This window comes from Bos taurus, chromosome 2 (genome assembly GCF_002263795.3).
Source record: "Bos taurus isolate L1 Dominette 01449 registration number 42190680 breed Hereford chromosome 2, ARS-UCD2.0, whole genome shotgun sequence".
Lineage (NCBI taxonomy): Eukaryota > Metazoa > Chordata > Mammalia > Artiodactyla > Bovidae > Bos > Bos taurus.
Window position 1 is genome coordinate 127,527,600 of NC_037329.1, and position 144,179 is coordinate 127,671,778.

General features: G+C 43.6%; 3 protein-coding genes and 1 non-coding gene across 4 annotated transcripts in view; 1 reads left to right on the forward strand and 3 right to left on the reverse strand.

Annotated features, from left to right (window-relative positions):
• Positions 1-15,367: 15,367 nt before the first annotated feature.
• On the reverse strand, positions 15,368-81,719 carry MACO1 (macoilin 1). Its single transcript, NM_001038647.1, has 11 exons — positions 81,521-81,719; positions 67,221-67,362; positions 65,149-65,275; positions 61,313-61,436; positions 59,401-59,579; positions 57,687-58,188; positions 32,027-32,185; positions 30,198-30,380; positions 27,890-28,010; positions 21,568-21,742; positions 15,368-16,520 (listed from the first exon to the last, which is right to left on the reverse strand). The coding sequence occupies exons 1-11, from the start codon at positions 81,598-81,600 to the stop codon at positions 16,318-16,320; spliced, it is 1,995 nt and encodes a 664-aa protein (NP_001033736.1). The 5' UTR covers positions 81,601-81,719; the 3' UTR covers positions 15,368-16,317.
• A 9,955-nt stretch (positions 81,720-91,674) lies between these two features.
• On the forward strand, positions 91,675-132,700 carry LOC282685 (rhesus-like protein). The gene is given in 10 exon segments (NM_174712.3): positions 91,675-91,827; positions 103,181-103,367; positions 108,202-108,352; positions 111,469-111,616; positions 112,552-112,718; positions 113,438-113,575; positions 116,537-116,670; positions 124,674-124,753; positions 128,660-128,733; positions 132,494-132,700. Coding segments are annotated over 10 exon segments (1,254 nt in total). The 5' UTR covers positions 91,675-91,679; the 3' UTR covers positions 132,521-132,700.
• LOC112443686 (U6 spliceosomal RNA) lies at positions 123,376-123,482 on the reverse strand. Its single transcript, XR_003032094.1, has one exon. It is a non-coding gene; the product is annotated as a U6 spliceosomal RNA (small nuclear RNA).
• A 1,609-nt stretch (positions 132,701-134,309) lies between the features above and the next one.
• TMEM50A (transmembrane protein 50A) overlaps positions 134,310-144,179 on the reverse strand; it is a 15,800-nt gene continuing 5,930 nt past the window's right edge. Inside the window, 3 exon segments of the mRNA NM_001075163.1 lie at positions 134,310-134,828; positions 139,563-139,623; positions 142,130-142,222. Coding sequence (NP_001068631.1) covers positions 134,783-134,828; positions 139,563-139,623; positions 142,130-142,222 — 200 coding nt within the window. The 3' untranslated portion in view covers positions 134,310-134,782.

Genomic DNA, 144,179 nt, shown 5'->3' on the forward strand with positions numbered 1-144,179 from the left:
CCAGAGGGACAGTTCTGGCCAACAAAATGTGTAGAAATGATAAGTACCAGTTCCATGACTGGCCATAAAACTCCTGTGGGATCCTTTCTGCTCTCTCCCTGTTCTGTGGCGAATTTGGACACAAAGTGTTGATGATGGTAGCGCTTTAAAATGGAAGGAATCTGGGTTCCAGGCTGAGAAGAACCTCTCCTGGCCTATAGGACAAAGGGGCAATACATTTAGATTGTGTAAAATTAGTGATTTACACACTAAAATTACACACTAAGATTATGGGGCTGTTTGTCACAGCAGCTAATGGTACTTATTCCAACTAACACAAACTAGAGGAAGTGGGGCCAGAGCAGGCTCTTAACAGATGAATAAGATTTGGAAACACGGAGAGAAAGAAAAAGGCATTCCCGAGGGAAGGATAGTAGGAACAGAGAGGTGGGAGCTAGAACAGGTGTGATGTGTTTGTACCCTTCAGAGGAATTCAGTTTGCTCAGTACAGAGAGCTCTGCTGGTTGGAGATGAGACCAAAAATATTCCAACAGTGATGTGCTGGAGCTAGCTCATACCAGCTTTTAAGAGCCAATTGTTAGCATCTTTTCCCAACTTTGTGTTCAGTGACAGACATCACTTTGGTAGCTTGAAATTGGGCATGGTGGGTGTATTTATACCATGGCAACCAGTAAACACTATAAGTCAGGGCTTTTTTCTCCCGTGTTTAAACATTTAGCAGCACACTGCTGGCTGCAACCCACATACAAAAGAGTCCTGCCAATTTGAAAGGCAGCGGAAAGACCAAAGATCCTGCAGCCCATTCTAATCCTTACTTCGCTCCTTCTGAGCTGTGTGTTCTTGGGCAAGTGAACGTTACCTCCCTGAGCCTCATATACCTCATCTGCAAAATGGGACTAATATAGAACCTCCCTTATATGGCTGAGGGATAAATAAATGAGATGGTGCATGTGGAACTCTGTCTACATCTCATCAGCATCACCATTCCCAGGCATATGACAGCCTCTGATGTAAGTACCTGCAACTCTCCCAGGACTCTCTCTGCCCAGAGGGCCTGCTCGGCCCCCTCACAGGGTGGTCTGGAAGTGCTTGGAAGCAATGATGTGTCTTAGGGAGCAATCCTCAACCAAAGGTGGATGAGAGCTGGTGGAAAATAACCCAGTTCCTCACCTCTCGATTAGGACAAATCTGAGGTCCATACTGCCCTATCTTGCAGAAGTCTCTAGAAGGGCTAATCCCCTGTAGCCAGTTCCCTCATAGCCTGCCGATTAGCACAGCCTGAACTGGATTCTCCCTTCCCTACCTCTCTTCCCCGCTTCCCCACCAGGGCATCACTGCCCAAGAAGTTCCAAGGGAACCTCCCTCATCCTTGACTCAGGGTCTGCTTCTAGGGGGACCCAACCCCGAGAGCAGCCAAAGATGATCAATAACCAGAATCATTTTATGTGTGCACGGAGATTCACAAAGCAAGAACACATCTGCTACTGGCTCAGGCCCACGGCAACCCCGGGGATTATCCGCTGCATTTTGTAGATGGAGAAAGTGAGGGTCTGAGAATAGCAATGATTTGCTCCAGGTCATCCCACCAACAGGAAGAAGGGCTAAAACTGGGGGATCCAAATCCCAGGTTTTCAGCTTTGAGCTGCTCTGGGCTCCTGGAGAGCCCTGAACAGGCTGGGAGGGTGGTCTCCACCCCTCCGACTTCTCTCCCCTGACGGATGCGGCTGACTCCGGCCCCTGTTGTGGGCCTGGGACAGTGGAGGGCAAATGGGCTGGAGGTAGGAATAGCTGGTTATTAAATCCATCTATCATCCAGCAGGTTTGACCCCATTCTGTCCTGGGAAAGCCGGGCTTTGCCTGGGGGTGGCCGGAAGGGGAGGGTGGGGTGGGAGGCTGACCCAGCAGGAAGGGGTAGGTGGGGGCCATGAAGTCCAGAGAGTAACCAGGGCAGGGTGAGGTTAGAGGCAGCTCCTGGCTGTCTGTGTCCCCACAGTGTGAGGACAGCCAGGGCCCCGGGGACAGCCAGGGCCATTATGACGCAGTGACCTAAAGAGGGCCTGCCCATTCGCCCATCACTGCCTGAGCCATGTTCGTTCTGAACCCCCCAGACCTGGTACCCGAGCTCCAGAAGACAGGGGTCAGGGGCAGTACAGCAGTTATGACACAGAACCCGGATGCACCTATGACTGCCACTGTCTAATGAGTACCAACCATGTGCCATGCACTAAGAAGCTTGGGGACTCAATCCATGCTTCATTTCACCATCCTCAGGCTGTACAGGGAGTGGTTTTAGGAGCTCGAGTTCAGACTCAAGGCTGACAGACCTGGCTCGCCATCCAGGCCCCCCTCCTCGGTGCTCTGTGTGCCTCAGTGAGCTGTTTCACCTTGCTAACCTCAGCTTCCACATCTGTAAAACGGGCTTAACGATAGCAACCATCTCATGGGAGGAACATAGTGAAGATCCACGGCAAGATCACTTGTAACTCGCTCCACTCAGGGCTGGTCCACAGGGCACAGCGGCAGGATGATGTCAGACCTACCACATGCAGGCGCCATGCTAAGCACTTTCCATGAGTTATCTTGCTTAAACTTCACAACCACCCCGAAGGGAAGGGACTACTGGTAGCCCCTGTCTTATAGGTAAGGAAGCCAAAGCTCAGAGGGGTGAAGACCCAGGCCCAAGGTCACCATAGCTGCTGGCAGTGGAGGCGGGGATCTGAATCCAGCTGCTCTCTCTGCCTTGGAGGCCTGATCGGCCAAACACTCCCTGGCCTTCCCCATCACCCTCCACCCGACACGTGAGCTTAACAACCCACTGGCTCATCTATCTGTTTGATCTTTTTCTTTTTTTCAAGCTGGATTTTAGATTATTTATTATTTTTGGTCTTTGTTGCGCGTGGGCTTTAAAGTGGCGGCTACTTGCAGCAAACGGGGGTTACTCTCTAGCTGCAGTGCGCGGGCTTCTCACGGTGGTGCCTTCTCTTGCTGTGAAGCATGGGCTCTAGAGCACGCAGGTCTCACTTGTCACACACGGGCTTTGTTGCCCCGCAGCACGTGGGATCTTCCTGGACCAGGGGTTGAACCTGTGTCCCTTGCACTGGCAAGCGGACTCTCCACCACTGGACCACCGAGGAAGTCCCATCTGTTTGCTCTTGGAAGAGATACTGCTGAGTGAAGGGTGACCGGAGGACCAGAGCGGGCAAGGCGCCCACCAGGAGCCGCAGGCAAGATGATGCTAGAGCCGGGACTAAACCCAGGGCCCCCTGCGGGACCCGGATGCCGAGGGCCGGGGGGCGGGGCGAGGGGGGGGCCCTGCGGGACCCGGATGTCGTTGCCACTTGGGCCTCTCCTCTGCTCTGCCCTGCCCCTGCTCACCCTCTCTTGGTGAAGGAGAGCTCCCGGACTCCCCAGGCCACTGGGGTGTGCCACTGACGCCCCAATCTTTTCTTTTCCACTGAGAGGTGATTTGCCCAGAACCTGTTGAACACTTTAAAAATTTGGTCACATTGTAACCATTTGGGTTACCATGGTGACCTCATTTTGAATTCACTTCCCAAGGGGGAGGTGGTAATAATTAATACAGCTCTTAGTGATGGCTGCCCGCCCACAGTGAACATGGGGAGGATCACAAAGTCCCCTGGGACCAACTTCCCCAGGGGAAGCAGGGCTTCCTCCCTCCTCTGAGCAGGGTCCTGGGGCTCCCTGAGGAGGCAGGGGAAGGGATAGGACGCCTCCACCCTGCCCCCACTTTTTCACCCCCAACAGCCATGTTGTTGGGGCTGAACTAGATTGGGAAGCTCCCTTTTACGGATGGGGAATATGAGGTTCAAATGAATTCAGGGCCACATGACAAGATCCAGGCAGCATCTCCATTGGGCCAGAAGGTGGGTTTCCTGGGCTTCGGGACAGGGCTTTGGGGATTGCCAAGGTTGGGGGAAGTCCAGGTCTGAAAGCTCTCCCTTTCTTAAGTGCCTGCAAGAGCTAGGGAGGAGGAGCTGGCTGGCTTGTCTGCTGGGAAACTGGAGTAGGCATGGCTCGGGCAAAAAGCTGGGAACTTGGGAACATCAACTATAGAAGCTGGGTTTTAGTAAAGGGGTGGAGAGAAGGGGAGTTGGGGGAATGGCTTTGATTATCTCTGGTCATACCCCCAAATTGAGCTTGCTGTCTTCTTCATCTCAAGCAAAATAAACCCAACAACGCCCGTGACTTTAGTATGCTGCCATCAGGTGGTGGTGTAATGGGGCTGTTCCTATCAGATAGGAAACCACACAAAAAAAATTTCACTCATTTTTCAAAACAGACAAAAGTCTAAAGAATTAGATGTATACATTATTTCACATAATTTTTTAAAACTGAGATAGTATTTTAGAAGAAAGATCCCTGCGATATAAGTTGGCAAGTCCTTCCCTGACTCTTAATTGTATCTATCTTCCAGCTGTAAACTTTGGGTTCTTTGGTAGTCTGATGCTGGGAAAGATTGAAGGCGGGAGGAGAAGGGGATGACAGAGGTTGAGATGGTTGGATGGCATCACAGACTCAATGGACATGAGTTTGAGTAAATTCCGCGTGTTGGTAATGGATAGGGAGGCCTGGCGTGCTGCAGTCCACGGGGTTGCAAAGAGTCGGACATGACTGAGCGACTGAACTGAACTGAACTGGAAATCTAACTTCATTTCTGTCTGGTTCATGACTGGAGCCTATCCCAGATGTTTTCAAGCCAACTCAGCATGCTGGAAAGAGCAGGGGATACAGATTCAGTGCCATCTCTCACCTCAATTAGTCCAGTTTTGGAGGTAGCTTCTCATTACCCCAGGTCACCCCACAACTGTACAGTAGACTTTCCAAATGCCCTGACATTTCCCCCACTGGGTTTTAACTCTGACTGCCTGCCACACCAGAAGGTTAATTCCTCCAGACACAGACTTTGGCCCATTCATCTCTGTAACTGCCCCAGATCTTAACAAAAATGCCTGGCACATGGATGATGATTAGTAGTTTGTTGAATGAACAGATGAATTCCCATTTCACAGATGAGAAAACTGACGATCCTAGGGGGAAATGATAATACTGATCTGAACAGTAACTGACATTTGTAATGTACCTGCCAGCACTTCCCAGGTGGTGCTAGTGATAAACAATCTGCCTGCCAATAAGGAGATGTAAGAAATGCAGGTTCAGCCCCTGGTCGGGAAGATCCCCTGGAGAAGGAAATGGCAACCCACTCCAGTGTTCTTGCCTGGAAAATCCCATGGACAGAGGAGTCTGGTGAGCTACAGTCCATTGGGCCACAAAGAGTCAGACAGGACTGAGTGACTGAGCACACCCACATGTATCTACTATGTGCCATATATATTAAATTCATTTAGTTCCCACAATAATTCTAGGAAGTAGATACTATTATTACACTCATTATACAGATTAGGGAGCTGAGCCTGGAAACGGTTGGGATGGGAGAACAACTGAAGGAGAGATTAAAAAAAAAAAAGTCCAGTTCAGCAGTTCATTTGGGAAGAGGGAGCTGAGGGCAGGCATCATCCATCCATCCATTCATTTATTCAGGAAAAGTTTATTATTGCCAGCTGCCTGGTATTCTAGGGGATCCCTAGGGCATGGTGGGCCCTATGGTCTGTGGGCAAGCACTGCCTGGTCTCCCTTTTTCACAATCAGCCTGTGAGTGGGGTTCTTCAGCCAGCGCCTCCTGGACAACCCATGACAGGCCACCTTGAAGGCCACACCCTCATTCTGCCTGGCAGTTTGGGTGGGAGAGGAGGGACAGCCTCTTGAGGAAGGCAAATGAGGTCTCCTTGCATCTCATTGGTCCTCAGGGGGTTGAGGTTTTTCCTGAGCCAATCAGGGTGTCTGACTCCACCCCCAAAAGAGAGTGTCATCAATTCCAGCCAAGTCCAAGTTAGGAAGGTGAGAGCACTGGACCCGCTAAAGAAAAAAGCAGGGTTGGGTGGAAAAAGGTGAGGTGCCCTGACGTGGCCACACTTCCTGCTGTTGCCTGAGGTTGAGAGGGCACACACAAACCCCGACCTCACCAGAGGAGCTGCTGGCCGCCCCCACCCCCAAATCGAGGAGGCCAGCCTCCTGGCCACCCTTGCTCTGGCTGACTGCGAGCTTGGACAGGGCCTGTCTGCTCACCCACACAGAGCCCTGGGCCTGACCCAGGCAGGGCCCATGAAAGCGCTTGCCCACTAGACCTTCTCTGACTCTGTGATGTCTCGACTGGGCTGAATTCCTGTCTCTCTCTCTCTCTGCAAACCCCAGCCACAAAGCCCCTCCCTCAAAGCCTCGCTCACTGTTGGTGGAAACGTAAGTTGGTCCAGCCACTATGGAGAACGTCCTGGAGGTCCCTCAAAAAACTAGAAATAGAGTTGTCTATGATCCAGCAATACCACTCTTGGGCGTATATCCCAAGAACACTGTCATTTGAAATGATTTATGCACCCCTAGGTTCACAAGGCAATGGCACCCCACTCCAGTACTCTTGCCTGGAAAATCCCATGGACGGAGGAGCCTGGTAGGCTGCAGTCCACGGGGTCGCGAAGAGTCCGACACAACTGAGCAACTTCCCTTTCACTTTTCACTTTCCTGCATTGGAGAAGGAAATGGCAACCCACTCCAGTGTTCTTGCCTGAGAATCCCAGGGACGGGGGAGCCCGGTGGGCTGCCGTCTATGGGGTCGCAAAGTTGGACACAAGTGAAGCGACTTAGCAGCAGCAGCAGCAGCAGCAGCAGCAGGTTCATAGCAGCACTATTGACAATAGGCAAGGCATGGAAGCCACCTAAATGTCAATGGATAGATGAATGGATAAAAAGGATGAGAACATATATACAATGGAATACTACTCAGCCATAAAAGGAATGAAATCATGCCATTCGCAGCAACGTGGGCGGACCTGGAGGTTATCATGCTAAGAGAAGTTAAGGAAGAGAAAGACAAACACCGTATAATGTACACGTGGAATCTAAAATATGACACAAAGGAACTTATCTACAAAACAGAAAAAGGCTCACAGGCACAGAGAACAGACTTGCAGTTGCCAAGGGGGAAGGGGGAGGGGAGGGATGGATCCGGAGTCTGGGATTAGCAGACGCAATCTTCTTATCCATTATATATAGAACGGATAAACAAGGTCCTCCTGTACAGCACAGGGAACTATATTCAGTATCCCGCGATAAGCCATCATGGGGGAAAGAGCCCTCCCTCTAACCGCTAGAGGAATCCCAGGCTGCAGGAGACATGTGTCTCAGGGAGGCTCGTCTTGGGCAGGCCAAAAAGTTCGTTCGGTTTTCAGTAAAATTAGAAGGCACTTTTTTTTTCATTTTCACCAAGAACTTTATTGAACACCTTATTCATTAACCAGATGAAACTTTTGGCCAACCCAATAGACGTGAGGCGGCCAGAAGCTTCATTCCCTGCCTGTGTGACGCTGCCTCTCTGAGCCTGAGTTTCCTAACCTGTGAGTACAACAACCAACCTCTCGGGGTTGTTGGAACACATAAGGGTAGGTGACCCCAGGGCCCATAGGAGGGGAGCGCTCAGAGAGACTTTTCTCCTGTTTCCTGGGGCGGGAGGGCGGGGGTAAGGGAATGCAGAAGACGGATGGCTCACGGTCCGATTCCAGTACTCATTCTCTCATCCAGCAGACACTTATGGAGCATCTTCTACTATGTGCCAGGCATGCTACTGGGCGCCAGGGATACAGCAGTGAGCCAAACAGACAAAAATCCCTGGCTTCATGGAAGCGACATTTTCCATCAGGGGAGACAGACAAGCCACAAGATAAATAGAAACTTTTAAATGTGAAAGATAGTAATTAACACTGAGAAGAAGCAAGCAGAGAAGAGGCATAGAGACTATTTGGTTTTAGCCGGTCAGAATGAATCAGACATTTGAAAAACAAGGAATAAAACTGTCACAGCCAAGAGCAGCCTAAGAGATATGATGACTGAATGTAATGCAATGTCCTCATGGGGTCCTCAAACAGAAAAGGGGCGTTAGGTAAAAACTGAGGAAATCCGAATGAAGTGTGGAGTCTAGTAAATAACAGGGTATCAATATTGGTTCATTAATTATAACAAAGGTACCAAGTTCACGTAAGATGCTAATCATACGGGGAAGTTGGGTGATGAGTACAGGAATTTCTATACTATCTTATCATTTTTTTCTAAAATTGATTTACACCTAAAACTGTTCTAAAATAAAATGCTTATCAACAGTGAGGGAGACAGCAAGTGCGAAGGCCCTGAGGCAGGAGCATGCCCAGCAGGATTAGCAAGTCCTGGCACTGCTTGATGGAGAGTGGGAGGAGAGGCAATCAGAGAGACAAGTGGAAGATGAATTGTGTACAGGCTGGCAGGACGTTATGAGGACTCTTTTCTTTGCTCCAAGGATTATGTAGATTCACTGGAAGTCTGACATCACCTGATTTGTGGTCTAACAGCAGCTCTCTGGTTGCTTTGTTGGAACCAGACAGTGTGAGGCAAGGGCTGAAGCAGGAAGGCCAGTGAGGCGGCTCCTGCAGATGTCCGGGTGACAGAGGATGGTTGGTCAGACCAGAATGGTAGCAGTGGGGGAGGGGAGAACGGGTCAAGTTCTGGAAATATGTTGTATTTCCAGGGGTAGAGTTGACCAGATCTGCGGACGGATGAGACGTGCAGCATGAGAGAAGAGGAAAATCCAGGGGCCGCCCGAGCCACTGGAAGGATGGAGGAAGACAGGTTTGGGAGGCAATTAGGTACTCAGTTTAAAAAGACTGAGTCAGAGGGCCCGTGAGACACCCCAGAGGAGCTGTCAAGTGGCATCTGGAAATACAAGTCTGGAGTTGAGGAGCGAGCCCTAAACTGAAGACTATGAACGTGGGAGTCAGCAGCAAAGAAAGAAAATTGCAAATTCTCAAAGCTGGGAAGGCAAGATCCCCTCGGGAGAAGGGAGGGTGAATGCTGAGGTGTGGAGATAAACACACACACACACACGATTTATGAGTACGGCCGTTTAAATGAGCTTATGTAAAGCAATTATCCTTCAGTAAAAAAATAAAAGAGAAAAAGAGCTTAGAGGGACTTCTCTAGTGGTCCAGTGGTTAAGATTCTGTGCTCCCAATGCAGGGGGCACAGGTTGGATCCCTGGTCAGGGGACTAGATCCCACATGCTGCGACTCAGACCCGACACAGCCAAGTAAAATTTTTTTTAAATACTTATAATAATAAATCAAATAAATGAGTTTAGAAGCTTCCATGCTTTAGCTCATATCATCCTGGCAACAAACTCTCCAGCCCACTTCTTGTGTGTTCCTCCTAAAACAGCCGAGAGGATTAGTGACCTGATGGGCGAGGTGAAGTGCAGATAAGCCCAGTGCCTGGCCGGTGCTGATTCACTGAGTTCTCACAGCACCAGTGTGACCTGGGGACAGTTTTCATCATCCCCATCTGACAGATGAGGAAAGTGAGGCACACAGAGTTTAGGGGACTTAGTGCAAGCTCTGTCTGACAGTGAAAACCATCCTGGGAGGTGGGGGTCCTATCCCTCTCTGCCTTCCCAAGGGGTTCAGTTGATTCTGAGTCAGGGCTGATCAGTGGGCAGACAGACAGGGCCTCCCCGACAAAGGCCCAGGGTATCTGCTACAGTTCACGGGAGTCCCAGAGAGACCAAGCGCAGCGTAACTGCTGCACCACGAATTCCTCTGGTTCTCAGGACACTTGGCTTCTGGTGCAGCTGCTGGAATGACAACGCTCTCAGGACAATAAGCACGTCAAGTTGTCAGTTCCCCTGGGGGCCCAGCTTTAGAGATGCCTGGGAAGCTGTAACGTGCTCTCAAAGCTACTTTTGATGTTTTAGAAAGGCTGCACAGGTGACTTGAAAGGTAGAATTCTCTGGCTTTTCAGCTCCACTGGCCCTGCAGTGGATCAGAAGTTCTCTGAGCAGTTACCTCCTGGACTGATATGATATTGGCGCCATGCCATGCTGGGCCAAGTCATTTCAGTTGTGTTCGACTCTGTGCGACCCCATGGACTGTAGCCCCCGCCAGGCTCCTGTGTCCATGGGATTCTCCAGGCAAGAATACTGGAGTGGGCTGCCATGCCCTCCTCCAGGGCATCTTCCCGACCCAGGGATTGAACCCAAGTCTCCTTCGTCTCCTGCATTGGCAGGCAGACTGTTTACCACTGAGCCACCTGGGAAGCCCCGGACAGCTGTGTGGCCAGCTAAAAGCCCCTTCGGTCCTGGTCCAGCCCCAGACCCACAAATGCCCATAAGACCTGTCTGAGGCCCCAGGCCCCAGCCATTACCCTCTAGTTCTCAGCCCTGGTTGTACACTAGAAACCCCTGTGGAGTTAAAACAAAACAAAGCCCAGGTTCCTCCCAGCCTGGTGAGATACGGCTCTTTGGGGGTGGGCCCTGGGGATGAGCAATTTTAAGAGCTTCCCCGGTGGTTCTAACAAGTGAGGGACTGACTCTTGAGGCCTGCTTCCCACCACCCCCTGCCACCAGAAGCTGCAGTGCCTGGAGAGGAACGCCAGATCTGCAGATTTTCGAAAAAAAACAAACAAAAATCTGGATAGTGTGAAATCTCTCAATTCTCAAATGTTGAGTTGTTGTTTTGGCTTTTAATTCCAATGAAAGTATGTTTTAAAAAACATTTTATTATGAAAGTAATAGTAGGTTTATTGTGGAAAATTGGGAATATATAGAGTGAGATACAAAGAAGAAAGGGCTTCCCAGGCAGGACCGTGGTAAAGAACCCCCTCTCTGCCAGGGCAGGAGACATAAGAGATGTGGGCTCGATCCCTGGATTAGGAAGATTCCCCTGGAGAAGGGAATGGCTACCCACTCCAGTATTCTTGCCTGGGAAATCCCATGGACAGAGGAGCCTGGCAGGCTATGGTCCATGGGTCGCAAAGAGTCGGACAAGAATGAAGCAACTTAACACACACACATAAAGACGAAAATGAAATTCACTTATAATCTTAAGTGCCTCTTAGGTTCTGAATAGGCAGTGATTCAGAACATTCTGAAAGAGAGTCCCTATGTCAGTGTGCTGGGGGAGCGGGGGCCCCCGGAAGTCTTTTCCTATGGAAACGGAGTTCCGTTTCTTGAAAGCCTGGACACGCAACACCTTAAAAGCTGGCCCCTCAGACCATTGATGCTTGTCAGAGACAGACTTGGAGAACATCCCCTGCTCTTTAGATCAATATTTCTTCTTCTTGATACATAATAAAAATTAGATTTAGAAAGAAATCTTTAGGGCAGAACTTCTGCTGTCCGATGGCACTGGCTCTGGAGGGCAAAGAAGCCCTCTCGCTAGGCTCGCATGTGCCCCCTGGTGGCAGCTGGAGGGATGGCGTCACAGGGCTGGGCTCCAGCGCCCGCCCTTGCTGCTCTCAAGTCAGTGGTTCTCAAAGTGGGGTCTTGGGACCCAGGATCACCTGGGAACCTGTTACAAACACAAATTTTCAGGCCCTAAACCTCAGTTCTTCTGCATAGAAACTCTTGAGGGTGGGGCCCAGCAATCTGTGTTTTAACAAGCCATTTAGGCACTTATGATGAAACTTCCAAGTTTGAGAACTACGGTTCTAAATAACCTCAGGCCTGGTACCAGATACTGTGTTGAAACGGCCCAGGCTCTGAGGCAAAAGGCAATGACCGTGCCGAAGGTGCTGGTGCTGGGTTAACACACCTCCTCAGCCCCACCTCCCTCTCGGCCCTCAGGTGTCTGGAGGCTGCAGAGCTGGGGAAGGGGCGGAATGGATCACTGCCCAGAGTAAACCCATCCTGGCTTCTTGGACACAGCTCAAAAGACCACACCATGTTGTATGACGCTAAACCTGGGATTCTTAGGACAGAGATCAGAGGTATAAGGGCAGGATGATTCCAGAACTCTCTAGCAAGCCCTTCCTGAGGGCAAGACTTAAACTTCAGCAGAGGAATGAAAAGACACATTGAGGTAGGAATAAAGCAGAGACGAGGTAAGCCCAAGGAAGGAGGAGACCAGGAAGTGTGGTCCCCTTTGGCAGATGGATCAATCTTTAACCAGATACCTTCCAGGAAGAAATGCTTCATAATTCGATTACTGGCAAAATGAAAAAGCCCCACGTTGACTCAAGATGCCGCTGAACTGGCACCTGGGGAAATTCTATCTGGGTAAAAAACACCTAAGCCCCCAGTAGGTTCCCTGCAGCAAGGCTTTCCTGACAGAGAAGTGACTGTTTGCAGGGGATCCAGCAGTTAAGGAAATCTTGGCACCTGGAAAATTCAAGCAGGAGTTTGTAGAGAAAATGTGACAAGAAAAACAAGGTTTCAGCAAAAACCAGAGGCAGGCAGATGGAAGAAGTCACGGTAAATATGCCACTTCAAATTTTCCCCTCTCCTAGAAACAGTTGTTTATACTGTCATTCTAACAGAAAATACTATTCCGGAGATGTTCTGAGTTAGTTAAGACATCATATTTCAGGGTACATGTCTCATCTAATAGTTAGCTTTATTCATTCAGTAAGGATTCATCGAGCACCCGCTATGTGGCACTCACTGTTCTAGGTGCTGGGGTTATAGGGGTCCTCACAGAGTTTGCATTCTAATGAAGAGCGGGGAAAGGTAATACACGAAGTAAGCGAAAGGTGTTACACTTTGGGTTCTTCCTCTCCAGCTTGCCCCTCATTGATTAAGTTCTCATTCTGAATTTTCAAAGATGAACTAGAAGAGGGACAGTGTTGAGGCTTCGGGTTGGGAAAACCGGCTAAGGCAGGGCATCTTAACAATTCATAAGCAACGGAATCACCCGGAGACATTGTTCAAGTGCGGGTTTAACCAGAGGCCTGGAGAAGAGCTCCCGGGTGCAAGCCACGTGCTAAGGAGCTCCCTTGGAAGTCAGGCTGTGGGGACAGAGTCCCCAGCGTGCCCAGTCGGCCCAGGATGCCGACTCCCAGCCAGGCCGGCCAAACGGCCACACCCTGCGGCAGCTCCAGCTCCGGAGCTCGTCGGAGGCCCTGGCCAGTGCACTTCCTCCTGATTCCCACAGTGTCTCCTCCTGGGCGGCTGGGCAGTCAGGAGCAACGCTGCTGCCGTTTAGTCGAACTTCTTAAAGGCAAGGAAACAGCACCCACCCGAGAGGTTGTGCTGGCGGCAAGCCGAGAGCAGACTGTCCTCCCCATCTAGAGGGCTCTGCCCAGCCCAGAGCAGACTAGGGCCTTCAGAGAGGGCAATGCTGCAGGCCTGTGAAGCCAGCTCAGCACGAAACACCACTGAGTCACAGAAAACCCGGTGTTTATGGGGCTCAAGGGCCTTTAACCTAAACAGGTCTAGTTGCTGCAGGCCACAGTTGACTAGTTTTGGCCTTCCTTGAACTGGCTCTGGGGTGGGTTTCCAGTTTCCTGTTTTGTCTTCCTCTGGGATGATGTGAATTTTGCAGGAAGCAATCTGAGAGCAGCTGTTAAAAATGTTCAGCCTTCCAGGTGGCTTGCCACAGCCCTGTGGAAACAGGCATGTGAGCCTGGGCAACTGGGATGGCAGGAGAAAGGACTATCCCCTTCCTTTTAGGCTGGGAGCCATGAGGAACTGTTTATTCTCATTTTGTAGGGGGTCTTGGAAAGATGATCAGAGAGGGAATGGGCACACAACAGCTATTTCCTGATGTAATGTTGGGAGTCGTCAATAAAGAGAAGTTATCAGCCAATCAAAAGGCATGCAGGCTGCTTTTTCTGTAAATCATCATCCGGAATGGCAAACATTATTTTCTGGCCTGCAATAAATGATACTGTACTATCACAGAACCATTTCATGATGGCCCTAGAATAACAAAGACAACAACTGGGGATCTCCTTGGTGGGAAAGAACACAACAGTGAGAGGCTCTGGGCAGACACATTCCTTGAGGGAGGGTGAAGGCAAAAGCCAAGCGGAGGGGTCTCCCCTGGGGAGCCCAGCTCCCAGAGTTAAGTGTGGTATGTTTGCAGCAGCCTAGGTGGCCGAGACTCAGGAAGGCTGTCCAGCCATAGGGCCAGGGCTGAGGTGCCCAGAGCAGAATTTTCCAAAACTGGAGCCAAGGTCAATTGTAACAATGGCCAAGAGAGGAAAAGAGCGGCCCAGAGGGGCAGGCAGCTGGCTACTCAGAGGATGAAAACAGGCAAAGCCCCTAGAAACAAGGCAGGACTACAGACATGGTTACCCTGGAAATCAGCTCAGGACACGCAGCAGAAGGGAAACCCGATAGGGTACTGGCCACAGAGAGGCCCGACAAGACTGTGGAAAATGGAATTTGCTCTTAGATATTTCTCACCAACTACCTTCCGACTCCACCCCTAACTTGCTTTTTGTACCAGAAAACAAGTCAACTTTGTTTCTAATGCCATGGAGAAAGGAAAAGGCTGGGAGGGAGGAGGAGGGAAGGAAGAGGGAGGGTGAGGGGTAAGAATGGATGCATCCTAAGTAAGACCAGAAGGAAAACCGCCTAAGAGCTGGGGTGGGCTCATCCCATGTCCTGCACCTGAGCCCCACTGTCAGGGCGTGGAACCGAGGGCAGGAGAGTGAAAATCTAAGGCTCATTCAGAACAATCTACCTTGTGTGCCCTCCTGAAAAGTTAAAAAGGCAGAAAACTAGTTTTTATCTGTAAGAAAGTGTTTATTCTTTTGAACCCCACAGGAAAAAAAAATAAGAATGCAGCCAAGACCAAGTATTTAACCAAAGTAGTGTCCCAAAAAGGCAGCAAAATGGGGGAAACCTCAACACAAAGTCAGTAACAATTTTCCATGTTTTTGCACAAAGATGAAAAAAATCTATGACAATTCCAAGTAACACTTTCATGGTGACAATTACACAAGATGATTCAAAAATGCAAAATGGCAGCAACATGCACACCTGGCTAAAGCTAGAAGTTTTTAATCCCAAAATAAGATCTGTGATTAAAAGGATGATTCTTTTTAATACTTCTATTTTTTGCTGACTTGCTTGTCCTACTTAATTTGCTTTAAATGAGACGTACATGCCAATTAACAGGAAATTGTAGAACTATGTCCTTCCAGAATCCATGGCAAGGAAGCCAAGCCAATCTGTTTGGTTTCTGAATTTTCCTAGTTTTCAAATACACTTTTGCTTTGCCCCTCCCTCTCCCAGACCCTCCCTCCACCCCCACCCTGATTCTTAAAACACTTCCAAAGGTTGCCAGTGCAAACACTTTTCTACCAATGTATAATACACACTTGAAACTGAAATCTTTGTGCAGAATTTTGAGTTTTAAACTCCTAAAGAAAAAAAAAAAAACCCTCCTTGGCACAAGAGCTGAGGAATTGTCAAGTTTTTTTTAAATCGTCAAACAGAAGATGACGAAGACTGGAAAGCACAGGTAAAGGAAGTTAAAACAAAAACAAAACCTAGAACTGCAGCTTTTATTAGCCGGCATTGCAGTCTCTCGAACACAACCACCACCCTGCTCCCGCGCCCAGGGTGCCTGCCTGGAGGCCAGTTCAGAACAGGGTGGTGCTTTCTACGAAAGGAAACAGAAGGTGTCTGTGGTGGCAACAAACAGCCCAGCTACCCACCAGTTTCACAGCAGGATCCGTGGTGAGCTTGATAGAGAGAGAAGACAGATGATGGCAAAGGGGGAAATTGTTTAAAACCCAGTTTCCTCTTGAATGTCTTTTCCCAAGGCACTGTGGACAGGCTGCTGCTAGCTGGTCGCCAGGGTGGACACACCGATGGGGACACACGCGTCTGAGACACAAACCCCGTTGACACTCTCACAGCCTCATCGCCTGAGTCTCTCCCCTCGGCTGAAATGGCACTCCCTGAATTTGTTTGGTCCTTGGAGGGGTCATCAATTTTTATTTTCTGTAATATCTTCAATACAGCTATGGGATCAAAGCTGTGTTAGGTTACTGAACCTTTTCACACCAAAAACTAAAATTTTCATTATCATCCCATGTGAACCCAATGAGCAGATTTTGCTTGCTGACTTAAGAACAAAACAAAGATAAAGGGCTGAGAAGCAAAACCTCTGCTTTTTTTTCTTTTTCTTCAAGAGGAAACTGTAAGAATACATAAAAGGCAAAATTGGCTACTTGAAATCCAAGAATGGTTTTAATGTATTGGCCGAGAAAAATAAACTGCAAAGTTCTGTGAGGTCTTCTAAAAATTTACAAGAAAAACCGATGGGCAGTTCTAATCAGACTTGGATGTTATCTTTCCCCCCTTTTTAAAAACGACAACATATACAGTCCCACAAAATACAGTATCAACTTTTTTGTTTTATCTTGACTGCCAGAGACGCTCCTTTGTGATGCCTTCTGATAACCAAATGGCTGAACAAAACACACTGCTGGCCTTCATTTCTTCAGGGGCTGGTAAACAGAGGCATTGGGATCGAGTCCAGAGGGGCTGGTCTCCACAAATTTGGAAGAGTAGTGGGGGGACACGGGGCTCAGGGGGCTGGCGGCAGCACTGTACGTTATGCTGGGCATGACGGCCATGACTTCAGCTATCTTCTGTTTTAGGTCCTTGATTTCCTGGTCTTTCTGAAGAATTTGTCCTGGAAGATCAAAGACCCGCCATTAGTGGGAAGGAAGGGCTCACCCAACACAGTGCCCTTTTGGGCCCATCAATCCCAAGTGGGTTCAACTCCAGCTTTGATGGTTTGCAAGGGGAGACACTTTTCCTGTAATGGGCCAGGAAATATTTTAAAAACTGTGAACCACATACTGTTCTTGTCATTTTTTTCAAGACCATATTAAAATGTAAAAACTGTTCGCAGCCCACCAGTGGTACAAGAAAAGCTGGCAGGCCAGACATGGCCCATGGGCCATGGTGTGTGAGGGGAAAGCAACTGTGTCTAGGCAGGTGTAATGAAGCACAGAGCTTGTGCACCAGGAGCCATGTGCTGAGCTCAGCAGCTGCTCTCGACTTACGGCTCTGCCTCTCGAGCTGAAACACTGCTTGGGGAGGACGGAGCATCTCTGAATCAGGGCAAGCAATGCAACCAGCTCCCGCCTGCTGCACGGCCGCTTCTCTTCCTGTGCTTCTCCTGTGCTCTGTGTTGTTAACTCAGGAGGTTTCTGTTTCTACTGCATCACAAAGCTGTCCCTGCTCCTTCCATCTAAATCAGACCCTACCCCCTAGTCCCCAACTCCTCGATTCTCAACACACCCTAAACTTCCCTTTCTGTCACTTTCTTCTTTGTAATAATGCTAATAATCACTATGGCTAACACATATGTGCCAGACACTGTCCTGAGTGCTTACACAGACGAATTCATTTACTTATCAAAGCAACTCTCTAAGGTGGGAATTATCATCATCATCCATTTTATAGATGAGGAAACCGGAGCACAGAGAGGTGGAGTGACAGAGCTGGGATTGATCACAATGCAGTCTGGCTCCAGAGTCTGCATTCTGTCTCCTATGAGTGTTGAAATGGGTGATGGTTAGTGCCCCATCGGAGAAGGCAATGGCACCACACTCCAGTACTCTTGCCTGGAGAATCCCATGGACAGAGGAGCCTGGTGGGCTGCAGTCCATGGGGTCTCGAAGAGTCAGACACGACTGAGCGACTTCACTTTCACTTTTTACTTTCATGCATTGGAGAAGGAAATGGCAACCCACTCCAGTGTTCTTGCCTGGAGAATCCCAGGGACAGGGGAGCCTGGTGGGCTGCCGTCTCTGGGGTCGCACAGAGTCGGACACGACTGAAGCGACTTAGCAGCAACAACAGCAGCAGCAGCAGCAGCAGTGCCCCATATCTCTCCCCTGGCCCACGAGCTCTGTGAGGGCCAAGACTGTCCCCCCTTTTTCGTCTTTGCCAAAACCTTAGTGTCTGGCTCAGTGCAAAGCTGAGACCCTGCAAGGTATATATCCTACCAAAGTCATTCAGTTATCAATGGCTGAGCAGGATTTAAACCCAGGACCACTTGGTTCCAAAGCCCACGTGATCTCCACCATGCTTTGATGCTCCCTGGTCCACCAGGGGAAGAACACTTAGGAGGAGCCCTTTTGAAATTTAAATGCTGAAAAAAGTAAGAGGTTGCATTTGAGTTGCACTCATTTTGAGTCCTACAGAAGATGGTAATGTATTTGAAATCTAAGAGAGCCTGGTGGCAGATTTTAAACAATGATATAGTAGAGATGAAAGCCATTTTGGAACCAGGATGAATCAAATGATAGAGAAAGCAGGAGAAAGGCAACAAGGGGTTTGATTTATATTACAAAGTTGGGTTCCTATTAGAATATTCCGAGCATGACAGAAGAGAGAAGTAGTGGGGAAGGCAGAGGCAAAGAGCCGCAGAAAGGAACTGCTCCCCCCGGCTTCCTTCACGTCCCCTCAGCTTCCAGTAAGCATCAAATACCCTCCTTCTCTTTGAACAAAGAAAGCCTCAGATGAATAAAATAAAATAGTGGCATCTGATACACGAGCCACTGTATCTTCTTTTCCATGCAGATTTAAGCTTGGTTTCTTTAATCAGTAACGTACAAACATTCCCAGAGCTTTGGAAAAGACAGTTCTCTCTGCTTCTCTGTGGCTTTGCAGGAATTTCTGGGCCAACAAGGAAGTATAATCCGTGCTGAGAAGCCAAGCTCCCCTCGGCTACAATGAGACCAGGTGCTGCTTCTCTCCAGGAGGTAACCTCTTTCGAGTCTGCAAATCCAAGCAAACAGGAGGAGGCAGAGAGAGGGTGGCCACTTCTCAGGGAGCTGAGCCAGCCAGGCAGAAAAATACAGTGTGTGCTCAGAAGTCTGGCTCTAAAGCAGGATTCCCAGGAAGCTTCTTTTTAAATGTCTTTCCTTGAGTCCGCAGATTCATAGGCCTGATTCTCAACCCTCTTCTCTTCCTGCTCTGTCGCTGCCATCCCAAGCCACGCCTATGGCTTCACTGACCTTTCACGGGGTATCCCACCAGCCCCAGGGTCTCTGGCCCTCTCTCTGGGTGTAGGCCCCAAATTCCCACTGACTGATGAAGACCTTCAGCTCAGTGTTTGGGAGGCAACTCGAGATCAAAGCATCCCACACCAAACTCACTTTTTCTTCTCATTCCTTAAATCTGTTCCGCTCTTCTTCCAAGGTTTTAGCAGCACTGCTGGAACACGTCACCCTCTCTCCTGAAAACCCAGGAGTTACATCCTCTAGTATTGTTTCATTCACAGTCCCCCTAATCCACTCTCTTCTTCCACATCCCCCAGCTAAGGGTCACTGGACTGCTCCCCTGGACGTTCTCAGCACTTAGCACTTTCTTTCCTTTGCTTACACTGTTCCCTCAGATAACAATGGTCTTCCCTGCCATTCTCTGCCTTCAGAATTCACCCTTTGAGGTCATGTACCCACTGCTATATTCAAAATGGATAACCAACAAGGAGGACCTACTGTATAGCACATGGAGCTCTACTCAATTTTATGTGGCAGCCCGGATGGGAGAAGGGTTTGGGGGAGAATGGATACATGTGTCTGTATGGCTGCGTCCCTGCGCTGTTCACCTGAAACCACCACATTTAGTTCAGTTCAGTCGCTCTCTCTGCGACCCCATGAACCACAGCACGCCAGGCCTCCCTGTCCATCGCCAACTCCTGGAGTCCACTCAAATCCATGTCCACTGTGTTGGTGATGCCATCCAACCATCTCATCTTCTGTTGTCCCCTTCTCCTCCTGCCCCCATCTTTCCCAGTATCAGGGTCTCTTCAAATGAGTCAGCTCTTCGCATCAGGTGGCCAAAATATTGCAGTTTCAGCTTCAACATCAGTCCTTCCAATGAACACCCAGGATTGGTCTCCTTTAGAATGGACTGATTTGATCTCCTTGCAGTCCAAGGGACTCTCAAGAGTCTTCTCCAACACCACAATTCAAAAGCATCAATTCTTCAGTGCTCAGCTTTCTTTATAGTCCAACTCTCACATCCATATATGACTACTGGTATTAACTGGCTATACCCCAACACAAGATAAAAAATTTGACGTATGAAAAAAAAAAGAATTCACCCTTCAAAGTCCATTCAACGGCCCCTCCCGTAGGAAGCTGCCTTGACCTCTCCTCCGGCCTTTCAAGGCGCCTGCCTCTACCGTGTGGTGGCAGGCCTTAGGTGTGGCTTTCCCTGGTGCGGCATTTCTCACAGCATCCACCCTACCCTAGCCCTAGTACTAAGACATTATCTGCCTTCTTCACATGCGTTCCCTCATGAAACTAAGTGAAAGTCTTCCAGAAGCAACATGGCAAATGAAAGCACAACATACTGAATGTAGAAACACACTTGAAATACACCTCCCTGGGACACTCAGTTTTAACACTCTATTGACCAGAGACATATTAACACCACAGGCATTAGTTCCTGCAAAAATCCCCTGGTCAATAATGTGTCAAGAGTGTAAAGAGGTCCCTAAGACCAAAAAGTCTGAGTGCCACTACCTGAGTGGAACCTCAACTAGAGTATGTCTTGTTTATCTTGTCTCCCTTTCACCTTCTAGTAAAATGGTTTGCATAGACCTAGTGTGAATGCTCTGCAAGTACCTGTTGAGATATTCTTTTCCTTCTACTAAGTCAACTGCTTGAAAAAATTTTTCTTCAGTCATCTATTTGTGGCTTACCAACTTCTTGAACAAAATCTAAATTTCTTTTCATTAGGTCATGTCAGGTCTCTATTCCGAAGCCTTCCAAAGCTTCCCATGGCATTCAGAATAAAGTTCTTTCCATAGGCAGCGAAGCTTGGCAGAATGTGGCTCCTGCTACTTTTGATCCTAAAAACTCTCCCCATCACTCAGGCTGCAGCCCCACTGGCCATGACGCAAGTTCCCTCTAGACACTCACCTACTCCCTTCTCTCTCTTCTCCCAGTCCCTGCTCAAACGCTACCTACTCAAAGGCTCTTCCATGTCCTCCACGTCAAACTGGCAGCGCCCCTCCACCCCAGCACAGGCTCCCTTGCCACTGCTTTCTTTCCTTCACCGCACCCTTCCATGTTACATGTCTGCCCGTCACTGTCGGTCCCCTAGGGGATGCTCACAGTGTGTGGTACACAGCGAGTCTCAGTAACTTCTGCTGAGGATCAGCCTGCCCTCCAGACCCTCCTCCTCCTTCCATGCCCTCATCTGCAACCTTTGCTCCAGTCAAACAGAGCCAGCAGCCACCTCGCTCAAGCTGTTTCTTCTGTTTAGACGCCTCTCTTCCCCTCCTGCTCACTACACCGCTTCTTCACTGGGGCTAACCCCTTCTCATCACTCAAGACCCAGGTCAGACATCAGCTCCCCTGAGAAATGGCCCTCTCTAACTCTCCAGACCGGCTGAGTATCTGCCGATGTTCCCAGGGAACCCACACACCCTGTTCCACTGGCACCTTTTGGTGACTCTGCAGTTCTCTACATACTTCTGTAACACTCTGAGCTCCTTGAGCACAGAAACACATACTTTTCCCTGTGTGCCCTGCTGGACATGTTCTCATCTCAAAATTCGTCTGCAAAATGAATTAATGTGATGATTCCCACGTTCATGATGGGCACTTATCAGACCACTTGAAGGGCGAGTGCAAATGCCTTTGGTTAGAGCTCTAAGGAAGCTGCTCTCTGTGCCCCCGGGCATCCCTGACCTGGGCCCGCTGCTCGCCTACCTTGGGCAATCTCGAGCTGCCGCTTTGCGTCCCCCAGTGCGGAAAACAGGTCCAGCTTGATTCTTGTCTCTGCACTCAGGCTGTTCTCCAGGTGCTGCGTTTTATCTTGCATGGCCGAGAGGGCTGACATTAACACCTCAGTATCCTTCTCATTTTCCTTATACTTCCGAAGCTCCTATCAACATCATCAAAGCAGCAATGTTACAACACAGTTTTGGCATTGATGCCTACAGATTTGAAATCACAAATAAAATCCCACCATTACTGACCTGGCCCCTAGAACATAGAACTCTGCTGCTTCACAGGTTTAGACCTTACCCTTTAGAGGGAGTGCAAAATGTATTTATATACAGTGATTTGCACATACAGACAGTGACTGCGTTGGGTTATTTCGAGGTAACAGTGGACTCCGTCTCCAAATAAAACACTTTCTTAAAATCCTTACTCAGAACCACAAAGACCCTGTTGCCAGTTGCAAATGGTGCTATAATGCTCTAGTTAAATTAGCCAAAACTCTACTCTCAACTTAAAACTAAAAACTGTAAAAATCTTAAATTATTTTGATAGGGCATATTCCAAAACAAACCCACTTAAAACAGACGCACGCACACACACACACATATACACTGATATTTTGATATTTTCATTTTAAGAGAAACTGAAAATATAGTGAATTAAAAAATACTTAAAAGTCCAAAGAAAATAAAAATCACCCAAAATCCCAATGCTGCAAAAAATTTGATATATCTTCTTCTAGTCTTTTTTAAGCCTATGTATCTTTTAGCATAATTGAAATCACACTAAATGTACAATTTTCTAAAAACTTATATAATCTACACTTCTTCAAAAATACAATTTTTATTGAATATATAATATTCCTAAATGTATCAGTTCAGTTCAGCTGCTCAGTCATGTCCAACTCTTTGCAACCCCATGGACTGCAGCATACCAGGCTTCCCTGTCCATCACCAACTCCCGGAGCTTGCTCAAACTCATCGAGACAGTGATACCATCCAACCATCTCATACTCTGTCATCCCCTTCTTCTCCTGCCTTCAATGTTTCCCAGCATCATGGTCTTTTCCAGTGAGTTAGTTCTTCGTATCAGGTGGCCAAAGTATTGGAGCTTCAGCTTCAGCATCAGTCCTTCCAATGAATATTCAGGACTGATTTCCTTTAGGATGGATTGGTTGGATCTCCTTGTAGTCCAAGGGACTCTCACGAGTATTCTCCAACACCACAGTTCACAAGCATCAATTCTTTGGCTCTCAGCTTTCTTTATGGTCCAACTCTCATATCCATACATGATTACTGGAAAAACCATAGCTCTGACTAGATGGACCTTTGTTGGCAAAGGTCCTCTGCTTTTGAATATGCTGTCTAGGTTGATCATAGCTTTTCTTCCAAGGATGGCTGTAGTCACCACATGCAGTGATTTTGGAGCCCAAGAAAATAAAGTCTGTCACTGTTTCCATTGTTTTCCCATCTATTTGCCATGAAGTGATGGGACCAGATGCCACGATCTTCGTTTTTTGAATGTTGAGTTTTAAGGCAGCTTTTTCATTCTCCTCTTTCAATCAAAAGGCTCTTCAGTTCCTCTATGCTTTCTGCCATAAGGGTTGTGTCATCTGCATATCTGAGGTTATTGATATTTCTCCAAGCAATCCTGATTCCAGCTTATGCTTTACCCAGCCCAGCATTTCGCAAGATGTGACAATATACAGCCTTGGCGTACTCCTTTCCCAATTTGGAACCAGTCCGTTGTTCAATGTCCGGTTCTAACTGTTGCTTCTTGACCTGCATACAGATTTCTCAGGAGACAGGTAAGGAGATCTGGTATTCCCATCTCTTTAAGAATTTTCCACAGTTTGTTGTGATCCACAAACAACTGAGACTTGCCTGTGAGTGTCCAGGAGTCTCTGGCGAGGTGTGGGTCGACAGTGGCCTGCTGCAGGGTCAGGGCACTGAATACAACAGTGCCTACACACGTCCTTTTGAAGGAAGCCACCATTACCCTTACCATAGTTTGGCCTCAGGCCAAACAACAGGGAGGGAACACAGCCCCGCCCATCGACAGAAAAATCGGATTAAAGATTTACTGACCATGGTCCCACTCTTCAGAACAAGACCCAGCTTCCCCCCTTCCCACCAACCCCCAACCAGTCAGTCTCTCCTGTCAGGAAGCTTCCATAAGCCTCTAATCCTTATCCATCAAAGGGCAGACAGAATGGAAACCACAATCACAGAAAACTAACCAAACTGACCACATGGACCACAGCCTTGTCTAACTCAATGAAACTATGAGCCATGTCATGTAGGGCCACCCAAGATGAACAGGTCATGGTGGAAAGTTCTGACCAAACGTGGTCCACTGGAGAAGGGAATGGCAAACCACTTCAATATTCTTGCCTTGAGAACCCCATGAACAGTATGAGAAGGCAAAAAGATACGACACTGAAAGATGAACTCCCCAGGTACGTAGGTGTCCAACATGCTACTGGAGAAGAGTGGAGAAATAACTCCAAAAAGAATGAAGAGACAGAGCCAAAGCAAAAACAATGTCCAGTTGTGGATGTGACTGGTGATAGAAGTAAAGTCAGATGCTGTAAAGAACAATATTGCATGGGAACCTGGAATGTTACGTCTATGAATCAAGGTAAATTGGAAGTAGTGAAAGAGGAGGCAAGAGTGAACAATGACATTTTTAGGAATCAGTGAACTAAAATGGACCGGAATGGGCGAATTTAACTCAGATGACCATTATATCTACTACTCTGGGCAAGAACCCGTTAGAAGAAATGGAGTAGCCCTCATAGTCAACAAAAGAGTCTGAAATGCAGTATTTAGGTGCAATCTCAAAAATGACAGAATGATCTCTGTTCATTTCTAAGGCAAACCATTCAATATCACAGTAATCCAAGTCTATGCCCCAACCACTAATGCTGAAGAAGCTGAAGTTGAATGGTTCTATGAAGACCTACAAGACCTTCTAAAACTAACATCAAAAAATGATGTCCTTTTCATCACAGGGGACTGGAATACAAAAGTAGCAAGTTACAAAATACCTGGAGTAACAGGCAAGTTTGGCCTTGGAGTATAAAATTAAGCAGGGCAAAGACTAACAGAGTTTTACTAAGAGAAATCACTGGTCATAGCAAACATCCTCTTTCAACAACACGAGAGACGACTCTGCACATGGACATCACCAGATGGCCAATACCAAAATCAGATTGATTATATTCTTTGCAGGCAAAGATGGAGAAGCTCTACAGTCAGCAAAAACAAAACCAGGAGCTGACTGTGGCTCAGATCATGAACTCCTTATTGCAATATTCGGACTGAACGACTATACAGTGGAAGTGACAAACAGATTCAAGGGATTACATTTGATAGACAGAGTACCTTAAGAATTATGGATGGAGGTTCGTGACATTGTATAGGAGGCAGTGATCAAGACCATCCCCAAGAAAAAGAAATGCAAAAAGGCAAAATGGTTGTCTGAGGAGGTCTTACACATAGCTGAGAAACGAAGCAAAGTGAAAGGCAAAGGAGAAAAGGAAAGATATACTCATCTGAATGCAGAGTTTCAAAGAACAGCAAGGAGAGATAAGAAAGACTTCCTCAGTGACCAATGCAAAGAAATAGAGGAAAATAATAGAATGGCAAAGACTAGAGATCTCTTCAAGAAAATTAGAGATACCAAGGGAACATTTCATGCAAAGATGGGAACAATAAAGGACAGAAATGGTATGGACCTAAATGTATATGTACCATAATTTATTAAATTTCCACTATTAAGATTATTTTCAATTTTTTTGCATTTATTAATATATACCACTGTGATGTACATCTTTGTGTATGAATCACTGGTGAGATTTTAAAATATTTACCTTAGGCTGGAATCTGAGAAAAATATTTTTAGAAAATACATGGTCTTTCCAGAATATTATCCTTCCACCAGCAACATATAAGGCCTATTTCATTGCACCCTTACCCAGGCTGTTATCACTGTTTAAAAATTGTTTGCTAATTTCACAGACTATAAATGATACTCAATTTTAATCTGTCTTTGGTGATAAGGACATATTCTTACACTGTTATCAGTCATTTGTATTTTTTGTGAATTATTTATTCATATCCTTTGCCTATCTTCTGTATATTTGAGCTTTTATTAGCAATATTTATGAGCTATTTACATATTGAGAATATTAATCCCTTATTTATAACATTTGTTGCAATATCTGTATCTGTCCCAGGTGATTTTTTTCCTTTTATTTTTCCACTTAGCGATTTAAAACAAAATGAGTTTCTTTTCCTGTGGAATTCTGACTCTTTCTCTGGCATTTCCACTGTTTCCCATATATTTCCCATGAAGTAATGGGACCAGATGCCATGATCTTCATTTTCTGAATGTTGAGCTTTAAGCCAACTTTTTCACTCTCCACTTTCACTTTCATCAAGAGGCTTTTTAGTTCCTCTTCACTTTCTGCCATAAGGGTGGTTTCATCTGCATATCTGAGGTATTGATATTTCTCCCGGCAATCTTGATTCCAGCTTGTGCTTCTTCCAGCCCAGCGTTTCTACTCTGCATATAAGTTAAATAAGCAGGGTGACAATATATAGCCTTGACGTACTCCTTTCCCTATTTGGAACCAGTCTGTTGTTCCATGTCCAGTTCTAACTGTTGCTTCCTGACCTGCATATAGGTTTCTCAAGAGGCAGGTCAGGTGGTCTGGTATTACCATCTCTTTCAGAATTTTCCACAGTTGATTGTGATCCACACAGTCAAAGGCTTTGGCATAGTCAATAAAGCAGAAATAGATGTTTTTCTGGAACTGTCTTGCTTTTTCCATGATCCAGCGGATGTTGGCAATTTGATCTCTGTCTGGTTCCTCTGCCTTTTCTAAAACCAGCTTGAACATCAGGAAGTTCACGGTTCACGTATTGCTGAAGCCTGGCTTGGAGAATTTTGAGCATTACTTTACTAGCGTATGAGATGAGTGCTGCAGATGGTGACTGCAGCCATGAAATTAAAAGATACTTACTCCTTGGAAGAAAAGTTATGACCAACCTAGATAGCATACTGAAAAGCAGAGACATTACTTTGCCAACAAAGGTCCGTCTAGTCAAGGCTATGGTTTTTCCAATGGTCATGTACGGATGTGAGAGTTGGACTGTGAAGAAAGCTGAGCACAGAAGAATTGATGCTTTTGAACTGTGGTGCTGGAGAAGACTCTTGAGAGTCCCTTGGACTGCAAGGAGATCCATCCAGTCCATTCTAAAGGATATCAGTCTTGGGTGTTCTTTGGAAGGAATGATGTTAAAGCTGAAACTCCAGTACTTCGGCCACCTCATGCGAAGAGTTGACTCATTGGAAAAGACTCTGATGCTGGGAGGGATTGGGGGCAGGAGGAGAAGGGGACGACAGAGGATGAGATGGCTGGATGGCATCACTGACTCGATGGACGTGAGTCTGAGTGAACTCCGGGAGTTGGTGATGGACAGGGAGGCCTGGCGTGCTGTGATTCATGGGGTCGCAAAGAGTTGGACACGACTGAGCGACTGAGCTGAACTGAACTGGCATTTCTTTTTCTGTGCTATCAGATGAGTGTCGATTTTCTTTTTCCCGTTGTCCAGCTGTCCCACAGCCCTCACTGATTAACCCTTGCTGTTTCATCCATTTCTGATCCACCTTCCCTACACTTTAGGCTTTGATTCTGGGTCATCTATTCTATCTGCCACTGGTTTTTTATGAGTCCCCTATAACTCAAATTACTGTAACTTTACAACTTAAGACATTAGTTTTAAATGTCCCTTTCAAGACCCAACATCAAATACTTTGTCAAGGTATACACAATCCCCAAACTGGCACTGTCCAAAGAACCGGCAGTTTCCTACTCCATGCACATGCAGTTTTCCTCCACTCCATGCCTCGAGTGGCCATCTGTGAGGCTCAGAGCCACCCAGAATGGTCAATTCCCTGGCAATCGATACAGAGTTAGGGCTAAGAAGAGGTATATCAGTTCCACAGCACACTAATTTGGCCTGTAACCTGAAAAAGTGAAATGAATCTCTGGTGAACCAGATTCTGGTATAAAACATGTCAGGGATCAATATTTCTGGCTTGTCTTAGAATCCAGTTAAATTAAATATAGCTTGAATGAGCTCGACAAGATGAGAGCTTCTTTTGGTCATATGGAGATTTTCAAACGCGATGGGGTTTGGCTTGTATTAGTAGGGGCTATCTCCTCATGGCAGCACAGAGCACAAATCTAACAGAGAAGAGGAATTCAAGTGCAATGAAGTTGGCTGTCCTCCCTTACCTGAACTTTCAGCTCTAATTCTCTGATCTGGTCTTCTTTAACCTTCATGTCCATTGTGAGCTTCTTGCCCTCTGCTTCTAATTCTCTGATCCGATTCCGTAAGGTTTCGGTGCACTCTCCCCTTTAAAAAGAAGAGAAAGGAAAAAGAATTCAAACAAGTACAGGTTTAATCATATTTCAGGACCAATATTTTTCTTGTACTCACAGAATCAGATTTCAGCTTTTGGCTCAGTCTGCTCATTCTCTCTGTACTTTTATAATTTCAAAAGTGATCTAAAATGATTACTAACTGGGAGTCTTAGATGAGCCAGATGCCAAGCTAGTACTTTTACCCATACTGCCTCCTGTACTGGAGTTGGGTTTATTATTCCGTTTTCCAGAGAAGAAAACTGAAGCTATTTAGATATAATATAATCCTGAAAAAGCGAACATAGTCCCAAGGTTGCCAACTTGTCGGTCATAGAACTGGCTGAGAACTGAGGTTTTTCCACTTTGCCAATCCACCAAGCTTCCCATCAGGCAACATGACCTGGAACACTGCACACAAGCTGAGCAAGACAGAACCAGATGTCTTCTGTCTCCAGCAGAGGGCAGTGAGCTAGGAACATTTTCACTTTTGACGGGCTATACGCATTGCAAACATCACCTTTCTTTAGGCATGATATTTTGACAAGCCTGAAGTAAATAGAAAGAGAAGGAAGCAGTATTAGAGTTGCTTCTCAGGGTTATAATAAGGAAAAACTTAAAAAGATGATGATAATAGCAAGTTCAAAGCTGATGAGCCATTTAGGCCCGGTGGAGTAGGTATCCTTTGCCCACAAAAAGGAAGGTCCAGAGAGACTCTTCAAGGTTTGAGATTTATTTAAGAATAAAAACAGCCTCTACATGAATGAGGGCTTCCCTATTGGCTCAACTGGTAAAGAATCCGCCTGCAATGCTGGAGACCTGGGTTCGACCCCTGGGTTGGGAAGATCCCCTGGAGAAGGGAAAGGCTACCCACTTCAGTGTTCTGGCCTGGAGAATCCCATGGACTGTATAGTCCACGGGGTTGCAAAGAGTCAGACTCGACTGAGCTACTTTCACTTTACTACATGAATGATGGCAAACAAGAACCATCCAAGGGTAAAAGAGCAAAGGCAATAAGCTTAACTGAAAGCAGAAGAGATTAAGGGTAGAGACTGAAACCAACATACTGATTCTCAGGCGTAAGAGCCACTGAACAATATCGTTAAGAAAATGGCATATCCACCTCAGGGATTTTTTTAAAAAACAGTAACTGTTAGATGAATTAAGGAGAGCACAAGCCACACCAGACAACTGTTCAGGAAAATCTCCTGCAATGCAAGTGCTCAGAAATGTTTACAAATCTTTAAATGATGGACAAACAAAACTCATCACATCCTAGGCAAGTCAGTAAAGGGTCTTATGAATTTGTAAAGATCCTGATGGGCCAAGTCAGCTCAGCCAGCTGCAGTCCAGAGTCTGCTGGGGTAAGGCAGGATCACACAGGAGAAAGACTTCTCCATCCCACTGATACTTCTAAAAGATGAAATGATGGTTTACCAAGGATTCTACAAATGCCAGAACTGAAAAGAAGGCTAGAAACGTGCCAAATACAAAAGAGAAAAAAGTAGAACTATATCACATAGACACAAATTTGGGGATAGAAATTTAAATGAAATAAATAATAATTTACCCTCATGCTGCATCTGTAAACCCATAACTGACCCTCACCATGCAGAAGAACTTCACCAGTCGAAAAAATGAAGAAAAAGTGAAAAAGTGAAGTAGAAGCTAAAGAGAGACAGAGAGGGAGAAAAAGAGGCTCTTAAGTCTTTCCCCATCTTTTTTAAGGTCATTTAAGTTTGCTGATGTCCAAAAAGGCATGAGCAGTCAGGACACAGTGTCTGGGGAAATGAGATTTTATCTTTCTTGCATTTTAAGATAAAAACTCCAGAAACACACAACTTAGTAATGACAGTTCTGCAAGGGAACAAAAGTCCAGATCGGCTCTCTCAAAGTATGTAGTAATATCAGTCTTACAGAAAGTGACTGGAACCCCTTTTTGAGCAGCATTTTGCCTTCCAGGTGTGGAAGGCACAGTAATTCCCTCATCCTGCTTTACAGAGGTCATGAGGGATGAAGTGGTCACGAGAGCTTGAGCCTGCACAGACGGAGTTTAAACCAGTTAACATAACAGTACTTAACAGCAATCCATCCGTGCATGATTGTCTATTTCCAGACCTGCCCAAGGCATCAAATTCCCATTCTCAGTCCAAGGAAAGCCATACAGGTGGCATGGACCTACCTTGATGCAGCAGCAAATGCGACAGCCCGGGCAGCAGTAGCTTCTTCTAACTTCTTCCTTTTTTTCTCCTCCATTAACTGCTTTTCTACAAAACTTCGGGCTTCCTGCTCAGCTTTTAGCTTTTTCTCCAACTGGCTGATATTCTGCTTATCTTTCTGCTTCATTTGCACAGCATTATGTAATCTATATGGAAATGATTGTCATACAGTTTTACAATTAGAAGTGTTCACCAAAAACCCTGGAAAGACATGGCTTCTCTTTATCATTTTAAAGCCAAACAGGAGATTTGAATAGCAGATCACAGATGTCAACTCCCAGAGGGCCCAGGGAAAATACAATCATTATTATTTAACAATTCCTAAAAACAAATAAACAAGCTACTTTACAAAATACAGAATTGGACCTAGCCTCTGCTTTACGGGGCTTTTCTGGTGGCTCAGATGGTAAAGAATTCACCTGCAATGCAGGAGACCTGGGTTGGGAAGATACCCTGGAGGAGGGAACGAGTATCTATTTCAGTATTCCGGCCTGGAGAATTCCATGGATACAGTTCATGGAGTCACAACGAGTTGGACACGACTGACCAACTTTCACTTCACTTCTGCAAGTGATCTACAGAAGGTAATCCAGAAAACAGGATAAAACAGGTCTCTAAGAGAGGAAAAGATAACTGGAGAACTAATTCTACTGCCTCGTAGAACTTCAGTCTGAGATCCAGGAAGAGCAGATGGAAGCAGCCCCACTGAAGCGGAGGGAAGGGTGGGAGGGGCAGGTCTTTCCTTGCATGAACACAATATGCCACAGCCCACTGCAGCCCTTCCTTCCCAGCTGGGAGGCGTTTTCTCCCAGTATCCCAAAATAGAACTCGTAGTTAGAAGCACAGGATGCTTAATTTCAGATAGAAATTTCAGCCACATTCTCTGCCTTGCTACTCCTCCTCCTCGCTTTATATATCAATATAAGGTGAGTTTTTCTCACTATATCAACAACGCTAGAGCCATCACACACATACATGAAACAATGGAAAGGCTATTTGTCTATAATGCTTTAGCTTTTGAGTTACATTCCCTGAAAATGAGGAAGGAATCCTCTTTCAAGGGAAAGCCCAGACAGCTCAGCACCTTCAACAGCAATCACTAGCCCAGACACCCAATGCTTAGAGATTTAAAAAAAAAAAAATAGACCCACATTGAGTCAAGAAATAATTCCAGAATGAATTAATGGAAAGCATAAAAGAAAAGCAGGCTTTTGGTCTGCCTCTTCAAATAAAATCAAAGTTCACTGCCACTTTTAGTTCCAGAAATCAAAGTACAGAGAGTCTAATCCTCCGGAAACTTTCACTCAAAGGAGTAAGAGCTTCAAATTGTGGCAGAAATACTTCTGGTCAATTTTACTCAAATTGTCACAAAAGCTCAATGACTATTTTAAACTAAGAGCAGAAGTTATTAAATGAGAGAAGACAAATAGTATTATTAAACTGTTTTGTTGGGAGGGGGGTTCAGGATTGGGAACACGTGTACACCCGTGGCGGATTCATGTTGATGTATAGCAAAACCAATACAATATTGTAAAGTAATTAGCCTCTAATTAAAATAAATTAATTTTTAAAAAATTAAAAAAAAAGAAAATAAACTGTTTTGTTAACATTAAATGTTTTTATAGATTTTGTAACACACTGAATATCTCATGCTAAATACTTTTAACATTTTATTTTAAAAAACCCCTCTGCTAGATTCTTTGTCATCATGAACCTTGTGCTCCAATCCCTGAAAACAAAAGTGATGCGAGGCTGCTAGGCTCCCTGCCGAAGGCCCACAAGGCGCACGTACTTGTTCTGCAGCAGCTCGTTCTCCTGCCGGAGCTGGCCCATTTCTGAGCGGATCCCTCGCTCGGTGCTTGAGAGAGAGCTGATCTGACTCCGGAGCTCCTGCTCCACTTGCCTGCTGGCCTGCAGGTCGGCCTTTAACTTTTTAATGTCTTGTTCCAGCCTAGGAGAAGGAAAAGAGCAGCATCTTCATCACTGAAGGGGCACCCCTGGGGCTCTGCGGGAGACCCTGGCTGAAGTCCTTGAGGGCTGGCTGGACGGCGGAGCATCCCGCCATCACTGCAACTCCCGTCCGCAATCAGCCTTTGAATGAGTGCTTCTGCCTGGGTCCCCATGCCTTCCCACCAGAAGGTAACTTTTGCTTCTCCTCAAACATTTGTGAACACCGACAGGTGAAGATGGTGACTTGTATCTGAGCTGCTAACAAAGGAGGAGGGGGAGGCAGAGGGAGGGTGGCTGAAGGGGAAGGTCCCCTCCCCACTGGTGAATTCCCCATGCTCCTCAGCACAGGAGATATGCTCATAGCAACCAGCTCAGGACCCATCTGCTTTGAGACATCCTGACAGGTCAGAATCTACTCTCTGAGATTCCCTCCCACCATGGGCCAAGAAGACAAGCGTCTGAGACAAGCTCCTGAAACTGCTATCATCCTTGCTAAATGATGCTCACACTTGCGGTGACTGTGACAGAAGAGCTCATTAGACTCAACAACAATGAAAAAAGGAACAAATTACATGATCTACGAATCATAAGAAAACTCCATCTGTGAAATGAAGCTTATCTTTTCAATTCTTCACTCCTATTTCATCTATTTCTTTAAAACAGTCACAGTTTCACTCCAAGTGACATGCACCGGGGAACTATTATGTGCACGTGCAGGACTCAACAGGGTCGACAAGAAGTACATGTCAAGCCCCTTTCTTCATGAGAGGACTTTCTGAGTTCACTAGAGGCCAATAAACAGACATCTGAAATGATTAGACCATAACACAGGGAGGCCACAGTTAAATGCATGCTAAAAGGAATGACTAGTATCTCATGAGAATGTATGTGTCAGATGCTATCCTGTAGATTTTAACGGCACGGATTCATTTAATCTGTCCAACTATGAGGTAAGCTGAATAACCTCGGCAGGTTATTAGTCCATTTTTAAAGATGAAGAAACCTAGATTCAGAAAAGTCTTCAGCCTAAGGTCACACAGGCAACCTAGCTCCACAGTCCACTCTCTTCTCCCGCCGGCCAAACTGTGGCTCCATCAGCCATAGCACGGCGTGGGGAGAAGTGCCACAGGAGTTCCGAGCAGAGAAGATGGGAAATGAGCTGGGCCTCAAAGGTTGGGCAGGATTTGGAGAAGCAGAAGGGGAGGATGAGGCATTCTAAATAAGGGGAAACACTCTCAAAAGCACCACTAGCCACAGATATAGGGACAGGGCAATCAGTCTGGCCTCTGAGGAAGGGACCTACTCTGGTAATAGAGGGAGAAAGAATAGAAGGGGGTTGGAGATTGGACTGTGGAGACCGGCACTGAAGGTCAGGCCAAGGATGACTGCCAGGAGAGATTCAGAAGACACCTGTTCCTACAAACTTACAGGTAGGCAGATGTCAGTTTGCTCTGACAAGATTCCTGTGCATTTCACTAATCCAACATAGCAACAGAACCAAGATTTTTGGAGGGTAATGGTGATTGCTCCTTAGAACTGCCCGCTCCACAGCCTAGGGCCTTACAGATATGTTTCATGAAACATTAAATCCCCAGGGCTCATCAATCACTGCGATCAACACTTACTAAATGCATACACTGTGGCCGGGTATTCCTTACAAAACCAAAGAGCGGCTTTATTTACTTTTTTCCCTTCAGCCACCTGAAACTAAACCTCAAAATCAAAAAGTCATGCAACATCTATTGTTATTTCCAGGTGCAGGAGCCGAAAGAGCACAGACTAGAGACCCCGTGTTCCAGAGGCACTGCCGGGTCTCCTGACACAGCTCGGTCCCCAGGGAAGGGTCACGAACGGACATCACGCCACACTTTCCCTATTACCAGGGTTATTCCAGTTGAATGTACTCCCAAAACGGCTCTAAACAATCACCAACTGGCATTTATACCATCCCCACACCATCCCTCGTTCACCCAAAGTAACCCAAGGGATATTTTCCAAAACAGGTCGACGCCGTCAGGTTATCTCCATTAAGAAGTCTGGGTGAAAAACGTGTTAGCTAATTTATCTTTTTGAGAAGTCAGTTTCACTGCCTGAGGAGTACATTTTCAGTCAAAAAAGGATGAGCTTTAAGAAGAGACTAGGGACTTAGCATGGTTTAGAAATGGGATAGAGGATCAGGATTCTAGACTTAGCTATGGTGCCAACTCTGTGACCCTGACCAAGGCATGTAACCTTTCAGGACTCAGTTTCTCCATCTGAGGCAAAATGATCTCTAAAGTTCCTCTCAACTTGGTCTAGGATTTCTAGGCCTGACACACTTACCACTGGCTGCTGATCTGCTCCTTCAGATCAGCAACCTAAGCTGTACCATATGTAGGGCCCAGGAATCAAGTTCCACACAACCTGTTACTGGGGCAAAGCATGTGCCGCAGTTGGGAACAAGAGAAAGATTAAATACACAAAGGCTCTGTGTGTGTGTGTGTGTGTGTGCGCACGTGTGCTCTCAGTTCTGTCTGACTCTCCGAGACCCCACAGACTATAGACCGCCAGGCTCATCTATTCATGCAGTTTTCCAGACAAGAACACTGGAGTAGGTTGCCATTTCCTCCTGCACAGGATCTTCCTGACCCAGGGATCAAACCCATGTCTCTTGTGTCTCCTTCACTGGCAGGAATATTCCTTGCCACTGTGCCACCTGGGAAGCCTCTAACGTAAATGTCAGATGTCGATAATTTTGAAGTTATTACTTTTTTGCATTTTTTAATCTACAAAAGCCAAACTTTCCCACCATGAACTAAGAATAACAATATTCTGAATGAAACTTTCAGAGTTCCTTGAAAAATGTAAAAAACAAGGGAGTTAGTGAAGTTATGAGAGCAAAACAAGCAGAAATATCAAGAGTGTAACTTCTGGAGATCACAGAACGCTAAACAATATCTTCTGTGTGGAGAGCTATGAAAATTTTGTCAAAGACATATAGCAGTACAACATAAGAGATAAAGTGACATGGTTACAAGGGTGTGTTTACTTTGTGAAAATTCATAAGCTGTATAATTAAGATTTGTGCATTTTTGTGGATGTGTGTTATACTTCAATAAAAGACTTATTTTCAAAAATTAAATAACTTAAGCTCACAAGGTATAGAATTAAAATGCTTCAGGATTTTCGTAACTGCTGCCATTAGTTCTGTAAAACTATGAATGACTGTTTTCCAAATCTGTTACTTAACACCAGCATTCCCCAGTTTAAGAAACACTGCTCTACAGGAAACTATAACAACATGTAAGATAACTTAATGTGCTAAATGGTAAATTCTCAGTAATTTTAAATTTATGAGGGGAAATTTTTCATTCTCTCTCTGCAGAAAGCATTAATTTAATGTTGAATATTCACTATATTTTAAATCTTTACTGAGGTAGGTGGTAAAATGATTTATAATCCTTTACTGGATTTATGTTTTTATTGGAAAAGTGATACCCAATCAAAGTAAAAAACTGCATACAACAGAAAAGAATAAAAATGTAAATAACTCATAATTCTTTCATCCAGACAGAACCACTATTTGTATCTGGTTTACTTCATGTCTGCATGTCTCTCTTTTCTCTTTCTTAACACACATAAATATTAATATTGCTGACAGAGTACCACGTGCATAGTTTATTTATCTTAAGCACCTTTCCACACTATTAGAAACTTTTCACAAACAACTGCTGCATAATATTACATTGCACAGATGTACTGTACAATCCTACTTTTAAAAATATACCTCAATCCCTGCAAAAAATGTAAACATGAGTTTTTAAAGAATTATGTGCGTTAGTAAATTGAACTGAATTGAGCCAGTCAAATGCCAGGGGCATTTATTAGAAAGATAACTACCTGTTATAATGGTATATTTAACCCTTTTGTGTTGAAGATCAGTACTTACTAGGTAAAATGCAGATATATAATTTACTGGTGAGAAGCACCAAGAAGTACTAATTAAATGGTATTAAGAGGTTAATGCAAAATCTTCAAATGTATTCATCGGATTGTATTAAAATGTCAATAGCTGCAACCTAAATTTGAAGCAAGTGGTCAGGAAGAAAATGAGACAGAAGTAATAGTTTATAAACCTTAAAACTAATTTCAGTAAATAGGAGTCAAAAGAAAGGAGGATGCACACTCTGCAGCCCCTGAGCCACAACTGCGGAAGCCCACACTCTAGAGCCTGAGCTCAGCAGAAGCAGCCACCGCGGTGAGGGCGCCCAACCAGAGAGCATCCCCCACTTGCCGCAGCTAGAGAAAGCCCGCACGCAGCAGCGAAGACCCAGGGCAGCCAAAGATAGATAAATGTTTTTTAAAAAAAGAAACGAGGCAAAAACATTCATCTCCAAGCTTAAACCCATTTATCAGAGCTAATTCCTATTTTCCTCCCTACGCAGCACAAGATTAAGGGATAAAAGAGAACTTTTCCTCCAGCAGAGCTACAAACTCATCCAAAAAAGAGAAATAAAGGATCACACAGATCTTAACCACACTTTGGAAAGGGCTTAGGCAGCGAATAAATGCACTCCCTCCTTGCCCAACTCCTGTGGCACCAGTCATCCCTACAAAGGCTGCCCCAGAGTGCTGCCACTTGGGATAGAGACAGGGCACACGGCAAAGCTGGAGTCTATGTGTCCAATAAATACATCCACTTGGGCCCCGTGGGACGAGCCAGGGGTCTGACCAACTCACAACATCACTTATGAGGTCCAGGCACCTTTCCGAGCCAGTTTATTCATAAATTCAAACTCAACTTCTAAACTTGTGAAGCTACCTCTGAACTTCAGCACACCACCTAACTCACAGCCCTTCCACTTACCGGCCCAGCTGACTTAAGGGCAAAACTGACACTCCAAACCTCACCTCTAGCTCCTCTTCTCCCTTAGCCCACTCAACTGAGGTAAGTTATAATGTAAATGGTTAACAATTATTTAATTTTAAGGGGAGATTTTACAGTTTAATAAGGGGTAATTTCCTAGCCTACCAATAAGTATGAAGCTCAAACCTCAGTCTTTCAAGGCAAGCTAGGTAGAAAAAATATCTGTGAGTATCTTGAAGCACACTTGCTGGTAAAACAAAGTACAGTATTCATGTGTCAGCTTTCAGTTGAAAGAAGTATTGTTTTTAAGTATATGAAAAGGTAGGGAGATATCTGACTTCCCTGGTGGCTCAGACAGTAAAGCGTCTGCCTACAATGTGGAAGACCTGGGTTCAATCCCTGGGTCAGGAAGATCTCCTGGAGAAGGGAATGGCAACCCACTCCAGTATTCTTTGGAGAAGGCAATGGCAACCCACTCCAGTACTCTTGCCTGGAAAATCCCATGGACGGGGGAGCCTAGTAGGCTGCAGTCCACGGGGTCTTGGAGAGTCCGACACAACTAAGATATTTATGTCTAAATGTTTGTAATCCTCATCTTTGGTGAATCACTTGAATTACAGCCACAGTACTGACTTCACTGAAAGTATAAAAGTCTCCAATGTGTACAGCCAGTACCTTCACATTTTAATAAAGCCTGAGGTGTTATGAGGCCTGATTGAGAATACACAAGAACTTTAACACTCTGGGGCAATAAATTTCTCCAGTAAGTGTGCGTATGTGCTAAGTCACTTCACTTGTGTCCGACTTTTTGCAACCCCGTGAGCTGTAGCCCACCAGGCTCCTCTGTCCATGGGATTCTCCAGGCAAGAATACTGGAGTGGGTTGCCATGCCTTCCTCCAGGGAATCTTCCTGACTCAGGGATCGAACCTGAGTCTCATGTCTCCTGCATTAGCAGGCGGGTTCTTTACCACTAGCACCACCTGGGAAGCAAGTTCTGCAAAAAAGAGGGAGACTTTTCTTAGCCAGCACTTCACCTGGGAAGGACTAGGTTCCCCACATACTCTGAGTCACACTCCACACCCATTCCAGAAAACAACCTGTATGTACGCCAGAACGACCCCATGAGGCCATCAGGAAGACAAGGAGCCTTGGCTCTGATGGTTATCTCTGAATTCTAAGAAGCTCTGACAGAGATGCTGTAAGCCCTGCAAGAAAACACAGAATTTACAATGCTGCTCGCTCTGTAAGAAAAGGGGCTTCAAAGCTCATCTCCAAATTATACAGCCAAGTGACTGAAAGATGAGTTTTTTTACACACACCCATCATACCAGCCAAAACAATTCACTCGTTTCCAGACATCTCGTCTTTAATTATACCATCCCTCCTGGAGGAAAGGCCTCTAATTTTCAAACCTCACTCATTCAAGGCCCAGTTAAACAATAAAAACAAAAATGGCAATAGAAACATGTACATCAACAATTACTTTAAATGTAAATGGATTAAATGCTCCAACCAGAAGACACAGACTGGCTGAATGGATACAAAAACAAGGCCCATATATATGCTGTCTACAAGAAACCCACTACAGACCTCAAGACACATATAGACTGAAAGTGAGAAGATGGGAAAATATATTCCATGCAAATGGGAAGCAAAAGAAAGCTGGAGCAGCAATCTTCGTATCAGACAAAACAGACCTTAAAGAATACTACAAGAGACAAGGAAGGACACTACATAATGATCAAGAGATAAATCCAAGAGGAAGACATAACAATTGTAAATATCTATGCACCCAACACGGGAACACCTCAATACATAAGACAAACACTAACAGGCATAAAAGGAGAAATTGACAGTAACACAATAAGAGGAGGAGGCTTTAACACCCCACTCACACCAATGGACAGATCATCAAAACAGAAAATTAATAAGAAACACAAGTCTTAAATGATACATCAGATGAGATGGATCTCATTGATATCTTCAGGACATTCCATCCAATGCAGAGGAATACACCTTCTTCTCAAGTGTTCATTCTCTAGTATAGACCACATCTTGGGTCACAAATCAAATCTCAGTAAATATAAGAAAATTAAAATTGTATCAAGCGTCTTCTCCAAACACCATGCTATGAGATTAGATATCAATTACAAGAAAAAAACTGTAAGAAACACAAACACATGGACAGTAAACAACACATTTCTATATAGCTAACAGGTTACTTACTATGTAAGTAATAACCAGTAATCTTAGTTATTATTATAGTAATAATTGTTAATATTTATACTATTGGTTATATTATTAATAATATATTAACATTAATTAATATAATTAATTATAATATTAATAACATCAATATTATAATTGATTGGTATAATTAATATTACTACTAATAATAACTAGTAGTAAATAACTAACTAAAGGTTACTGAAAAAAATCAAAAGGGAAATCAAGAAATTTCTAGAAACAAATGACAATGAAAACATGACAACTCAAAACCTATGGGATGCAGCAAAAGCAGTCCTAAGAGGGAAGTTTATAGCAATACAATCCTACCTTAAGAAACAAGAAAAATATCAAACAGACAACCTAACTTTATACCTAAAACAACTGGAAAAAGAAGAACAAAAAAACCCCAAAATTAGCAGAAGAAAAGAATCATAAAGTTCTGAGCAGAAATAAATGAAAAAAAACAACAGTAAAGATTACTAAAACTAAAAGCTGGTTTTTTGAGACGGTAAACAAAATCGACAAACCTTTAGCTAGACTCATCAAGAAAAGAAAAGAGAAGAATCAAATCAACAAAATGAGAAATGAAAAAGGAGAGGTTACAATAGACAATGCAGAAATATAAAGGATTATAACAGACTATTATTAACAAATATACAGCAATAAAATGGGTAACCTGGAAGAAATGGACAGATTCTCAGAAAAATTCAATCTTCCATGATTGAACCAAGAAGAAATAAAAATTATGAACAACCCAATTACAAGCATTGAAATTGAAACTGTGATCAAAAATCTCCCAAAAAACAAAAGCCCAGGACCAGATGGCTTCACAGGAGAATTCTATCAAACATTTAGAGAAGAGCTAATGCCTATCCTTCTAAAACTCTTTCAAAAAATTGCAGAGGAAGGAACACTTCCACACTCATTCTATGAGGCCACCATTACCCTGATACCAAAACCAAAGACAACACAAAAAAGAAAACTACAGACCAATATTACTGATGAACATAGATGCAAAAATCCTCAAAAAAATTTTAGCAAATAGAATTCGTCAACACATCAAAAAGCTCATACACCACGATCAAGCTGGGTTTATTCCAGGGATGCAAGGATTCTTCAATACATGCAAATCAATCAATGTGATACACCATATTAACAAACTGAAAAATAAAAACCATATAATAATCTCAATAGATGCAGAAAAAGTCTGTGACACAATTCAGCACCCATTTATGATTAAAACTCTTCAAAACATGGGCATAGAAGGAACTTATCTCAACATAGTAAAGGCCATATATGATAAGCCTACAGCAAACATTATTCTCAATGGCTAAAAACTGAAAGCATTCCCCCTAAGATCAGGAACAAGACAAGGGTGTCCACTTTCACCACTATTATTCAACATAGTTCTGGAAGTCCTAGCTACAGCAATCAGAGAAGAAAAAGAAATAAAAGGAATCCAGATTGGAAGAGAAGAAGTAAAGCTCTCATTGTTTGCAGATGACATGATACTGTACATAGAAAACCTTAAAGATAGTATCAGAAAATTACTAGAGCTAAGCAGTGAATTTAGCGAAGTTGCAGGATACAAAATCAATAAACAGAAATCATTTGCATTTATATATACTAACAATAAAATATCAGAAAGAGAAATTAAGGAATCAATCCCATTCACCATTGCAACAAAAAGAATTAAATATCTAGGAATAAACTTACCCAAGGAGACAAATGACACCACCCTTATGGCAGAAAGTGAAGAACTAAAGAGCCTCTTGATGAAAGTGAATGCTGCTGCTGCTGCTGCTAAGTCGTTTCAGTCGTGGCCAACTCTGTGCGACCCCATAGACAGCAGCCCACCAGGCTCCTCCGTCCCTGGGATTCTCCAGGCAAGAATACTGGAGTGGGTTGCCATTTCCTCCTCCAATGCATGAAAATGAAAAGGGAAAGTGAAGTCGCTCAGCCATGTCTGACTCTTAGCAACCCCAGGGACTGCAGCCTACCAGGCTCCTCCATTCATGGGATTCTCCAGGCAAGTGTACTGGAGTGGGGTGCCATTGACTTCTCCAAGAAAGTGAATGAGGAGAGTGAAAAAGTTGGCTTAAAGCTCAACGTTCAGAAAACTAAGATCATGGCATCCAGTCCCATCACTTCATGGCAAATAGATGGGGAAACAGTGGAAACAGTGTCAGACTTTATTTTGGGGGGCTCCAAAATCACTGCAGATGGTGACTGCAGCCATGAAATTAAAAGACACTTACTCCTTGGAAGCAAAGTTACAATCAACCTAGACAGCATATTAAAAAGTAGAGACATTATTATGCCAACAAAGGTCCGTCTAGTCAAGGCTATGGTTTATCCAGTAGTCATGTATGGATGTGAGAGTTGGACTATAAAGAAAGCTGAGCACCAAAGAATTGATGTTTTTGAACTGTGGTGTTGGAGAAGACTCTTGAGAGTCCCTTGGACTACAAGGAGATCCAACCAGTCCATCCTAAAGGAGATCAGTCCTGGGTGTTCATTGGAAGGACTGATGCTGAAGCTGAAGCTCCAATACTTTGGCCACCTCATGCGAAGAGTTGACTCATTGGAAAAGACTCTGATACTGGGAGGGATTGGGGGCAGGAGGAGAAGGGGATGACAGAGGATGAGATGGCTGGATGGCATCACTGACTCGATGGACGTGAGTCTGAGTGAACTCCGGGAGTTGGTGATGGACAGGGAGGCCTGGAGTGCTTCAGTCCATGGGGTCACAAAGTCAGACATGACTGAGAAACTGAACTGAACTTAACTAAAGGAGACAAAAGAACTGTACACAGAAAATTATAAGACACTAATGAAAGAAATCAAAGACGACATAAACAGATGGAGAGAGATTCCATGTTCCTGAGTAGGAAGAATCAATATTGTGAAAATACAAAATGCAATCTATAGAGTCAATGTGATCCGTACAAAGTACCAATGGCATTTTTCACAGAACTAGAACAAAAAATTTCACAGTTCATATGGAAACACAAAAGACCCCAAATAGCCAAAGCAGTCTTGAGAAAGAATGGAGCTGGAGGAATCAACCTTCCTGACTTCAGATTACACTACAAAGCTACAGTCATCAAGAGAGTATGGTACTGGCACGAAACAGAAACACAGATCAATGAACAAGATAGAAAGCCCAGAAAGAAACCCATGCACCTATGGGTACCTTATTTTTGACAAAGGAGGCAAGAATATACATACAATGGGGCAAAGACAGCCTCTTCAATAAATGGTGCTGGGAAAACTGGATAGCTACATGTAAAAGAATGAAATTAGAACACTTCCTAACACCACACACACAAAGATAAACTCAAAATGGATTAAGGACCTAAATATAAGACCATAAACTATAAAAGTCTTAGAGGAAAACAGGCAGAACACTCAATGACATAAATCAAAACAAGATTCTCTATGACCCACCTCCAGGAGTAATGGAAATAAAAACAAAAGTAAGCAAGGTGAAAACACAGCCCTCAGAATGGGAGAAAATAATAGCAAATAAAACAACTGACAAAGGATTAATTTTCAAAATATACAAGCAGTTCATACAACTGAATACCAGAAAAACAAACACCCCAATCAAAAAGTAGGGAAAAGACCTAAACAGACATTTCTCCAAAGAAGACCTACAGATGGCTAACAAACACATGAAAAGATGCTCAATATTACTCATTATTAGAGAAATGCAAATCAAAACTATAATGAGATACCACCTCATGCTGGTCAGAATGGCCATCATCAAAAAGTCTACAAACAATAAATGCTAGAGAAGGGTGTGGAGAAAAGGGAACGCTTTTGCACTGTTTGTGGGAATGTAAATTGATACAGCCACTATGGAATACGGTATGGAGATTCCTTAAAAAACTAGGAGTAAAACCACCATATGGCCCAACAATCCCACTCCTAGGCATATACCCTGAGGAAACCAAAATTGAAAGAAACACATGTATTCCATTGTTCATTGCAGCACTATTTACAATAGCTAGAATGTGGAAGCAACTTAGATGTCCATTGATAGATGAATGGATAAAGAAGCTGTGGTACATATACACAATAGAATATTACTCAGCCATAAAAAGGAACACATTTGAGTCAGTTGTAATGAGGTGGATGAACTTAGAACCTATTATACAGAGTGAAGTAAGTCAGAAAGAGAAAGATAAATATCATATTCTAACACATATATATGGAATCTAGAAGAATGGTTCTGAAGAATTTATTTACAGGGCAGCAATGGAGTCTCAGTGAACTCCGGGAGTTGGTGATGGACAGGGAGGCCTGGTGTGCTGCGATTCATGGGGTTGCAAAGAGTCGGACACGACTGAGCAACTGATCTGATCTGGTCTGATCTAATGGAGAAACAGAGAACAGACTTATGGACATGGGGAGAGGGGAAGTGAGGGTGAGATGCATGGAAAGAGTAACATGGAAACTTACACTACCATATGTAAAATAGACAGCCAAAGGGAATTTGCTGTATGGCTCAGGAAACTCAAACAGGGGCTCTGTATCAACCTACAGGGGTGGGATGGGGAGTGAGATGGGGGGCGGGGAGGTTCAAAAGGGAGGGGATATATGTATACCTATGGCTGACTCATGCTGAGGTTTGACAGAAAACGACAAAACTCTAAAAAGCAGTTATCCTTCAATAAAAAATTAAATAAATTTTAATAAATTAAAAAAAACCCACAAAACTCTCCAGGATGAGGTGCTGACTTCTAAGGGCCCAATGTTCTCTATCCTTCGGAAATCTGAAAACTCTTACTGTTGCTGTCTCTCACTTGGCACTAAACCACTGCCCTGTGCTCTGTTTAAACTTGTTTGGGTTTTTAATCGTTTCCTATGCATGTTATCTTATTTCTAAAAAGCGTATGAATTCTCTGAAGCCAGGGACTGACAGCACTCTACAATTAGAAGCTGGAAGTGTGTTTCTAAAGTTTCTTTCAGTCTTTCCAAGACCACGCCTCTAACCCTCACTCTGTGTGCATCTCCTCAGTGCTTAGAACAGAACAGGGTCAGTGTCATGTTATAGAGGCTCTGGAAACAACCTATCTGGAGCAGGATGCCAGATTTTTAGTTTAAACAGTGGCTGATGAAGACAGGGGTAAAAGGGGCATTTGCTTATCAGGAAGGCAGGTGCACATGAAAAGAACGAGTGAAGAGCAACTGGTTCATCTCGGGAAGTACCTAATTCCATTAGGAGATCCCCAGCATACATTCATCATACAAGACAAGACTTGTTTGGGGACCACACAGCTGTCTCTGCAGGAAACTGAGCTCATAAATCAAAGCTCTGTCCCCAGAAGAAATACTGTTTGCCCTCTCCACCAACTCCTTCCTTTCCCCCCTCTCCAGGTCATTCACCCTGATAGGATAGGCAGCATGGGTCATTCACATAAAGACACGAATGTCTCTCAACTTAAATGAGGCCTACACTGAACAAGTGAAGCTGTTTTAGTATATCCAATGAACCACAACTTTGGAAATAAGGAAATGAAGCTGCCTCAGGTTTCACTGTGATTACTACAATTGCTTACCAGGCACAAGTATCAAAAATAAGTAATAACCTGATGACCTGACTGCTAGGTGAAACCGTATTAGAATACCTTAGGTCTCTGCTCCCTAAGCTGTCCTTTTCATTAAAGAACAAAAAGAGACAGGAAAGGAAATCTAAAGGATTTCACTGGCCACTCAGGGAAATGGGAAAGTGAATTCTTGAAGCCCCTCAAGCATAAAACTAGGGGTGCCATGAACTAGTATTTTTAATGAGGTCCTTAAAGGATATGGTCAGATATGACAGTTTGTATCAAAAGTCTTCAAAATGTTCATATCTGCTGATACAGCATCCCATTCCCAGGCTGGAGATACACACAAAGATTTGTGTAAGAGTGTGTTTGTTGCAATAGTATTTATACTAAGAAAAAAAATTAGTATTCAACAGAAAATGGACTAAATAAATTGGCTAAATAAATATTCAACAGAAAATTGGCTAAATAAATTGTACATTCATGTGTCTGACTGACACGCAACTATTAAAAAACCACTGAGGAAGAATATTCAATGACATGGGAGAATACTCATGACAGAATCAGTGGGAAAACATAATTATAAAACAGTATACATAGTATATGAGCTCCGTTTTGTGAAAAGAAGTATGTATGCAAAAGAAAAAAGACTGAGAGAATGTGTATGTAAGACAGCGGCCATCTCTACTTTCAAAGTTGGAAGTAATCAACATTTGTAACTTATTTTTAATATTTTAATTATTATTTTCTGATTGGGAGAAAAGTTTTGGGGTTTTTTTTTTTTTTTTTTTTAAGAGGAGGCTGTTTATTTGCTCTGCATGGTTTTTCAACATTCACTGTTACTCTCAGATTTGCCCACATCACAGGCCAGTTTCAGAATAACGTGAAAGCCTTAGGAAAAACCCAACTCTTTTACTTCTTAAACTTTTTAGGTCACTCCAAAAAAGGGGAACTTAACTTTCTGAAGTAGAAAACGCCTCAGTTCCTAAATCTACATCAACTATTACTTCCCATCCATCAGTCCCTATCAAAGCAACAGTCTAAGTCGAGATTCAAATCCAGCTGGTCTGTGAAATCTGTGAATAACCAGTCTCATGTCCCCTGTTTTGGTGTCTGCTCCAAGAATATGGCAGAAAAACACCCTGATGTGGAAGAAGTCACCATCCTTAGGCATAGGAGGCCTCTATATTGTATCATTTGAGGAACACCTCTGATAGCTCAGTTGGTAAAGAATCTGTCTGCAATGCAGGAGACCCTGGTTTGATTCCTGGGTCAGGAAGATCCCCTGGAGAAGGGATAGGCTTCCCACTCCAGTATTTTTGGGCCTCCTTTACGGCTCAGCTGGTAAAGAATCCACCCGCAATGTGGGAGACCTGGGTTCAATCCCTGGGTTGGGAAGACCCCCTGGAGAAGGGCAAGGCTACCCATTCCAGTATTCTGGCCTAGAGAATTCCATGGACTGTATAGTCCATGGGGTCACAAAGAGTCAGATATGACTGAGCGACTTGCAGAGAGACTCAAACTACACTTCTTATCGCGAGATTGCTCCCTTTCCTGCTAAGTGGTTGGAAAGCCTCATGGTCAGGTGTTGAGGACTGCAACAAAAAAGGGAGCAGTCTTTTGACTCTGGAGGGGTGCTGTCAACAGGTGTATGTTTTCCAGGAGCACAAGGAACTCAAGGATAGGAGAAGGCAAAAGGCCCCATTAATACATGGCAGATCAGCTCATGGGATTGCCAGACAGTCCCTAATTAAAAGTCCTTTCTACAGAAGTCCAGTCTTGATTGATGCGGTCAGGAGGGGATGAACAAAATACAAGAATCACAGGAAGGGTCAGGTGCACAGGTTATAAACCGGTGAACCAATCTGGCCCATAAACATGTTTTGTTTGACCTTCTTCTACATGAAGTAAAAAAAATACTTAACTGTGACATTTCACATAAAGATATCTGTTTTTGGCATCTCTTCTAAATATCAGAAGATTTAGCAACATTGAGCCTACAATCCTGCAGAGCAACAACTGGCTGTCCTGTCTGGAAGGGCATGTGCTTTCAAACTCCCAGATGCCACGTATAGTACTGATTATGAATGATGCCAACCCTGGCCCCCAGCTCATGCCTATGCCCTGCCTCATTCCTGTATGTGTCTAAGTCTGCTCTACCATCTCTAGAGTCAGGGGAGAGGAAGGACAAGGGCCCTTCTCAGTTTGCTGCACTGTATTTCTATTTCAAATCTGTTTCAACACTCTACCAAGAAAGGAGAAAGAGACCTGAGAGTAGGGAGCTGTCATTCTTCTCACAAAAAAGAAACTAAAACTTGTTTTAATTCTGAGAGGCCCAGCTAGCTAGCAAAAAGGTTTCAGAGATCCCCGAGAGATTTGCACAGACTGAAGTATACTCACACTGGCTGTCAAAGTATTCAAATAGCTAGTTTCTAAATGAGAACGTGAGTAACATTTAAAGACCACAGTTCCTTTTCGTTGGAGTTCCTCCCCTTCAGGGAATCCACCCCTAATCCTTAGCTGGTAATCTTAATTCATTATGTGCCGATGGAGCATACTGACTCAGAATTTAACACAAAATTTTATAGCAGTTCCTTCTGAATTCTAGGGAGCAAACTTTCTAATTGTCTAATCAGAAATTCCTATTGTTGGAATAAAATCTCAGTACTCAACATAAAAGTGTTTCTAATGTGGACTCACCCTATCAAATAATTTACATGTTATTTCATAATTTATCTATGCAACACAGATAATTATTTCCTTTGATCACCTGGATATGGAGACACTAAGTAAACCACTGGCTTAAATTCATTAATGCCTAGCTTCTAAAGTGGTGAGTGGTTTTCAAGCTGTAAAATAGGCCTGCCTAAGTCTAAAATTATCATGCTTCTATGACTACATTTATATCCCAGAATATTATAGTTTTAAATCACTGCAATGATTAAAACAAATTCAAACTATATTATGAATTAACATAATAAACAAAGCTAACCAAGTAAAACCCCTAGGTGCCTTAAATACTACGAGCAAGGCAGAAAATGAAAACAATCAGGTCTGACAACACGTTGGCTCAGAAACAATGCTAGACTAATATAAATCAGAAACGTGTTTCCACAGAGACACTAAACTTACTAAATATTAATAGAAATACACTCCATTACTTATTTTTTTCCACTTTATCATTTCCAAAGAATTTAGTAATAGCTACTAAATAGCTACATACAAGATATCTAATCTAATCTAACTAGAACCTCTAAGTGTCTAGATAAAATCTTCTTTCTGAAATGTCACTTATTTTACTAATTTTACCTCGAGGCTGGATATGATACTGCTACGAATAAATGATCAAATGCACCTGCAGAAATGGAAAGGCCTGCTTTGGCAGCCACCACTCACAGGGATAGTGTTAGGCACGTCACGTGCAGCACGGGTTGTCAGTGCAGGCGACAGGGGGCACACGGACGGCAAGTAGCCAGGGTGAAGTCCAAAGCCCCAATCACTGTCTCCCAAGATCAGATTTTCTTTCACAAACTATTCCTGACACAGAGCAAAATATATTCAAATGAAATGTATTCAGAAGAAAACAAGCCAATGTACCACTTTCTCTCTGGCACCTGAGATGATATACAGGGCAGTCAACACATTTTCTAACCAAGGGGATTTCCTTGGAGGGACGGTTCTGGAACTGAAACGTGGGATCTGAGTTCTCTCTCTCTAGCTACCACAAAGACAAAGAGAATGGCTAGGACTAAGCAGGAAGAGAGAAGGCAAGAGCCACCAGGAAAGAGGAATAAGGCAATGCAAACAGATTTTCTCTGCGTTCTTGGCTGACATGTGGTTTGTGCCTAGATTCCCTGGCCCTGCAGCATAACCATCCCACTGCCAGAAAAAGTGGCTTTTCCAACAGCTGTCCCTTGGAGTTTTCTTCCCTTGCCCTTGTAACTTCCAGAAATTCCTGAATCTCTTGCACAGCAAGGAAGGGGGCTTAAGAGTGGAAACTCTTTTTATTTTTTAGAAATAAAGTCAGTAACAACTTACTCAAGAACAACTAACAGTGTGATAGAAGGTCCTTGGCTTGGTCTAATGTAACACTGAGGTTTCCCAACTTCAAAAGCCTTTGAATTACACGGCAGTGGCACCGCACTGCAATTACTGAGGCCCGTCTTTCTTCTCTCGGCCGCCTACCTATTATTTTTCCTGGACAAAGGTAACATTTGTTCAGTAAGTATTTATTGAGCATCTACCATGTGCCAATCACCATATATTGTGGCAAAAGAAAAAAGGGGAAGACAAGAGCAAAGGTGGTCCCTGGCCTCATTGAGCTTCAGTTCAGTTCAGTTGCTCAGTCGTGTCCAACTCTTTGCGACTCCATGAACTGCAGGACACCAGGCCTCCCTGTCCATCACCAACTCCTGGAGTTCACCCAAATTCATGTCTGTTGAGTCAGTGATGCCATCCAACCATCTCATCCTCTGTCGTCCCCTTCTCCTCCTGCCCTCAATCTTTCCCAGTATCAGTGTCTTTGCAAATTAGTCAGCTCTTCGCATCAGGTGGCTAAAGTATTGGAGCTTCAGCTTCAACATCAGTCCTTCCAATGAACACCCAGGACTGATATCCTTTAGGATGGACTGGGTGGATCTCCCTGCAGTCCAAGGGACTCTCAAGAGTCTTCTCCAACATCACAGTTCAAAAGGATCAATTCTTCTGCGCTCAGCTTTCTTTATAGTCCAACTCTCACATCCATACATGACTACTGGAAAAACCACAGCCTTGACTAGACGGACCTTTGTTGACAAAGTAATATCTCTGCTTTTTAATATGCTGTCTGCTGCTGCTGCTAAATCACTTCAGTCGTGTCCGACTCTGTGCGACCCCATAGACGGCAGCCCACCAGGCTCCGCCGCCCCTGGGATTGTCCAGGCAAGAACACTGGAGTGGGTTGCCATTTCCTTCTCCAATGCACGAAGTGAAAAGTGAAGTCACTCCATCGTGTCTGACTCTTTGCGACCCCATGGACTGCAGCCTACCAAGCTCCTCCGTCCATGGGATTTTCCAGGCAAGAGTACTGGAGTGGGCTGCCATCGCCTTCTCCGAATATGCTGTCTAGGTTGGTCATAACTTTCCTTCCAAGGAGTAAGCATCTTTTAATCTCATTGAGCTTACATTCTATTATGTGCATAATAAGCCTGTGTAAAAATTCAAAGTATGTAGAAACAGACAATGTAGAAAGTAAACATCTACTATACTCAACTATAACTGACCATTTGGTATAAACTATTTCAAATAATCTTCTGCGTATGAAAAGAATACTTACCCATATTTTGTAATGGGGTCATACTATCTGATCAGTTTTTCTACTTCCTCCCCTTTAACAATCCATCTTGAGGTCTTTCCATTACATTCTTTTTAAGATACGTTTCCACCTTTCAGGGCTTCCCTTGTGGCTCAGCTGGTAAAGAATCCGCCTGCAATGCAGGAGACCTGGTTTGATCCCTGGGTTGGGAAGATCCCCAGGAGAAGGGAAAGGCTACCCACTCCAGTATTCTGGGCCTGATGAATTCCATGGACTGTATAGTCCATGGGGTCGCAAAGAGTAGGACACAACTGAGTGACTTTCACTTTTCCACCTTTCAAGAGAATCCTCTGTAACATTCCCCACTTTAACTATTGTGATCCCCCACGTAGGACTCTTTAGGGACTTGAGATAAGGCTGGAAAAGTCCATATAAGGCCACCTTCCCCAGGTACTTACCCCAGTGAATGCACAAAGGCTCTACCTCTGGAACTGACTGCACTGTCTTGTTTCCTCCCCAGAGTTGGGTCTCAGCTTTGGATTCTATCCTCGCTTTGTGCCTACAATCTCTAAGATGACAAAACAGAGGCTTCTTGGATTCTCTCTTTATTATGCTCTTTCTTTACAGCTACTCACACCAAAATCATACTGAATCCGCTGATAATTAAAAATCAGTATCTAAAAATATGACCCTTTCCTTTCAGTGGATATCTAACTTTAAATTGTCTGTAGATGTCTTAAAATGGGGCTTCCCAGGTGGCCTAGAGGTAAAGAATCGCCTGCTGATGCAGGAGACTCAGGAGATATGGATTCCATCCCTGGGTCAGAAGATCCCCTGGAGAAGGAAATGGCAACCTGCTCCAGTATTCTTGCTTGGCAGGCTGCATTCCATGGACTTGCAAAGTTGGACACAACTGAGCGTGCACACGCACATCTTAAAATGTGGGGAAATGAAAAATTGGAAGTAGTGTAAATTGTCTGTTATTTGTCCCCAAACAGCAAAACCACACTAAGGAGTCTTCTATAAGGCAGAGTTTACACAACAATTTAAAACACTGGTATGTGGAGACAAGATTAAGTTCAGAAGTACAAAGACTGAGAACTGCTTAGTCAAACCACCTGGGCCATCTGTGCCACCAGCTAAGTCCCATCAAGGAAGAAAGTTGGCTGTTCTTAGCTTTTGCTATCTTTGTCCCTCATAAGAAAAACACAAAATCACAAAACATAAACATAAGATTTATAGTGGCTAGAAAGTGGAATGAAGGCCAGTGACATTCTGCTCACCCACCAGCTTAAATTAGAAAGAGATGAGTCACAAATACTCATATCACAGCCTACTAAAACACAATACTAATCAATATATTCACTGATGGACCAGAACATTATAAAGCCTATTTATCAACTATGTTGTCATCAATCTATATGCTCCCAAAATATTTCCCTAAGACCCAGAAGTGGTAATATAAGTTAGTTCCTGGGTATGAATGTAAATTAAACACTCCCCTATGTCAGTGAATAGGTTAGAATTTCTTAGAGAGCTTCTCTACCCCTTTGAACCCCTACCCTCCCCCGCCCCTGCCAACCTTTGCTGAGGCAGGGCTACCATACTTGCTTAGTGATTACTGGAAAAGTCCTAATAAACGTTCTCTACCTTTCCCCCAAGGCTCTTAAGTCTCCAACTATGCAGAACTGTATGAACAAAGTAAGTTATAACATTTTGGTGTGCCTGAAACAGCCAAATGAATTTAGAGAAGAAAAAAAAAAAAGAGTAACTATTCAAAAAATTACAGCATTCCCCAGATTTCCATTTTCCCCTGAAGAAAAGCTACCCCCCCCCCCTGCCCTCAGAACTTACCACGATGGCCATGCCCATGCCTCAGACTTTTCAAGCAGTCACCAGTGGCCTTGCCCCAGGGTTGATGTTTACATCCCCTATCTTAAGTTCTCCAATTTGAGGCTCTCGGGTCTGCTCTGTCAACGTAGGCCTATCCCAGGTTTATTCCTAAAGAGCAAATTCCCTGCTAGGGGGCTCTAGGGTGTCTGAACTAGACTAACTCCCATGGAGTCCTAATGAGAGCTGCATTCTTAGAGATCCTATAAATTTTCAGGGGTACCAATGGATGGCCACCTCCTGTTCAGAAATAAATACACCCCTGTGTCTTTGGCAAAAGCAAGAATTTTTAAAACTCTTAAAACAGCATCTCTCTAGAAGAAAGGAAAATTAAACAAATTCTAAAATTCTAAGCATTTCTTCTATAGGTTTTAGCCAAAAGAGCACAAAATTTAGCCCCAGTGCCAATCCTTGTGCCAACTTTAGATGTATATATATTTGAAACAAACAAAAACACAAGAATTTGTAAAACAAAAAACAAAAAAAAAAACAGAACAATAAAGCAGGTTATTAACAGCAAAGGCAGAAGTCAAGAAACTTTGGTTCTGGTCCTTGTAACTGTCCCTCCAGCTGGTTACTAGGACTAGTCATTTAATCTTCCAGGGCTTGTTTACTTCCCTGATGAAATGACAGGGCTGGGGAGGCTGGTCTAAATATCTCTGCAACATTCTAAATTCTACTCAGTTTCATTAAATACATCTCTTCTAGGCAAAGTGTGGATATTTTTCCTTTATGACTCTTCACACTAAACATTATTCAACTACATTAAAGAGTTGATATCTTACTAAGGGTAAGCATGAGAAACAAGAAAGATTAATCTGTCTTGAACACAAAAACAAAGAAAGAAAAAGTGGGATGGAAATAAAACAAAGAAGAGACTTCTACTTCAACATTTCTACAGAATATGGATTACTTTACGTTTTGTACCCAGTTTTAAATTCTCTCCCTTAACCAAGAAACTGAAACAAGTAACAAATTCCAAACAAGAAACCCCACAGTCTTGGGCTGTGTTTGAGAGGAAGCACTGTGCCAAGTACAAACAGAAGTGCTGGCTCTTCTGCTTGCGGGCCCTGAAGCTACAGGAAAGCAGCTCAGGTGTTACACCCTGACCTACTAGACCTCAGACAGATCACTGAATGATCAGACAGAACTGCCACGGAATATGCCATATCAAGTGAAAACCAGGTGAGGCTAAGTTGGGAAAATGATTTCAATATAATTTAGGTGAAAAATCAGGACAAAAAAACTATACAAATGCTATGGCCACATCTATATAAATTCAGTTGATGAAAATACAAGAAAAATTTAAGTGATTTTGTCATATATCTCCTTTTTTCCACCTAAATTTTCTATAATTTTTTGTACACTTAAAATATTTAAAAACTGACCACTGGAGAAAAAATTGAGCAAACCTCAGTCTAATTTACATGATTACTTTTAACCCAGTACTTAGTTAAAATAAGTGATCTTCCTCATTGCTTTTTTGTTTATATATAGAATTTTTTCCATGTCAAAATTAAAAATATTTTTGGCTACCAACATTATAAGTCTGTTTCTAAATAACTTGGGTAAAGAATTCAGAAATCAAGCTGGCAGAAATTGGGTCATTTTGTAAGATACTTATTTCTCAAACCAAAAGATGCTTTAGCAAGTTTCCAAACTTTTCCTGGAAAGTGGCCTACAAGCAACGCTTACTACCAAGTTCCTCACCTTCCCCAACCTTAGCAATCTACCAGCATCCTTTTTAGTTGCTGGCTAGGAAATCCCATGGACAGAGGAGCCTGGTGGGCTGCAGTCCATGGGGTTGCTAAGAGTCGGACACGACTGAGCGACTTCACTTTCATGCACTGGAGAAGGAAATGGCAACCCTCTCGTGTTCTTGCCTGGAAAATCCCAGGGACGGTGGAGCCTGGTGGGCTGCCGTCTATGGGGTCGCACAGAAGTCAGACATGACTAAAGCGACTTAGCAGCAGCAGCAGCAGGAACATCTTTGGCTTTGTAGGCAAAAGAGTTTCTGTCACAACTACTCAACTCTGCCACCATAAACCAGCCACAGACACTACATGAATGGATGAATGTGGCTACGTTTCAATAAAACTTACTTTACAAAAACAGGCAGTGGGCCACCTTTGGCCTGTGTGCAGTCATTTGTCAGTCTATGGTATACGCACACTAGAGAACATCCTTGGAGTTTGGAGAGACAATGAAAAGACCCGAAGGACTGCTTGCTCCTTCACAGGGAACGACCATCAGATCTTACTCTGACAGTCATACCAATCTTTAAGACTTCTCTTTCAAAGTGGTATATTAATGAATTCCCCCCTGCAAAGTCAATGAATTGGTTCCTCAAATATAGCAGTTTTCAACCATGATATTGAGACACACACAGCTATGTGGAATGTGTTGCATTTACTAATAATACAAGACTGGTTTTCAAGTGATTTTTTAAAAATTTATTAAAGGGGCAATCAGTCTTATCCCTCTAGCCAGCCTCGACCTGTACACAGCCCTGGATGTACCTGCAAGAGCGAAGAACTCATGTACAAACTGTTGAAGAGACTTCAAGCCCAGCCTTTTCCATCTGAAGATAACAAATCCACTCTCTGGCTAACACCTCAAATATGTCAGGTTTGGATCTGTTAGAGTCTTAATATTCATCAAAACATATATGAAGTCAAGGAAGATATATTTTCCTTTCATAAACTTTCACTGTTATCACAGAAAAACTTGAAAATGCATGAAAGATGAAATAAAAACTAAAAGACCCAATACTATCAAGGAGAAATAACTACTATTATCGTTTTGGCTCCTTTCCCGTCAAATCAGAAAAACAAAATGCTTTCAGTAAGATTCCTCTCTACTTTCTTCATGAAATATTATATTATAAGCACTATCCTATATTATTAACTGTCTCAAAATATGATTTTTAATGTATTAAAAATCCATCAAATAGATGGACTATAAATATTTAAGTTTCTCCCCTACTGTTGGATATTTACATCATCTATTTTTTATACTATTACATGAAAACTTGAAAATAATCCCATGGAAGCTTATGAAACTATTTAATATTTTATATTTATGTATTTGACAGCAGGTATGCTCGGAGGGATTGGGGGCAGGAGGAGAAGGGGACGACAGAGGAGAAGATGGCTGGAAGGCATCACCGACTTGATGAACATGAGTTTGAGTGAGCTCCGGGAGTTGGTGATGGACAGGGAGGCCTGGTGTGCTGTGATTCATGGGGTCGCAAAGAGTCGGACACAACTGAGTGACTGAACTGAACTGATTCCCTAAAACAAAGTTATACTCTGGAGCCCTTCAGATCAAGGCACATCAGAATACACATCAGTGACCACAGGGAGAGGTATATCCCCCAGGCGCGGGCTCAGGAGCACTGGACCCACGACTAGAAAACAGGCCATCTGAGTCCTTGAAATTCTTTATTAAAGGCAGATGAGGTAGTAGAGATAACCGACATGACAAGTGGGGCCCAAGTGAGATGGTATCACAGAACTGAGCCTTGATTGCTCTCTCTGTAACACCCAACAGAGGAAAATTGTTTTGACTTGACTGCTATTATTAAAATTGTGCAGGAGAGAGGATGTTAAAAAGCTGGTGGCAGATGTTTCATTTATAGCATATAATAAATTTGTGAGATATTCACTTTGATATAGAAGGTCAACTAATTGGTCTTTTTCCCCTGAGCAAATGAAAGACAGCTGTCTGCTGAGTGTTTTCTCCGCAGGGCACGATGGGGTAGAATGTCAAAAAAAACACATGTGAATGTCAGCCTGGTAACAGCAGCAGCATGGTATGTTTCCAATAGTGGCCAAGGGTTATGAAACCTCTAGAGCCTTAAGGAGTAGAATCCACCTGTACTTCCCTTTATCTAGCTGTCAATCAGAGAACTAAAACAAATTATTAATCTAATTCATATAATTTATAATACTAGAAACTTTCCCTCATAAATTGTCTGCTCTGAAACAAGCCAAACAGGAACATGAGATAACTTAGTGGAGAGAGGGAGTCACAGCGGCCCTCTTGAGCTATGTATTTTTGAAAGGTCCATGAAATAATGCCATTTACAATAATATGGATGGATATAGAGATTATTATACTAAGTGAAGGAAGTCAGAGAAAGACAAATACCGTATGATTTCATTTATATGTGGAATCTAAAATATGGCAAAATGAATGTATTTGCAAAACAGAAAAAGACACATAGACACAGAAAACAAACTTACAGTAATCAAAGAGGAAAGGGGGTAAGGGGATAAATTAGGAGTTTGGGATTAGCAGACACCAACTACTACATATAAATAGATAAACAACAAAGTTTTACTGTATAGCACAGAGGACTATATTCAATACCCTATAATAAACCATAATGGAAAAGAATATGAAAAAGAATGTAGAGATATATGTATAACTAAATCACTTTGCTGTACACCAGAACCTAACACAACACTATAAATCAATTACACTCCAATTTTAAAAAATAATAAAGAGAGAAAAAAAAATAAAAAAGCTCCAGTTCAGATCTCAGTTTCCAAATTGAAAGATATGAAGTACAAGACTCTTGAGAGTCCCTTGGACTGCAAGGGGATCAAACCAGTCAATACTAAAGGAATCAGTCCTGAATATTCATTGGAAGGACTGATGCTGAAGCTTCAATACTCTGGCCACCTGATGCAAAAAAATGACTTATTAGAAAAGACCCTGATGCTGGGAAAGACTGAGGGCAGGAGGAGAAGGAGATGGCAGAGGATGAGGTGGTTGGATGGCATCACCAACTGGATGGACATGAGTTTGAGCAAGCTCCGGGAGTTGGTGATGGACAGGAAAGCCTGGCTTGCTGCAGTCCATGGGGTCGCAAAGAGCAAGACACAACTGAGCAACTGAACTGACTGACTGATGAAGTAAAAGGAATGTATATGTATTTTATAAAATATATAAAACACAGCAAAATTAAGTCTGAGCCAATCAAGGTAATACAACAATGTTCATCTTTAACTTAAACATGGGAAAAGGAACATTTCTAATTAAAATCTGAATCTAACACTGAACAGTTGACCCTTGAACAATATGCAGATTAAGCCCAGTGTAATTTATAGGTGGCCCTCCATATCCATGGTTCCTCCACATCCACAAACTCAACCAACTAGGGGCTATGTAGTACTGCCGCATTTACTAATGAAAAACACGTATAAGTGGTCCCACACGCAGTTCAAACACGTGTTATTCAAGGATTAACTGCATTGACCTATGGAATTTTTAGAAAGAAGATTATTTTTTGTACCTGACAAAGATTTGCATGAACAGGCCACAAAATTCTTTTCGTGTCTATGCCACACGATCTTTGGATATGCAAATTGAAAAAAGACTAAAGATACGCCTCTCGAAACCACGAGAAGAATCAAGTTATGTGTAAATTTGTCAAATATGGGAAGTAACCACTATCACCTCACACTGAACACACTGGAAAGAGCTTTAGTCAGTGCTTCTGGATGGTGTGGGTGACCAACAGACCCGTGGGAAAGAAACACTAAATGTCCAACACCACAGAGTTAACTGTCACAGAATCTGATCACAAACAACGCCTACAGGCCTACTCAGAAATACGCTTCTCAAGACCCAAGTCAAGTTTGTGGGAAGTGTAGGCAAGGACACAGCACACACACTTACCTTACCAGTGCGTCTGGTTTGCTTAGCTGGTTATTAGGAATACAGTTTTCCATTAAGTCCTTGTGTGCACTTGGGCTCTTGCTAGTGCATTTCTGCTTCTTCTCGTTTTTACTAGATGAGGAAGGGATGCTCCCGTTTGTGGCGCTGTGACTTCGAGGTGAGGAGTTCACCACGCCACTGGCATTTTTGTAGTTTTTTGAGGAAGCAGTGCAGGAGTCCTCTTTCAAGAGATTTTCTGTACTTCCCACAAGATCATTATTTAATCTTTTACTGTTGATATGGTTTTCCATATACTCAATTTCTTGTATTTTAGAGTCTACAGGTTGTAGAATATTGTTGTTATTTATTCCAAGGTTGTGTTTTTTGGCATCTTTGTCTTTTTCCTTCCCTTTTTCTCGGTATTCTATCTCTGGCAAAGTTGTAGAGAGTTTTTTGTTGGCTGGGATACCTCCGTTGTGGTGTATGAGGATTGAGGAATCCATATCAGGTAATCCTTTGGCTGCTACAATACCAAAAACAAACCAACAAGCAAAAAAAAAACCCACACTGGAATATTTAGTTGTAAAAAACCAAAATGGATGGATTCAACAAATGGTGTCATCTACACTTAGAAGCGCACTGCATTGAGCTGCCAACCGATTCAGAAGCAAGAACCACACCACACTGTGCTAACTTCAAGAAGCAAAGCCAAATAAATTTGATAAGCTGCACATTTAGAAAATCATCATCATTTCAAAACACCACGTCATTAAAGTTCTGACCTTGAAAAGAATATGAGGATTTTACAACTAAGTCATACCTCATTTATCAGTCAAATCAAACTTGTCTATCACTGGGGTGACAGGACATAGGCAGATCATAATCTTAAAGGTCACATTTAAAAAATGCTTGGATTAAGCAAAGTTAATAACTTTACTGAAAAGATAGATTAAATGAAACAAACAGGTGTGATGTTAGCATACAGGGCACCTATCCTTTGTCTTGCTTCTATCGTTAAAGTAATAAGAAGTCTGTTATCATTTACTAGGCCACTTTACAATGAATTTTCTGTATAGGTCTACATATTCAAACTCGACAAAGCGCACTTGAAGAGATAATTTTGCACCACACCAGAGAACAAGATTTTGTCATGTATCAACTAAAAACAAAAACCAAAGAAAACTGGTACTGCTGTCTGTTCACTTATTGAATTGGTTACATATTTATTAAAGAGGCTGTATTAGAAAAAGGTCATTCTAAGATCCATGTTGCATTATACAAACCATTTAAAATAAGACCTAGCCATGTTTGCTCTATTCAGAAGAATTCTGATTTGTAAAACAATTCTGTGTTTACATCTCTATCTGGCTTATACTCGGCTTGCTACAATTACAAATGCACATAGTTACATATACTATTGTCACTGAGAATAAATATTTTAAAATCGTCATAACAAATAAATATTAAAATAGAAAATAAACTGTAAAAGGAAATGAAATAAATTTTAAAAATAAACATATTTAAAAGCACATGGTCTTAAGACACTAGGCAGAAAACATCATACATATTCTATATTTCATGACGAAGTAAAGCAACAGTCCTAAAAAGGAACACCAGAAAACACTAAAAGCCATGGTAACTTCCCAAAGCCCTAGCAACTTTTCTGAAAAAATACTACTGACAAACAAACTAATAACTAACCTACTGAGCCAACAGCTTTAGAGTAAAGACCTACCTTCCTCGGCCTCTTTTTCTTGCTTCTGTAGCATCTGTTGCTCTGGAGGGAGGGCTTGTTGAAGAAGCTGCATGTAAAATTCGTTCTCTTTTTGCACTTCTTTTTGCTTCCTCAACCGCATTTTGTAGCTTACATAACTTTTGAAGCCAAAGCCCAAAGTCACCACAGGGTATCCAATACTAGAAAGAAGACAATTCTGCCAGTAAATGTAAGTTAAGAAAACAAGCAACACATGCATCCAGCACATGAGGACCCTATGACTGATTCCTCATTATAGATGATGATAATAGCTGAGCATTCAGTAAACACATGTAAATACGTCTGTTGTGGAAATCAGGCAGCTAGCACGCAGAACAAACCCCTGTGGAACAGCAGGACCGTTGGACCATAAGAAGCTGCCCATTAGGCCCTGGCAATCTTCAAATACACTCAAGAAGTTACCACAGGGACAGTTGGATACAGTGGCTAAAGTCTTTGATTAACATGGAACCTGCCTCATGCATGGTTAGGACTTAGGGATCTGTATGTTTTTAAGAACTAAAAAGGTAGAGATTTTATGAGTGATCATAAGTAAACATTGCAAGCGTTAAACACATCATTTGGTTTTCAATACTAGAAGGCAGGGTCAAATTCAGGTGACTCATCTTCTTGCTGCCTGAGAAATGTCTGTCACTAGCTATTCCTGGAAAATTAGTTCATAAACACTCTATCAAACATAAATTAAGAATCATTTAACCAAGTATCTGATATTTTCAGAGCCAACGTTTGGTTTGCACCAACAAATTAAACCAGCTGTACTTACAACTCTAATCTCTGGGACAAAAAGTTGAAATATTTTCATTCAAGCCATCAGTCTAATATAGTTTCAAAGCCTCTGAAAACATTGTCAAAACTTTTCTTAAGCTTCATTAATGCTGTTATTTAGTTGCTAAGTCATGTCTGACTCTCTTGAGACCCCACAGACTATGTAGCCTGCCAGGCTCCTCTGTCCATGGGATTTCCTAAGCAAGAATACTGGAGTGGGTTGTTATTTTCTTCTCCAGGGGCTCTTCCCAACCCAGGGATCGAACCTGCGTCTCCTGCATCTCCTGCATTGCAAGAGGATTCTTTACGGCCACCAGGGAAGTCTCATTAACATTAAAACATAATTTATCAATTATAATTGGTCTAAATGTGATCACACCACAAATTTATAGTGACAAGTGTATTGACCAAGTCTATTTAATTCACTTTTTTGTGAAGATTTTAAACATATTGGTAACTATTTTTTGGTTGTTGATTCCTATTTGTTTTGGTTTCTGCCATAAATATTAGCAAAAATTGGTATATTTAAAAGATACGTACATTAAGTGGTGATTTCTACAATAGATATAAACAAAAATCAAGATTATTTTAAAAAAATGTTTCATGGTTTAAGGTTAAAAATAATAGTCCTTAAAAATTATTAATAACATTAACTTGCTTTTGTAAACATGCAAAGGAAATTTTAAAATCATTTAAGCTCCATGAAATAGTCATATATTTCATCAAGGCTTTTTGGAATCATTATCTGAGTACAATAAAAACAGATAACAAGTATCAACACCTATGTACATGGACCTAATTAAACACTTCACATATATCCCCTCATTTCATCCTTCCCATGACACCCCATGAGACAGCTTCCCAATACACAGGTAAGAGAACTAAGGCTGAGAGAGAGTGACAAGTCCAAAGCACAAAGCTGTGGGGCCACAGCTGGGATTCCAACACTCATCTCCCTACTTAGAGGGCTCATGTTCTTTACCACACCATGTTACGTTGTCTTCTGAATTCATATAGTATCTCTAAGAAAAACTTTACAATTAAATTTACCATTCGACATTGAAAACACTGAACTGGATTACAGATTAAGAATATACATAATACTCACCAGTGAGCAGCAAATGGGCGACAAAGGTCTACATGAAAATTTTTGAGATCTTTAAATCTAATTGCTGCTTCAATATAAACAAAGAGTATCCAGAGGGATACTGTGGGCAAACACACTCCCCTTTCTGTGGGAAAGCAGCAGAGAGACAAGCATCAATGAAACATTAACTAATATAACAGATGGGTTGTTTGGGAGACTGGTTCAACTACAGTAACTTTCATTTAAGACTTTGAAACTAATTAAAACGCAATTTGATCCAAATTGAAAGCTTTCATATGACAAAATATGCTATGGAATCATAGACAAAAATAAAAACTAGTATTCTGGCAGAAAATATTTACAACATACGTAAAACACAGAAATCATAGCCCTAGCATACAAAGACCTCCTACAAATCAATAAAAAAGGCAACTGAAGAAAAAAATTTGGAAGTTATAAAAGAAAAAAAAGTGTGTGTGTGTGCACTCAGTAACTCAGTTACAGACAGTTAAAAAACATGTGAAAACATGTCAACTTCCCTACTGATTAGGGGGATAAAAATTTTTAAATGAGACTCGATTATTTTAACCTATCAGATAAAGCCAAAATTTTAAAGATGGGTAACAGTACAGGGAAGATGTGTGAACGGCTTCCCTCTCATTCTTAGCAAGAATATAAATTGGGGTAACTTTCTTATAAGCCAATTTGGCAGTATAATGAAAAATACTTATACCTTTGACCCAGAAATTCCAATTCCAGGAATCTACTCTATAGACATATAAAAGAGCCCTGGGATAAATGTATAAGAATATTCAATGTATTATTTGCAATAGCAAAAACTAGAATTTAGAATTAACTTAAATGCCTATCAATAGGAACTGCTGAATTATAATAAATCTATATAATGAAATATGATGCAGCTTTTCAAAAGGATGAAGACCTGTATTACCACAGAATGATATGTAAAAAAACAATTTTTAAAGAATGAATTACAGCACTAAGAAATGTTTCTGACATTCAAGTATTATTCAAAAAAGCTTTTTTCTTAACTACAGGCTCATATTCCTTTTGTAATTAAAAACAATTTTCAACAGAGGAAAAAGCAATTTGTAATAGAATAAACAAGACTCAAATAATCAGATAATTCTCACTGGGTTTTACAATCAAAGTCCATAGGCTGGGTCCACCTGTGTCAGGACACGACTAGTAGTGGGTATTTTATGAAGATGGAACAAAAGACATGAGATCTGTAACTCTGGAAAGATCCCCTTTGAAAGTGTATACAGCAAGCCAGTTACAGAAGAGACAAATGGAGGGAAAACTCAGTGACCTGAAGAACTAGATGGCTTTTTTCTAAGACTCTCTGCATTGGATGAAACAGAAGAAAAATTACAGAAAAATTAGTCCCAAAGATTAGTTCCACTTAGTCCAACTTCCTCATTTTATGGAAGAGTAAAGTGAGGCCCAGAGTTTATATAAACTGTGTCCAAATTCACAGACACAATACTGAATCTGCTTCCAAGGAGAATTCAAGTCCCCACAGACCTAGTCCATAAGATGAGAAGACAAGCAAAGTCCTGTGAAAACAGCTAACGGTTTCAACCATTCTTATAGATTTAATAAACCAAACAAAGGGTATTTTTGCAAGGTAGGAAGACAAAAGTCAATCCTTAGAATTATCCATTTTCAAATTCATTTCAAAATACATTTAAAAAAATTTACATTCTGTAAATATCTAATTTCTATATTAATTTCTGAAGTTATCATAAACAAAATAAGCATATTACAGGAAAAATAGAAAAATGTGGACAAATTATTCATATTTCTACATCTAAATAAATAAAACCACACTGAAAATATTTCTAAACTAGTTTAATAGTTATGTTGTACATACAGTTTTACATCCTGTTTTCTCCCTCTTAACAACAAGGAAAAAATTAATGACGTAATATTTTCATGCTCTTGTGGCAATACATAGTTTCATCAACCATTCCTAACATTCTTTTTTAAAATGTTAAATTTTAACAACGAAAGAGAAATTAATCCCAACCTATAAAAACTGCACTCATATTTACTGGGCCTAATAAGAACACAGGGTTTGTTCTGTTTGCTTGCTAACCACTCCGAATTAAAATGCGCTTCATAACTTAGGTATTCCAACATGCATTTCTGAGCCTAGAGGTAAAGAGAGACCAATATCATTTATTATATTAGCTTCACTGCTGCCTTGTGGGCCACCCACTGAATTCCAATAGGTTCTAATAATAGTTACATGAGTAGCTTTTTCTCAACTAATAAGACACTATTAAAGCAACTTAGAAAATCATTATAGTTCATCAGAGTCACAGATTATTTGAGCTGGAAGGTTCCCTTAATTATTATCTAGATCACTCCACCCTCATATGACAGAAAAGAAGCTGAGACCTAGAGAGAATAAGTGTAAATGGCAACTCACTCGAAACTGAGGCCCAGGACAAGAAAATACAAGTAAAACCCGGTATATAGAAAAATCACTTTAACTAGAGGAAAGCAGACTAGGAAGAAGCACGCTAGCTTATAAATTCAGTCAGGTATGAGGGAGTGCTAAAGACGGAGAAAACCATGCTCACAGCAGATACTTTAAAAATACAGCTGAATTGTGTCTCCTAACATGGGACAACATCATCCTTCTAGCATTTAGAGAAGAGGATGAATGCTGCTCCAGAGAGCTTTTACTAGTTGGTGCTCTTTCAGTGGTCAAAATGCTACAGGTTACAGCTGGGCCTAGGAATCAAGTTTCATGCAGCTTTTGCAGACAAGTGCGACATCCCCACATGTCTGTGAGCCAGTCCTCACATCCCCATGTGTCCTATGCACAGGCTTTGTAGTGGACTGGAGTTATTAAAACATTTCATCTCATCTTAGTTTGTAATAGCATAAGAATAGCTCTAAGAAGGGAGGTGACTATGTAGTTCCACTCAAGCCAGAACACACCTGAAATGTACATTGTGGTTTAGAGAGCCACTAAGAACTAGGGAGACCAAAATGGTGAAAGTGCTTAAAATAACATACAAGGAAAAGCTGATGGAATCAGAGACGCTTTGTCTACAGAAAAGAACACAAGAGGATATGACAGTGTGTTTTAGTCTAAAGAAATGTTAACATGGATGGAACAGGACACCTATTCAGTGTGGCTCTAACACAAGGGTCTAATGTTTGGATTAGAGGGATGGTCTGTAAGCCTGCTGAAACTGAAAAAAAAATGTATTCCCTATATTCCCATATATTTTTCTGGAGAAAGCACTTTACCAACTCGAAGTGATCAGTGCACCCCAAGACAGTCAAGATATCCTGGGTCAAAAGGGTAAGAAGGAAAATTTGGCTCAGTACGAGAAAGAATTTTCTATTCCAATTGCCCCAAAACAACACTAGTAAGTTTCTTGTCACTGTAGATTTTCAATCAGAGATTAAAACACCATGTACCAGCAATGCTGTGGGGATTCTTATACTAAGTAAGGGTTCAACTAAATGACTTCTGACATTCCTTTCAATGCTGAAGCTGCAGGAACATTTTTCTTGTTTGGCACATGGCTGTCTTCAAGTCTACCTAAATAATAATTGCTTCAATTTTTAAAAAAATATGGATACTTCATAATGAGAGTTGGTAACTGAAATGCCTACAATCAAAATATCAAATCATTAAGGCTTAAACTTTTAATAAAAAAGAAATACACTTTAAAGGTATATTATAATCTATTATGAAAAGGGATCTTTAATGTCCACATTAAACTCAATTCTAAATAATTTATTCAAGGAAATCACATTTTAGAAGTTTGAATCTAAGATTTCGATCCATCTAAGAAACCATTAAGACTTACCTGTGTGCCATACGTATTGAACCCACACATATGTACTAGCAGCAAAAAAAAGCCATTGAATGGGTATAAATAGCAGACATATTATATTTGACGTGAATGCTACACAAACAAAAAATACTGAGAAGGCCTAAAGGGAAAGACAAAATAAAAAGCACATATTAGAACTTGTTCATTTCAAACAGAGACTATTAAAACCATGTTGAACAAAATCTCTGAAGCTGCTATGCAATAACTACAGAGCAAGTTACAATAGAAAATTTTAAATATTTAAAATCACTCATATAAAAAGATGTGGTTAATTCAGCATTGAAGAATAATCCCATTTATGGCCTCAAATCATGAAGAATTGGACCAGAACAAATTGAGGTTGATTCACAATGAGTTTATTTAGACTCCACAGGTGGGTTACCTAAAAGAAACAGAATTTAACACAGAAAATTCTCTTCTTTCCTCACAAAACATTACTAAATAGCCTCATTCTTAAAGGACAGGCTGTTGGAGCACAGATGAAACACAACCGTGGTTAAGAAGAGCATGGATGTCCAACAGTGCAGCTTCCTCTGGACGCATCATTATCTACTGTTAACAGGACACAGCCCGAAACCATCTTTTCAAGGCATGGATCTGCTCTGACCAGAGTACCAGGCCTGGGTAGAAGAGTTACAGGTTTAAGATGTGACTCTGGAACACAACACAACTACAGGTCAATCAAGGGAGCAAGTCCAGGCCTGTGCCCTTGCTCTAATCCAGCAGTTCTCAAAACATGGTCTGGGGATCCCTGGGGATTTCTGAGATCCTTTCAGAAGTCTTCCAAGTAAAATAATTTCATAATAATGCTAAGGCATTATCTCTTTAACACTCATTTACTCAGGAGTATGGTGGTATCTTCTAGAATACATGACATTGATACTCATTGACTAAAATCATTGATTACATGATACATGATATTGGTAATAACTGAGTTTAGAAGTGGATATGAAAATCAGCTGTCTTCTATTAAGCCAGACATTAGAGAGGTTTTCAAAAATGTAGTCAATCTTTTAATTTCTTTTTTGTTTTGGAAAATACAGTTCAGTTCAGTTCAGTTAAGTTCAGTCGCTCAGTCGTGTCCGACTCTTTGTGACCCCATGAATTGAAGCACGCCAGGCCTCCCTGTCCATCACCATCTCCCGGAGTTTACTCAGACTCATGTTCATCGAGTCAGTGATGCCATCCAGCCATCTCATACTCTGCCGTCCCCTTCTCCTCCTGGCCCCAATCCCTCCCAGCATCAGAGTCTTTTCCAATGAGTCAACTCTTCACATGAGGTGGCCAAAGTACTGGAGTTTCAGCTTTAGCATCATTCCCTCCAAAGAAATCCCAGGGCTGATCTCCTTCAGAATGGACTGGTTGGATCTCCTTGCAGGTCAAGGGACTCTCAAGAGTCTTCTCCAACACCACAGTTAGGCTTTCATTTTAAGTTTTAATGTGTATTAACATGTAATGGGTTTATTACAGCTATTTTAAGTAATTTAAGTATTAAATTTTCATTTTAAGTTTTATTTTAAATAAAATTTTAAATTTTTAAATTAAATAAGAATCAAAATTTTTCCTAGACTTAATTTCTAATATAGTAAATATGGATAAATGTAACCCACACAAATAAAAGCCTTCTGGAGTCTTCAATAGCTGTTAAGAGTGTAAAGTGTCTTGAGCACAAAAAGTTTGAGAACCACTGTTCTAACTCTAACCCAATCCCTAAGCCAGAGGCTTCAGAGGTACTTCAGAGTAGAGCTGGGCAGGTAATTACTGCTTCCCCTGCTACTCTGCCTCTCCCTCCTGAAAGCCTGCCTCCCTCCCCTTCTTTTCACTGGAATGGGCGAGGAGGAGGGAGTATAATGATCTGATCAGTGGATTTAGACAAAGTGGCCTGAAAGGGCAGTTTCAGCCCACAGACCCTATTAGCTCAATACAGTCACCTAAGTGTTGCTCATAAAATCTACTTTAAACAGTTTCACTAGCAGTTATTGAAGACTTTCTTAGAAGGGTAATTAAATCCTTTATACTTGAAAAACATGTATTAATAAACATACCAGTCCCTGGTATCTGAAGGAATCATAAACGCTTCTGATGAAAAGCCAAAATGGCCACAGGTACTCAAATCTGAATTCCAGGACAAAATCTGCCAGGAGGACAAGTGCCCACACCACCAGGAACTTCAGGTATAAAAATGTACTGCAAAATATAAAAATAAAGAATTCAAGGTCATTGGTGAAGAACTAGAAAATGAAAATGCACTACTTTATTTAAAAGAGAAAAAATATCTTCCTATACTATGAAAACAATGGAGATAAAAGACAAAAAGAGATGCTGCCCTGGCCCATGTAAATTTTAAAAGCTCTGGTGTTCATTCTGAGACCCACAACTATCAAAATAAGATGATGACCCAAAATGCTTAATTCCATTTAAGATGGAAAAAGCCCATTTAAATTTCACAACTATTTTAAAATGTGCTAAGTGTCTGACTTCAAAATACTGCAACACTCTCAAAATTACAGCTTTCAAGCTGTTCGTCATTAGAAGAAATGTCATGGTTGAGCAGCTTCAAATTTGCTGTTTCCCCACCCCTCTGCATCTGTTTGAAGTCTTTGAAATTCTTGATGCGCATCCCTACATGCTTGAAGAATTCTGTATTTTCCCCCCTCTTTCTCCTCTTGCCTCTCTCTATCTGCATTAACCGAACAAAAACCAAATAACTTCCCCAAACAGACAGACATTAACTTAGGAAGCAGATGCCAATCACTTCTAAAGGCCATGAGGGTATCAAAATGTACACTAAAGGAAAAACCGTGAAGGATCCCAGCACTGCCCTAGGTGAGATACTGATGTGTCCCACTTCCCTTTGGACTTTTGTGAAGTAGGAACACACTTTGATAAGCCAGTCAGAACACCTATCTAACCACTGTAGAATCGCAAAGCAAAGTAAGGGCCTGGATTAAAAAAAAAACACTTTCCATATAATCTAAAATCCCATTCTTCGAATTCATTAGTTGTATTAAAGATAATGAAGCTTTCAAACTATGCCTATTAATAAGTCTCTAAGGTCTTTAAGTCTAAGGTCTTTAGTCTGGTCAGTTCTAGAGCAGGTTAAATATAGGTATTTAAAAAAAAGATTTTCCAAGATATTCAGGTCGGAAATGCCTAAATTCAGTTTGACTTGGGCTATAGCTTTGCATGGTGTTCTGCAACAGAAACATTTCAATACTGCTGTGATTAAATCAGCTGTTTGAATATACACCATGAACAATAAATCAAGACTTCTAATAAATAATTTTAAAATATATTAAAATAAGGTACAAAAAGACTTATATTCTTGGGGGTAAAATCAATAAAGCAGGATCCAGCATAGAGGATTCTTTCCATGCCCTGTAAAGCCACACAGGTAAAGAATGTCAGAAACAGACACAAATGACCCTTAATGTTATATAGTGGGGTTCCCTGGTGGCTAAGACAGGAAAGAGTCTGCCTGCAATATGGGAGACGTGGGTTCGACCCCTGGGTTATAGTATCATGAGGATACATAATTTGCAACTAGAGTCAATTTCTAATACTGATTCTTGGTAGAACTTCTTTAGGCATGACAGTAAGTTCTGATGAAGAGGTTTGCTGTAGAATCAAGGAACCCAAGGCAAACTAGAACACAGGTTTGAATCTCAAGTCCAACTTTTACTTTCATTTCACTGGAGTTACGTTAGCCAGATGAGAACAGAGCTCTCATTCTCATTCATTAAACCCACTGCTGATCCAGTGAAGAGCAAGGGATAGTTTGTTAGAAGGAATAACTGAGTCATGCAGGCATTCAGGAGCACAGATTTAGTCTGAAACTAGATTTCCAAGTTTGGCTTTAAAACTAAGTGGCTTTTTCCTTGTAGCTGAATAAGACATGGTGGGCACTTCCTTAGGCTAGTTGTCACTACTCCCCAAGTGGAGAAGGTAAGAGTTCTACCAACTACTCTCTGCCCCAAATGCTCCCAAGCATGGCAGGAGCCTAGTCTTGCTGGCAACATTCCATTTCACTGTTTAGACAGCATCATGGAGAAGTAAATGGCTACCACTCCAGTATTCTTGCCTGGAAAATTCCATGGACAGAAGAACCTGGCAGGCCATATAGTCCACAGGGTTACAAAGAGTCAGACATGACTTAGCAACTAAACAACAACAAATCTTAAGAATGGCAACCTGTTGAATACTTTTTAATAACTCATTTAAACCTATAAGGCATTAGAAAATGATTATCTTTGTTGTAGTGACTACTCATTTTCAATTCTGTAACTCAAAGGGGTTCCTTTTGATCTATTTCATTTCTTTTCAAACAACTGCTTTCGTAACTCTGATGTTCCCTGACACTCATATCTTATGGAGTCACATTTAGAAGTATACACATTAAAGGAAACTTGATCTTTCACAAACATGTGCTATACCTTCAGCTTTCCTCAGGCTCCCCCTTCTAGGTGGGCCTACCTCTAAAATCAAGAGGCAATCTTAACAGTTGATTTTACTCTAGGAGTAGTTTCAAACTTTATAGATTCACTTCAATCTAATAGAGTTTTAGAATATTCAAGATAGTTGCCTGATTCAGTATTCACTGAGCCTTCTATATCAGTAATTTATGCCTATTAACCTTCTACAGGTACAGGTACAAAAGTTAAAAGAAATTTAAAACTACTGCTCATCAGTGTAGAAAATCTGACTAAGAGATGACATTCTATGGGGGAGAAAATTTTAGAGTTTTAAACCATTATTATAACATTCCAAAATATTTCTATTAAATCATGAAAAAATATGCTATACTTAATCATATTTTTTCATGATTTAATAGTTCATAATATGACTTATGGCTAACTTGTTACCTTAATTCTCCAATCCAAACAAATTTACTAATTACTGTAAACTATCTTGAACAAAAATTTAAAGCATAATTGCAACAAAAAGATATTTTCCATAATAATATCCTGAAATAAGGGCAGACCAATAATATCTTTTGATAGTCTGATAACTTCTACTCTAGGTGCCAGTGAAATACAGAAGAGATATGCAAATATTAGGTTTACTATTGGTGACCTTTTCACAGTAGATATTAACCATAAGATTCGTTTTTCTCCCCTTGCCACTTACAACCATTTTTTAAAATTGAATCTATTTAGAAATAGTCCATCTATGGATTAATCCCGTATGATTAATGAGAGGTAGTACTGAACATTCTTTTTTTTTTCCCAACTAAAAGTGCACTTTCTCTCTAGAATCTCTTGCAGCTTGTCACTTAGATCATTGTCTGAAGTCACACAATTAATTACCATAGGGTGGCCATAAATCCTCAGTACCTGACCTTTTCCCTAGGCAGACTAATGGCCATTTAGTTCACTTGGTCCTCACCACAGAAATGAGTCTGTGAAATATTTCTCTGGCTGGGCTAAAAGTGAAAAGTGAAGTGAAAGTCAGTCATGTCCAACTCTTTGTGACCCTATGGACTGTGGCCCACCAGGCTCTTCTGTTCATGGAATTCTCCAGGCCAGAATACAGGAGTGGGTAGCCGTTCCCTTCTCCAGGGGATCTTCCCAACCCAGGGATGGAACTCAGATCTCCTGCACTGCAGGCGGAGTCTTTACCATCTGAGCCACCAGGGAAGCCCCTCTGGTTGTGCTAGTAATCATCTACTGCAATGCCAAGCTTTCCTGTCCTCTCTGTAATAGCAACAGTGAATCCCTTTTGCCTTTCACTATGCAGCATGATACTTCTTGAACCAAACTGCTTTGTCTTCTACTGTTACCAAATACTTCTTCCTATTGGACATTACCTCTAGAATATTTGCCCAGCCTCTTGTTCAGCTAGTATCCTGCTAAAAGTCTTATTATATGTAATTGTAGTCTTGCTAAAGTGTGGTCCGTGAACCAGCAGCATCAGCATCAAGTATGAGCTTTTCAGAAAAGCAGTACTTCTGGGCCCACCCCTTATTCAGTCTAAGCTTATGTTTTAATCAGATGCCCAGACTCTTTAAACTCTAGTGTGCATACATTAAAATTTGAGAAGACTACTAGCTTCTGTATAAACGTCTCATAGCCAAAGAACTTCCACTGAATTCCACAATGTCTCAGAAAGAAGACAACAATCTTCTCAGATAATCAGTACTTATCTCCAAACTGTTAGCTGTCCATCCCTCAACTGGGAACATTCAAACTGTTCAGGGTCAATTTTTCTACATTTCTTTCTCAGTCACAGATAAGATCCTTAAAGAAATACAACTTAAACTAAATGAAACATTTCCACTACTACTCATCCTTCAGCATGCAGCATGAATATTTATTCAAAAAAGGCCTCCTTGACCCAACAGTAAAGACTAGTACCCCATTATACACTCAGAGTTTCCTGTATGATAAGAATCATATTATAGTTAAATAACATTTTGTATGACTCTTTAAATGCAAAGTCCATGAGAACAATGGAGGCCCATTTTGTTCCCTGCTTTATTCTCAATGCCCAGCACAGAACCTTGCACACCAGAGAAACTTAAATATTTGAATGAATGACCTGCCATGCATAAGAGTGTTTAGGACCAAGAGTAGGGCTTTTATCAAAGCACACACTTACAATAAAGGGAGAGGGAGAGATGATGCACAGGTGACTCGGAAGGGGTCTGAACACAGCAACAACAATGAAGATGACAAACACAGCTTCTTCCTGAAGGATGACCACGCGCCTGCTCCGAATCTGTTCTCACCAGTTTTTCCGTAAGGAAAAGAGGCATCTTATCAGCTTTGCTCTGGGTGCCAGATCATCACTCCATTTAGCCTACCTGACACTGGTTCTGACTACTGTGAGGGCCCTCAAAGTTATCTTCTATTAAGCCTAATATTAAATAAATCTGTAAAAATGTAAAAGCATAACACTCTTCTCATGGATTTATCATCACTATTTTTATATGAACTAGTATTTCAAAATTCTTGTCTTAATTTCTAATCCAGCAAAAATTTTAGATATAACCCATATAAACAAAAGCTCTTTGGACTCTCAATCACTTTTAAGAGTGTAAAGAAGTCCTGAGAGAAAATATTTGAGGAATGGTGGTCTACAGAAAGTCGTGCATGAGCATCAAGACTAGAATCACTGCTGTGTTCTGCAACCAATACTTGTATTAAATCCAAAAAAGGAGAGCAGCCTGAGAAGACCTAAGCTGTTCTGTATTTTTCTTTTCTATTCTGGGCCTCCTGCAGGCTGCAAAGAAAACCATGCTGAAGTCAATCACACACACACACACACACACACACATAGATTGGAATGACAAATCTTAACAGGATGAAATACATCCAATTTAAAAAGAAAAAACTCTAGAATGTAAATCACTGAAAAAAGCTTTCAAGAATTGTTTGTATAGCATTTTTCTAAAGTACTTTATGACTCAAGATATCAAAGACAGGTTTGTTGTAGTTCAGTCACCAAGTTGTGTCCGACTCCTTGCCACCCCCTGGTAACACGCCAGGCTCCACCATACTCCACTATCTCTCAGAGTTTGTTCAAAATCATGTCCATTGAGTCGGTGATGCTATCCAACCATCTCATCCTCTGCTATTCCCTTCTTTAATGCCAGGTACTCTAACCTAACACAACTGGAAAGTTTAAAGTTTTAGAATTTCTGCTTCAAAAACACTTTCAATAGTGTGGACACTAAGGGTTTGGGATGAAAATGGGTGAAGACATTAGGAGAAAGAAGACAAGCCAGAGGCCCTAAAACCTGTGCTAACATTGCATAAACATCAGAGATTTATTTCATAAGTGAATCAAGTATTATGCTTCATATCTTCAACAGTAAAGATCATCTACCTAATCACACTTAACATTTACATTGCCCTTATGCTCAGTTGAAAAAGAATCCGCCTACAATGCAGGGGACCCTGGTCTGATTCCTGGGTTGGGAAGATTTGCTGGAGAAGGGATAGGCCACCCACTCCAGTATTCTTGGGCTTCTCTGGTGGCTCAGCTGGTAAAGAATCCATCTGCAGTGCGGGAGACCTGGGTTCAGTCCCTGGGTTGGGAAGATCCCCTAGAGAAGGGAAAGGCTACCCACTCTGGTATTCTGGCCTAGAGAATTTCATGGACTGTATAGTCCATGGGGTCGCAGAGTTGGACACGACTGAGCGACTTCCACTTTCACTGTGTAACTCTTCCAAAAGCTTTCATATTAAAATTATCTCATTTTTATCCCTACAACTATCACATAAGCAGGGCTGTTATTGCCATTCAATAGAAAAGAAACCTGAGGAACACAGAACAGGCTGCAGGGCACTGCTGAAAGAGCACGGGAGTGGAAGCAGGGAGACCAGAGAAAACAGAGTGAGTTATACATGCACTGTTGTGTTGCTACTCAAAGATAGATAAATTTCCATGTATAAAACAATGGGTAGGATTAACTGTGGAGGAAAACCAAGAAACTTGTATATAAGACAGAACTCTATTTCTATTAAGAAATACTTGTTTATCTATATGGATCGAAGAAGAAACCATACTTATAAATTATATCACAGTGCTCATTCCAGAACAGGAGAACTAAGGTTTTTTACATTAGACTTACACATTGTCATACTGCTTTAGTTTCTCTAACAAGCATGTGTTATTTTTCTCAACTCTTCATTTTGAAAGTTTTAGATTTATAGAAAAGTTGCCTAAATACTACAAAGAATTCCCTTATATCTTTCCACTCAGATTTCACAAATGATGAAACATTTTATCAAGTTTCTGTCATCACTCTCTCCCTATATATGTGTACATTTTCCCCTGAACCATCTGAAAATAATTTGTAGACATGTCCCCTTCATTATTTTTTTAAAAACAAGAATATTTTCTTATAAACCACAGCACAATTATCAAAATCAGGAAATCAACACTGATTTAGTACTATTACTTGACCTATAGACATTATTCTAATTTCAGTAATTATCTCTCTAATGTCCTTTATAGCAACAGACAGACCCATTGATCAAGTCCAGGATCCAGGTCAGGATTCAGTCCAGGATCACATTTTGCATTGTTGTCACACCCATACTGGATTGTTTAATAGAAAAGAGATTCTCATTTTGAGAAGGAAAAAAGATCAATGTCCTTGCACAGGACCCTCCTGGTAGCTGCTGCTTCACCTGAAACATGAAGATAAGGACACCTGTTCTACATGTAGTAGAGTCTGAGAGGACCAAACTCTGCTATGTTACTGCATGTAAACACCATCCAGAAAGGATGAAGTAGCACAGTAAGTAAGAGAGCACAGACTTCAGGGTTAGACAGATAGAGGCCTCTATCAAGTACTGAAACCTCCTGCAATCTCAGTTTTCTCATCTGTGAAACTAGTATCTTTCCTGGAACTAAGTAACAGAATGAAAATAAAATTATAGTAACAACAGTATAAAAGAAATCAACTTTTCAAGCAACCATGCCTGTGTCAGATACTATGTTAAGTATTTTACATGACTTAGGTCAATTATCCTTATAACAATCCTAAGTGGACAATATTATTTAGTATCCTCATTTTACAGATGAGAAAACTGAGGGTTAAAGCAGTCATTTGCCTGCTTTAAATCACATAACTAGTGTCAGGGACATTACTTGAACCCAAGTTCATATGATGTTAAAGCCCTTATGCTTAACTATCACATTGGACTTCCCCATCTTCTTACATGCACAATAAATATTATTGCCCTTCTTTATATCCCTCTGTATGTATATATTCAAGTTACATAATTCTTTAATTTTCCAGGAGAGCCAAGCTTTAAAAAAATAAGCTAAAACACTTTACAAAAGAATAAATCCTCAGTACCTTAATTCACAAACTATGAATCAATAAACTTAATTTGTAAACACTATTAAGTTTTAAAAGCAGAAAAAGATGCTAAAGTCAAAGACTCTTTACAGAAATAGCCATGGCACAAAAGATGGGACAATTCAAGACTGCTCTCCAATAATAGTCATACTCACAGAATGGTCACTGTAATAGAGAAAGATGTAATTTAAAAAGAAAAAGACGACTCATTTTTTAAAAAAGCCAGAAACACAATGAACCACGAGGTATAGTTTGTCAAGCCTAGAAAAAGACAAGAAAATAATACTTATTACATCTAGAAGACTCCAACCTTAGTATTTCTATCATCTGAGATAGGGGTTTTTGTTTGACCAAGAAAACGGTCCCCATCCTCTCCAGAGCTCAAGGGACCTCACTAAGAGATAGGCAGAGTACTGACTTTAGTACAGAGTAGCTTATTTGGGTTTTAAAAGTGTTTTGAAGATGAGCAAAGTAATAATATAATTTTAAATAAGAGTGTGATTACTTCTAGCCAACTCCCCTGCTCTGGGTAGGAAGCAGATCCCAACAGCCTTAATGAATCAGTGATTCCTATGGATACACCTAAAGTGGACTGGGCGCACCATTTCAAGCCACTAAATGCAAAACTTCCAAAACAGAAATGGCAACAGAGGAGGATGGGGTGAGGGATAAATGACTTCTGACGTTATAACCCTGTGAGTCAATGTCAGCACATGGCTCTTAAGGATGGCAGAGGTAAAAATACAAAGGAAGGAAAGCCAATGCTATGAAGGGGCTTCAAAGTCGGGATGACAGGCACCTTAAGAAGGCTGATGAGCTGAGGCCAATTTGATGTCAGTTAAACTAAATGTCAAAGTAAAGACAGAAAGCCTCAAAGAATATACTCTAATAGTTGATTACCTTTTTTAAAAAAAGTTTCCATTACCAGAATGCATTTCCTGAAGGTGAGAGACCTTGAGGAAATAGTTACTCCTCAGGTATTTGAAGAAATCCATGATGGGAAAAAAAAGGGCAGCAGAGGGTATGTGTTTCTCCTGTTGGTATGTACCATTCTACTTATGCAGCTTGTTGAGAAGAAATTTATTTTTTCTTCTGGACCTATTTCTTGAAAATGATCCAAGTAAAATAATTACACCCAAATCTGGGAAGCCTAGAGAATAAAGTAATAGCTATATTTGAAGGGCACACTAAATTTCATCAAGAAAAGTAACCCAAATTATAGTATTTCACTTTGAGGTTTCAACTAAGTTTATAAAATTTCTATCTGATCCTCCAGACTCCACAAGATATATGTTCTATCTTGTTATAGCCCCTTAAGTCTATCATCTGGATGGTAGCCTAGAAAATGACAGAACAAAACACACATATAGCCACATAAAACCCCAAAGGGTTAGTATCTGGGAAACCTGGGAGAAATGGCCAAAGAAAAAGACTCTGGAAATAGAAGTGCTTACAGAACATGGATTGGGTCCACAGTATACAGGTATATAACAAGAAAGTGAAAATAATAAGCTATTGAGATAACTATTAAAATCAATCTCCAAATCAGTGAGGTTCAAGAAAAGCCATGAGAAACTAATATGAAGAAAAAGGAAAGTATCATTAATAAAACAGGATGCTTTTAAGCAAATAATCTGAAATACTGAAATAGATCATGTTCACTCCCTTCCCCACCTCAACTGATAGCAGCAACTTAAAGTAATTTTCAAAACATCTAATGAAACTAAACTGTCAAGAACACTCAGACAAGAAGAATCATAAATGAAAGCTGGAGGAAAGTACTTTATTTTTTTAAGGTAGTACACTACTAGCAAAAATAAAGTACAGAATTCCAGTGTGGAAGATTTGTTTAAATGTATTTCACAGAAACTACAAATATAAGAGTTAAGCTAAACACCTCACTAGAAAGGTTAGTGAAAACATTTCAATTCCTAAATTTTCCATTGTATTTACCCCTTTTCCCAATATCCCTCTAAAACAATACTGCGTTTATCACTTTTCTGTCAAGTCCAGCACCACTGAAGTTAAGGTTTACAAGATGATCAAAATGCTTTTAGGCTGTGAGGTTGCAACACTGGTATCTGGGGTTTCAGTTGCAGAACACATGTACAATTAAGGCAGCCAAGGGTCAGGCCAGCCTGGAGTGGCTTTAATAAGCATGGCCCAAAGAAGTCTAAAACCAGGCTTAGGAAACATCATTAAGATGGTAGGAAAAGCAGTGAAGTGAAATCTCTGGAGATGAGATTATTCAGACAAGGGTCTGAAAAAGGAAATTAGGAAGCTGAGAAATATATAAAGTTTGACCATTTACAGAAAGTCAAAGGCCAGAAAATTCTCCTCTGAAATAAAGATGGGAAAAGTTATGGTACATATCAGGGAAGTCCCCAGTCCTAAAATGTAAAAGTCAGGTACAGTATTACACTGCTTAACCTGCAGGCAACATATTACAAGCAGAACTCAGCACACCATGACAGGAAGTATCCATAAATCCACAAGTGAAGGGGTGCTTCCTTCAACTACCAGTTTGAGATATAAAATAATTTACGGAAGCTGAAAACACACGCATGCCTTACTTAAAATTCTTATTATACTTACTTGGGTAAGCAATGATTTTAACTGCGGAGACTTTAAACATAAATGTTTCTGCCTCTGTCTCCTACTCACCAAAGCTTGTCTTCTCATCTTCCTATTATAAAGTCAGTAATTCTCAGAGGGGGTGGGGAACCCGGCAAGATGAAAGGTGTGGAACCACATAGAATTCCCTTAAGGCTTTTAAAAACTACATAGCACTCCAACCCCATCGCACCTGAAGAATCACTGCATGGAGTAATTAGATATTACTTTGGGGAGTGTCTGGTGCATGTGTGAAGGCAGATACAGGGAGAGAGTCACTGCCCTAAAAGCCAAGGGCTTCTGAAATATTATAGTTAAGTAGACTTATTCATTTTACTTTCTCTTATTAAAAACTTTTTTCATAATTTCCAAAGTACTTTCACATCAATTTCATTTGAGTATATGTATTTCCTCACTTAGTGGTGACTGCCTACTTCATCGTAAAATAGCACAGGGCAAAGTAAGTCTGTTAATGCATCAGGTAAACCAGCAAGCGAAAATTTAATTCAACTAAAATATTTCTACTTGGACAGAACTCAAAGTTCTCTGGAACCTCAAAATCACTATACAAATTTAAGAGGGAATTATTATGGTCTCCTAGACTGTAAACTCCTTGAAGACAAGAAATCATATCTTATCCTGCATCCTCCATAATTACTTAAACAATGACGGTTCTTAAATGAGTGGAACGGATTGGCTTATATGGATTTATTTACTAATTCACTTGCTCAACATTAAGCACTGAATTCCTATTCTCTGTCAGGTTCTGTGCGGGCTCAGATTTTTTCAAAATGGCACTGAAGTTTTAGCTCATAATGATGTAAAAGAAAATGATCACCATTCCTATTTCCTTTCTCTTATTTTTGATTATTAACTTGACTGAAATAACATATTTCTAATACATTTCAGTTTTCAAATGATGGGTATATACATAAATGCAGGTAACATTAACATAATGTTAAAAATTCATTTTCCATCTACCTTGCCCCGAAACAGAATTCTACCACAGCCATACTGATAATAATGGTATCATTTGACAATCACCTCCGTCACAGTTGCTGGATTGCAGCCCATGATTAAAAGCATCTCAGCAACAGGGATTTTTTTTTTTCCTCAGCAAGACCAAGCAGCAACTGATCCCTTGTTTTGACTACTCAACTTTTGTTGATAGTTGTAACAAATTTTATGGTCTTTCCTGACTCCTTTAAAAAATAAACCAAATATGGTAAACTGTGATAACAACAACATGCTAAATAAATAATTTTGTATTAAGATGCTAGAATTCATACAGAATTTCACAAACTGGACATTATCTCCTTTTAGTCCTCAAAACTCACTTGACAGGTGAGAGAACTAAGGCTCAAAGCTGTGGCTGTCTTGTCTGTCCCAAACGGCAGAGCTGGGACACTCAAGTCTGAACCTAGGTCTCCTGACACTCTCAGTCCAGTGCTCTCTTCACCACAGCTCCCTCCTTGTTAGCCCAAGCTCAGAGCTGTGCAGACTGAGAACATGCAAATATTAAGTCCATGAAAGGTTACGCTATGAAACAGTAGATAGTGGTTATCAGAACTGTCAACAGAGCCTCAGAAAAAAACAAAGCTCTCTATTTAATGAGACCAAAATTGGCCAGACGTTGAGAAACAAAATGGGCAATAGATGGTGTTACAAACAATTTAGTGTAGACGTAAATGCGATGAACAGAAATCTGATACTCACAAATCCTCAAACACCACAACTCATAACTAGCTCACTCATTCTGTCTGCTTCAGAAATAACTGGAAATTTTCTAAATCTCCTTTGAAAACAAAACTGCAAAAAACCTTAACACTATGATCTTGTTCTTCAGATCATAATATTCCATAATATAATAATATAAACTAAGAAACAGATAAGTAAATTGAACCACTCACTTGATATATGGTGCTCTGAGAGAAAAGACAGAAATATATGTAGGTCTTTTATTAACATTTGACTTAAAGAGTATCAAAGAGAAGCTTAAACAGATTTGAGAGCTGAAACACTATTGGTTTTTCACAATCTTACAGATGAAACTCTGAACAGTTGTATAGAGTATTTACTATTAACCTTTAGGGTAAGAAAATTCAAATTTCAAAAGTTCATTAGTAAAATAATAGAACTTCATTAAACAATAAATTCACATCTTCACACTGATGCACACTAAGTGGTAACTATGGAGCATATACTAAACTGCCCATGTATGTTCAAATACAAAAGAAGCTGAAATACAACAGAAAACATGGAAACAATATGGGATTCTCAATCTTCTGACTATAAACAGGTGCATTTACGTTAGCCATTCAAATAGCAGGGTTGTCCTTGGTTTACCAACTCTGTTTAATATGCTTTCTCTATTGTGTCACCATTAATATTAAATTGTTCAAATCATTTTCAATAGGCAGGGGGAAAACCCTTCCCTTATTCAAAAATTATAGTGTGTGTAACTTGAAGAGAACTTTCCCTCATCCATTAAATTTGCAGGAAAAATGTTTTTTTTGCTTTTACAGCTTTTGCTTAATTGGTCAGGTTTGATTGACTCAGCATGGATTTTTGGCCTGCTTGACTTACTGCTATACTCTTACTAGCCAGAACAGGGGCTGGTCCACAGTGCAGGTATTTGTTGAATGTATGAACTCCTTCTATGATCTGTGGCTCCTTACATAAGAATATATCCAACAACTTCTTACTTTAACTGACTTAACTGCTTTTAAGCTTGAAATAAAGAAAACATCCAATGTTTACATCAGTCAGCTGCTTGTGAAAAGCAATCTTTCTAAATGTGTAAACAGTAGCATAAACAAGGTGTCCAGCTATGCTCAGGCAACTTGGGTGTCATCAGTTACCTCACATATTTCTCTAAGTTCCACAGCTAAAAGAGCTAAACTGTAAAACACCGCCAGGACTCAATTTAGCTTATATGCACATCCTGAGAATTCTCCTTTGTAAACTAACCACTTCTCCTCTAAAATCATTTCTTTATCAAAGCAAGTACCATTTAGAATTAACACAGTGAGAACCAGAAAATAACAGTCGAACACAAACGCTGCTGAGGGAAGCTGGGATGGTCACTTAGTTGCCCCGTGAACCTGTTGTCCTATCCCTCGGTAGTGAATTCAATTTCTATTTAAAGGGACACGGCTTTGCTTTGGGGAGGATTAAAAACAAAACAAACAAACAAAAAAACCGTGAGTTTGGAGGAAAAAATCCCTTTTAACGGGTTCGAAGAAAACTATCTGTTTAGAATTGTCAAAATAATGCGGCTGAGAAAAGGGTCATCTCGCCTGAGTCTGGAGCGGGGCCACAGCGCATGATTTGGGGGGTGGGTATGAGCTTCAGCAGTCGGTGTCAAGTTTGAGATCCCGTAAGAGAAGTAAAAGACGAGAGGGGGCAACGTGACCACCTGCCCGGTCAGCCGAGGGACCGCGGGGGAGCCCCTGTCTGCTCCCAACTTTGTCAGCCTTCCCCGTCACCGGGGCATATGGTCCACGCGCCTCCCAGCCCGGGCCGGCGACTCCCGGGCCAGAGGGGACTGAGGGGCGGGGAGACAGAGGCGGCCCGTGGGCCCCGGGAGCGGCCCCGAGGGCCCGGCGGGCACCGGCGGGGAAGGGGTCGCCGCCCCTCCCCCCCGGCGGGGCCCGGACGCTCCCAACGGCGGCGTGGCGGCTCCCTCAGCCTGCGCCCGCCGCGCCCTCGAAGCCGGGCCGGCGGCCCTCGCCACGCCCCGCGCTCCCCGGGGCGGACCCCCGGGGCCCCCTCCCTTCTGGGCAGCGCTCCTCCGAGGAGCCCCCGGCGCGGGCGTGCGGCCTAGTCGGGGTTACATAACGGGGCCCGGCCCCTCCGGAGCCGGCCGGGGGGCCCGCGGGGCCCGCGCCGGCGGAGGCGGGGGGCTCCGCCACTCACCTGCCGTAAATGCCCTCGGTGATCCGGTTCCGCTTTAGGGGGCGGCGGAGCTTACTGCAGTCGGCGTTCCGCCGCTTCATCCTCCCGCTGGGGGGCCGGGTGCCCGCGCCGCCGCCGCCGTCTCTCACCTCAGCCGCCGCCGCCGCCGGCCCGCCCCGCGTCGGGCCTGGACTCTACCCCTGGGGCCGGTCACACAGACATGGAGCCCGCACCCGGGGGGGAGGGGGTGGGACGGGGAGGAGGGAGGGGGGCGCTCAGAGCTTCCTCCGCCTTCGGAAACAAAGAAATGACAATTCCGGGGCCCGCCCGCCCCAGCACCAGCCAGCCGCCTACCCCGCCTCCACCGCTCCGACGGACGGCCTCTCGGACCAATCGCAGGCGCCGCTACGCTGCTGCCGGCCAATCCCGGGGCCCTCTGAGGCAAAACGGACTCTAGCACCTACCTCTTTGAAGGACAGAGGAGTTCACCAATCATGAAGGTGTCTGGGCCTGCGTCCGAGCCTATCAGAAACGATTTAAATAGAGGCTTATAAATAGGCCCTATAAATATAACATCCTATATTCTGCCTTGTTACGAAGGTGCATTTCTTTATTGTTGGGTTGCATTTCACTGTATGAGAATTCATATTAGAGCATGCAGTGCTTTTTTTCATTGTTAAGCTATCCCTAGTGCCCTATGAAATCGCGAGGCCTGGGTTTGCGGCATGTGCGTTTTTGCGCTGAACTGAAACTCCGGTCCGCCGCATCCTTATGTAAGGAGCTGGCCGCATCCTCCTCGTCCGGGAGGCGCCGGGGGCCCTTCCTGAGGATCCTGGAGTGCTCGGCCAAGCCGGCCGCGTCTGCGAGCGACGGGGATACGAATGACAAAGCAAACCGCGCACACACACACACACAGAGGCACACGCACACACCCTGCCAGCTTCCCGCGACGTGGTGGTGACAGCGCGGCGGCCAATCGGAGGAGGTGCGGGGCGGGGCCTCCGTGGTCCCGCCTCCTGGAGGCGCGTCACAGGGGCGGGGCCGTGGTACGCGCGCCGTCGCGCGAGGCTGCTGAAGTGGGTGTGTGTGGGGCGGTGCGGCCCGGGCTCCACGTCCGCAGGGCTCACTTTGGCTGCGGCGGCTCTAGCTTCTTTGGTAACCGCGCTAGCTGGACCTGGCAAGCGTCGACGTCTATGCCCCTGGGCAGGGTTCTGGTACCGCGGGGAAGCCGGGTCAGCGACCCTTCTCACCTAACAGTCCTAGAGCGCTCAATTCTGTGCGAAGCACCGCGCTGGGTGCTCTACATCTGTTTGTTCTTTTACTCTTCATTGCTCCCCTGCAGCATAGGTATGGCAAAATAGCAGTTAGAAAAGACAAAGTTTTTTTTTTTTTTTTTAAGAGAAAAGAAAAGAATAGATGTCAAAAAGAGGAATGCACATCAGTAAAGAAAAACTGGGGAAACGTAGGGAAGTTGCTGAGGGCGGGGGGTGGGAAAGACATCCATGGATCTCATCACCTTAACAGAACTACTGTTAGCATTCTGTATTTTTCCCTTTCTTTCCAGTTTCCTCCCCCTGGATGATATATTACTACTATTACTGTTGTTTTTATTATTATTAAGACTTTCAGTTTTGTAGTTCTGTTCTTTGACATAAGCATTTTTACATGTTATAATGAATTCATCCTTCCTAAATATTTCTGATGGTTGCAAAATCTATCAAGTGACTGTACCAACTTAACCGTTCACCAACCGAGGGACTGTTAGATGGTGTTGCTGCTGCTGCTGCTAAGTCGCTTCAGTCGTTTCCGACTCTGTGCAACCACAGAGACGGCAGCCCACCAGGCTCCCCCGTCCCTGGGATTCTCCAGGCAAGAATACTGGAATGGGTTGCCATTTCCTTCTCCAATGCATGAAAGTGAAAAGTGAAAGTGAAGTCACTCAGTCGTGTCCGACTCTTAGCGACCCCATGGACTGCAGCCTACCAGGCTCCTCCATCCATGGGATTTTCCAGACAAGAGTACTGGAGTGGGGTGCCATTGCCTTCTCCAGTCAGACGGTCTTACAACACATCTAAAAAACTTACAGGAAAGTAGATGCCATCTTGTTTTGTCCTGGGATGCGTGGACATCTCCCAGCCCTGTGATCATTCCCTTAAATAAAAACCCACCCCAAGGAGGAACTTGTAATTTATCCCAAATGCATCATCCTCAACTGCTGCTGTTACTTTATACTGTCAGAAATATTTACAAAGATTACCCAGTGCCTGGAAGACAAGACCCATTCTGTTTATTATGGCATCCAAAGCTGGTCACAAGGGGGGCCCACCCCTCTTTTCCAGGCCTCCCCAGGCCAGCCAAGCCTTAATCTATTAATTGTCCTCAAATCCACTAAGACAACTATGTCTTCCCTCTTCCATGCCTTTGCTTCTACAGAGAGCATCTCCAGCAGTACTGTTCCTAATTTGTGGTTTCTTGGATGAGACTTGTCCATTCACCTGGATGAAAAGCTTCTTGGGGACTGGATTCATACCCTATAGAGATGCATTTAGAAAAATTGTAAGAGTATCTGCTTTTTCAGACCAGGATTGAAATTCCAGCTTGGCCACTTACTAGTTTTGGCAAGTTACTAAATGTCTCAGAGCCTGAGTTTTCACTCAGGTTTGTTTGAAGGTTGTTACCAGATGATGAACTCTCAGGGCCAGACATGCAGTAGGTTACTGCAAATCATTTCTGTTAACAGTATATCTGTTTTTCATCCTTCACCTCTACTCCAGCCTGTTGATAAAGTGTCGCTGGGCAGCCAAGGATAACAAACTGTGAGCTCAAAGTTTCACCAAGGCTACCTATCATTGTGAAAGCGTCTGAACCTAATGCTCTGCTTGAAGCAACAGAAAAAGACTTCTGTTGCCAAGTTGCCAAGGTTGGTTGCCAAGGCAGGTTGATTCATGGAAAAGCATACAGGTTGGTTCATGGAGAAGGATACCTAAATCAATATTACTGGAGGCATAGGTACATGGTGAGATCATGGCTTCAGACTCCATGGGGTCTGCCAACTGGAATAGCCCTCTTCTCCATGACTGCAAGTTTCCAGATTACCTGGGCCAGCAACTAAGACAGTCAACTCTGCAAGGTTAGAGGCCATATCTTTGGTCTTTCCTACTCCCCACTGAGTCCCTGTTGTCTAGGACAGTGCCATGGCACACTGTGGAATGGATGGGTCAATAGTCCATAAAAAAGATGAGAGAGGCACTGGGGTCACTTACCAGCTTTCTAAAGCTCTCTGGCTAGCCTCCCATCAACCAGGTTCCTGACAAGGGCATTCCATGCTGTGGAGAAGTATAGAGTGGCTGGGAGTTACTGTTAGTTGTTGGGCTTCATGGGAGCAGAGGAAGGGCAGAGAGAATCCCAGGGTGATGGCCCAAGAAGAAGCAATCTGGAGGTCTGGGTTCCAGTCCCACTTGAGATATCAACTTGCTGGTGTCCTGAGTTGAGTGACCTGTCCACTCTGTGCCAAGATTACCTCTTAGAATCACTTCAAGCCCTATGTTTAGAAGCAGAACATATTAGTTCCATTTTGCAGATGAGAAAACTGAGCATCAGAGAAAACAAGATCATGCAGTTGCTATGGTAAAGGAATTTGGCTTGAGTCATAAGCTAAGATGTATGGAGCCTTGATGCTCTAGGCATGTCCTCTGGTGCCTGTAAATAACTCTGATGTTAAGGGTAGTTGATCTAATGATTGGCTGGAGTGGAATGATGGGAAAGGCCTTCTTGCCAAGAGACCAAGGACATACCACTGTAAGTCTTCCCTTCTCCATTCCCTTCCTCTCACTCCTCCTGCCCCAGCTGGACTCTGTATTTTCCTGGCCCACCTTAGCCAAAACCCCTTTGGCTTTGCCTGAGTTCCAGCCTTTCAAACTGAAAGGACCTTTTAGAATCCTCAGCACACAAAATTGGCCTGAGATGAGGCAGACCTCCTGCCTAATACAGAGCTCCCCAGCTCCCCACACTTCCTCCACCAATCAGGAAGCAGGGGAGATCAGCAGTGGCCATTTAACAGATGAGTAAGACAGAAAAGAGAAATAATTTGCTCTCATTCCAAAGACTGAGTGCCAGACAGGAATTCAGGGCTGTTCCTCCTCTTCTCTTGGGACTTTCAGATGGCCAAGGGGTTGGAATTGGCGCAGAAGTTTCAACTGAGCTCAGAATAGCCTAGAGGAGATCATCACGTGCTCTTTCACATCCAAGGAAATTACATGCCCACCTTTTCAGCAGCTTTTATCCCCTCAAGCCCACCAGGCAAGGCTGGCCCACCTGCCTTGAGCTTTGTTCCTGTCTCATGGGAGTCACAGGAAAATCCAGACTTTGGATGGCCATTTCTTATACATTTGTCTGCATCCCCCAGAGAACCCTGTTAATGAAGGATATTTATAGTAGTGTTTAGAACAGAAACAGTTTTATAAATAACCCAGATATCCCACAGAGGGGCCTGGTCAAACAAATGATCACATAGCCTTACCATGGAAGTCAGTGTGCCCTGGAGAATGATGATATGTAACACTTATTTTGTGCGGATACTCCTCTAAGCATCCTATGCCTTTTGATCTAATCCTCACAGCAACCCTATAAGGAGGAGATTACTGTGCACGTGTGCTAAGTCACTTCAGTTGTGTCTGACTCTCTGTGACCCTATAGACTGTAGCCTGCCAGGCTCCTCATTCCATGGGATTTTCCAAGCAAGAATACTGGAGTGGGTTGCCATGCCTGCCTTCAGGGGATCTTCTGAGCCCAGGAACTGAACCCATGTCTCCTGCATTGGCAGGCGAGTTCTTTACCACTAGCACCACCTGGGGAGCCCAAGAGATTACTACTGGTGCTATATTACAGATGAGAAAACTGTGGCACAGAGAAGCTAAGTCATTCGCCTAAGGTCACACGGTAAGTGATAGAGCAGGATTCAAATCCAGGTAGTCTAGTGTCTGAGCCTGGACATTTATCCATCATAATAGTGTTGTAGAAAGATTTTTCCTAGTTTGGAAACTGCTTATGGTATACTGTTCATGAAAAAAAGCCAAGTTACTAAGCATGTGCTATATAATCTCATTTTTTGTAGGGAAAAAAACAAGGCATAAATTCACATGAATAGAAAAAAATCTGAAAGATTATATACAAAAAGAAGTAGAGCTGGTTTGGAGAGATGATGAAATCATGGGTGCTCTATGTAAGTCTTACAGACCTCTGCATTTTTGAGGTTTTCTAAGGTAAACATGTCAAGCTTATGCAATAATAATCATTTCTAACATTTATGGTAAGTTCTCTACATATGTGACACTTTATGTGTCCTACCTCATTTAATCTTTACAACCAGCCTATGAGATGGATACTGATTTTCTCCACTTTACAGATAAGGAAACAGACTCAGAGATATTGATCATCTTACCCAAGGTGACCGAGCTAATAATTTGCAGAGCTAGGATTTGAACCCAGGTTGCCTGACTCCAAAGCTCATGTTTGTTAAATAGATAAATGATTGACTTAGCCACACTCTAACTAAGCATGCCCAGCTCAGAATCACACCTTTGGTGTGGACAGGATTCCAGAGAGAAGATGAGGGGCGCCTACCTACCTCCTTGGTCCCTGCCCAGGACTGAGTTTTCCAATATTTAACTCAGATGAGGAGGACATGGTAAATGTTCTCATAGAGTTTCTACAGAAAATGGACAATCACATGTGAAAGCTACAGTTCAGCTCAGCTGCTCAGTCATGTCTGACTCTTTGCGACCCCATGGACTGCAGCACTCCAGGCCTCCCTGGCCATTACCAGTTCCTGGAGCCTACTCAAACTCATGTCCATTGAGTCGGTGATGCCATCCAACCATCTCATCCTCTGTTGTCCCCTTCTCCTCCTGCCCTCAATCTTTCCCAGCATCAGGGTCTTTTCAAATAAGTCAGCTCTTCACATCAGGTGGCCAAAGTATTGGAGTTTCAGCTTCAACATCAGTCCTTCTGATGAACACCTAGGACTGATCTCCTTTAGGATAGACTGGTTGGATCTCCTTGCAGTCCAAGGGAGTCTCAAGAGTCTTCTCCAACACCATAGTTCAAAAGCATCAGTTCTTCTGCGCTCAGCTTTCTTTATAATCCAGCTCTCACATTCATACAAGACTACTGGAAAAACCATAGCTTTGACTAGATGGACCTTTGTTGGCAAAGTAATGTCTCTGCTTTTTAATATGCTGTCTAGGTTGGTCATAGTTTTTCTTCCAAGGACCAGGCATAGTCTGTCTGATTTGATTCATCATACCCGTAGGAAGTCTGGTCACTCAGACCAGGAGGCCACAGTCATGGCACCACTTGCCCACGTTCATTTCCAAAACACAGGTTGCCAAGCATGCTTATGTAGTCTCACATTTATAATAACTCTGTGAGGAAAGCAAAGCAGCTCATCTTATTTGACTCATAAGGAAATTGAGACTGTAAGTGGTTTAGTTAATGGACGACAGAATTGCAAAGCAGTTAAGGGCACAAGCCGTGGCATTGGATGGATGTGGGTTGGGTTCCGACTCTGCTGTTTACTAGCTGTGTGACTTTGGGTGCTTGCATCACTTCTCTGAGCAGCAGTTTTCTCATCTGTCAAATGGGAGTGGTGATGCCTGTACTCACAGGTTTGAGGGAAAGAGTAAATGAAATAATGTCTGTAAAATGCTGGGTCCAGTGCTTGGCGTTCCAGAATCGGCAGCTGTTATTCAGTCGACAGGTATTTCTTGAGCACCTGCTATGGACTAAACACCAGGTGCTGAGGATACAACAGTCAGAAGTCCCTGGGCTCGTGTCGTTTGGATCTGAGTTGGTGAGGGCAGGAGCATGTAGATGCCTGAGGGGAGGGGTGCTTTGGACACGGGGAACAGCAGGTACACACAGAACAGTTTCCCCCAACATTTTGTTATGAAAGATTTCAAACATAAACCTAAAAAGTTGAAAGAAGGGTACAGTGAAAAGCCATTCACCTCCCACCTAGAGTTGACAATTAACATTTGACTTATGACATTTCTGCTCTAGATCCCATGTGCTTTCCCAGGGACCCTGCCTTGAAGATTTGGAGTCAGACTATCTGGAACTGTCGTCAGAAAACAGGGGTCTTTTGCAAGAGTCAGAGAGGTAGAGAGAAAACTCCCCTTTTGACCAATCTTTTGGGAGAGGCCACCTGTGGGGTCAGTTCCCTTTTATTAAAGAAAGCCTTTCTGTTCATTCAGGAGCTTGGCCCTCTTGTCAAGTGGTCTGTCCTTCACTGGGCAGGATCAGGACACACAGGGCTTTAGGATGCCCCTGTGGGAACCAGCTACCGTCATCACTGAGTTTGCCAGCATGTAAACACAACCGTCATGGGCTCCAAGCCCAGGGGCTGGCAGCGCCTGGAAATCTCTAGTGTTCATCTGCCTGACATTTGGTGCCCCTGGGTAGGTAGGTACAGCTGCCTGGTTCACAAACTGCTGGTACAGGACCCAGGCCAACAAGGGTCACATTCACTTATCCCCCTCACAGGGGAGTCCCCTGTTAAGGAAACTTCCATGACCAAAGACATGGAAGCAACCTAAACGTCCATCGCCAGAGGAATGGGTAAAGAAGATATGGTACATATATACAACGGGATATTACTCAGCCGTTAAAAATGAAATGATGACATTTGCAGCAACATGCATGGACCTAGAGACTGTCATCCTGAGTGAAGTAAGTCCGAAAAGGAGGGAGAAATATCGTGTGACATCCCTTACATGTGGAATCTAGAAAGAAAGTATACAAATGAACTTACAAAACAGGAAGAGACTCACAGACTTAGAAACAATCTTACAGTTGCTGGGGTAGTTGGGGAGGATCAGGGAAAGGGATAGTTAGGGAGTCTGGGATGGACATGTACACCCTGCTATATTTAAAATAGATAAGCAACAAGGACCTACTGTATAGCACATGGAACTCTGCTCAATGTTATGTGGCAGCCCAGATAGGGAAGTTTTGGGGAGAATGGATACATGTATATATATGGCTGAGTCCCTTGCTGTTCATCTAAAACTACCACAACATCATTAATCAGCTATACCCCAAAACAAAATTTAAAGTTAAAAGAAAAACAAAAAAGAACAAAAAAGAAGTACCGATGGCCAGAAAAAGGCCAGAAATCAAAACCGAGACTGACCATGAGGGCTGAGCTCTAGAAACCGGTACTTACTGCCTTATTTACTGTTGAGATAGCAGAAGGCTTGGAATCCTTTGTTGCTAGTCTTTCAGAAGTAGAAGACGACGTGGGAGTTATCTGGGCTAAAGTTAGGTGGTTAAACACCCAGGTGCTCAAGATAGACTGCCCAAGTTGAAATCCTAGCTCTAATACTCACTAACCCCATAACCTTGGGCAAGTCACTTGATATTGCTGTGCCTTAGCTTGTTGTAGAAAGGCTGACGGTCCCATCTCACAGGCTCCTTAACTGAGTTCATACATGTAAAGTGTCTAGAACAGCGCCTAGTGTACTAAATTTTAGCTCCCCGAGATACCTAAACCAAAAGTAACCAGGAGTGGTTTGTAGCCAATTTTTTTTCCCAATGCATGTGTTTACATACAGTGTTATTATTAGTTCACAAAAGTGGGAACATGCACACTGTTCTGTAATGTCCTTTACCAAATAATATATCCCGTGTGCCATTTTTGATAAACCTTAAAAGCATTTTCTTCTGGATTTTTCTGCATGTTCAGAACGATTATATTGGTGGCAGATTATGTGTCCTGTAGTTTACTTAACCTGTCCCCTGCTACTGTACGTTCAGGTTATTCTCAACGTTTTCTTTTTTGTAAATAAAGCTGCGCTGAGCAAGAAATGACTAATGTCAATGACTGTGTGACCTTGGGTATGACCTTCTGGGTTTAGTTTCATCTAAAAACAAAAGAGACAAGATTCTACCAGGTGATTAACATCTCCCATAATCCACATATGAATCATTCACAAGACATCTCTGACAACTAACCATCAGCTTCTGCTTGCATTCCCCTAGTGACAGGATGCTCACTACCCCATGAATGGTCAATAAAATATCCACTCATGTTCAGCTACAATCTGCCTCCCTGCTACTCCTAGCCAGGTTTTAGTCTCTGGGCCCTCATAAATTCAGTCTACACACAGTGGCCAGTGACTGGGGCCAGTGTAGAAGTAAAAATGTTGAGTCCTCCTTCTCTCCCTTTCTCTATATCTCAGATCTCCTGCTAAGCAAATGGATGTGGCCATAGGAACAGTTAGCTGCAGGGGCAGAACTAGATCCCAGGCACCTTAAATCCTATTCCAGGGGACAGTCCTCCATTGTGGGGTGGGGATACTGAGGCTGGTGACTATCGTCAAACACACCGCAGTGTTCATGCCCTAGGCAAGTCCTGGGCTGCTCTGTGAGCAGGTGACCAGAGTGGGGGACAACTTTAGCCTCGGGCTAGAGCGGGACTCCCACCAGGGCTTTCCTAGAGCTGGATCACCTCCTCCTTTCAATTGTCACACCTGCCCTTGAAAGATTGAGAAACAGGTCAGATTCTGTGTTTAAATACAGATTCAGATAAAACTAATTTCAACGGTGTGGCTCTGAGGAGTTCGTTATCCTAGGTCCTCCCAGGACTTAATATTGTTCTTTGCTTTCATTCATTCATTCATTTGCTATATCATTTTTAAGAGCCCACTGGGTGCCCTCTCTGACCTGTGGTAAGGTTTTAAGGAGAAATTTTGCCAATCCAAAGCTCCATCTAAGCATCCGTTTCCCCATTTGTGAAATAAGGGTGTTGACCTATTCTCTGCCTTTCTTGCAAGATGCAGTAAAGGTAAGTGAAAAAAATTCTCGTGTTTGAGGGTCGAGTGAATGAATGCCCTCTTTTCAACTGGACACAGTGCCTGCCCTGTGGTAGGAATGTAGCAACTACTTGTCAAATCAATAAATGATTGAATGAATTAATTAATGTTAGAAAAAATGCATTTTCCTCCTCCCTGTCACTGTCTCTCTGCTCCTGTGTTAACTCCACAGATATGTTGGCAGGACCAGCCTTGCAGCCTGAGATAAGGCCTTACCCGGGTGTCTCTCCTGTCCCTCCCCTTAGTGGGTGTGGGGCTAAGGGTAATGCCCGGTGCTGGTGGAAACGCTGCACAGAGACGGACACAGGATGGGCTCTAAGTACCAAAAGTCTGTGCGGGTCTGGCTGCCCCTGTGTGCCATAACACTGGAGGTGATTTTCATTGTCATCTTCTTCTTTTTCACCTCCTATTCAGCTTCTGTAGATGAACAGAAGAAGCTCTTGAGGGACTACCGAGGTGAGTGTCCAGAGGGGAGGTGGTCACAGAGGCAAACAGCTGGTGCAGGGAAGAGGAGGTCCTCCGGGGGCATAGGGCCTCCTTTCCACAAAGTCTCTGAAGAAAGGGGTTCCCTCATCCTCTTCGATCTTTTGCACAAAGACCCAGCCAAACATGCCGTCTCTTCTTTAGGACCAGTGTGACCATCACCTCTTCCATGAAGTCTTCCTTGTTTTGTCAGGGCAGAGGGAGGAGCCTCCTTTTCTCTGTTCCTAGATTTCCCTTTGCCAAAGGGTCTTCACAATTCTCTGCCTCCGCTGCCCCCTCTTCTCTTTCCTTAACAGCAAGGAATTTCATGGTGTTGTTGGGTTTGAGGGATTTTGTTTCCTTTTTTTTGGTCTCTTTTTCTCATTTTTGTACCACCTTCCTTTTGGAAGCTTCCTTCTTACTTAGGGGCTGGGAAGTCTTCTTTCTGCCTGCAGATCCTCAGGCGTAAGCTCTGGCTGAAGGGAATGTAGGATGGTTGTTATTTTATATATATGCAGCTAAAAATACTCATAGACTGTGATGAGAATGACTCTTAACAAGATAGACATCCACAGTGGTGTGGCTTCTGCTTTTATAAAAAAGTTGAGAGGAGTTTTCAAGTACCTCAGAGAGTCAAGATGTTGTTTATGATAATGGAAGGACCTCCTTGAGTGAGGTCCCTGAGACCAAGCAGAAACATGAGCCCGGCTGAGTGCTTGCTTGTTTCTAAGTGATGTTAGCTAGTTGACTAGAAGCAAAGGGAAGGCATCCCTGGGCCCTCAGTGGTAGAAAGAAGGACAAGGAGATGACTTGGGGAGGGAAGTCCCTACACTGCTTCATGAGCTAGCCCAGAGAGGGCACTCAGTGCCGAACAAGCAAGGCCTGGGCACAATTTTCATTCAACTTACTGTAATTCTTTTCAATCGGGTACAATGTAATTCAATCCATTCATTCATTCATTTGCTCAATCTATTACAAACCATATGGGATCCAGAAACATGCTAATCAGAGCTGGTATTTACTGATTACTATGTACCAGGCACTCCAGTATTCTCTCCTGGACAATCCCATGAACAGAGGAGCCTGGTGGGTTACAGTCCACAGGGTCGCAAAGAGTCAGACAGGACTGAGCGACTAAGCATTCATGCACACACCAGACACTATTTTAAATGCTTTACACTGAATCCTCAGTGTCACCCTATGAGATAGGTACCATTTTAAAAAAATAATAATTTTATTTATTTACTTTCGGCTGTGCTGGGTCTTTGCTGCTGCGAAGACTTTACTCTAGGTGCGGCAAGTGGGGGCTACTCTCTAGTTTCGGTGCTTGGGTTTCTTGCTGCAGTGGCTTCTCTGGTGGAGCGCAGGCTCTAGGGTGCTCTGGCTTCAGTAGCTGTGGTTCCCAGGCTCTAGAGCACAGGCTCAGTAGTTGTGGTGCAGGGGTTCCAAGGCATGTAGGATCTTCTCAGATCAGGAATCGAACCATGTCTCCTGCATTGGCAGGCAGATTCTTTAGAGACAGGTACTATTATGATCTCCATTTTTCATAGGAGGAGATTAGGCACTTGGACATGGAGCGATTTGCCCAAGACTTCAGCTAGCAATAGCAGAGCAGTTTTAAATTTTGCTGTTGTTGTTCAGTTGCTAAGTCGTGTCTCACTTTTTTGCAACCCCTTGGACTGTAGCCCATCAAGCTCCTCTGTCCATGAGATTTCCCAGGCAAGAATATTGACTAGGTTGCCATTTCCTTCTCCAAGGGATCTTCCAGACCCAGGGATTGAACTTGAATCTCCTGGATTGGCAAGCAGATTCTTTACCACTGAGCCATCAGGGAAGTCCTTGGTTTAAAGTTAAGTAGCCTTATATTTCGGAGAAGGCAATGGCAACCCACTCCAGTACTCTTGCCTGGAAAATCCCATGGATGGAGGACCCTGGTAGGCTGCAGACCATGGGGTTGCTAAGAGTCAGAAACGACTGAGTGACTTCACTTTCACTTTTCACTTTCATGCATTGGAGAAGGAAATAGCAACTGACTCCAGTGTTCTTGCCTGGAGAATCCCAGGGATGGGGGAGCCTGGTGGGCTGCCGTCTATGGGGTCGCACAGAGTCGGACATGACTGAAGCAACTTAGCAGCAGCAGCAGCCTTATATTTGGGCTTCTCTGGTGCTTAGACAGAAAAGAATCCGACTGCAAGGTGGGAGACCTGGGTTCGATCCCTGGGTTGGGAAGATCCCCTGGAAGAGGGCATGGCAACTCACTCCAGTATTCTTGCCTGGAGAATTCCTATGGACAGAGGAGCCTGGCGGGCTTACAGTCCATGAGGTCGCAGAGTCGGCCACGACTAAGCGACCAAGCACAGCACAGCACAGCCTTATATTTAAAATAGAAAAGCAACAAAGACCTGCACAGGGAATTCTGCTCAGTTTTCTACAGTAACCTAAATGGGAAAAGAATTTTAAAAGGAATGGACCCACGTATATGTATAATTTAATTGCTTTGCTGTACATCTGAAATGAACACAATATTGTTAATCAACTATGCTCCAGTATAAAATAAAAATTAAAAAATCAAATAGATTCAATAAAACTAAATTAAGGGGAAAAGATAAACTTAAGCAGCCTAGTTTGAATTTCCGTGCACTTAACCATGATGCTTCACAGCCCCATTTTACAGTCAGGTTGAGTCTCTTGTCATATAATCAGTAGGCATAGGAGCCAATATTTCAACTTTGTAGTTTGGATCCAGTTTCTTTACCCCTAGGCTGTGCTGCTAACATAGACATAAGTGTCCTTAGAAGCTCACGCCCTATGGCAGCACAGAGGAGGGCCCACAACCCAGGCGGGGAGATGGGGGTGCCAGGAAAGGCCTCTGGAGGGAAGTGACTACCCAGCTGGGCCTCAGAGGCTCATATGAAAAGGGAGGGTCTCGAGCACAGCAGGAACCATTGTGTTCATCAGACTGGACCAGGCTGGAGTTTAACCCTATAGTGCTGTCGAAGCGTAAAGAGGGAAGCAGTGGGTGGACCCATTCCCTTGAGTAAGCAGGCTGCCCTTCATTCTCTTGATCTATTAGGAAGCAGGAGTGTGATCAGTTTGGGTTTGGTTATGGAGAAAGCCATTCCAGGACTGGCATGGGGGTGGGGAAGGGGCCTGACTTGAGGTGGAAGCCAGTGTGGGGACTGTAGTGTTGTATGGACTGAGGGGCTTCAAATTTTTCAAGCATGCCCCGTATTTCTATGTTCTATTTAAATCCTGCTGCAGTAATACATTTTGCACATTATCATAGATGTACGTAAATTAGAAAATTGGAAAGAAAAAAGGAAATAGAAAATATTTTCAAATGACTGATTGTGATGGTGTCAGTCACTCCAGGCAGGGTCCATTGTTACCGTGAATGATAGTGGATGGCAACTGATTCCTCAGGGTCTTCTAGATAATTTCAAATTATCTCGCTTGACTTCTTGTCAGATGTGATTAGATGGGGTTTTTTCTTTAACTCTGAATGTGACTGACGGACAGCGTGCACAAGAAGTTTCCTTCTACCCTGTTTCCGCGCTTGCCTGACATTATTCTTTTGCCTTCAATCTGTGGTTCTTGGCAGTTGTTTGAGCTGTTAGTCCATTTTGTGAAGGTTGCTGCTGCTACTGCTACTGCTGCTAAGTCGCTTTGGTCGTGTCGGACTCTGTGCGACCCCATAGACGGCAGCCCACCAGGCTCCCCCGTCCCTGGGATTCTCCAGGCAAGAACACTGGAGTGGGTTGCCATTTCCTTCTCCAATGCGTGAAAGTGAAAAGTGAAAGTGAAGTCGCTCAGTCGTGTCTGACTCTTAGCGACCCCATGGACTGCAGCCTACCAGGCTCCTCTGTCCATGGGATTTTTCAGGCAAGAGTACTGGAGTGGGGTGCCATCCGCTTCTCCGAGTTTGTGAAGGTTAGTTGAGTTAAAACTAGATAGCAATCTGTCAATCTACTTAATCTAATCCAGTCCACGTAAACTATAATAAGTCATTTAAACCAGCCAACTCTAAAAAAAGACAATTTTGAGACAACCTGGAAATCTGAATAAAATGTGAGTATTATGTAACACACAGGCATTATTGTGAGTTTTGTTAGGTGTGATAATAGCATAGTGGGTGGTTTTAAACCTATTTAGAAGTAGGTTTAACAATTTAACAAATAGTGAGCCCTATTTGTTAGAGAGGCATCCTGGAAATAGAACAATGTCTGGGATCTGTTTCATGCCAAAAAGAAGAAGAAAAAGGAGAAAGAGGTAGGGAAGGAAGAGGGGGAAGGCGGAGGGGGGAGGGGGAAGAAGGAGATGGAGAAGGAGAAGGAGGGGAAGAAAAAAGAAAGGCTAAGGAAGGAAACAGGTGGAGAAGGATAATAAAAACGAGATTGAATGGGATTAACACACAACTACATATAAAATAGATAATCCACAAGACCTACTGGTTTAGCACAGGGAACTCTACTCAATAGTCTGTGTTAATCTCTATGGGAAAAGAATCTGAAAAAAGAATGGATGTATGTATGTGTGCAACTGAATCACTTTGCTGCACACCTGAAACTAACACAACAAAAGAAGAAAGGAAGAAAACAAGGGGAGAAGGATAATTAAAAACAAGCCTGACCCCATGTGACAGTCATCAAAGCTGGGAATGGGTACATGATGTTCACCATGCTCCTCACTCTGTTTTTGTGTATGCTTAAAATTTCCCATAATAAAGCTGTCAGTTAAGCAAAACAAAACCCTGTCATTAGTCGCAACAAGATGAATATGGAGAAATACATGTCACCCCCCATTCAGGGGCCTAATATTCCCTCAGGACACCTTCCAAAGCTAGGGTACTGAGCTGAGATCCTAAGCAAGTCAGAGGAGGCTCCTGGATTCATCTGAACATTAAATGCTTGCAGAGTTGCAAAACTGACTAAGTGCCTTTAGGGGGAGAAGAGCCTAGATCAGTGGTCCTCAAATGTGGTCCCCAGACCAGCCACCTCAGCATCCCCTAAGAAATACCTGGGCCCCCATCCATACCTACTGATCCAAAACTCAAGGGTGGGGCCCAGCAATCTATGTTTTACCAAGCCCTAATTGACTCAAACACACAGAAGTTTGAGGAGTGCTGGAGCTAGGCTGATTCACATCTCTGCTTCACTTCCTCTTCTTAGCTGTGAGACCTTGGGCAAATCACTCAATCTCTCTCTGCCTCTGGCACACGACGATAGTACTTACTAAGTTGTTGAAACGCTTGAAAAAATGAACACATAGGAAAACTGATAGAGTATTAGCTTTGAACTTCCCTTGCAGTCCAGTGGTTAAGACTCCATGTTTCCAATGCAGCGGGCTTGGGTTGGATACCTGGTCAAGAAACTAAGATCCCACGTGCCAAAAAGCACTGCCAAAAAAAAAAAAAAAAGTATTAGCTTTTTATTATGAATAAACTTTAATTTCTTAAATGTTTTGGAAAAAATGAGTAGAAATAGCAGTGCTAATATCTCTTCTTCTGGCAGCCCCTACGGATTGTCTAGAGAATTTTCTGAGGGGTGTGAACCCTATTCTGATGACCACTGGCCTGCTTGACCTGTGATGAGGTCAAATGGGCAGGGGCGGTAAAGGAGAAGCGAAGAGTCAGATTCAAGAGTTATTTAGGAGACAAAATTGGCTGTTCTTGGAGAAAACGAGAGAGGAGTCAAGGATGGCTTCAGATGTGTGATTGGCAGATGGAGGTGCCCATTTCTGAGATGGGAGGCACAAGTGGAGGGGCAGATTGTGGGATAAATGAACAATGATATGTTCATTCTGGGCTTGGGATTGAGGTGCCAGTGAGATGCCAGGGGAAAGCAATTGTATCCATTATCTCTTGCTGCATGACAAACCACCCCCAACCTTAGTGGCTCAAAATAGTAATCATCTAATTTGCTCTGGATCATGATTCTGTGGTTCAGCAATTTCAGCTGTACTGTGGTTACACAGGTCTGTCAATTTCACCTAGGGTCACCATGCATCTCCGGGGCTTCCCTGGTAGCTCAGCCAGTGAAAGACTCCACCTTCAATGCGGGAGGCTGGGGTTCGATCCCTGGGTCGGGAAGACCCCCTAGAGAAGGCAATGGCAACCCATTCCAGTATTCTTGCCTGGAGAATTCCATGGACAGAGAAGCCTGGCAGGCCCATGGGGTCACATAGAGTAAGACACGACTGAGCAGCTAAGCATCCATGCACATACCGTACATCTCCAGCTTGGAGCTTTGACTGGGGCGGACAGTCTCTGATAGCCTCATTTGCATGTTTGTCGGGTGATGCTGGCTGGACGCTTAGCCCATGTGGTTCCAGCAAACTAGCTCAGATTTTCACATGGCAGCAGAGGAATTACAGCAGTAAGAGAGGGCAAGACCCACTGCACAGGAGCTTTTCAACCCTCTGCTTGTATTGTGTTTGGTGATGTCCCATTAGCCAAAGCCAGTCACAAAGCTTAGCTCAGGTGGGAGGGGTCTATACTGGAGGGCATGACTCATTGGGGCCCGTTACTGTGACCATTTGTCACATAGAGCCTGCTTGAATGCTGCCAGACTGGGGGACCATCCTGGGCCCTGCACTGTGGCTACCACCCAGTTACCCCCATACTCCTTAGAAGCAGAAAGGAGAGCTATTAAAAGACAAGAAGGGCTTTGCCAATGACGTGTACTAACGTCATCGGCACTCAATGTACACTGTACATGCTTCAGTTGTGTCCGATTCTTTGCGACCCCATGAACTGTAGCCTGCCAAGCTCCTCTGTCTGTGGGATTTTTCAGGCAAGAATACTGGAATGGGTTGCCATTTCCTCCTCCAGGGGATCTTCCTGGCCCAGGGATGGAACCAGCATCTCTTGTGTCTCCTGCATTGGCAGGCGGATTCTTTACCACTGTGCCACCTGAGGAGCCCACATCTTAGCCTTCATGGCCCTGTTGATTGGGAAACCTCTTTTTCTTTTCCCAGACTGCTGTAGGGGTAAGGGTAGGGTGGGAGATTGTGGGGGAGGGGAAGGAAGCATGAGGCTCCATGGATGGTTCCAGACCAAGGCTGCAGAGGTACCGTGCGAAGTCGGTGGTGGGGAGCAGACTGTGGACTTCCAGCCCAGAGTCCGAGGAACAGAAGCCGGGCCTGGCTTCGGGGCTGATGAAGTGTCTGCAGGTCAGAGGGAGGTGGAAGGGTGTGTGGGGAACGGTGGAGACTCCCAGGGGCAGCCAGGCTGAAGGAGTGGGAACAGTCTTGTCCAAAGTGGCATAACAAGTGGCAAGTCCAAGATAATTTATAGTCCCTAACATTTACCATGCACCAGTGCTAGGCTAAGCGATTCACAGGAGCCAAGGAACTCACTACTAACAGCAAACCTCTGAGCTGGTGCCATTATTTCAGACCACTTTACAGACTAGGAAGCGGGGGACACGGAGGTTGAACCAGGCTCTGAACTCTGACAGCCAGACTCAGAGGCCCACACTCAAATTTGACACTAAGGAGAGTGAAGGATGGAGGGGAGGCAGGAAGGTATAGTGATTAAACCCAGAGCCAGGATTCAGGTCTGCCAGCACCATTTGCTAGCTGTGTGACCTGAGCTAATTCCAGCAGCTCTCTTTGCCTCCCTTTCCCCAGCTGTAGAATGGGGATAATCAAAGGTACCTCCTGCATGGGCTTGTCATGGTCTAAGGCTGGCTGGCACTTGGAAGAGTGCCTAGTTTGTGGAGGGCATGGTATATGTGCCCGCTGTTACAATGATGTTGATTATTGCCCTACAGGACTCCCAGGTTAGACTGGCTCCAAGTCGAGGGACTTGCATAAACTTCTCTGGAAGGCCCACCTTAGATCGTGTGTAAAGCCCCTGGAGCGATCCTCTCCTTATCAGCCCTGGACACCTTAGGTCCATTATCTTATCAGACCAGCAGCTCATGCAGGGCACAGCACAGGCTCTGAGAGGTGGAGGCTGATACCAGTGGGGACGATGCCCTGAGCTGGGACCCAGCGTTGAAGCTGGGATACAGTTGTGAGACATGGGAGGAGCGAGGGTGGACCAGAGCCCTGCGAGGCTGGGAGAGGAAGTGGGAGGATGCAGGGGGTGAGAGTAGAGGGACTCTGAACGCAAATGTGATTTACTGACCAGTTTGGGGTGAATAGCTTTGTCAACAGCTCCAAGAAACTGCCACCCTAATTTTATCCCCCTGGCTGAAGTACAAGCCCAAGCCCACCCGCCCCCCAGGGACAGTGTGGGGTCGTAGGAGGAGAGTTCTGAGCTCTGTACTTGCAGCAGGCATGGCAGCTGTGCCTGATAAAGCCCCCAGCCAAGAGCCTCTGACTTTTTATCTTCAGAGCCCCATGGACCGCAGCCTACCATACCAGGCTCCTCCATCCATGCGATTTTCCAGGCAAGAGTACTGGAGTGGGCTGCCATTTCCTTCTCCAGGGGATCTTCCCAATCCAGGGATAGAACCCGGGTCTCCTGCCTTGCACACAGGCACTTTACCATCTGAACCACCAGGGAAGCCCTCTTCAGAGCCCCACCTCTGACCTAATCCTGGTTCCCTGCCCTTCCCACATGCTGCCCCCTGAATACACCAGAGCAGTGAGGTCCCTAGAGAGTATCAAGTCTAACTCCCATGAGCTACAGATAGGGAAACTGAGGCTCAAAGAAGGCATGGGACTTGCCTTAGGTCCCTTAGTGAGGTGTGGGCAATCAAGAGCAAGAGACAGCACTGAGGGGAGGGCACTGCTCCAGAGTCCAGAGCTTGGCTCTGCTGCAGACATGCTGTGTGCTCTTGAGGAAGTCACAAGCTGTCTCTGGATCCCTTCTGTAGAATGAGAGGAAAATGGAAGGGTTCCCCTACTCATGGAATCTTCGGTAAGTCTGGACCCTTTGCATATAGCATTTCTGCAAAATGGGGGAACTGTTGTTTTTTTTTAACAGCAGTTTTTAAGGAAATATTAAATTTGCATATCTAGAAACAGGGCACTCAGAGCTGGTACACTGGGACACCCCAGAAGGATGGGATGGGATGGGGATGGAGGTGGGAAGGGGTTCGGGATGGGGGACACATGTACACCCATGGCTGACTCATGTCAATGTATGGCAAAAACCACCACAATATTGTAAAGTAATTAGCCTCCAGTTAAAATAAGTTAATTAATTTTTTAAACAGAATTTGCATACCTAAAGTGGAGTGTGATGTCTCCAATTGGCCACAGGCCTCACTACTCCCCAATATACACTATGACCTTCATTACGTAGTTTCCTGCTCGGCTCCTGGAGGAATTCCAGCAGTCCCAAGAGGAGCCCCTATACAAAATGTGCCCATTCCACCGCCATTCCTAAGGGGATGCAAGCAGGAGACTGAAACACTGCCTCCCCTCCCTCTCCCTTATGTCAGAGAAGAAGGTGCAAGAAGTCAGATCCTCTTGATGGTCCACTTCTCGCCCACTCCACAAGTCCCCAGATCCCATGGAGATGCCTGGGTCCCCTGTAATCAGGTTGACCTGGGATTATTATCCACCCAAGTCCTGTGTGCAAGACCCTAGCTACCTGTATTTTTCAATGAAAGTAAATTTCAATGTAAGTTGAAGAGGCTTTGGAGAGCTCTGGAAAGAAGAATTTCCTTGTTGCTATCAGACCCAAGGCTGGAGACCAGGTGACTTCTTACTGCTGTGAAGGTGATGATGGTGCTGGTGGTGAATAGCTGCTATTTACTGAGCTTTCTCCATGTGCCAGGGACAGTGCCAAGCTCTTGAACAAAACATTACTTCCTTTGGATTTCCCAGTACCCTCTGAGCGGGGATAATTGCCCTTATTTAGCTGATGAGGAGAGTAAGCAACCCAAAGGCCATGCAGCTAAGAAGCTGAAACATACAAATTGCCATTCTTCTAGGTCAAATGGTCAGATATTGGCAATTTAATATGATTTAACCTAATAGAGAATGATAGAGTTGGGGTCAGACAGAATTGTCTGACCTCAAAGCACAGGCTTTTTTTAAGAAAAAATTACTTACTCTCTTCATAACAGTTGTAGACAATTTTAACGCTAAAATTTTTTTAAAAAATAGAACTCTTCTAAACCCAGAGATAATCTCCGTGGGGGCGGGGAGCAGGGGGTGGAATTCCTTTAAGACTTCTCTCCAGGCATTTGCACACATGTGAACTTAGTTGGTGTTTGTTGATAAAATAGTCTTTACTATTCTGGAGCAATTACGTGTATTATACCATTTGATTCTGGCAACCTGATGAGGGAGGTATAATTATTTTTGCCACTTAACAGAAGAGAAAACCAAGAGGGCAGATAGTGTGGTAACTCAAGGCACAGGCTCTAGAGCAGACTCTCTAGGCTGAAATCCCAACTCTATTGGCTGGAGCAAATGATAACGCCTCTATGCCTCAGTTTTCACATCTGCAAAATGGTGATAATAACAGCACCCGCAGTGAAGGACGCTTGTGAGAACTAAATGAGATAGTTAACGTGAAGTGGTTTAAACAGCGTTGGCATTTGGCAAACATTTAGTAAGTGTAGGCGATTATTGAAGCTCAGAGATGTTAAATAGCTAGATTAAACCACACAGCTGGATAGTGCCAGAGCCCTGATAGAACCCCAAGCTTATCTAGTTTCAGAGCCCAAACCGTTACCCATTTTGCAAAGTTGGAGCCGATTCAAAGCATCCACCCTTTCCTCTTCCTGGTCCCCTCCGGAACACCAGCTAAGTCCCTCTCGCCCATCTACCATGGCAGCCACCGCACAAAGTCTGAGGCTGGGAAAGGGAGGATCACGCAGGTGGTCCTGGTGCTTTCCGATGGCCCCGCAGGTCCCCTTCAGAAGGAGTCAAAGGAGAGAGCTGTTTTTTGTAAGGATAATTTGGTTCTTGCCTGTGAACCTCTAGACCTACTACTGCCCCTTCTTTTCTGAATGACCTGAGCTAAGTCACCAAATTATGTGGCCTTATTTTCGCTTACACATGATCAGGAGGTTAAACCTGATTCTCAAAAAGCAAGAGGTCAGTACCTTTACTGAGTGTCAGCTATGTGCCGAGGACAGGTCCTGACTCCCCACGCACGTTCATATTATTGTGTTTAGTAATAACAATAATTGCTACCTTTGCTGAACACTCACTGTGGGCCAGGCTCTGTGTTAGCTCAGTCATTCCTTCCCTCAACCCTGTATGTGTTATCCCCACTATTCAGATAAGAAAACTGAGGCTTAAAGAGGGGAAGTAACTTGACCAAGCTCTCTTCAATGATCCTTAATGCCCCTTTCAGCTGCCGTTCCATAAAACTCTAACACAACCCTCCACCTTGTCTGCTTCTCTTCCTCCTTCTTGGACTCTTTACCCTGAGCAGCATTCCAGGATGTGTTCATCATGGCAACCTTTGGCTTCGGCTTCCTCAATACTTCTTTGCGGAGACATTGCTGGAGCAGCATAGCCTTCAATCTCTTTCTGCTGGTCCTCGGGGTGCAGCTGGCAGCCCTGCTGGATGGCTTCCTGACCCAACTCTCCCTTAGGAAGATGGTCATCGATATGTCCAGGTAACTAGATGGCTGCTGGATCACTTCTGGGTTCTTGGGGGTCTGGGGTTCAAGAGAGCAGATTCTAGAAGTGCTAGGATGTCTCTTTCTAGCGCCAACGCCATGCAATATTCAGGACTTACTTAAACTAACAAGTCATACATTGTCTAAAATTCATGTTTAACTGGCATCCTCTATTTAATATGACAACCCTCCTCTATGGCATCACAAGAGACCCAGATCTACAGCCCTCCTTGTGTCCTTTCTTTCTTTTTTTATTGATTTTGAAAACTTATAGAGTGAATATTAGTTCAAAGAAAAAAATAATAGAGATTAGACAAAAAGAAAGAAATCTCACACTCAGAAAGGTAGTCTCTTGAAAAGAAGAAAGTACCTTCAGTCTTCAAATGCTGGTGGACAAGAAATAGCCATGCCTTTAGTTTCTTTAAATTAACTTTGATCTATTTAGATGCCTTTAGAAGAACTAGCAAAATTAACCTGTGTTGCTAGATGTCAGAATAATGGTTACCTGAGGTGGTTCTTGATTAGGAAAAGGCTCAAAAGAAACTTACGGGGTGCAATAAACATCCTCTTGGGCTTCCCTGGTGGCTCAGTGTTAAAGAATCCGCCTACCAATGCAGGAGAGGCAGTTTCAATCCCTGGGTCAGAAAGATCCCCTGGAGAAGGGAAATGGCAACCCACTCCAGTATTCATGCCTGGAAAATCCCATGGACAGAGGAGCCTGGTGGGCTACAGTCTGTGGGGTCACAAAGGAGTCAGACACGACCTAGCGACTAAATAACAAAAACGTTCTCTATGCATTCTGGGTGGTGGTTACACGAGAGTGTATATGTGCATATACGCCCGGTGCTACATGCTCAGTCATGGCCCTGTGACCCCACAGACTATAGCCAGCCAGGCTCCTCTGTCCATGGGATTTTCCAGGCACAAATACTGGAATGGTTTGCCATTTCCTCCTCCAGGGGATCTTCCCTGACCCAGGAACTGAACCCACATCTTGTGTGTCTCCTGCATTGGCAGGCGGATTCTTTACTACTGAGCCCCTGGAAAGCCCATATACGCACATATACACATCCATAAAGTTGTACAAATCTGCAGAAATAAGTCATTCACAGTCAATAGGAGGAACAAGGTAAAAAAAAATGTTTTTAATTGTTTTTTGGTTTTATCCAGTTCTGAAACTTTTTATTGCCCACATGATGGTAAATCCCATCTCAAGTATCTGGGGACCACATCACCTTACAAGGCCATTCTACCCTCCCCTCTGATACCCTGCTAAAACTCTGGGCACTACTGTCAAACACCTCTCTATGAGCCAGGCTCTGTGCTGGGCACTTCACAAACATTATTTGTTTAACTCTCTCATGGAGGGGTCTGACGTGGTGTACCGTCAAGGAATGAGATGCTCAGAGCTCACAAGACACTTGCCTAGGGTCACACAGCTAAGTGGTAGAAGTGGCTTCAGTTTTCATTCTGTAGCCTTTCCCACACACTGCAAAGTGGCCATGATAAGAAACACAGTCTAGCCAGCTCCCCATTGGCCCTGAAAATAACTCTCCACCTTTTTTTCTTTTTTAATTCGGGCTTCTTTTATTAAAAAAAAATTTTTTTTCCCCATTTTTTGGCCACGATGATTTTTGGCCTACAAGATCCTAGCTCCCCAGCCAGGGATGGAGCCCTCACTGCCTTCACTGGCAGTGTGGAGTCTTAACCCCTGGACTGCCAGGGAAGTCCCCTCCACGTTTTTTCTTTTAAACCATTTTAGAGCTGATCCCCGGGGGGGATCTATAACCCCACCCCCACCCCAGCAAGCACCCGGGGAGTGACAAAGGGCGTTCTGGGGGAGCCTGACAGGGTGGTCCTGCAGGGTTTCTGCAGCCTTGGCTCAAGTCACACAAGCCTTTGGGCTCCCGCACCTGAGTCTCCAGGCATCTCCCGTCTGCCCCTTCTTCTGACGTCCTGCCTGCAGGAATCTGTTTGCTCTTGATTCAATCTGGAAAGACAAGAAGAGGCCGTTTACCACCTGAGTGAACACCCCTGCCCCGCCCTGACTGCTCGGATCCTCCTGGCAGTGACCCCCAACGGGACCGGCTTCACAGAATTGAACAATGGGCTCCTTTCTGACCTTTCCTGCTCTGACTGGGGTGGTGGGCGGTGCCCAGGGCTGCCTCCCAGCCGGGCCCTCTCCCTCTCCCTGTCCTGAGGCCTCACCCACCGGTGCAGACTGACTTGACTCTAAATCGGTTCTGCCTTGAGTCATCGATGACCAGTCCCTTCAGGACAGGGGCCTGTCTTATTCACTCTTCTCCTCCTTTGTTTTCCTCACACAGTAAGGACTTAGTAATTGGTTATTGGAACAAAGATGAAAATGCAAAAGAACCCTAATATATGTGACGTTTTTAATGCTGCACATTGAGGGCCTATCATAGCAATAACCAGCTCCTGACTGTGTCTGACTCACTTTGCCCTCGCAACAGCTCCAAAGGCCTTGCCTCTACATTTACAGATGAGGACACGGAAACAGTGTGGTTAAGGCATTTGCCCAAGGCCACGCAGCCAGGAAGTGGCTGAGTCAGGACTCCAGCCTTGGCAGCCCGGAGAGAGATTGTCCTAAGCACTGCAGTTCCCTGTCTCAACACCGCCCCCATCCCTGGGGTCTGAAATCCTGCCACTAGCACAGAATCTCTTGAATCAGTCCTTTGCCAATGAAATGAGCTCTGGGAGTTGGTGATGGACAGAGAATCCTGGCGTGCTGTAGTCCCCGGGGTCGCGAAGAGTCGGACATGATCGAGTGACTGAACTGAACTGAATGAAATGAGTGTTCACCAGGAAGATAACATGGTCAGCCACAATGAAACACTGAGTGACCCATTATTTCCAATAATTCCTGGTCCCTCTGAGACGTTTTCCCCATACCCTTTGCCCTCCTCTGGCCTTTCTTCCAAAATCTTTGAGCCTTCAGCAGGACACTACTTTGGCAGCAAACAGTGGGAAGGCTGTGTCCAAACTTCAGAGCCCAGGCTTTGGATCCAGGCCGGCTGGGTGGGCTTGAACCTTGTGTTTGTCATTAACTAGCTGTGTGGCCATTACCAAAACAGTCACCTCGATTAGTCTCAATGTCCTGACCTGTTAAAGGGATGTACTGGATGGTACCTAGCACCATCGCTTTACAGAGGATTACCTGGAGGATTTAAATTTAAATGAGATGATGTACTTGCAAGACTATTACCCATAATGCTCAACAGACGATGATGGTGATGATGGTGGCAGTGGTGGTAGCATCATCATCAACTCCTAGGGGGAAAGGTGGTCTCAGCAAGGTGCACAGAGGAGGGTGGGTTGGCTTAACCACCATGGATTGTCCAGTTTGGTACCACCTCCCCCAGGAAGCCCTCCCTGATGAGTCCAGTTCCTAGTGCTCTCTTCCTCCAATGAACCCCTCTTGCCTCGTGGTATCACATGCCATGCTTGACTCTTTGCGACTCCATGGACTATAGCCTGCCAAGCTCCTCTGTCCATGGGATTCTCCAGGCAAGAATACTGGAGTGGGTTGCCATGCCCTTCTCCAGGGGATCTTCCCAACCCAGGGATCGAACCTGAGAGTCTCCTGCAGCTCCTGCATTGCAGGCATGTTCTTTACCTATTGAGCCACTTTGGAAGCTGCGTGATATCACAGATCGTCTTAATTGACAGGGTCGTGATGTCCTCTTTGTCTCTGCAGGCCAGTCGTAAGTGCCCTGACAACAGAAGCTGTTTTCTCCTTCCAAATCCCCACACTAAGCTTGCTCACTTGTCAAGGGAAGGAAAGAGTCAGTAATAACACTGAGTTAGTTCTTTGTGCCCGGAGAAGGCAATGGCACCCCACTCCAGTACTCTTGCCTGGAAAATCCCATGGATGGAGGAGCCTGGTGGGCCACAGTCCATGGGGTCGCTAAGAGTTGGACACGACTGAGCTACTTCACTTTCACTTTTCACTTTCATGCATTGGAGAAGGAAATGGCAACCCACTCCAGTGTTCTTGCCTGGAGAATCCCAGAGACAGGGGAGCCTGGTGGGCTGCCGTCTATGGGGTCACACAGAGTCGGACACGACTGAAGCGACTTAGCAGCAGCAGCAGTTCTTTGTGCCAGTCCTGGTGTGCTCCACACACGGGCATGACCATTCCTTCTAATCCCTCACCCCACTTTCATGAGATAAGTATTACCATCATTCTTATTTTACAGATGAAGAAACAGGCTCAGTGAGATTAAATAGCTAAAGTAGAAAAGCTGGAACTGGAAGCCAGACTTGTCCTTCTTCTAAACCCAGTCTTTTTTCCACTACAAGGAGAGGGAGAGATGAGGATTCAGTTCAGTTCAGTTCAGTCGCTCTGTCGTGTCCAACTCTCTGGGACCCTACGGACTGCAGCACAGCCAGGCTTCCCTGTCCAAAGCGGTGCCTGCATCACCGGAGGGATGGCAGGTGAAGAGCGCCCTCTATTGAGCATCTGTGTGTGATGACGGCAGAAGAGAAGCCCAGGGCAGAATCCTAGCAGTCAGATGTTCCTATGAGAACCTCAGCGCATCTTTAGTTTGGAAGAGTGTGTCCAGATCAATCTCTCAATGTGTGGCTGCCACCCTGATGGAAGAAGAGAATGAAAGAGATTCCAGACTGGGCAGCATCCATCCCCATAAGAGTAGAAATGTTGTGTGTTTGCTCTCCTGTTCTGTCCCCAATTTCTTGAAAAGTGTCAGGCAGAGAGTAGGTCCTCAACAAGTGTTTGTTGAATAAATGAATGAATGAATTAGAGGCATTGTTCCTTCTCTGTCATCCCTGTCTTGCCCATTCTCCCCAGTATTCAGAGAGCCACCATGATCGCTACATCTGTGCTGATCTCCGCGGGTGTCGTCCTGGGGAAGGTCAACCTGCTGCAGCTGGTGATTATGACGCTGATAGAGGTGACAGCCTTCAGTGCCACGAGGCTGGTCAGCATAAGCTACCTCGATGTGAGTCCTGGTGATGTGAGGAGGGACCTCTGGGATAAGGAATGAGCAGGTGGAAGGGGAGGGCTCCATCTCCATTTGATAAAGCTTCTGTGATGAAAAAAAAAATTAGAGACAGGCCAAAATGGGGTTGCAAAAGTGTGGTGTCTGCTCAACATTTAAACACACTGAGCAAATGCTATGGAAGGGGGTTCCCACAATAAAAACACGGCTGTCAAGGAAAGAGGTCAGTTCCTCACCATAGGCAGCGCATTATAAACCTTCTCCTGCTTTGTTATGGTCCTCATGGTGGTTGTTTTAGAAAGCTGCATTAAGTAAAAGTCATCTCCTCTCTTCTCTGCAATGTGTTAGTTTAGCTGGTTCAGGGAAGGGTTTAGCATTGATTTTGAGAGTTCATGTCTTCTTAAAAACTTCATTTCAGCCTGGGCTTCTTTTGTGGAAGGACTCGGGGGAAACCAGAGCCATAAACCAGAGCTGTTTCAGCTCGGACACAACTCAGGAAATGAGAATTCCAATTTGACAATTGCCAAATGTAGTTTTTATATTCCTGGGAGACCTCAAAGAGATTAAAAATGCAAGATCTCTTCCACAGACTTACATTTTTACATGTGACTAAGTGTTCCTTACTTTTTCATTCATTCATTTCACAAATATTTGTTCTGAGCCTGTTCTGTACCAGGCAGTGGGAAAATGTGACTGTCATGGAACTTCCTTGTTTATTGGCAGAGGGAAAGACTGCCAATAATCAATAAAATAGGCAAAAGAGATAGCATGTTGAAAGTGAAAGTATTAGTTGCTGTCATGTCCAATTCTTTTGACCCCATGGACTGTAGCCTGCCAGGCTCCTCTGTCCATGGAATTCTCCAGGCAAGAATAATGGAGTGGGTTACAAGTTCCCTGGGTCAGGGGAACTCCCCAACCCAAGGACTGAACCCACATCTCTTATGTCTCCTGTATTGCATGCGGGCAGATTCTTTGCTGACTGCTCTATAGCAGGGCTCTATAGCATGATAGATAGTGATAAGTACAATGGAGGAAAAAACACAATGAAGGAAGAAGATAGGAATAGTTGGGAGAGGGGATAAGGTGTTAGAGAGAGTGGCCAGGGAAGGCTTCATTGGGCAAATAATTTCTGAGTAAAGAGCAGGTGGCAGCAGGTGTGCAAGTCACGTGGGTATCTGAGGACAGGGGCAGATCAAGGGCAGAGCTGTGGGAGTGGTCTGCATCTTTCAAGAGTAGGATCTTATTACTGACACTATTCCTTTTAATTTTTTATTTTATTGTTATTCTTTTTTGGCTGCATCATGCCATGTGGAACTGCCCTAGCAAGGGGGACTAGGAATCTAACCTGTGTTCCCTACAGTGAAAGCATGGAGTCTTAACCACTGAACCACCAGAGAAGTCCACTGATACATTGTTTAGAATTGTTGGTATATAATGATAATAAGCCTGCAATGCAGGAGATCCATGTTCCATCCCCGGGTCAGGAAGTTCCCCTGGAGAAGCGAATGGCAACCCACTCCAGTATTCTTGCCTGGAGAATTCCATGGACAGAGGAGCCTGGTGGGCTACTGGCCATGGGGTCACAAAGAGCTGGACTTGACTGAGCGGGTAACACTTTCATTTTCAGCTGTAATAAAAAGGAGATGGACTTTTAGTTGCTTTTATTATTGTTTTAAATTCTCAACAGGCAACACATCCCCTTATTGCCTGTACCCAGAATAGAGCACTCCCTCTACTCTGTACTCCAGGCAGTAGAACAGGTGGTCCAAAGTGCTGCTGACATGAGAGCATGGCTGTGGCTTTGAGGAAGAGCCAGGGAATGAGCAGGAGGGGAAGTCAGAGGGGTTGTGGGACAGCAGGTCACGCAGAATCCTGTTGGTCATAGTAAGAATGCCTACTTTGATACTGAAGGAGACAGGTGCCATTGGGGGATTCAGAGCAGAAATGTGCCATGAGCTGACTTAGATTTTAACAGGATCGCTTTGGCTGCTACATGGAGAAGCCAGTTGGGGGACAAGGGTGGAAATAGGGAGACCAGTTAGAAGGTTATCACAACAATTTGGGCAAGTATTGAAGTCGGTTTAAACCAAGGTGGGGGTCACTGGGGCATGGCAGTAAAAATTCTGCCAAATCTGGATATTTTTTTGAAGGCACAGTGGACAGGACTTAACAGTAGCCCACTGAGTTATGAAGGGTTACTAAATTTGATATTTGTGTCAGGGGAGTGTGTAATTTCCTCGGTTCAGTCTTGCCACAACAAAAATTTGAAGTGACGGACGGACCAGTGTTACAGCTCCATGTTACAGTGTAGTTTTATTTAGAAAGCAAAGGAAAATAATCCTTGAGGGCAGGTCGACCCAAAAGACAGGAGAAGAAGAGAAGCCCCCTTCCTCCTCCTTTTATATATTTTTTTCTCCTCCCTCTGAGCCTGCCCTATGTAAATTGGGCTAGCCAGGAGGGCTGTTTGTTTAACCTCAGGTCCTCACTCCTTTGTTCTATTTTCACGGGCTTTTCCCTTCTTTGTCTTTTAGCCACCACCATTCTGGACTCCTTTTTCCTATTCTATCTACCTAACATTTGTAAAGCAAAATTAGTACATAGCTTGAATTTTCTGAAGACTTTAGCTTGGTATTATAAGATCTCTGGCAGCTTCATGTTGCAAAGTTTATGTTACTCATACTCCATGCAAAGAGTTGAAATTCTGCCAAAATGCAGCAGTGGGGTACGTGTCCATGTAGCTTTTTCCCCAGGTAAGTGGACTTCGGCCCAAAGCATTCAAAGCCAACCAGAGGGGAGTTCCCTGGCAGTCCAGTGGTTATGACTCAGGTCTTTCACTACTGTGGCCTGGGTTCAGTCCCTGGTCAGGGAACTAAGATCCCACAAGCCGAAAGGTACAGCCAATTAAATAAATAAAGCCAACCAGAAAACTACCAGGAATAAATAAATACACAGCAACTCATGGGGCTCCTCGGAAAGGGGGACTGCTGGGTGGAGTCAGTTTCCTGACTTCAAGTCATGCCTCTTGAATGAAGGCAGAACTTCCTAAATGGAACGCAGGGATTTCCCTGGGAGCAGAGGCTGCTGATGCTCACTGCTTCCACTGGGTTTTGTTGCAGATGAACATGCATGTAAGCATGATGTATATGCACATGTTTGCGGCCTATTTTGGGCTGACTGTGGTCTGCTGCCTCCGGAAGCCTCTGCCCAGCGCATCAGAGGACAAAGATCAGACAGCAACGAGCCCCAGTTTGTTCACCATGCTGGGTGAGGACAAGGTGATGTGGGTGGGCTCAGATCTGGGGTGAGCAGGAGGCTCCAAAAGGGCTCTGCAGAAAAATCTCTCTGCTTTTCCAACTTTCCCTGGGTGTCTGAAGCCCCTTTGTAATGACCCATTTCCTCAAGCAATGTTTGATGAATTCACATCTTTGAAGGAAGCATTCCCCTCTAGGGAACCTCTCTTCATTGATACCCAGAAGAGAGGAGAGACTTGTTACATCTCAGTTTAAATGAGGTTATCCGGGAACTGCCTTGGTGGTCCAGTGGTTAAGAATCCGCCTTACAATGCAAGGGGGTGAGGGTTCAATTGCTGGTTGCTAACCAAGATCCCACATGCCCCAACTAAGACCTGATGCAGCCAAAAATAAATTTAAAAATAAATAAATAAGATTAGATTATCCAATCCTTTTGTCCTTAACTTAAAGAAAAGAATTGGATGCATGAAAAAAGGCAGACTTGGGAGTGGAGCAAAGAATGGGAGCTGGAAGAGAGAAGTAATAATGTCTAATCTGAAGGGTTTTGGTAGAAGTGATGAACTTAAGGGCTGGGAGAGGCTTAGAAGAAGGAAATCGGCAGTGAGACTGCCAGCAGGCAACTGAATACCAGGCCGTGGGGCCAAGTGGAAGAGTTCCATTAATTTAAAAAAAATAAGCATGTGGCCATCATAGGCTAGAGTCAGGAGGCTTGGGTTTTGGTGATTTCAACTCTCTGGGCCTTACTTTTCCTTGCCTATAAAGTATGTTAGCTGGGCCCTGCCGACTTAAGAATTCAGAGAGGAAACCAGACTTGTCCAAAGTTGGTGAGCAAGAAAGTAACAGAGATGAGACTGGCCAGGTCCGGGAGCCTCCTGTCTGAAGTCCCCTGAGACTGAGGCTTTGGAGCAGGAATACTGGTTCTGGCCACTGACCCTTTCTGGTCCACAGGCACCCTCTTCTTGTGGATATTCTGGCCGAGTTTCAACTCTGCTCTGCTGGAACTTGCAGATGAAAGAAACATGGCCGTGTTCAACACCTACTACGCCCTGGCGGTTAGCACAGTGACCGGCATCTTAATGTCAGCCTTGGCTCACCCTCAAGGGAAGATCAATATGGTGAGGAGAAGGGCTGACCCTTGGGCAACACTTGGGTCTTCTAGGCCATATTCATTCATTGGCTTCTATTTTGGGGGGCATTTACTCGTGTTCTTTGTCAACATTGGGCTCAGAGTTTTACATAATTCTTAATTCACTTAATTCTTACAATAGCCGTAACAGTAGGTACAATCAAAGGGCTTCCCTGGTGTCTCAGTGGTAAAGAATCTGCCTGCCAATGCCAGAGATGTGGGTTCGATCCCTGAGTTGGGAAGATCCCCTGGAGAAGGAAATGGCAACCCACTCTAGTATTTCTTGCCTGGAAAATCACATGGACAGAGGAGCCTGGGGGCTATAGTCGATGGGGTAGCAAAAGAGTCAGACATGACTCAGCAACTAAACAACAACAGTTACAATCAAAGCCCCCTTTTTCTGGTGACAAAGTTAAAGCCCTGAGTGGCTAAGCATCCAAGGATACATAACAACTAAGTGTGAGCATGGTTAGGATATTGAGTAACTGCTTTCAAGGTAAACGACTCCCGATCAGGGTGACTGCTCCCTGAGCCCGAGACATGGGGTGAGATAAGACCATTGATGAAGTTTCAGCAGGGGGGAGGGGCTGGTTTCAGGATCAGAGATGCAGGGAGGATGTTATAGTGTTGTCTTGCTATCAGCTTACCAAGTAACTTAGATGCTGTCCTCTAGCTTACTTCATTCACCCACAAGCTATTCCTTTGCAGACTCACATCCACAAGGCAGTGCTGGCAGGAGGTGTGGCTGTGGGTGCCCCTTCTTACCTGATCCATGCTCCTTGGCTTGCCATGGTGCTGGGATCTGTGGCTGGGATGATCTCCATCGGGGGATTCAGATACCTGCAGGTAAGGAGCTGGGCGACTGATACCTGCTGGTTTGGGCTTACACCAAGGTCCAGGCCCCTAGACCGTGGTGGGCCATCACGTATTGCTATGCACTGCATTAGGCGCTGGTTGGCAGCTTCTCAATTTAGGCACTGGTTGGCAGCTTCTCAATTTAGCTTCAGAGCTTGGGTGAGGGACCTGTCCAAGTTGGATGATGCTTTTGCTAAGATCTGGGGAGCAAGTAACAGAACCAATTCAAGCTTGCTCAGGAATAAGGGGGATTTGTTATAAGGCTACTGGGACACCACTGAACCCAAGGATAGGAATGCTGCTGGGAGCCTAGGAATGACTGGCACCAGGGGTGGGAGTGTTGTGGGGAGCCCAAGAAGTTCCTGCTCTTCCTTTTTTGCTTTTCCTGAACACCCATTTTCTTTTCACTCTTCCTTCCTCTTCTATTCCACATGGTGGAATGTCATCTTTCTCTTCAAGAAGGCAGCCATGTGAAATTTCTTGGTACCAACCGCAAGTTCTTTGGAGAAGGGATTCATTGGTCTAACTTGGATAATGTGCCCATCTTTGGCAGGGGTGGGAGACAAGGCACATGATGCATATATGGCTTTTGTCCATGAACCATGTGAAGGGAGATGGGAAAGGCAGCACCCAAAAGAGGGGTGCTGGGTTGATTATCCAGGTCATCTTCACTTCTGATTGTTTAGTTCTTCTTCTGAGTGGATGGATTTATCCTCCTTCAATATTCAACAGATAAGATCACAATGCTCCATCAGAGCCCATTTGTTACAACACACTTCTAAGAGAAATATTTAAGAACAACAAATCTTCATAGGTTTGAAGACTTGATGGAAGAAGAGGGAATAGATTATTGGTTGACACAAGAAGCTGAATTTGAATGAACCATGGATATTCAGGGAGGCAGTTTCAATCCCAAATAGGGAAGAATTTACCAACAGCTCAATCTGACCACAGACGGAGCAGTCTGCTTTTCATCTCTGAAGTGGAAACACACATCTTTTATCTCCTCTGACTTTGAGGCCCTCTGATGAAAGTAAGATGTGCACAGCCAAACATGTGTCATAGGAATTTCCTAGAAGTCCAGTGGTTCAGACTCCAAACTTCGACTGCCAAGTGCCCGGTTCAGTCCCTGGTTGGGGAACTAAGATCCCTCAAGCTATAAGGTGTGGCCAAAACTCGTGTATCATGAGTTATCATCAGGCTCAGTGTCCATCATTTTCTCTGTGCCTCAGGTTGCTTGATTCTATCGCCAGGGGAAGGATTCAAAGATGATTCACTGATTTTTTTTTTCATTCATTTGCTCAACACATTTAACAGACATCCTGTGTCCCAAGCTGTAGTGTAGTGAAGAAAATGGATAAATAAACACAGCACAGTTTAAGAACTGCTGCTGCTGCTGCTAAGTCGCTTCAGTCATGTCCGACTCTGTGCGACCCCATAGACGGCAGCCCACCAGGCTCTAGAGCACATCTAAGCTGGCCTGAGATGGGTCAGGAAATGCTTCCCAGGGCACAGGATGTCTCAGCTAAGCACTGACAGGGAACTAATATTCACCAGGGAAAGAAGTGGAAAATGTCCTCCAGGCAGAAGGAATAGTGTGTTCAAAGGCTCAGTGGTGAGAAGAGCATGTGACCCAACCAAGACACAGATGTTCTTTTGGCTGAAGCATCAAGTTCATCAGGGAGTGTGTCTCTCACCAGAGCTTTGAGAGATGGCTGGTGCTCAGGAACACCTCCTGGGGGAGCTGAAGAGTCTGAATTGTTAATCTGAACACAGTGAGGATTCTGAGGAGGGAACTAGCCTGATAAAATTTGCATTGGAGGCCTTTCCTGGTGGTCCAGTGGTTAAGATTCCACTTTCCAATGCACGGGTCATGGGTTCAATCTCAGGCCCGGGAACTAAGACCCCATACACTGCAGGGCAACTAAGCCTGTGTGTGTCACACTACTGAGCCTGCACACCACTAGTGTCTGTGTGCCACAGTGGAAGACCCTGTGTGCTGGAACTAAGACCCAACGAAGCCAAATAAACAGATATATTGTTTAATTTGCATTGGCCTCCACATCTGTTGGCTCACGGCCATCTGGGAGGCCACGTGATGAAATGGAAGGAGTGCTGACTGGGACTCTGGTGGAGTGGTCAGCTTCTTACCTTTCAATCAGCCAAGTAGTCTCTTGGATGGAGTTAGGTTTGGGCTGGACCAGTGGGTTTCAATCAACCGCTGGGGACATGGACAATGTCTGGAGACAGTTTTGGTGGATATACCTGGGAGAGGGCTGCTTCTGGCATCTAGAAGGTATAGGCCAGGGATACTGCTGAACCTCCTATAATGCACAGGAGGGCCCCTCAGTGAAAGAAAGTGAAAGTGAAAGTCGCTCAGTCATGTCCAACTCTTTGCAACCCCATGGACTATACAGTCAGTGGAATTCTCCAGGCCAGAACACTGGAGTGGGTAGCCATTCCCTTCTCCACGGGATCTTTCTAATCCAGGGATCGAACCTAGGTCTCTGGCATTGCAGGAGATTCTTTACCAGCTGAGCCACAAGGGAAGCCCAAGAATACTGGGGTGGGTAGCCTACGCCTTCTCCAGGGGATCTTCCTGACCTGGGAATCAAGCCGGGGTCTCCTGCATTGCAGGAGGATTCTTTACCAACTGAGCTCCCCCAACACAGCCCCAAATGTGAGCAGTATGGACCATGGCCAGCAGCACTGGTATCATCCGGGACTTTGTTAGAAATGTAGAATCACAGGCCCCAGACCTACTAAATCCAACTCTGCATTTGGATGAGCTGCCCAGATGCTGTGAGTACACACGCAAATCTGAGAAGTACTTATTTAGCTGAGCCCTAATGCCCATCCCCCAGATGCCCTGGATGCCAAGGGTCTGGGAAAGGGTGGGGAAGGTGTAGCAGTCCCACATGTAGCTCTGCTGATGATGGTGTTTGTCCCCAGGCGTGTCTCCAGCGAAAGGTGCAACTCCACGACACCTACGGCGTGCACTACACCTTTGGCTTGCCGGGTCTGCTTGGAGGGATTGTCAACATCATGCTGATGGCGCTTCAGGCCCAGGGAGTCGATAAGTCCACGTGGGTCACTTGGCTTAGCCCCCTGTCACTCCATCCATCTCAGGAAGCAGTGTGCCCAGAGTCCTTGGCTGGGGGTGAGGGCCATACACTCAGGGCCAGGCAGTCAGAAGGCTTCAGTGAATATCTGTTGGCCAATTTATTCCAAAATTCCAGATAAGTCCCCACCTTGTATGGACTGTCCAGGTCACTTCTTTCTAAAGCAGTTAGCTTAAGTGAAAGGAAAAGCTGATAGTCCTGCTGCTGCTGCTGCTGCTGCTAAGCCGCTTCAGATCATGTGCGATCCTATAGACGGCAGCCCACCAGGCTCCGCCGACCCTGGGATTCTCTAGGCAAGAACACTGGAGTGGGTTGCCATTTCCTTCTCCAATGCATGAAAGTGAAAAGTGAAAGTGAAGTCGCTCAGTCGTGTCCGACTCTTAGCAACCCCATGGACTGCAGCCTACCAGGCTCCTCCATCCATGACATTTTCCAGGCAAGAGTACTGGAGTGGGGTGCCATTGCCTTCTCCATGATAGTCCTGAGGCCTCTCCAAATGTAGACAGAGGAGGCAGTCAGGCCCAAACCAACTGAGTCCATTTCTCGGCCCCTGGTGATTTAGGTGGTGGTGAAATAACCATGAGGTCTTGACCTGGGCCATGCTACCTAACCTCTCTGAGCCTCTGTCTCCCCATGGCAAATGAAGATAATGGTAGTACTTCCTCGCATAGGGGTGTTGGATGCTAAGCACTGTGTGGTTAAAAGGATTTGATATGTGATATGTTCATGTAGGAAAATGCTGAATACTGCTCATCCCTAGGACCCAGAGAGGAAAAGTGTGTGGTTAATGTCTCAATTGTGAGGTGGGAATGTGGGTCCCTGGACCAGAGTCAGGTCCCACACCCCCCAGGCAATCAGATCAGATCAGATCAGATCAGTCGCTCAGTCGTGTCCGACTCTTTGCGACCCCATGAATCGCAGCATGCCAGGCCTCCCTGTCCATCACCAACTCCCGGAGTTCACTCAGACTCATAGACAGCAGTGATCAGAACTCTGACCATAGCTTTCTGAAAGTTGTTATCTTCTTGTTCTCGCTTTCTGGGTTTTTCTTCTGAACTTATCTTCTGAATGTGGCTCACACATAATGAAAGAGTGACTTGTGCATGATACAGGAATAGATTTTTCCAGATGAACCCATACAGTGATAACAACAATAAAATTACTGATGACAATCAGGACTATTTATTGACTGCTTTCTAAGTACTAGGCATTAAGCTAAAATCATTAGGTGTACCATCTTATTTAATCCTCACAACTACCTGGTGAGGTGTTATTAGCTTTCCCTAAGAAATGATACCTTGGGGGAGTTAGCTGTCTGAAGTCACATGGCTGGAAGCTGGCTGTCGAGGTGGTGAGCACCAGCGGTGGGTGATGAGAAATTGTGTTTGGAAGCATCTCAGAGAAATCATGGAGAGCTAGTTCCTTATAATTCCAACAACAGAGACAACCATAGCCCCAGATTATAGGGATCATCTATGAGCAAATGAGACATACATCCTTGAGCTGCTTAGGGATGAGGAGGATCCCATTTGGGGATGAGGAGAGGATGGTGTATGTGAAACAAGGCATCTCAGTAACGGACTCCAAAGGTGTTCCTGCTGCTGTTTTAATAACTGTGTGACTGTCGGCAATCTCTTTCCTCTCTCCCGGGCCCTGAGTCCCCCTCTATAAAACGACGGGTTGATCTAGCAGGGTCCTACACTCAGATGCCTGTAGGGACCAGGCTGCTGCTGCTGCTGCTGCTGCTAAGTCGCTTCAGTCATGTCCGACTTTGTGCAACCCCATAGACGGCAGCCCACCAGGCTCCCCTGTCCCTGGGATTCTCCAGGCAAAAACACTGGAGTGGGTTGCCATTTCCTTCTCCAATGCATGAAAGTGAAAAGTGAAAGTGAAGTCGCTCAGTCATGTCTGACTCTTTTGCGACCCCATGGACTGCAGCCTACCAGGCTCCTCCGTCCATGGCAGGTAAGGTTAAAAATGAGACCAGCAGGGGGAGGAAACCACGGGCATTTGTTCTTCAGTGCCTGGCAGCTTAAACCATCCAGAGACTCGGGATCAGTATTGTCAGATACTGATACTTTTCTTTTTTTTTATTTTATTTTATTTTTAAACTTTACATAATTGTATTAGTTTTGCCAAATATCAAAATGAATCTGCCACAGGTATACATGTGTTCCCCATCCTGAACCCTCCTCCCTCTAATGACTTTTAAAGAGAAGGCAGAAATCCAGAGTTATGCACATACTCCCCAAGTATTGGCAAAAGATTCAAAATCATTAGAAACACATGCGTGCTAAGTCGCTTCAGTTATGTCCAACTCTTTGCGACCCCATGGGCTCCCCTGTCCATGAAATTCTCCAGGCAAGGATACTGGAGTGGGTTGCCATTTCCTTCTCCAGGGGATCTTCCTGACCCAGGGATCCAACCTGGGTCTCTTGCATTGCAAGCAGATTCTTTACCATCTCAGCTACAGGGAAATCCCCATTAGAAACACTGTGTGAACCAAATTCTGCTTGTGGGCTGCTGACCTGGAACTTCTGGATCACTTGACCTCCCCTCCCCCGAATTCTGTGATTCTCTGGCTCTCCCAGAACAGTGGTTCTCAACAGCAACAGTATCTCCTGGGACTTGATAAAAATGCAAATCCTCCCCGACCCCAGACCCACACAATTAGACCCAGCAGTCTGTTTTCTCAAGTCCTGTATGTGCTTCTCCTGCAAGTTCAGGTTCGAGAGGTGTTGCCCTATAGCAAAAAATAGAAACAAAGCAAAACAAACAACCAATCCGCTGCTAAGGGATTAACAACTGGCTTTCTGGTGAAACAAAGCCCTGACTTAGAGCATTTACTGATTACTCTGGTGCCAATACTCTCACCATGGCTGATTTCAAGCCATCAAAGGGATACTCCCAAACATGGAGTTGAGAGGAGATGAGAGCTGCGTGAGCCTGACTCCAGCACCGTCTCCAAGTCAAGTCTCATCAGGATGAGACAGCTGAGGACCAAGTATTAGTCTTCTCTCGTCTGCAGGAACTTGGCAAAGGGAAGGGCACAGTGACAGCAATGACCTCTCTCGGGGTGGCCTCTGGTCTGCTGGAAGTAAAGGGCACAGGCTTCGGGGACAAATAGAGCAGGGTCACACTTAACAGTTGTGTGACTTTGGGCATGGTATTCAAACTCTCTCTAAAGTCTCAGTTTTCTATCTGTAAAATAGGATGATAAGATGCACATCCCAGGGCTGCTGTGAAGATTCAGCAACATATAAGAAAGGGCTCAAGGCTTCGCCAGTGGCTCAGACAGTAAAAAATCTGCCTACAATGTAGAAGACTTGGGTTCAATCCCAGGAGGAAATGGCAACTCACTCCAGTACTCTTGCCTGGAGAGTCCCGTGGACAGAGGAGCCTGGTGGGCTACAGTCCATGGCGTCACAAAGAGTCAGACACCACTGAGCAACTGACGCTTTCACTTTCTTACAAGAAAGGGCTCAGGACAGTGCTTGGCAGGTAGTAAACACTCAACACACGGCCCCTTTCTTTAGGATAGTTACTGATGCTGCTGCCTCCGTAAGAAGGGCATCTGCATGTAATGGAGATGGCGAGAGGACTGGGCTGGTCGTCAGAGCACTTCCCAGGAAGTGTGGATCAGCTGCTTTAGTAGCTCTGTGTTATCGGACACGTCATTCCAAAGAATGACTTTTCATTCTTTCCACGAACAGTATTTGCCCATTTCCCTATTCAGGTGAGTGAGTGTAAATGAGTCAGATGCTGTGCCTGGAGCCTGGATGGAGCATTTTTCACAAATTGTGGGATTTTAAGTGGTGTGAAGACACACTTGAAAAGCACCGGATCACGCAGTGCAGGCGCCCTTTGCAGTTCTCACGCAATTGGTTGATTACATCAGGGAAAAAGGCTTCCCTTAGGGCTGTCTCCACACTCTTCCCACCCTCGCTGACCTCCAACTTCAACAACAGCAGAGGAAACCTCAGTCTGAGATTTGCCCCGGCTGCTGCATCTAAAGGAGATTAAAGCAGTATTTTTTTTCACTGTGTCTTGGTTACCTCCTACTTCTCTTCCATTTAAGCTAGTGACACAAAGTTCCTTTTAAATAGATTTATTAAAATTTTTTTTTAAGTTTACTTAAAGAAAAATATATGGGCTTCCCTGGTGGCTCAGATGGTAAAGCATCTGCCTGCAACGTGGAAGACCTAGGTTCGATCCCTGGGTTGGGAAGATCCCCTGGAGAAGGAAATGCCAACCTACTCCAGTGCCCTTGCCTGGAAAATCCTATGAACGGAGGAGCCTGGTAGGCTACAGTCCGTAGGGTTGCAAAGAGTCGGACAGGACTGAACAACTTCACTTTAAAGAAAAATATTAAAAACAAATCTCTGGGACTTCCCTGGTGGTTCAGGGGTAAAGAATCCGCCTGCCAAGGCAGGAGATAAAATCCGCATGCTGGGTGGTCACTAAGCCCGAGCACCACAACTACTGAGCCTGTGCCCTAAGCCCAGGAACTGCAACTGCTGAAGCCTTGCACTCTACAGCCTGTGCTCTGCCACAAGAGAAGCCACTGCAATGAGAAGCCTGAACACCACAACCAGAGAGTAGCCCCCGCTCGCCACAACTAGATAAAGCCCACACTCAGCAATGAAGACCCAGCGCAGCCATAAACAAATAGATAAATAATAGTATCCCTGGAATGCAGACCTGGCCAAATCTGAGAAGGGAGCCCGCCGATGTGGAGATTTGGCCACTTTTGTGGGTAGGCAGAGCTGCCTGGTTTGAATCCCTAGAAACACCCATTCCAAGCTACGTAGCTATGGGACCCTTGGTTCACTTTCCTAACCTGCTCCTCCCATTTGTGAAGGAGGGACTTTCAGATGGTGAACTGTAGAGGCTGAGGCCCTGGCGCAAGGAGCCCACCCTGTGTGGGGAATGTTAACACAGCCATTTCTGCCTCATCCATTTCCACTCTCAGATGGCAGTAGGATAGAGGGAATTTGGGTTGTAAGTAGCAGATTTGGGTTTAGCCTTTAATCTACGTACAATGCAGGAGACCCTGGTTCGATTCTTGGGTCAGGAAGATCATCCGGAGAAGGGAATGGCTACTCACTCCAGTATTCTGGCCTGAAGAATTCCATGGACTATTCCATGGGGTCGCAAAGAGTCAACACGACTTAGTGACTTTCGCTTTTCAATTTTATTCTACACTTACTACTTTTTTAAGAAACTTTTTTCTTGTAATACAATCTACTTCCAGAATAGTCAAGTATCATAAGGGTTGGCTTCCCTGATGGTCCTGTGGTAAAGAATCCACCTGTCAATGCAGGAGATACAGGCTCCATCCCTGGTCCGGGAAGATCCCACATGGCACAGAACAACTAAGCCTGTGCTCCACAGCTATTAAGCCAGCGCCCTAGAACCTGCGCTCTGCAAAAAGAGAAGCCACTGCTATGAGAAGCCCACATACTGCAACCAGAGAGTAGCCTCCACTCACTATAACTAGAGAAAAACCCACGCCATAGCACCAAAGCCCCAGCACAGCCAAAATAAACAAAAAAAAATTTTTAATATATCATAAGAATACCACTTAGTGACTTCTGACACAGCCAATAACCAGCACACAGAACTCTGTGTCCTGTCCCAGGGCAACCACCAACCTGACTTCTAAGAGCAGCAATCAGTCTTGCCTGTTTTTGTCCTTTGAATGCATAAAATCATACAGGAGGTCTGCTCTTGTGTTCTTCTTGGCTTCTTTCACTCAACTTTGAAGTTGTGAGATCCATCCATGTCGTTATCTCTGTAGATTGTTCATTTTCATTGGCGAATAACATTGATTTGTGCTTGGGCTTAATTGATAAAGGCAACTGAATGACAACATGGAGAGGTCAATGTCATTGAACGGAAACTTCAGTGTTCCAATTGCCCTGGAAATGAGAGGCAGGACATACCATGCAGGGACACGTGAAAGCTTATCACATGCAGGGACCAGGCAGTAGAGAGAGACGGCAGCAGAGACTATGTCTTTAGGACTAGAGTGGCAGGGGAGGGACACAGGGATGTCCCCTATAGGCCGAAAGTGAAAACACAAATGTTAGAGCTTCCAGTTGGGGGCTTGCAATGAAAGTTGACTTATGAGAGATCGAGGTAAACAATGTTGACACTTAGTTTGGCCCTGCAATAAATGAGTGGCAAATACAACATTTAAGAAAACATAGAACAGAGTTCCATTATATGAACACAGCACAATTTACCCATTGTCGATGAGCAATGGGTAGTTCCTAGTGTGGAGCTAGTATTGTTGTTATGAATGTGCTAGCACTTTTTTTTTGAACCTACAAATGCGCTTCTGTTGAGTGTATGCCTAGAAGTTGAGTTGGATCGTACAGTTTTCATACAATCTGCTTCAGTGGATACTTTCAGTTTTCTATTGGGGTTTATACAGTAGAAACTGAGAGCTTCCTTTACCTAATATATAATTTAGACATCAAACTTACTGTTTTAATATTCATTTGCTTGATGACTACTTAAGCGTAGTACTTTTTTTGGCATTTGAATACCTCCTCTTTGGAAATGTCTGTTCAATTTCTTTTGCCTACTTTTCTGTTGTATGTTCTGACTTTTTCTTATTGATTTCTAGGGATTTTTTTTTCCTGGGGTACTGAACCAGGAAGCAAAAATATGGAACACTTCACGAATTTGCGTGTCATCCTTGCGCAGGGGCCATGCTAATCTTCTCTGTATCGTTCCAATTTTAGTATATGTGCTGCTGAAGCGAGCACTGATTTCTAGGAATTATTTAAAAATTCTGGATATTGGTCTTTTGTCAGATATATGTACTGTAAATAGCTTCCCCAGTTTTGTGGGTTATTTTTCACTTTCTTAATGATGTCTTTTGATGAACAGAAGTTCTTAATTTTATTATAGTTCAATGTATCATTGTTCCCTCTATGTTGAGTTTTTATGTGTCCTGTTTAAGACATTTTTGCCTACTACAGGGTCACATAGATGTCCTCCAAGGGCCGCTTAATAGCTTATTTATTTATTATTAATTTAGATTTTTTAATTAGAGGCTAATTACTTTACAACATTGTGGTGGTTTTTGCCATACATCGACATGAATCAGCCCTGGGTGTACATGTGTCCCACCATCCCAAATCCCACTCCCACCTACCTCCCCACCCCACCGTTTAATAGTTTACAGTGAAGCCTTGGGGTTGCTTTGAAGGAGAGAAGACAGGGAAGTATGTTCAAGGGGGGGTGGGCAGGGGAGATGGGTCTGTTGGCCAAGTTGTACCCTATCTTGCCCTTATAGACATAAAACCTTTCTTTTTCTTGCCCTGAGAGACATAAAACCTTTATCTTTAATTGCCTAATGAGGAAACTCAGGACTCCAAGGTTAAGTGCCCAGGGTCACACAGCTAGTGACAGAACTGGGACTTGAACTGGGTTTTCTGACTTATGGCCTAGTTCATTATCCACGAACTAAACTAAGCCAAAGAGGATCTTGAAATCCCTCCTACGTGTCTGAGCAGCTTTGCAGGAGAGTGATGGGAAGGGGCTTCCTGGGGAGGGACATTTGCTCTCCTGGCAGCCTTGCTGGCAGCGTCAGGAGAGTGATGGGAAGGGGCTTCCTGGGGAGGGACATTTGCTCTCCTGGCAGCCTTGCTGGCAGCGTCAGGAGAGTGATGGGAAGGGGCTTCCTGGGGAGGGACATTTGCTCTCCTGGCAGCCTTGCTGGCAGCGTCAGGAGAGTGATGGGAAGGGGCTTCCTGGGGAGGGACATTTGCTCTCCTGGCGGCCTTGCTGGCAGCGTCAGGAGAGTGATGGGAAGGGGCTTCCTGGGGAGGGACATTTGCTCTCCTGGCGGCCTTGCTGGCAGCGTCAGTACTGATGCACATAGTCCTTTTGATCCCCAGTGGTCTTTGCGGCCTGATGCCCCAATGTGACCACCTCTGCTTTGTCATTTCTAGGCTCGGCTACAAGGTACTCATCGACCTCGGGGCGCTGGCCTTCACCATCGTCATGGGTGTGGCCTCTGGCCTCTTGACAGGTCAGTGTGAGACCACACTTCTTCCACCATCGTCCAGGGCACAGGGTCTGGGCCGAGATTGCAACTGCCCCATGGTTGGGCATGTATGTGTCCATCTCCTTCCCCATGAACCCACCCCTTCAGCTCCAGCCAAATAAGGCGAAGGGCTCATATCTTGATTTAAAAAAACAAATGAACACAGAATCACAAAATTTCAGAATTGGGAAGGCCCTCAGAGGTCACCTGAACACTATAGCCTCTTGAGCCCAGGACTGGTGATTTCACTGAATTTTGTACAGAAGACTAAGGAAACCCTGATGCTTACAGAGCTTACCTTTTATTCCCTGATAACACTTATACTGCTATTTTGTTCAGCAAATAGACGAGGTACTAGGGACACAGCAGTGAACAAACCAAATTCCCTGGTCATACCGAGTTGATACTCTAGGTGGAGAAGGAGCTTTCACCATAAACAGAAAAAAATACGGTACATCAGATGGTGATAAGCACTATGCTGAGAAATAAATCAGGGTAGGGAAATGCAGAGTCATGGTGAGAGTGGGGTGCTCTTTAGGAAGGGTGGTAAGGAAGGCCTATCTAAGAAGTTGACCTTTAAGCAAGGACTTGACTGCAAAGAAGGAGGGAGACATACTGTGTATTTATTTGGGAGAAGAACTTTCCATGAAAAGGGACAGCAAGGCCAGAGGCACTGAGGCAGGAGCATCCTTTGCTTGTTTGGGGAATAGCCAGGATGTCAGTGTAGCTGATGTAGCTGGAGAGATGGGGAGAGGGGAAGGGGTTGGAGACAGAGTGGTAGCAAGGAGCCAGATCATTCTGGGATGAGAGGCCATTAGAGGTCTGTAGGCAGAGGACTGAAGTATGTTTTTACTTCTGCAATGTGACAGAAGAGCAAAGAATCTTGCAAGTGTGAGTGTGAAAGTCGCTCAGTCATGTCCAAATCTTTGCGACCCTCTGGACTGTAGCCTACCAGGCTTCTCTGTCCATGGACTTCTCCAGGCAAGAATACTGGAGTGGGTAGCCATTCCCTTCACCAGGGGATCTTCCTGACCCAGGGATCGAACCCAGGTCTCCCACATTGCAGGCAGATTCTTTATTATCTCAGCCACCAGGGAAGCCCCCAAAACACACATGGCATGTGGGATCTAGTTGCCTGACCAGGGATCAAACTGAAAGTGCAGAGTCCTAGCCATTGGACCACCAGGGAAGTCCCAAAAGAATCTTGGGGAGACAGCAATTTGCCTCTTACTTATACACAAGATGAAAACATGCTTTCTGTCCAGAATTGTTCACTGTTATTCTACAGGTAAATACCTTTTCTTGGTTAGACTCTCACATATTGTGTCTCTAAGCATGGAGTGAACGCCAAATAAGAGACAAAATAGCCAAAGCAGACACTAAAGAATGGTGTGACCTTGGGTGAATGGTGTGACCATGTCACTTTACTCTTTCAAAGCCAGGCATTGGCTGGCTTTCTATAAAGTGGATGGATTATAGTAACTAATCATTTGGCATCCTTTCAGCTCTAAAACATGTATGATAGTACTTTTTCTGGGCCACACAGCATGGTTGGATGGCGTCAGTGACTCGATGGACATGAGTTTGAGCAAACGTCGGGAAATGGTGAAGGACAGGAAAGCCTGGCATACTGCAGTCCAAGGGGTGACAGAGTCAGACACCACTTAGTGACTGAACAACAATGGCATGCGGAATCTTGGTTCCCTGACCAGGGATTGAAGCCATATCCCCTGCATTGGAAGCACAGAGTCTTAACCATTGGGCTACCAGGAAAGTCCCGAAAGTGCTTTCTGGAATTTTCGAGAATGAGATTGGCTAGAATTGCTTTAAGGTACCAATTGGCCTCAGCTTTCAACAGAGTCTGAGACAACTGATTAAATGCAGATGAGAACAAGGCCTCCTGCCGTAAGTTTACATTCTCTTGGTGGTGGCAGTCCAACCCCAAAGAGAGTTGCCAGATTTTTGAATTTTGCCAGAATTCTGCCAACTCAGAATTCAGAATTAACTGAGCATCCTGCATCTTATTTGGCAGTCCTACACCTGGGCGCTCATGCCATTCACCACTGCAACCAGCGTAGACCAAGTGACACTGAATTGTGCTGTCTTGTAAAGCAACTCAGAGGGCTTCCCATGCTTCACTGAGATCAAGAAAGAGAATAAAGACACTCCTATTATTCCTTTAAGAGTTAAGAACAATGAGCTTTCATCCTTATATGTTGCTTTCTACTTGAGGAAACTGGTGATTGAAAAGTACCTGGACAGGATTTCCCTGGTGGCCCAGTGGTTAGGACTCTGCACTTCCACTTCAGCGTCGCAGGTTCAATCCCTGGTCGGGGAGCTAAGATCCTGCATGCCACTTGGCCAAGAAAAGAAAAAGAAAGACAGCCTTCCATGTGTTGTGTACCACAAAGACATTCCCTAATATTTCCCCAAGTTAAAAAAAAATTTATGTGGACAGTATAAGGGGAAAGAGGCCTCCAAGAAGCCAGGATGGCACTAAATTGACCCCCTAAAATCAAGCATTTTACCCATGAAGAGACCCCTTTCTGTGAAGCCCTCCCATAGGCACTTAGGTAAGAAACAATCTTGGCGACTTCCCTGGTGGTACAATGGTTAAGACTCTGTGCCTCCACTCCAGGGGCACAGGTTCCATCCCTGGTCAGGGAAGTAGGATCTCACATGCTGTGTGGTACAGCCGAAAGAGAGAGAGAGAGAAAATAAAAAGAATCTTATCAAGCATGGTTAAAGGTTTTCCCAGTTCAGGCAGATTAAAAATAGCAGATTAGAGGTAGGTTTCCAGAGGTGAGACACACTGCTAGAAGTTAGCAGTAAGAACAAAGAGCCTAGCAGGAGAAAATAAATTCTTAAAACCAGACACAAGAACATGAGAAGCTTGGGCTGCCAGAGAACAGGCCAGTAACTTTCAGCAGCTGTGGCCCTTCTCCACGTTATACAGCGCCTTTGATAATTGGATATTCCTATCAGCAGCTCTAATTTTTTTTAAAAAGTCTAAATGTGTTCAGTGTTGTCTCACAAGACAAGAAAATATATTTTAGATGGATTTTCATCAGTGATGAGTAAGCCTCAACTACCTGAAAAATATATGTAGGCAACAGAGGTTCATTTATGAGTAATTCTAGCTAAATGAGGTGTGTCGATTACACTCTCCATGCCAATATCAGTTAAAGGCACACACTGTGAGAGGCAAGTGTGAATGAGCACACGCCTACTCTTGTTAATCTTACTGTTTAATATACTGGGATGGATCATCATTAAAAATGCACAGATAAGTCTATCAATGGCGTTTCCCTGCTTCACATGAAAGGTAAGCATGACTTTATGTCCTGGAAATTCCACTTTGAGCAGCTGGGGGAATACACAGGGCCCTAGCTCTCTGGGCAGAGGTGGGACGGCTGACAAGAACAAGCACAGAAGCACATGTTATTACCTGCTTTCCTAACCAGTGGAATCTGGAGCTGAGGTCACTGTGACTTTCTTGGAACCAGGGAGGATGAACCTGCGAGGGTGGCTGTTTGAGTTGCTCTCCATGGTAGCTCTTGTGTTTAAATGAATCAGCTTTCAAGTGGGGCTTTGTCCAACAGAGTCCTTCTTCTCTGTCTTGGGAAGCGTGTTAGATCCATGACTATCATATACCTCTCAGTATAATCTAAATACTTTGGATATATTTGTTCTTACCAGTTCCTTTTAAAAGATCTCTGTAGAACTAATTAAACTGATCCAGGAAGGACAGTGCTTCAGTGTGTCTATCTCTAGGTTGTGGAAGATAAAAGGATTTCTGTTGAGTTATCATAGGTGAGATACGATAGTCTGATTAACTTTGAGACAATGCAATCCTCTAAATGTGTAACATTTATTTATGAACTTAAACAGGTTTGCTCTTAAACCTCAACATATGGAAATCAACTCACAAGATTCACTATTTTGACGACCAATCTTTCTGGAAGGTAAGATTTTTAACCTATTAATGTCATAGGTTTGGAGTCAATGGACTTAAAGATACCTGGGGTATGTACGTTAACAAATGAAAATGAAGTAAGGAGCACTGGAGGAGAAGCAAATCCACAATACGTGTGAGTGTGCGTGTGCGTGTGTGTGTGTGTGTGTGTGTGTGTGTGTTGGTTGGGGGTAGGGAGGTAGTAGATGCTCCCATCTCCCTGATGCCTCAAAGTCACTGAGGGTCAGGGATGTGGGAACTGACCCTGGCCACGTCTCCTCCCCATCTGGAGTCACTGAAGTGGGCTAATAGTTCGAGAGGAAGGTGATAGAATCCCGCGCTGCAAACGGCAGAGGCCCACAGGGGCCAGGAAGTCCAGTCCCCTCATTTGCTGGACTTCGGAGCGGAGCCATGACTGTCTAACTTCTGAGAGGAAGAGAGGGATAAATTACAGCCAGTGGACACGAGAAAGCTTGTAGTACAGGGATCTGGGGTCAGTGAGTCAAGAGACATGCAGCTCGACTAATCGCTGACAGTCTAGGTGACATTGTAGGGCTGGGAAGAAGGTCAGGGCTCGTTCCCTGAGACCCCACTGCCTTCCACCCTTTGACCTGCACTCGCAGTTCACAATGTACTCTGATGTGTGTTGCCTTAGGTAATCTCACAACTGATGCTGAGGTTGGCCTTCTCACCCAGCAGGCCAAGATACCGACCACTAGGGGGACACAGAAGCAGCCTTATTGCGGACCTTGGTATTCAGGTCTGTAGGGGCCAAACTGAGAACCTACAGAGAAAACCCACCTCTTCTTCTCCTTTATCTCTGTGCTCCTCTTCCTCTTGAAACAGCTTTCTGGAGGTATACTTGACAACAAACTGCACATATTAAGTATATAATTTGATATCTTTAAACATATTTATACACCCCTGAAACCACACCATGACCACACCAAGGTAAGAACATATGTGTCAGGACTTCCCTAGTGATCCAGTAGTTAAGAATCTACCTTCCAATGCAGCGGGTGCCGGTTCAATTGTTGGTCAGGGAACTAAGATCCCACATGTCCCCGGGCAACTAAGTCCATGTGCTGTAACTACTGAGCCCTCCTGCCACAACTAGAGAGGCTGCGTGCCACAATTAAGAGCTGTGCGCCGCAATGAAGGATCTCATATACACAATGAAAATCTTGCATGCCGCAATTAAGACTTGATACAGCCAAATACATAAATAATGTTTTGAAGGAAAAGAACATATTCACCATCAAAGATTTCATCCTGCCTCTTAGAAACTGCTCCCTCCCAACTCCATCCTGTTGCATCCCCAGGCAACTACTGAACTGCTTTCTGTCCCATGGATTAGCTTCAGTTCAGTTCAGTTCCGTTCAGTCACTCAGTCGTGTCGTGTCCGACTCTTTGCAACCCCATGAACCACAGGATGCCAGGCCTCCCTGTCCATCACCAACTCCTGGAGTCCACCCAAACCCATGTCCATTGAGTCAGTGATGCCATCCAACCATCTCATCCTGTCGTCCCCTTCTCCTCCTGCCCTCATTCTTTCCCAGCATCAGGGTCTTTTCCAATGAGTCAGCTCTTCACATCAGCTGGCCAAAGTATTGGAGTCTCAGCTTCAACATCAGTCCTTCCAATGAACACAGGACTGATCTCCTTTAGGATGGACTGGGTGGATCTCCTTGCAGTCCAAGGGACTCTCAAGAGTCTTCTCCAACACTACAGTTCAAAAGCATCAATTCTTCTGTGCTCAGCTTTCTTTATAGTCCAACTCTTACATCCATACATGATCACTGGAAAAACCATAGCCTTGACTAGATGGACCTTTGTTGGCAAAGTAATGTCTCTGCTTTTTAATATGCTGTCTAGGTTGGTCATAACTTTCCTTCCAAGGAGTAAGAGTCTTTTAATTTCACGGCTGCAGCCACTGTTTCCACTGTTTCCCCATCTATTTGCCATGAAATGGATTAGCTTACCTTTTCTCTAACTTTACGTAAGTGGAACCACATGGCATGTATTCTTGTCTGGCTTCTTTTACCAAGTGTAATTATCCTGGGATCACCCACGTGGTCGTGTATAATCTGCCTCATCTTGAATCAGCTTCTCTCTATAGCCACTGGCTTCTCCCAACAGCCAGTCTCTCCCAGGCCCCTGCGAGTGCTCTTGTCCCTTTAGCAGAAGCAGGGTAATCCAGTGAAAGGACTCAGGAAACTGGTTTAATCCATCCATTCATTCCACAAGTATTTATTGAGCAACTGTTATATATGAAGCACTCTGCTCATGAAGATACCACAAATAGGACAAATATCCACCTCAATTATTTGAGCTGCAGTAAATACTTGCTGAACAAATGAAGGGAAACTGGGGAACCCCATCTAACACCAGCCCCAGCGGGAGCAGGTGAAATAGAGTGTGTCCCTGGTACAGTAAGTCCTGGATTCTAGTCACTTCTCTGCAAGGTCTGATGTAGGCAAGACCTTTGACTTCTCTCACTGGTTAAAAAAAGAACAGTAACCTTTGTTCTACCTCAGGGGGTTGTTCTGAAAGTCAAATGAGGTCATGGTATCTGTGACTACATTCTGTCTAATGCAAGCCACCACGTGATCATGAAAGTTTATGACTAGGGGTTTCAGTTCAGTTCAGTCGCTCAGTCGTCTGACTCTTTGCAACCCCGTGAATCGCAGCACACCAGGCCTCCCTGTCCATCACCAACTGCCGGAGTTCACGCAGATTCATATCCATCGAGTCAGTGATGCCATCCAACCATCTCATCCTCTGTCGTCCCCTTCTCCTCCTGCCCCCGATCCCTCCCAGCATCAGACAACCACAATGGAATGTGTTAAGTCTCACAGCCATCGCTTACTGCAAGCCTACTGTTTCTGAGTCTGTGCTGGAAGCTTTTCAACATTATCTGATTTTTATCCTCACAAAAACTCTGCGTAAGAATAAGTCTTCCCATCTAAAGATGAGTCACTTGTCCAAAATGACAGAGCTAGTAGATGGTACAGGAGGAAGCTGAATCGGTGTCTGTCTGGCTCCAGAGACACATGTGTGTATGTGTGTTATGTGTTTTGATCAGCTACTAGAGAATGGCTATTTCTCCTTCTGATTTTTTATTTTTTTTTACAGCTGAGTAGAACCATTTTTTCAGCAGGATAATACTTATAGCTTGCATTTGAAATGCAAGAATATGAACTTCCCAAGCTGATAAATCCAGGAATGATTTTTTTTGTAAACTACCCAAAAAGACATCTTAAACATTATAAAATGCCCTTATTGTAGGTCATAGAAGCAGACTACAAGAGGTTAGAAAGGACATTCCTTCACTGATTGCCCAGATCATGCTCAGCACTTCCTAGGGTGGGACACTCACCAACCCCAAGGATACCCATCTCATCCTTGGATGACAGATGACACTATTGGGTTGGCCAATTAAGTTCATTCAGGTTTTTCCATAAGATGTTATGGAACTACTTCACATGGTGACTTGTCTCCTTTCACCGGAGGTGTTCAAACAAAAGCCAGGTAGGTGACCATGAATGATCCATGTAAAGAGCTGTATGAAATGAGATTTACCCAAGAAGTCTTCCAATTCAGACTTTTTGAAAGAACTTTGTGATAAAGGTTATTTGTTATAAGGCCTTTGTGATAAAGTAACATTTTGGGCAACATAAGTTTCAAAAGATCAAATCAGAATCAGTATGTGTACAATATTGAGTGTGTAAGGGTGCATCTGTAATAAAATGTTCACTTTCCTTTTACAGTTTCCACATTTGGCTGTTGGATATTAAGGGAAAGCATCCAAGAGAAACAAGGCCTGTTTGAAAACAAGACAACTTTTCACCGTGTGTGTGTGTGTGTGTGTGTGTGTGTGTGTGTGTGTGCAACCACTTGTTATAGCAAAGTCTCCTTATGTACAATGAGACAGGTCAGAGATAGATTTGATACTAAGAATAAAAGACTAAAAACTTAATAATCTTATAATGATTTTAAATAATTGTTTAGTTTCATGAAAGATGATGCTATGAATAGTCTTGGGTACAGACACGTGATGGTGGTGGGTTAGTTGCTCAGCCATGTCTGACTCTCGTGATCCCATGGACTGTAGCCTGCCAGGCTTGTCTATCCATGGGATTCTCCAGGCGACAGTACTGGAGTGAGTTGCCATTTCTTTCTCCAGAGGATCTTCCTGACCCAGGAATCGAACCCAGTTCTCCTGCATTGCAGGCAGGCAGATTCTTTATTGATTGAATTATGAGGGAAGACATTAAGATTTTGGTTCAATTTTATTGACAATTCCTAGATTTCTTCTTGTGCTTAATAAAGTATTAAGCTACACAGCTAACTCACCTGTATCAGCAGAGCAGCTGATATAAAACAAGGAAAAACTGAAGACTCAGATTTAATCCTTGCTGACATTATGCTTTTATTCCAGTGGTTTTACAAGGAGTTCTTATTCCCTGAGCACATCCTGAATTTAACTGTAGGGAAGACATTTGTGATCCAACGTGGAGACAGACTGCCTCAAGATTTAAAAACTAGTCCTATGACCCTGAGGATATCATTTAAATCGCCATTTAAATGGGTTCCCTTATCTGTAAAAAGAGAAGGTAAACTTCAACCCCTAAGATCTCCTCCAATTCTCACACCTGTGGATCTAAAAAACAGTGGTTTGACAGTGAGATGACAGCGATATAGTCATTTCCTTGAGTAGCTGATGACCAGGCAACATTCAAAACACACACAGTAGGGACTTCCCTGGTGGTCCAGTGGTTAAGACTCAGTGCTTCGAATGTAGGCGGGTGCAGGTTCGATCCCTGTTCAGGGAACTAAGATCCCACATGCCACACATGTAACCAAAAACTAAAAACAAACAAAACATAACATACAGACTGGGAGAAAACTGTGGCTGGCATAGAAAGGGCACCACAATCTAAATCATCTGAGAGGTATTTGGTGGTTAATGAACAGCTGCTAATTGTTGCAAGCTTTATTAATATGACAGAACACTTCAAGCTTTAGTTCTGAAGAACATGTACCCACATAGTTAGCTAGCTCATTAAAGAAAAAAAATTCCCATTATGTCTAAGTGGGGAGCCTGGGGGATAAAAGAATTCCAAAGAGGAGCAGACTGAGAGCTCCCAGTAGCTGAACACGTGTCATTATAGTTGACTTCACTTGGTCTATTTTGAGCTTAGTGGTTGAGCAGAGATACAACGAAATGGAATTCAATTTATTACCAAACCAACAAGACAGTCAGTCACGGGAGTAAAGAGCAAGTCCCTATCCGCTTCCTCTTTCCTTCCGTGGTGGCTGTGCAGGGACTGTCAGCGTCCCACCAGCCCAGGGTCACAGCTGAGTCATTGCCACTGCCCTTCCCCACAATCAGTGGCACGAAGGGACACTTCTAAGGAAACTGGTGGCCAGATTATGGGACTTCTCTCTTTCAACATATTCACTCACCCTTTGGGAGACCCTCAGTAACTGTTTACACTGAAATAGTTACAGAATTTTTGGCAAAACCATGCATTAATAAACCAAACACAAAGGAGAGTGAGAAAGAATTCTGACCACTGAATGGTTTTTAAAAACAAGAACGTGTTTATATTTCATCATTGTTTATAGTTCATCTGATATTTGACACAGAACAGGCCACATTTAAATAAACACATTAAATCTTCAGAACATTTTAACTGAAGTTTTGGACCTTAGATATGACAAATACTCATGTAAGATGTTTCCATGATTTCTTTTGTGATTTATTTTTATAAACATGATAAAATGTAATAAAAATTTCTCACGTGAAACACTTTTCTTCAACATTTTACAAGTTAATCAAATGTAATCAAATGTATATCACAATAGATTTTGCTGTGGTTGTTGTTTAAAGAGAGAGTTTTCGTGATTTTAGTATTATACAAATTTAAGTTGAGAGAAAGAAGTTTAGAAAATGGCATTACAAAAGACTGGGAGTGAGTAGTAAAAAAAAAAAAAAAAAACAAACAAAAACAAAACCCACGCAGGGCTGCTGGGCAGTGACGAATCAGAAGCTTTCACTGCCATAAGTCTTCAGTGCGGCCAAACTTAAAAACGAGTCCTCTGTGAAAAGAACAAGAAATATCACATGACTGGCTGAGTTTGGGAAAAAAAGACGACGAGAGATTTAGAATTGTGGGAAACTAGCGACAAAATAACTGATGAGCTGTATGGAAAAAACCCCTGGGATGTATCAGAACAGAAACTGATCGCTCTATGGTATTAAGCTCTGCCGATGTACTCAGCTGTGCTGTTTACCACAAACTATCCTGCAACCTGAACTTCTCCTACCCCTCTTAAGAAGTTAACCAGTGTTTAGTGTGTAACCGTTATATGTCTGATATTATCTATTTCCTTTAACAAGTCTTTTCTGAGTCAAGATGGCAGTGCGAGAAGCTAGGGTTATAAAGGTAAAGATACAGGCCCGGCCTTCAAGTTGCTTATGCTCTCGATGACACAATGTGGTAAGTAAGGGGGGTCAGGGGTGGGGAGAGGCATATATACCACATGTTAAGGGAGCAGAGAACGTACGGGGATGTCTTTATTTTTTTATATATTTATTTATTTGGCTGTGCCAGGTCTTAGTGTGATGTGGGATCTAGGATCTGGTTCTCCGACCAGGGATTGAACCCAGGTCGAACTCCGCATTGCAAGCGCAGTCTTAGCCACTGGACCACGAGGAAGTCCTGCATGGGGATTTATTTTGCCTGAATGTGTCAGGAAAGGACTTACAGAGGTGGTGATATTAGAAGAACATGGAAGGATAAGCAGGAGTTTGAATGGCAGGGTGGGAGAAGCAGGAGCTGGTGGGATCGTGAAGATGTTTTAGGGGAGGAAACAGTAGATCAAAAGGCAAAGAGAGGAAAAATAAAAAAGGCAAAGAGGAATAAAAGACCACCTCAGGCAAAGCCCCAGAGGTGGACGTGTCAGGAAATGCCCTCACAGAGCCTACACTCTGGGTTTTATTTTGGGAAGTGTCTATAGCTATTTTTTAAGGCTTCAATTTAAGAGGGCAGATGCCTAAGAACACACACACACACATTCGTTTGGGTTTTCCTGTATGATCTTATGGAAAAACCTGAACAAAGTTTTTGGCTAATTCATATATACCTTGATATAAATACCTCTGGTGTATTAGAGCAGCGGAGAGTCCAGTATGGCTAGAGTACAGTTTAAGAGACAAGGAGAATGAGAAATGGCAGTGGCCAGGATTTAGCAAGCCAACTGACCAGAGTGGCAAACTGCCCACAGGGGCCTTCAGGAGCCTCAGATGAGTCAAGCGGGCGGGCACTAGTCTGCGATCTACTAAAGGCAGCTTGGGCACAGGCAATGCAGGAGCTGGGACTACGCAGAGACGCATCTCCGGGTAAAAGAAACAACTTCGGCTCCAGATGATTGTTGCTGAACCAGGACCCAGGGTCGGCAGATCCTCTAGTTTTTCAAGAATTCAGATTTTTAGGTAAAATACCTTCATTTTTAAATGTCAGCTCAAAAAAACAAAACAATACTGTTTTGAATTTTGCTGGATGGCCCCTAGGGGCAATCTCTTCTATCAAAGTGTTAGTCACTCAGTGGGGTCAGGCTTGTTTGTGACACCACGGACTGCAGCCCATCAGGCTCCTCTGACCGTGGAATTTCCCAGGCAAGAATGGAGTGGGCTGCCATTTCCTAGTGTTTTAGAACACTGATACAGGGAAACCGGACCCAAGAGAGATATCAGTCAAGAGTGTGAAGTGCCCATGAAAGGATGAGAATGACTGAACCTAACGAAGGAAATGGACACAAAGAGAGGAGGGTTACGACAGTTCAGAAGCAAACTCATCAGGGCTTGGATGCTGGGGAGCTAAGGCAAGGGAGAAATGAAAAGTAGACACTACAATGGCATCTGCTGGTTTTCATTTGTTTTCTCATCTGTTTTCCAATTTCCAGTGTATACTTAAAGATACACACTCAGTCAAAATGGTCAATTTTAAAACGTTTCATAGGAAATTCCCTAGCGGTCCAGTGGTTAGGACTCTGCACTTCCAGGGGGCCTGGGTTTGCTCCCTGGTTGGGGAACTAACATCCTGTGAGCCGCTCAGCACAGCCAAAACAAAGTAGGTTTCACAGGCCTTTATAAAGGGAAGCACTTGAGTGTTTTTTGATGAAAAAAAAAAATGCGACCAGGAAGTCGTCTATACCCTCTCATGGAATTCTCCTTTATAAAGGATTTCATAAACCTCCAAAAAGCGATTGATCTGTGTTCTTCCAGGTAATTTCAAAACTACTGCTACAAAAAAAGAAAAACTAGAGTTGGGTATGAGGGGCCCCTACTTCACAGAGAGCTTAAAAGAAGCATGGCTTAACTTGAAACCCTAGTCACCAGATGCAATCTGCAACCTTAAGAGTTTCTTAGGCAAGAGTCAGTCCCTCTTGCGTTGTCAGATGGTTACCTTTGGTACTGATTTCTGTTTCTGATTTCTGAAACAACAGTTTCTAAGTTTGTTGCTAAGAACTGTTCTAAATCAAAAAATGGTAGGCAATCTGCTACAACTATTCTGACGACAGTGTCTATTAGCTGGATTTAACTTCTATTTGCTTACAGTATTTTCACAAAACCAAATTAGTTTTGGATTTAATGAGTACAATAGCAATACATGAGAAATTAACCAAACTTGTTGCATAGAAAAATAATGTTTTATAACTAATTTGAGACAAGCCAGCAACTGGTTTTTAAGGTTTTGTGAAATGTGATAACTACTGTATGAATTTATGTGTTTCTTCCCTCATTGGAAAAGATAACATTTTCCCACAAATCTCTTAATCCTCTGGCTCCTCCTCCCTGCTCTGACAGAGGAACTTCTCTGCCGGAAATAGCATCTCAAAGTGGAACTTACTTTATCCTCCACCTCTGCTAGAGTAAATAATGATTATAAGACAGAAGGCTGCTGTTTGCCCTTCCCTGGCTGGTTCTTGGTAAGTCCCCTCCCCATCACTCCATCTGAAGCTTTTCTGACCCCTGCCTCTGACCCTGTTACGCTACCTTCCGTTGGCTGAAGTTGTGGGACACTGAATTCCCACGAGCACCTCTAACCCTGTGGAGATTCTGGAGTACTGAGCTCAGATGCCTGGTCCTTCTTTAAAGACGTTCAAGCCTCAGCGTTATAGCTTGAAAGGAAAAGAAATTCTAAACACTAACACTGTCCCTCTAATAAACACATGCTATAATACATCACCCTATAAAATAACAAATCTACCCATATTTACCAAATTTACATAACTTGGGGAGTGAGGTTGGTTCACTTCCTATTTTTCAAGTACAGTGTTACATTCGTTAAAAAAAAAGAGGGGGGAGGGCAGGAAGGAAACAGAACTAATATTAAGCAACTGGTTGAAGACTCAACAAAGGAGAAAATGTTAATTAAACTCATTTGAAATTCCATCCTCCTGGAGCCTGAACTTCAGAGTCAGATAGTCTGAATTTTAGCCACATGGTCTGGAACATGATTTCTGTGCCTATTTCTCACATATAAAATGATGGTAACAGTGGAGCCACCTTCAGAGTTTTGGGAATCAATTGGGAGCACACGTGTAACACACTAAGAATGGTGCCTTGCACATAAAAAGTGCTCAAGGAACTTTGGGCATTATTATTTTCTGCACAAAAATCAATGGCTTAACATTAGAAAAAAAAAAAAACTCTTGGGTTTTCTTCACTGGTTTCAAGATGCAAGGTATGACCCAAAGAGGCTGTATATCTTGCCACATGTAAATTCACATTTTTCTTATTTCTAAATTGACTTTATAAAATTGCAAAAATGCATTGTGGTGGAATGGAAAAAGTGTGAATACCAACTGCTGGCTATCGTTAAAGGGTAACTATTAGCATTCCATTGAGTGGTTCAAGTAGACAGGAGTTATCTATTTCCTTTTAGGAGGTGGGTGGGAAGGAACAAGGAAGGGAAGGGACAGTCCTAGAATAGACTGTCCTAGAATATACAGCAGTTTTGTTTTTTTTAAAAAAACCTTTTCTGGATTTAGGACACTTTTGAAAATTTGATGAAAGCCATAGGCTTTCTTCCCAGAAATAAACAGAAAAACCAATGTCTTGCAACGCAGACATGTCTGGTGGTTCCCAATCTTTAGAAGCCTAACCATGGAATGGGAATTAAGAACTCCTGATACATAGGATAAAGAGAAGTTTCTGTTGTTTTTTTGGGAGGTGGGTGAAGAGGGAGGCTAGGGAAAGGGGAAAGGGCATGCCCTATATGTCCAGAAAAGAATGAACATTAGAAAAGATTAGTGATAAAAATATTAAGGTTTTTAGGGTCTAAGTAATCTTTTAATTTGTCTCTACATCAGAAGGATAAAAAAAGGTCAAGGCTTTACACCTCAAATATCACACACAAATTCTAGTGACACCAAGGATAGAAAGAACCATAAAATGCATCCAGAAACAAAATTTTAAGGAGAAATGGTTTTAAGCAGGCTTTCATTAAAAGCAACTGTTAGAGATATAAATTTTAAATGAACAGTGTCAGTGCTAGATAACTAAATCTACATGAATCACAATTCTTCATTAAAGAGGAGGTGGTGGCATTTAAAAAAAAATCAATGTATGTTTCCAAGGTTGGCAGTAAACCAACCCACGTATTAAAAATCTGTTTCAGTCTCATTCTTCATATTTTATGACAATAACATGAGGGAGAGGCATTAGGGGGAAATTAAGCAACTAAATACAGTAAATGACATAAAACTAAGTATTATTTAAAAAAAAGAAAAAAAAAAGATAGGATGAAGAATGCAAAACAAACTTACCCAAAAAAGATGAAGGCATTTTGGAAAAATACAGCAATCCCAGGGTATACTATGGCTTTTTCTATAAAAGTAATTGTAACAGTTAGAGGTGCATGATCTCAAAACATTCAGTTTCTGATAAACTGGTGAATATCAGTTTTCCTGCCTAACATAAATCGACTTTTCTGGCAACTATGATTGGTGTGGGTATTAAATGACACAGTACATATGAGAGTGTAGTTCTGGTTTAATAAACGGTAGCTTCCTTCATTTATTTAAGAAATACCGAGCACATATTGTGTACTAGTGCTGCTGAATGTGCTGAGGATAATGCAGTAAAGAAAACAGGCAAAATGTTTGCCTTCGTGGAATTAAACACTGTTGAGAATAAGTAAGAAGAAAAAGTAAAGCAGGAAAGGTATTGGAAGTGTACTGAATGATGATACACAGGTGGCCAGAAAGACCTCATGGGAAGGTGACGCATGGAAAGGTGTAAGGACACAAAGAAAGTGAGGCAGGAGCCGAGCGGAAGCAGCAGAACAGCAGCGCAAAAGCCCTGGGCTGGGAGCACGCCCAGTACATCAGAGGAGTAGTCAACGGGCCAAAGAGAGGGAAGCAGGAGACAGGTCAAAGAAGGACGAGGCGCAGGGGGTGGGTGCGGTGCAGATCCTGCACAGCTTCACAGTCGTGCTGAGGACTCTGGTTTTCAATCTGGGTGAGAGGACAAAAAATCACTGCAAGGTTTTGAGCAGAAAAGTGACTTGAGCTGACACACTTCAGCAGGATCTTCTGGCTGCAGTGCTGACAGTAGACTGAAGCGGGGTGAGGGTGGGGAGGGGACACAAACAAGCTCTTGTAGGGAATCAGGCCACAGACTCTCATGATGGAACCAGGGCGGGAGCAACACAAGAGATAGAAAGTGCTCATATTCAGGATATACTTGAATAGCAGAATCAACAGAATTTGTGGATGGATTAGGCTGTGGGATGTAAGACAAAGAGGTGTCATCTTTGACAGGACTTAACCACCCACGTTTTGGGCCTAAACACCTGGATGAAGAAAGTAGCCACTAAGATAGGAAAGACTGCCAAAGGACCATTTTGTCTCGATTTTATCCTGGACTGAAGTTGAAATTCTCCTAAGTTTTTACTATTGGAGCTGTCAATGATCACTCACTGACAAACCGAGGCTTGATGAATAGCAACTTTTCCTCCTAAGAGTTTTAAATTAATCTGATTACCATAATAGCTGGTTTGTATAGGCCCTCTGTACTAGAAAGCCACATTAAATAACCATTACCACTAGAATGACTCATAAAGATTCTATATAAAGGCACTTCATAAAATTACAGATTTGCTGCTAATAATTCTCAAAGCATAACTTGGCTTCAGAAGCCTTTAGGAAAATAACTTCAAAGTCTATGAGATGAACACATTTCTACAAAAAGGGGCTCTGTATTAATAGTTGTTATTTAGGAAAGAAGAATTATCAGTAATTTTACTTTCTTCTTTGAGCTCTTTTATATTCTCAGTTTTCTACAATGAATAAGAATTATGCAATTCACATGATAAAAAAGTAACATTTTTGTTTTTAAAATATGATGATGATAAATTTTGTAGCAGCAAGGGAATTTCATATGATAGGCAAAAGGCTAGGTTCAAAATTATATTACAAACTATTTAAGAAACAAAAGAAACCAAAGAAAATATACCAAAATATTTAAGAGCAGTAAGATTATTAGTTTCTCTTCTCTTTCTTTTCTATATTTTTAGTAACATGGTTTTATAATAAATTACATAAATAAAAGAACTATAAATATTTAAAACTGCCTATCATTCCTACCTGCAAGATTTAAACAATTTGAATAAAAAAAAACCAGGAAACCAATTATTTTAATCTAAGAAATTACATCTTATCCAACAAAGTGAAGTGTTAAAATATGAGCTAGATTAGATTTCTGCTGGTCTGGTTTGGCAAATTATTAATATTTTATTTTTTACTATGATAAGCATAGTCGATTTTACCTAGAATACTCAATGAATTTCATATTTTTCTGGGGTCCCTCAAGGCAAAAATTCAACCAGGGGCCTAAGAGTAGGTCTCTTCCTAGCTAGTCTCAAACTGGCCTTATATAGCAGATATGCATTAAGTGTTAATTCGTTTTTTTATCTAATAAGAAGATGATGATATATTATCAAGGAGGCTGAGCTCAATAAATTTCAATTCTAGGATGTTAAGGCTTTGCCTGCATATTATTCAGCAAGTTAAGACTTGCCAAATAGCTGGACAAGATATGTGTTCTGCTTTTGAGGTTTTTGAAAGTCAAACAGAAACAAGGTATGGAGCTGTGTCCCATTCCTTCCAGGCTCTAGATGAGAAGAAAAAATACAGGAGAAAGGAATACTAAAAACATAGCAAACAAACAAAACAAATACAAATTTAGATTAGGGAGGGGGGTTCCTGGGCACAAATGCATCGCTAGTAGTTGGCTGAACTATACAAATAAAACTTTATTCTAAAATAAAACAACTTTAATGCAGAATTTCAAAATGCCATTGAAGTAGAAGGTAAACCGAGTTTTCTCTTACCTTTAGCAACATACCCTCCAAAAAGAATCCACATGGACGCAATCAGAGAGCCAAAGGCCAACATGAAACCAATGAACAGCCAAATGCGAGCACCTTAAGAGAAACAGTATTTTACCAGAATTGTTTCTTACATGGCAGCACTCGGTTCAATTAGCTTTTCAAAAGAAGACAAAAACCCGGAGAGAAAAACACGTGCAGCTGCCATCAGAGTCTAAAGCAAGAACAGTGGGAACTGTGCTAAGGACAGTCAGTGTGGACGCTGGCCGTTTCCCTGTTGACTTTTGTCTTTACATTCTAAGTGCCTGCTGCTGCTGCTAAGTCACTTCAGTCGTGTCCAACTCTGTGCGACCCCATAGACGGCAGCCCACCAGGCTCTGCCGTCCCTGGGATTCTCCAGGCAAGAACACTGGAGTGGGTTACCATTTCCTTCTCCAATGCATGAAAGTGAAAAGTGAAAGTGAAGTCGCTCAGTCGTGTCTGACTCTTAGCAACCCCATGGACTGTAGCCCACCAGGCTCCTCCGTCCACGGGATTTTCCAGGCAAGAGTACTGGAGTGGGGTGCCATAGCAGCAACAGGTAAAGACAATCAACTTACAAATCACATTTATATAATATTTATGAAGATTTACTATAAAATAAACAGAGTTATGGCATCCGGTCCCATCACTTCATGGCAAATAGATGAGGAAACAATGGGAACAGTGACAGACCTTATATCCTGGGCTCCAAAATCACTGCAGATGGTGACTGCAGCCCATGAAATTAAAAGACGCTTGCTCCTTGGAAGAAAAGCTATGACCAACCTAGACAGCATATTAAAAACAGAGACGTTGCTTTACCCACAAAGGTCCATCTAGTCAAAGCCATGGTTTTTCCAGAAATCATGCATGGATGTGAGAGTTGGACTATAAAGCAAGCTGAGCGCCAAAGAACTGATGCTTTTGAACTGTGGTGTTGGAGAAGATTTATGAGAGCTCCTTGGACTGCAAGGAGCTCAAATCAGTCAATCCTAAAGGAAATCAGTCCTAAATATTCATTGGAAGGACTGATACTGAAGCTGAAACTCCAATACTTTGGCCACCTGATGCGAAGAACTGAGTCACGGAAAAGACCCTGATTCTGGGAAAGATTGAAGGTGGGAGAAGGGGATGACAGAGGATGAGATGGTTGGATGGTACCACCGACTTGATGGACATGAGTTTGAGTAAGCTCTGGGAGTTGGTGATGGACAGGGAAGCCTGGGGTGCTGCAGTCCATGTGGTTGCAAAGAGTCAGACACAACTGAGCAACTGAACTGACTGACTGAACAGAGTCATTAGCTCGCCTAAAGTGAATTCTGAGATGAGTTTATTTAATTAGAACAAATGCATTTTAATAAAAACCCTGCCTTGCTCAATAAAACACAGCAAATAATGTTATATGTAAATTTCTGATTTCATACCCAAGATATAAAACAATAGTTCTGAAATAATAAGCTCTTACTTATAGATGTGATATGATACACAAATACAACCAGCTCTGGACCCTCAGAGCTGTGCTAACATTTATCTCTTCATTTAGATTTTCCAAGGTCACAGTATATCAGGATATCTGTATTGCTTCTACTTAAGTTCATCTATTGATAACAGAGAGTGAACCAGAGGGAGTCTGAAAACACAGACCAGAATTGACCACTGCGGTTCTTTTAATTTCATTAGGGCGGGGGCAAAAAAAGTCACCTGAAACTTGCCTATATTCAGGTTTATTTTTGTATGGATATAAATTTACCATTTAAAATGCTCAATAAGTATCTGTGTCCTCAAATCTTTGACTAAATTGGACTCTACAGGAAGCTGTGCTACACACTTCCTGTACTGTGCCTACCTGGGGCACATGGCCATGGGGGCCAGGGCACATGAGTTCCTTAGGGCAGAAAGGCAGGCCTGGGGGAATCTTAGCACTACAACTCTATTATCCTATTCAGTTTTGCAAGATTAAAAGAGTTCTGGAGACTGGCTGCACAATAAAAATGGATGTACCTACTACTGAACTGTACAGTTAAAAATAGTT

Coding starts and splice junctions, on each gene's coding strand:
- MACO1 (NM_001038647.1), bottom strand. CDS start 81,600: ATGAAGCGGCGGAACGCCGACTGCAGTAAGCTCCGCCGCCCCCTAAAG. Junction 30,381..32,026: donor AACGAGCTGCTGCAGAACAA/GTACGTGCGCCT, acceptor ATTTCCATATAG/ATTACATAATGCTGTGCAAA. Junction 28,011..30,197: donor GCATTTGCTGCTGCATCAAG/GTAGGTCCATGC, acceptor TTCTTTTTAAAG/GGGAGAGTGCACCGAAACCT.